This window comes from Pinus tabuliformis, chromosome 4_1 (genome assembly GCF_031772625.1).
Source record: "Pinus tabuliformis cultivar Carrire ecotype Pingquan chromosome 4_1, CPIR1, whole genome shotgun sequence".
Classification (NCBI taxonomy): domain Eukaryota; kingdom Viridiplantae; phylum Streptophyta; class Pinopsida; order Pinales; family Pinaceae; genus Pinus; species Pinus tabuliformis.
The window spans coordinates 627,879,305-628,023,483 of NC_142303.1; the positions used below are offsets into that span (position 1 = coordinate 627,879,305).

At 39.7% G+C, this 144,179-nt stretch overlaps 4 protein-coding genes and 1 pseudogene across 4 annotated transcripts; all 5 read left to right on the top strand.

Moving 5' to 3' along the window:
- Positions 1 to 2,664: 2,664 nt before the first annotated feature.
- Positions 2,665 to 3,363, top strand: LOC149177596 (uncharacterized). The gene has a single exon (XM_089421805.1). It carries the CDS (start codon positions 2,665 to 2,667, stop codon positions 3,361 to 3,363), a length of 699 nt encoding a protein of 232 aa, XP_089277931.1.
- A 1,079-nt stretch (positions 3,364 to 4,442) lies between these two features.
- Positions 4,443 to 5,183, top strand: LOC149177597 (uncharacterized). Its single transcript, XM_089421806.1, has one exon. The coding sequence runs from the start codon at positions 4,443 to 4,445 to the stop codon at positions 5,181 to 5,183; it is 741 nt and encodes a 246-aa protein (XP_089277932.1).
- Positions 5,184 to 22,408: 17,225 nt separating this feature from the next.
- On the top strand, positions 22,409 to 57,105 carry LOC149177598 (uncharacterized; annotated as a pseudogene).
- Positions 57,106 to 76,013: 18,908 nt separating this feature from the next.
- On the top strand, positions 76,014 to 76,406 carry LOC149177599 (uncharacterized). The gene has a single exon (XM_089421807.1). It carries the CDS (start codon positions 76,014 to 76,016, stop codon positions 76,404 to 76,406), a length of 393 nt encoding a protein of 130 aa, XP_089277933.1.
- Positions 76,407 to 126,650: 50,244 nt separating this feature from the next.
- LOC149177600 (uncharacterized) lies at positions 126,651 to 129,447 on the top strand. Its single transcript, XM_089420166.1, has one exon. The coding sequence runs from the start codon at positions 126,893 to 126,895 to the stop codon at positions 129,320 to 129,322; it is 2,430 nt and encodes an 809-aa protein (XP_089276292.1). The 5' UTR covers positions 126,651 to 126,892; the 3' UTR covers positions 129,323 to 129,447.
- The last annotated feature ends 14,732 nt before the right edge of the window (positions 129,448 to 144,179 follow it).

Below are 144,179 nucleotides of genomic sequence, written 5' to 3' on the forward strand. Positions count from 1 at the left end.
ATACAATACTTTCAATAAGGAACATAATACTTTGGTGCTAATTTATTGCCCTTGTTTTGTTTCTTAAGGGATATATGGTTCTAGTCTCAAAAATACCCAATCCCCCACTTCAAATTCTCTTTCAATACAATTTTGATTTGCTTGTTTCATCCTATTTTGTGTTATACCCAAGTTGGCCTTCAATAGTTTGAGAACCTATTTTCAGTGCCTTATGTTCCTTCATTGCTTGATTCTTTGCAATCCATTTCAAGGGTGATGTGATGAATGGAGGACAATATCCATCAAGTGCCATAAATGGGGACATTTTTTATGAAGATGGAAGGCTATGTTGTACCACCATTTTTCCAAGGAAAACAACTTGACTCATCATGTTTGTTTATCATATGCAAAGCAATAAAAAGTATATTTCTATACATCTATTCACAATATTAGTTTTCCCTTTAATTGAAAATCATATATGAGTTATGATTAATTGAGTTTCCAAATAAGAAAACAATTTGGTTCAAAAATTTCTAGTGAAAATTGGATCTTTGTCACCTACAATAATCTTCAAGATTCCATGTAGATTTTAGACTACTTCCATGAATGCTTCTACCATTTTTCTTTCTTTAAAAGGATGAAAAAGAGAGAAAAAATGGGCATACGTTTTCATGCGATTTATAATTACCATAATGACATTCTTTCCTTCAAATTTGGTGAACATGTAATGAAACATATACCCAATGTTGGCTTGTTATGGCTGACTGTTGTAGGAGCCATATCTTCTTGATTGTATCTCTCTTATTTTTTTAGTAGAGCACACATTCAACCACAATCATTTGCACAATTGTTTTAAGGTCTTTAAAAAAATAAATAAATAAATATTTCTTGATACTATAGTATGTTTTCAAGAAACTTATATGTATTCCTATAGGAGAAGTGTGTAATTCTAAATGGACCTTATATTTGAGTTGAGAATTCTTACATAAGTATACATGATATTGATAACACAATAAATCATCCATCCACATAAATTTTTCAACTACATCGGGGTCTTTCTGTAGTTGTGAAATGATCTTGCATACCTTCTCATCTTATTTCCATTATATCCTTTCTTCTTCCACCCAATTAGATTATAGCACATAGTAAACCCTCTATGTCTTGCTCTTTCCTTGAGTGCATATGCAACAACATTTTTTCTCCCTTTTGTATATTATTTTAGATTCATAACCTAGCATCTTTGTAACCTATTTTTATTTCTCTTTTGAAGATAGTCTTTGTTCCAATAAGTACTTCAAACTATCATGATCGGTTTTCATGGCCAACATTTATTTTTCATAGATGGTTTTGAGTAAGTCCTTTCCTTTAAGTTGGATACTTTCAAAGGTAAAGGACTAGCCTTCTTGCATCAAATTCGCACTATTGTCATGGCCTAAGGTATCACACTCCATAATGATTTTTTTTTAAGTTAGGTGTGGGCAAGATGATAGTTGTACACATAGCCTTTTTAAGTTTTTCAAAAGATTTGGTTGCTTCTTAAGTCCAATAAGATGCTTCCCTATTTAATAATTTTTTAAGAGGTGTTGCTATTTGACCATAATTCTTGATATGCATGTAGTAATAGCATTTCAATCCTAAAAACCCTCTGAGTTTCTTAAAGATTTTGGGGATTGGGAATTTCATCATATATTTAGTTTTGTTAGGGTCCACTTTTACACCCTCATGAAATATGGTATGAACCAAATATTCCACTTCTTGAACACCAAAGGCACACTTGGAAGACTTTTCATATAGATATTATTCTTCCAATAGTATTAATACCTTACCAACATGTTCTACATAGCAGTTGGATTTTTTGGGCGCTCTGCAATACTGAATTCGGCATCCATGGTGGCCTCGGGGGTCAAAATCTCAGGGTTTGATGGCCATGGATCTAGCACCTAGTTGGCCTGACCTTACCCCTCACCTCCCTATCTCCCTGCAGCGTTCATTCACTCAGCCCGCGGTTACCTAGCTAACAGAGGCCTCACCAGGCAGTTTACCTGGTTTAACCTCCATCCCATTTTTGTCTCCTCGACAACTGTAGCTCCTCCGACCGTTTACTGTCGGTTTCGATGGAGCTAGACGATGTTGACTACGAGGCAGACCCTCATCCCCAATAGGTTATCTGGTCGCACCATCGAACCATGTCGGGCTCTGGCCCTTTTGCTACCACTCTACGACCGTTGACAGCTGCTCAGTCCGTTCAGGCTCGTCTAGGCCCTTTTGTAAACCACCCTTCGCCCTCAGTCCACATTGATGATGCACCTGTTTTGGACTGCCCCACTCTCTCCAACAACCCTAAACCTACTGGGAACCTATCTTCAACCCTCGCCCACATTCGACACCCCCTTACCACACCTTCCCCATATCTCTACACCCCATTGTGCACCCTCCACCTCCTGTATCCCTCCATCTGAGTCCCCTCCTCTCATCAATCCTGCCCTCTCAAGTGCAACCCTAAACCCTGGAGGTACAAACCCTAATACCCCCATCCGCTCAGGCTGCTTTAGCTCCTCGATCCCTAACCCTAAATCTACCCCGTCCACCCCCCAAACAGTTAACCAGGGTTGTCGGGGTCTTCTCAAGGATTACCTGACTGCTCGCCGCTCAGACAAACCTAAGAAAGGCAGGTGCCTAAAAACTATGGACAGGGACATCAACCTAACCCTTGGCGAGGATATTCCGATGGGCGAAGTCATAGAGATTGCAAAGAAGGTTCTGGTGGGTCAAGTGCGGGGCAAGAACTACTCTGTAGATCATCTTCGACTCTGGACCTCGAAGATTTGGGGTTCCCTGCTCAAAGAATTGCCCATCATCAGGGTTCTAGCTCGTGGGTGGTTTGCCCTACATTTCCATAGGGAAGAATACACCGACTGGATATTATCCCGATTCTGGCACATCGAGCTTGCTCCGGTACTGTTAAAAAGATGGGATCCTTTATTTGACCCAGAGAGGGAACAGTTGGGTGCTGGGCCGATTTGGGTCCGTTTGCTAGGCCTCCCGATGCAGTTTTGGACCCCTGTAGTATTCAAGCGCATTGGAGATGCACTGGGCACCTACTTAGAACATGATCAATTGTTTGAAAAGTCAGGAATCATGACAATGGCGCGTATCCTGGTTCATCTGGATACCAGGGAGGGGCTGGAGGAAAAGATAACCCTCCATTGGAGGCACTTCTCGCGCCGTCAAAATCTGGACTATGAAGGTGTGCCTTTTCGGTGCAGAAGATGCCACAAGGTCGGCCATCTATACAAGGACTGTCCGCTGCTCACTCCTACTTCACAAGCGGTCGCAAGGGGAATGAAGCACCGTCAGCCTGAAGACCCGATTGTGGACGAGTAGCCCTCAGGTCAGGATCACTCAAAGGATGCGGATGGAGTCACTACCCAACAAACCAGTGCTCCACTGATACCACCTATATCCCCTCCACTGACTCGATCCCGGTCTACTGTGGAAGCTGCTCCTACAACGGGTAATGCTCCTCTTTCCTTTTCCTCTGCTCTGCTTTTTAATCAAATAAATGCATCTCTACATCAATCTGCATCCCATTCTGCATCCCTCTCGTGCATAAATTCCACCATTAACTGTGAGCTCGAGCCCGCCTCCCCCATTTTCTCTACTACCCCGTCGACAATACAAGCTCTGAGCCCTCTCCTTAACCCCTCCCTCTCCCCCTCTGCCTCGAGCTCGCACTCTTACAATCTCTGATCTCGACAATTGATCAGCCCCATCCAGCTAGGTCTTGGCATCCCCCCTTCCCTTTGAGATTAAACCCACCAGAGGCAGGCCTTCAAAGATATCCAAAGCCATCAAATCTGCGGGGGTAGATGTGGCGCAGGGTCGACAGAACACCATTGAAAGGGCACTTAGAGCATCTGAAACCCTTGATATTGTTCCCTTATGATTTGGCTCTCTTTCAATTGTAGGGGCTTGGCCAGCCCAAAAAAAAATTGGCCCTCAAGCGCCTCTTGCATTGTACTCCCTGTGACATGATTCTTCTTCAGGAAACCCTTGGGCCTTCTGATCAGATTACTAAGATCCTGCAAGCCATACTACCTGGCTGGCACTTCCAAGGCCTGGACGCAGTGGGCAGATCTGGGGGTTTAGCCATTGGAATCAATCCAAAATCTATTAGGATGATATCTTCTTGGGGAGGCCAGGGATTCCTGGGCATGGACATCTTCTCTACATATTTAGGCAAACAACTTTGCATCATTAATATCTATGCCCCCAACCAAAATAGGCTTGCTTTTTGGCAATCCTTTCTGGAAATTCCCTTGATCAATAGTGCCACTATTCTAGGGGGAGACCTAAATTTTTCCATTGGACATGAGGAATCCTAGGGACATCACACGTAGCTTAACCCACTCTCAGATCAGCTGAGCTTTCTCCTGGATCAATATGGGCTCATAGATGTACCCATGAATAAGAAGATGCCAACATGGCATAATAGACGTACTGGCGAAGCTGCCCTTGGTAGAAGGCTGGACAGATATCTCATTCAAGAAGACCTCCTCCATACCCTCGCCATCTACAGGCAATGGGTTGGCTTGGGGGGGATTTCGGATCACTCTCCCATTTTCTTGGAAGTGGCTGGCCCATCTAGGAAACCAAGGGCACCTTTCAAATTTAACTCTTCTTGGTTAAAGGACCCTGATTATATTAAGATGGTTTCAGATTTCTGGCAAGCCCAACCACCCCTCAGGGATCAGAGGAAGGCTGCAGATTTCTGCAGCAACCTGCATCAGCTCAAGAGATTAACCATTGAATGGACAAAAAGGAAAAGAGCTAGGGATGACCAATCCCTTGCGGACATCGAAGCTCAGCTGGCCTCCTTAACGGATGTTAGTGGGCTTGGCTACTTATCCACAGAAGCAAAGCTACATCTTGTTGACTTGGAAACACAGAGATCCAAGATCCTCCTTGACCGGGAAGAATTGTGGAGACTCAGAAGCAGAGCAATCTGGCTTCAAGCGAGGGATGGCAACACAAAATTCTTCCACAATTTTGCCAATGGAAGAAAAGCCAACAATACTATCTGGCAGATGCCCTCGGATCAGGATCAGTCAGCCACCACTCACTCTCAGCTCGCCCACCTTGGTATCTCCCATTTCAAGCAGCTCTTCAAAGCCCCCCTGCCCCATCTCTTGCCGAAATCATAAACCTTGCAGGCCATTTCCCTGGGTATTTGGAACCGGATGGAATGGAGGATCTCATAAAACCGGTTTCCATGGGGGAATTAGAAAGCACTCTCAAGTGGTTCAAGAAGGACAAAAGTCCGAGGCCAGATGGTTGGCCTGTGGAATTCTATATTGCTTTCTTGGATATCATTGGACCAGACCTGCTAGGAGTGGTAGAAGAGAGTCGGTCTCTAGGACGCATATATGCCCCCTTAAATTCCACATTTATTGCCCTCATACCCAAGACTGACTCCCCCACCTCCTTCCATGACTTTCGCCCCATATCCCTCTGCAATTGTCTCTACAAAATTATTGCCAAGATTATAGCCAATCGCATCAAGCCGATCCTCTCTGAACACATTTCTCAAGAACAATTCGCCTTCCTCCATAATAGACATATTCATGAAGCCATAGGCTCTGCCCAAGAGGCCCTCCACTCCATTAAACTAAGAAAACTAAAAGGGATGGCGCTCAAAATCGACCTCTCAAAATCCTTTGACAAAGTAAGCTGGTTATATCTAAGGATGATACTCACTCATCTAGGTTTCCCTCTGGAGTTCACCAGATGGATTATGGGATGTATAACATCAGTTTCTTTTGCAATCCTTATAAATGGGTCAGCCTCCCATTCCTTTCAAGCGGAAAGGGGAATCAGGCAGGGATGTCCCTTATCCCCCCTACTGTTCCTTCTGGTCATGGAAGGCCTGAGTAGACTAATAGCAACTAAGAAGCGAGCTGGGAGACTCCAGGGCCTCATGATTACTGATCACTACCTTTTAACTCATCTACTTTTTGTTGATGATATACTCATTTTCCTCAATGGGGGTATACAGGATATCATCACTCTCAGGGAGATATTAAAACTCTTCAGTGTTGCTACAGGAATGGAAATCAATAGGGAAAAGTCCACTATATCCTTCTCTGAATGTACTCAACAAGAAACCCATCTAGCCCTTCAAAATTTCCCATACCAAATTTTGGCACTACAGGATGGTCTGAAGTATTTGGGATTCAGGATTAAAGCTGATGGCTACAAGATAGCAGATTGGACCTGGTTGATCTCAAAGGTGGAAAAAAGAATAAATATCTGGTGTCATCACCTTCTATCCAGAGCTGGAAGACTGGTACTCATAAAAGTAGTACTAGAAGCAACCCCAGTCTTTTGGATGTCCTTGGCCTAGATCCCCTTGGGGATTCTGCATAGGATCCAACAAGTCTACAACCATTTCCTGTGGAAGGGACAGAAAGATGGAAAGCCTTTTGCGTGGGTCAAATGGAGCAGAATTATGACCCCCAAAAAATGGGGAGGTTGGGGTTTAAAGCACCTCTCGGCTTTCGCACAAGCACTGGTTGCTAAACAAGGTTGGCTACTCCTGAAGCACAAGAGTCTTTGGTCGGAGGTGGTCACCCACAAATACATTTGGCCTAGCACTATACTAGACTGGTTAAGGCGACCTACATGGAACAGGAAAGGTATTTCAGTCATCTGGAGGGCCATAATCAACACCCTGCCCATCATCAAAAGGGGCCTTATCTGGAGGATTGGGAATGGGGAGTCAGTCCGAATCGGGATTGATCCCTGGATTGGCAGTGGGAATGCCTACCAACTCCCACAGGAATTGATCACACTCCTCAACCACAATGGTGTCCTGTTCATATCACATCTTGGAGACCCTCGTAACTCAACCATTTTGCAGCAAGCATGGCACACAGGAGAGGCATGGAATATCCCGGATCAATGGGAAAGACAGTGGAGAATATTTCTGCAGACTTTATCAGAATCCCATGTGTGCCTAAATGAAGAGGAGGATGAATTGATTTGGGGTTTTACTAAAAATGGGCACTACTCCTCCAAGCAAGGGTATGATATCATACATGCTGAGCACAATCCGGACAGACTGATGAGCTGGTGGAGCCATCTTTGGAAGTTAAAAGCCCCTTCGCGCACAAAATTACTGATGTGGAACATCATAATGGATAAAACTCCTACAGGAGCAAACCTCAGAAAAAGGGCTTTCCCAGGTCCGACTTGGTGCGTTTTATGCCATGAGGAGGAGGAAATAAATCATCATTTATTCCTCACTTGCCCCACCTCCCAACTACTCTGGTCTCAAGTCCTGCACACACTAAATATCAAGCATTCTTGGAGTGGGGTAGATATCCCAAATGCCTGGGATAGATGGTGGGAAGCTACAACTGAACTGAGATCTAAGAATCTTCCACTCTTGGTCACTTGGCACATATGGATGTGTCGCAATAACATCATCTTTAGAGACCGGAATATAATCTGGGCCCTGATACCTCCAAAAATCTGCTCGAGCTATGGGGAACTCTCGGCTGAGGAACAAGTCTTCAGAACTCGGAACATCACACAGGAACAGATTGACAAAGCCCACCCCTGGGCATATTTTGATGGGGCTGCACAAGTACAGGGATGTGGAGGAGGCATAATTCTTCATCTATTGGACACTCATTACTTTCACATATGCATGGGGTTGGGAGAGGGTACAAATAATTATGCAGAGTTGATTACTCTCCGACACCTTTTACATTTTACCATCCTCAAACAGTGCAAACACATACAAATTTTTGGGGATTCCAAAATAGTCATAAACTGGTTTAACAACACAACATTTTTCCATGCATATACTCTCAGAACTATTATGGATGAAATTGTTTTTCTCAAAACACATTTTGATCACATTTCATGCACTCATATTTACAGGGAGCGTAATGAAAGTGCGGACAAGCTATCGAAAGAGGCAACGCATTGTCCTCGAGGAGAATGGTTGATCATAGAGTACACACCGGAGCGGACCTACCAGTACTTCCACAGACCATATATGGATCAGGAACTTCGGAGGGCAGACAGGCCCTAATATCAGCAGTCTATACTTGTCTTTTTTCACAGTTTTTTTCTATCATGTAATTATCATAATTTTGGCAACAGAACAGCGATCACCACTGGTGAATTTTTGAATATGTAATTATTTATATATGTACAGCAACACTAGCACACCCAACAGGGTCTATTTTGTTAGAACTCACAATTTTGTAACTTCAAATAGCTGACTACGGTCACAGTATTTGCATATGCCTATGGCATTTACAGCATGTAATTTTCAACAAATTAATGGAAATTACGATATTTTCTCCCGAGAAGAAACATGTTCTGCATGGTCTTCCCAAGATTTTTTGTAGAATAGTATGTCATCAAAAAATACTAATATTAATTTTCTAAATAAAGACTTGGAAATATTATTCATTGATATTTTAAATGTTAAGGTGCATTAGTAATTTGAAATGGCGTAACCAAAAATTCATTATGAACTTCAAGTGTTCTAAAGAACTTTTTGGAAATGTCTTCTTGCCTCATTCTGATTTTATGATATCTTGAATGGAGAGCCAACTTAGTAAATAAAATTTCTCCATGGAATTCATTTAATAATTCATTAGTGATAGAAATAGGAAACTTATCTTTGATCGTCATTTTGTTTAGTTGTCTATAATATAGACATATGTGCCATGAACCACCCTTTTCTATAACCATCACCATTGGTGGAGACAAAGCACACTAGATAGGTTGAATGACACCATCCTATAACATTTCTTGTATGATACACTTAATCTCACTCTTTTGTGCATATGGATACATGTACGACCTAAAGTTAGGTGGTACACTTCGAGGTTGAAAATGAATAGCATGGCCATGATCTCAAGTAGGTGGAACATTGTTGGGCATCAACATGCAACAACTCTAAAATATAAAATAGATATAAAAATAGACCATGAATGCACTAATCCTTTAGTATATGATCTGAATGGGAAAGTTAGTGTTTGTTGTACTAAATTCTAATTCAGAATAGTAAACAAAGTGCTTGAGGATTATGAGGTAAATTGCAAGTTTTACATGAAATTTTTTTTATGTGTTTTTATGTAAATTTCATGAGTAAATTAACATAAGTAAAACACTGAACAACATAACAGTAATACACTCAGCAATTGATAAGGAGTTCACCCTTCTTGGGCTACGTCTCCTTGGTCGAGCCTCTAATGGCTTGACCCAATTTCATTATGCTCAAAAAATACTTCAGTGATAAAGAGTGCATAAAATGTCCTAACCAAAAGAGTGGCTAGTTTCCCCTTAAAGGAAACATTCTCATACAAAGAACTCTCACTCTAAAGACATGGCAACCTAAATTTAGTCATGAAACAATTAGAAAGAAAAGGGTTCTCAAATCAAGACCCCATACTCCATCTAGAAATGAGCATAACAAGTACAACAATTCACTTGAAGTACTAAAAGAGAACTTTCCTCAAATACATAATGAGAAAAGAGAAATATGAGCTACACCATAGATGTCTCAGCTACTATAGAAAACATATGAAGGTTTGGAAACCCCTACAAGGTTCTCTCCATTCTCAAAAGCCTTCATAAACTTATTCAACCTCCTAGTTGATCCTAGCACCCATAGACTTAAAATTTCAAAACGTCTCTTCAAAAGTGCTCCAATGGCTCTGAAACATGTTCCATTAGCTTCAAAAGACCCAAAAATGCCTAAGCACCCTCCTTCTGCTCCTCAATTGGATCAAAACTGAACAAGTTATGGCTTCCCCAAGTTTTGGCACTAATCGCACCATAAACTCCACCAAACCCAGCACCGAACCTACAAATTTTCCTCCAAATCCACTATCGGAGCGCCAATTTGCCCAATTTCTCAGTAAAATTGGCGGGGTGTTGATCTTCCCACTAAGCTCTTAATTCTAAAATTTTCGAGCATGTGGGGCGCATGGGACTGGGGATCAGGATCTTAACTCCCGCCCCCACCCAATCTGCTATCCACCAACTAACCAAGCAGTGTTGGAGTGGTCACAAGAAAAAATATCGGGCAGTCACGTTAAATGTTAACACTGGCAGTTTTACAAACTCCGCATATCATCTTCCGCGGGTAGCTTAATTCTGGTATGGTCACATGTTCCGGAAACAGTTATCATCATGGTAAAGGTTAGTGGGGGGGGGCGTGGGGCTAGCCTCCAGCCCCTAGCCCCTAAGGTGCGGTGACCAGGGCTAGGGCTAGATCGCAGCCCCCACGCCTAATGTCGAAACCATATTACAACAAAACCATGTGGAAATCATAGTATAATAAGAAACATTGCATAGTCGGTTTGGTGAAGTCTTTTGGTTGTTTGCCATGAGGTTACGGGTTCAACCCCACCCACTGTTGTTCAGACTTTGCCATAAATTTTGGTAGCCCTCGGGCTTCCACGTGGTGGCCCTTTTCTGTGCCATGTGGCAGCCTGTGATTGGCCACCACTAAAAACAAAGAAACCAATAAAATGCTGCCAACTCAAACCAATAGAACTATGCCACTTGGCACCTTGTCATTCACCGGAGGAGCCCAGTGATCGGTATAATCAACTACCACATCATCTACCCATTCATCCTATCATGTTAGTAGTGTAGACTACTGATTGTGCAGTGTTGCACATTTTTGCAAAATTCGCCTCTTTAGGAAAACGAATAGAACTTGTTTATGGGGGCATACGGTGTCTGTTTCGCACGAAACAAGTTGCACTAAATTAGGATGATGAGCGCTACGCGGTCGTTCAGGTTCCACACTGATCCAACAACTTTGAATTTTGAGCAAATTTTGAGCTCCAAATCACTCTTCCCACTGGAAGCTTTTGGACCCCAAAAGCTCACTTTCAATTTTTCAACAGTTGAGGGTATAGTTCCCTCAACTTTCTAATCTCGATCCATTTTACTTTGGAACTTTTCAAGCTGATATTGAACTGTTTGATGTACCAATTGGATTTTCTCAATGAACTTCTTGGCTTTGTCTATGTCGCTATGGCCATCAATAGAAACATCCTTCCCAATAATGAAATCCAATGGCAATCTTCTACAAAATCCTTACCAAGGATAAAATCCAAAAAGACTTTGGAAAATAACCCAAACAAGCTTCACATGGAAATACTTGTATAAATGAGTGCTTGACACATTTGTAACATACTGAATGTGTTGCAACTACTCATCCCAAAGTTTAGGATGCTTACTAAAATATCCATAAATGGAAATGCATCTTACAATATGGAATAAATTTGACTCCCAAATTCCCATACAAATTGACTCATTATGAAGCCAAAATAACATAACAATGCCAAAGAAAACATTGTTGCATATAAGTGTTTTATTCACAAACATCATTTTTACAAAATGCCCAACTGTGGGGACATGAAACAAGTGAAATACAAAATAAATGTAGTCTTTAATTAGACAAATAGTCCAACCATTTCTTGCCCAACCATGCTAGGGAATTTTCTTTCTGTGCTTCACTTCCTTCTGGAATTGCTTCTAGAATGGTTATGACGTGCCTTTCACATTCCTCTACCTTCTCTTTTTCAGATGATTCCATTACTTATTTGTCATTCTTTGGATGAACATGTGGATGCAACTTACTACACTTTTCAATCCAATGCCCACTTATGTTGCAATGAGTGCAAAATTTTTTGTGAGATTTTCTTGGCACAAATGTCTTTAAACTTGGATGAGAATTTCCCTTATTGATCTCAATTCCAATTGACATATTCATCTTCTTGACTATTGCTTTCCTTTTGTGGCACTTAGCTACACAATGGTTAGATGCATGACAAAAAGTGCATGGAAAAGCATTCCACAACATGTTATTCAAATCATCATGTTGTTTGTAATCATCAAAAATTTTTGAATAATCAAGATGCTTATACCTCTTATGGTTTTCCTTTGGCTTATGAGCCTAGCAAGGAGAACTTGAATGGTGAGAAGAACTTGTCTTAGTGTCTTCTTCAACTTGATCATCTCTCTTTGGAGAATTCTTGCATTTCATGTCCTCCTTTTGCTTTAGAAACAAAGCTAGTACAAATTCTGGATGAAAATCCCAACACTTTTCCTCCTCGTGTCCTCTCTTATGACAAAAAGAACAAGATACCCAAGAGCTATAGCTGGAATACCATTCTTCCTTTTCAACATAGCCCAAACCTTCATATCGAGGTCTCTCCTTTGCCTCAATTGGATGGATAATTCCCTGATTGTTCACTCCAAGGCTTCCTCCTTTGTAACCCATCTTGGACAAGAGCGGTGTTCATATGCCTTTGATATGCTTCTCAAAGGCTGAAAAAGAGCTTAAATCAACATTTTAATGTAAAGAAACTGCATGTAATTGTTTACCATTTTCCTCATATTTTGACTGAGGGACAAAGATGCTCTTAAACTCTTTCCTAATTCTTGAGGTGTCTTCTTGGACACTTGGTCTTTCTCTTTTCAGCTCCTAGGAATTTGGCACGGATAGAACCTCAAACTCAACATCATGTCGACAAAAGGTACAGATTTGTCCATCTTCCTTCTCTGAGGGGATTTCTTCACTAGCCTCTTGTGGGTACTCATCCATCAATTCCTCCTTCTTCTCCACCATAGATGAAGCAGTGGAGGATGCTTCATGGAAACCTCCTTGTGTCCCCGGTACATAGGAGGCATCCTCCATTTTACAAGAGCCATAGGTTTCATTCTTGCCATGTCCACAAGCTTGCTTAGTATTGGAGGGACTCTTTGCTACTTTGGTAGAACAACATTCATCATTTTGTTCCTTCACAATATTCTGCAACATGAGGTGCATCTTTTGCTTCTCTTCCTCAACAGCTTCAAGTGGGATTTTGAGCTCCATGTTCTTTTGTTGGATAAATACAATAATGTCCTCTGAATCTTGGAGACTATCATGCTTTGAACTCATGCCCATGCTTACTGTTGAGCCTCAAACCTGCACTTCTTTACACATCCTCTCAGCCTCCTTTTCCTATTCATTTCCTTCTTTTGCCACTCATTCCCTCCATCAAATTGCTCAAATCATTGTATTTTAGGACTTTTACATGGTTTGTTAATTATGCTAATGACTGTGTTGTTGGTTTAGAATTTTGGTCAAGTGCTACACTTTCCGCAGCTCACACAAGGTTTCCGCAGCTGACCCCGGTTTCCGCAGCCAACCCCGGATTCTGCAGCTATTTTATTAAATGGCATGTTCCAGGTGTCCTCCGGGCAAAAGAGCCACATGGGCAAGTTCGTGGAACCAAGGACATGGTGTGTGTCCTTCCAGCTCAGCCAAACCAGTCATGAAAACCCATGGTCAACGAGGGGGCAACTATGGTCAAACGGAGGTCATTGACGGTGGCACGGCTCTGCGTGTTCGGTTTTAAAGCACGTGAAGAACAGCTGGCCTCTTCCTCAGCCACGCAGATGATGGGAAACACGAATCAAACAGAATATTTAATGCCCACCTCGACCGTTGCCTAAATCCGAGGACTGTGCTAGATTACGTGTTTTTACACAGCTGATAGAATAGCGTAGTTTGTGTTAAGTTCGTTTTGTTTTCTCTGCTATAAATAAAGCGTCTCTGAACGCTGATTAGTTAGCTGCTGATATGTAATTTTTGAACCCCACTGTACTCTTTATTTTGCTACATAATATATGAGAAGACCGTTCTGTTTCTAAGCGTGTAACTGATCTGTTGAGTTGGCTGGAGTAGGCAGAGGGCCCCTGTTTACTAAGGCCTGTACAGTGCTTTTCGTTTCCTGCATTTCTTCTTATCAGTTTATGTATAATAGTTGTACAGAATGCTTTTGATTGCTATGTTTTGATCATGTACAATAGCTGTATATAACTTTGAATTCTGCTCATTTATATTTCTGCACTTTTCCATGACTGATCAGTGTGTTTTTGCAGATTTCTTAGGTGCCCGGGACAGTTTTCTTTCTTCTCTTTTTACAGCTAGTGGCATTTGTGATCGTCTTATCTAGACTGTTGATCTTTATTTTTGATTTCCATTAGTATCATTGCTTTAGTTTGCACTTTATTTTCTGCTCATAGCTTATCAAGTTGTTCATCTTTTAATGGCTCTTTTTATCATAATCAACTAACTTTTAGTGGAGCCAGAATATCACTTAAGTGCAGCTTGGTTTATTTTGTTTTAAGACTCACATTGCTAACTTGCTCATAACTCTTTCTTATATGATCAATCCAGCTGAAGGCAGAAAGGTTAAGGGAAAATTAAGTAGTGTGATTTGTCACTTAGATTGTACATTGCTTAAGATTTAATTGAGGAGTTAAAGTAGTTATTCTTGTTCTTAATTGAGTTAATGTAGATGTCATTTTCAATCTCATTTTTATCAGCAGTAGAGGTACTGGGCCAATGCCATTGGTCTTTTATTTGATGCCTTCATTTTTCCTTTAAGAGTTAATTTCATTTCAGTTGTTGCTCGAAGCTTTCTTGTAGATTACTTTTAAGTTTTAAGAAATCATCTAGAACTCATCACAATCACACACACTTCACTCACTTTATTTCATTTCCATCAACCTCACAATAGGCGAAATATATTTGAAAACAAACTTAAAAAGTTAAAAACGACAAAAACTTAAGAAACAGTTGCCTAAGTACATACAGTACACATCACTTCATCAGCTTACGAGCCCCGGGTTGACATTTAAAAGTTGCAATTTAGACATCACTAAATTGACCAAACACTTACTGAAGCTTCAACTGCAATTTGAGGTAGAACTGGTGGTGGAGATTGTAGCAATCTTGCTCTCCTGCCCAAACCTTCTCCTCTCTTGAGCTTCAAACTTGTAAGCTTCACATTCACTTGAAAATAGTTAAATCCTCCTTGCACAAAGAAAACCTACTTCTCTGATACCAACTTGATCTGAATGGGAAATTTGATGTTTGTTGTACTAAATTCCAATTCATAATAGTAAACAAAGTGCTTGAGGATTATGAGATAAATTGCAAGTTTTACATGATTTTTTTTTATGTGTTTTTATGTAAATTTCATGAGAAAAATAACATAAGTAAAACACTGAACATCAACATAACAATTTTACACTTAGAAATTGATAAAGTATTTCACCCCTCCTGCACTATGACTCCTTGGTCTAGCCTCCAATGGCTTGACCCAATCTCATTATGCTCAAAAACCACTTCAGTGATAAAGAGTGCATAAAGTGTGTTGACCAAAAGAGTGGCTAGTTTCCCCTTCAAGGAAACATTCTCCTGCAAAGAACTCTCACTCTAAAGACATGACAACCTACAGTTAGTCATGAAACAATCAGCAAGAAAAGGGTTCTCAAATCAAGACCCCATACTCCATCTAACAATGAGCATAACAAGTACAATAATTCACTTGAAGTACTAAAAGAGAAATTTCCTCAAAGACATAATGAGAAAATAGAAATATGAGCTACACCATAGATGTCTCAGCTGCTGCAGAAAACATATGAAGGTTGGGAAACCCCTACAAGGTTATCTGCATTCTCAAAAGCCTTCAAAAACTTATTCAACCTCCTGGTTGATCATAGCACCCATGGACTAAAACCTGCAAAACGTCTCTTCAGAAGTTCTCCAATGGCTCTGAAACATGTTCCATTAGCTTCAGAAGATCCAAAATGCCTAAGAAGCCTCCTTTTACTCCTCAACTGGATCAAAACTGAAGAAGTTATGGCTTCCCCAAGTTTTGGCACTAATTGCACCACAAATTCCACCAAACTTGGCACCGAACCTACAAATTTCCCTCCAAATCCACTATCGGAGTGCAAATTTTCCCAATTTCCTAGCGAAATTGCTAGGGCTCTTATTTGCCCATTAAGCTCTTAATTCTGGAATTTTCAGGCATGTGGAGTGCATGGGACCGAGGTCGGCTCTTAACTCCCACCCTCACCCAATATTCTAACCACCAACTAATCGGGCAATGTTGGAGTGGTCACATGCGGAAAGATCAGGCGGTCACGTTAAATGTTAACATTGGCGGTTTTACAAACTCCGCATAACATCTTCCACGGGCAGCTTAATTCTGGTGTGGTCACATGTTCCAGAAACGGTTATCATCGCAATTAAGGGTAGTAGGGGGTCACAGGACTAGCCTCTTGCATGTGGTCCCACCCCTAGCCCCTAGGGTGCAGTGACTAGGGCTAGGGCTAGACCCCGGCCCCCATCCCCAATGTCGAAACCACATTACAACAAAACCATGTGGAAACCATAGTATAAGAAGAAACATTGCGTAGTTGGTTTGGTGAAGTCTTTTGCTTGTCTGTCGTGAGGTCACGGGTTTAACCCTAGCTGCTGTTGTTTAGACCTTGCCATAAATTTCGGTGGCCCTCGGGTTACCACGTGGTGGCCCCTAGCTGTGCCACATGGAAACATGTGATTAGCCACCACCAAAAACCAAAAAACCAATAAAACGTTGCCAACTCAGACCAATAGAATCATGCCACTTGGCACCTTGTCATTCGTTGGAGGAGCCCAGTCATCGGTACAGTCAACTTCCACATCAGCTACCCAGTCATCCTTCCATGTCAACAGTAGGGATTGTTGATTGTGCGGTGTTGCACATTTTTGCAAAATTCGCCTATTTAGGAAAACGAATAGAACTCATTTCTGGGAGAATACGGTGTCTGTTATTTAGGATGATGAGCACTACGCTATAGTTTAGGTTCCACACCGATCTGACAACTTTAAATTTTGAGCAAATTTTGAGCTCTGGATCACTCTCCAACAACAATGCCAAAAATGCCAGTTAACTTAATTGCTTAAATACTAGACATTAAATTATCAATGTGGGGAACATAAACTTGCGAGATACTAACACTATGTGTATATAGTTGAGGGCACTAACGGATTTATGACTTATGCTACAAACTAGAGACAATTCTATGAAAACAAATAACTCAAAAACAAGCACCACATAGACTTGTTTCTAAATGATAAATCAAAGAAACAATTTTGTCTGGCACAAGAGACAAACTTTCACTCAACCTTAATTATGAGAGTTCCTACATCGATCGCAAAATTAGCCTTAAGCCGAAATATTCAATAAAACATTAAATCTAAGAAATAACTGCTCATTGCAAACAAGTTATTTTAACTGTAAGAAATAAGGAAATCAATGAGACATATGATCATCGGGGTCTTAGCACAGAACCCCTTCACAACATAGGTTGCAATATTTTACCATGAATAGTAGAGTGTTCATGCAATCAATAGAGAATTTCAATGTGTATCATGTTATCACATTTATTTAAGTTCAAAATTTTTTAATGCTGACAATTACAGTGTTAGTGAAATATTTGTAATAAATAGGAAACAATGTTGATAATGAGACTATTAACGCTTTTGTGACTTTATTAAATTTAAAAATGCACTAACAACAGGAGTGTTAGCGTTATTGTGTGTTTGAAAATAAAAAAAAGGAAAATGCGCTGACGATGGGAGTAGCAGCACATTTTTGTAAAAATGGTTAGTTAAAACTCTGGTTTTTCCTATACATAACAGTAATTTCAAGCATTATTTTCAAATAAATGAGAACTAATTTTTCAAAAATGAGAGAGGTTTTTGTCTGCAATGGAACCATTTAAAAAAACCTCTCTCATTTTTCTAGTAACTATCACGGTTTTGGATTTTCTAAGGGATCATTGGACCCTATTTTTCAGGATTTCGTGAGGAAAAAATTCATGGATAGTTGTTGACTTGGATTCCACCTCATCAAATTTGACTTGTTGATCCTTATCTCTAACCATGACTCCAGCAACAACATGATATTTAGATGTAGATAGGCTTGGAAAGTTTCATATGCAAGTATCTAAGAGAAATGTACTGTTATTTTTTTATTATTGTAATTAATTTTAGAGACAACATGTTTAGTTATTATTGTCTATATAAGCGAAGACTGTAGAATAAGAAATGGTTAGTGTTTATTTAAGATATAGAATCCTTGTGTATTTTGGAGAAAATCATTAATGAAAAGAGTCTTCATGAGAATTTACAAAAATTCTTGTATTGTATTTCCTTGTCTGTCTTTTTCTTTGTTTTATATTTCCTCATATCTGAAATACTGAGTGTGTGAAATTCGGATTCATATTTTATGGTCATGTTTCTTTATTTCTCAGGCATTGATAATTGTTGTTCACTTAACCCTTACACTAATTTCCTTCATATTCCTCTAAATCACTTAAGTGTCAAAGGAATTAATGTTACCTTGCTTTTATGTTTTTCTCATTGAAACTGTGTTTGTATAAAACCTGATTGGGTTAGATTCAATGCCCAATGGTAGTATTTTCACACAGCCCAACCAATTTCAATCATTCTTCAATAAATATGGCCATAGGAATCGATTGCAAACCTTCTACTACAGTGACCTCGAGTATTTGAGTTTAGGGTGAGATCCCTCTCAAGATTGAAGGGCCAGCTTTCAACCTCAAAGAGGTTCGAGGTTACTTTAGAGGTTTTCCTGCAGCCAGGGTTTCCTCTAAGAGATAAAATTTTGGCGCCATTGTCGAGGAGCGAAAGGCATATTTTTCCCCAAACAATTTGATTGTTTAGATCAGATCTCTAAGGGAAAACAGATATTTGGATATCAATTTTGGCCACAAGGTGTTTGCTCCGGCGACTCCGTTTTCAAGAATCTAGAGTTAGAAGCTTCCATGGTGACTCCATTGTCATAAGGGTTGAAAGATCAAATAATTCAATGGTTATTTAACTAGGCCAATGAAGAACTTAGATTATGTTGTTATTGTTTTAAGGTATGCAAGTTTATATTTTACAGTTATTCCTAGTTTTCATAATCATCTACCCAAAGATGAATATTTTTTGAGAAATGGACCAAAATTTAGTGGTGATGATTTGAGCCTGACTTTGAAACATATCGCAAATTTTCGTGACTTTACTGATCTTCTTAAATTCAAGTGTGAAGATGTATACATGAGATTATTTTATGATTCATTCCAAGGGAAGTGAAAAAATTGGATTGAATGTTTGTCTGTGAAGTCCATAACATCCATAACAAGATTTTGGGTTATCTTCTTGGAAACATGGATGGAGAAAAAAGAATATTGTAGTAGATCATGTTTCCATTCAAGGTTTTAGAGAATGGAATGATGGGTATACTGATGGTGAAGTGGATAAAAAATATTTTGCATTTTTGTCCTCTTATTTAAAGTCATGCAAATGTAGCTTAGAAGAAAAGATTCATTTCTTAGAAGAGTATTCCAAGGAAATTTAGATAGAGCTTGTAATCTTAGAGGATCAGCAAATTTTTCCATATCAAGATCATTCTTTTGGAATTTCTTCTCAACAGCAATGAAAATACATATTACTTCCCTCTATTATTGAGAGGGGGGAATTTTCTGTTTTGGATTATGAATTTGAAATAGAAAACATGCATGAAAATTTCAACCATGATAATCAAATTACAGAATACATTGAAGATCAAGCAAGATATGGAATATATGACTTTGATGATCCTGTAGCCATTTATATTGAAGATTTTTTTAGTTCAAATTTTCAACCATGGTTTCACTGTGAAGATCAAGTTTATTCTAAGCTATCATTATATTGTCAAGTTTTTATTTTAATCAACTATAATCAAGGAGCCTGGTTTTCAAATCAAATGTTAAATTTGTTGTATTGGAAGTTTCATATAACTTGAAGAAAGATAAAGTCAGTTGGTTAGAATAGGAACAGTGTACATAAATAAGCTCACAAGATAGAGCATCCTTTCATTTTGGCATTTCAGTTTTTAGTTTTCAGCAATTGGTGTTCAGGTTGAAACCAGAGTTCGAGTGTGGATTCGATTGTAATAAACAATTTTTAGCTTTCACATTGTAGTATAGTTTTTAGTTGGTTTGGTTCAGTTTCAGTTGATGATTGGACTAAGTTAGAGAGAAGTTCACAGAGTAGGATATAGGTTTCAGGTAAGAAGCTGGAAATAGCCCAATGGATCAGGCCTCTGGTCTATGGGGTTCTTGTTGCCATCCATGATCGACAACATCCCTGTGAAGCCATTTGTTATCACATTTATTTAAGTTTGAATTTTTTAATGTTGACAATTATAGTGTCAGCGAAATATTTGTAATAAACAATGTTGATAATGGGACTATCAACGCTTTTGTGAGTTCAGTAAATTTAAAAATGTGCTAACAATGGGAGTGTGATCGTTATCATGTGTTTAAAAATAAAATAAAAAGGTAAAATGCACTCACAACGGGAGTAGCAGCGCATTTCTGTAAAAATGGTCAGTTAAAACTCCGTTTTTTCCTGTACAGTACATTAATTTTGGGCACGCTTCAAAAACAAATTAGAATGGATTTTTCAAAACCAAAATAGGTCTTATTCTATGACGGACCCATTTAAAAAAATCTCTCTCAGTTTTTCAAAAACTATGATGGTTTTGGATTTTCGAATGGATCATTGGACCCTGTTTTTCAGGATTTCATGAGGAAAAAGCTCATGAACAGTTGTTGACTTGGATGCCACCTCATCAAATTCAACGTGTTGATCCTTATCTCCATCCATGAATCCAGCAATAGCATGATCTTTAGATGCAGATAGGCTGGGAAAGTTTCATATGCATGTATCTAAGATATATGTACCGATATTTTTCGATTACTATAATTAATTTTAGAGACAAACATGTTTAGTTATTATTGCCTATATAAGTGAAGACTGTAGAAGAAGAAAGTGTTGGTGTTTATTTGAGATATAGTATCCTTGTGTATTTTGGAGTAGGTCATTAATGAAAACAATGTTCATGAGCATTTACAGAAATTCTTGTGTTGTATTTCCCTGTCTGTCGTTTGTTTTGTTTTATATTTCCTCATGTCTAAAAAATTATTTGTATGAGATTGGGATTCATATTTTATGCTCATGTTTATTTATTTCTCAGGAATTAATAATTTTTATTAACTTAACCCTTACACTAATTTGATTTATCTTCCTCTAAATCACTTAAGTGGTAAAGGAATTACTGCTACCCTGATTTTGTGTTTTTCCCATCGAAATTGTGTTTGTATAAAACCTGATTGGGTTAGACTCCATGCCCAATGGTAATATTTTCACACAACCCAACCAATTTCAATCATTCTTGAATAAATCTAGCCATATGACTCGATTGCAAACCTTCTACTACGGTGACCTTGAGTAGTTAAGTTTAGGGAGAGATCCCTCTCCAAGTTGAAGGACCAGCTTTATACCTCAAAGAGGTTCGAGGTTACCTTAGAGGTTTTCCCACAGCCAAGGTTTCCTCTAAGAGATAACATATCCTATCCCTTAAGTGAGCAATCTCATTCTATGAATAAGCACATTGTACATAAACAATTAAACAAATAGCAAACAAAGCAACAAATAAACCATGTAATTCAAAGAAAATGTGTACTATAATCTTATTGCAAAATTAAAATAGATAACTATTGTTGAATTTCAAAATAAATGGACTATGTTCTAAATTGCGTTGCAATCAATGGAACAAATAAACACGGGCCAAGTTGGTGGGCCCCCCCAACCAGTGTCATGTTGACTATAAGACTATATTATCATGCACAGTCCACACCATAATCGATTCTTAGAAGCACTAGCATATCGTTGTATTAAAAAAAATCTCAACGTCATTTTACTGTAGCACAACCCCATCAATCAGCTTGATCATAATTACACATGCAACAAACTAAAATTTTAATGCTCTATTACCACCAATTGATCAACCTTTCAAATAGTTGTGTGGTAGAATTATATAGAGTTTTGCATTACAAAATACATTGAACAGATGGACTCCATGAATCCCATGTTTCATGCGAAAAAAATAAACATCATGACAAATTGAGAATGGGTAATCTGGTGGATTCCCCAACAAATTTATATTGAAAGTAGATTTTATGGAGACCACAATCCACTGGAGAGGTATGACAATAGTAGAGATTGATGCGGAAACTAATTTTCCCTATTGAATGCACCAAATTTGGAACTTGTTGATCAAAACTTTGACTAATGAATAGTGCATACCTCAATAGACCTTGAACTAGTCTAATGAACATGATAGCATGTCGATGGGTCTAGGAATAAAATCGATGTTGTGGTTTTTCCTCTAGAAGTGTGTAAGCATGTGAACCATGGAAGCAGGTTACCGAATCCCTGTGTGGGGTTACATACCCTGTCTTGGAAAAAATTTCATTGGTGGACAATAGGTTATTAAGTCCTTTAATTCATTAAAAATGACAGGAAAACCAACAATTAACAATAATTTACCTTGTAAACTTGTAAGTGAAATTTTCCATAGAGAATATGAGAATAGGATAGGAGTAGAGTGAAAAGGGGGTGGAGGGGGTTACAAGATCAAAAAGGGATAATGTGGTAGTAAAAATGGCATCAATTTGGAGCTCTGAAAATGGCCATGCTCTCTTTTGAGTTTATTGTGCTCAAAAGGAGAGGATGTTGGTTCTAAAACAAGAAGAGGAAGCTCAACTCCAAGAATATGAACATGTAGATATCTATTTGCAAGAAGATTTTAAAAGCATTTAGAATAAGATTCACCTTGCTATTATTATTTGGATAGTCTTAAAGATCATATTTTTTTAGGCTTTGGTTTATACTAAATTGGCTAAAAGATTAAATAAAGTAAAAGGGTACCTCAATCCACATGAGAAATTGCAGTTAAAGGAAAGACTTAAAATTCTAAGTTTCATAAGGACAATATCATGTGCAATCTAGGCTATGGTGATGATTAATTTATAAACAAGAACTCAGCTCAACATTGTAGGGATACATTTCTCCATCGATCAAGGAGGAGGGTTTGAAATTCTAGAATCATTTGATCAAATCCATTGATGTTTTTCAGTAGAAATTAATTGGTTCTATGGATTTATTTCCTTAGTATGGTGTGACTATTTTGATTGTACAGATGGAAAAAAATAGTTGAAAGAATTATGTAAAGAAAACATAAAATAGAACCTTTAACTATTAGTGAATTATACACTATTTCAGTTGTTACCTCCAACTTTTCTATTTTTCAATTTCTATGTTCAATTCTTAGTCCCTTTGAAAATGAGAAGGTGAAACTAGAGCAAATGGTGGTAGAGACTCATGATGTTTTATTAAGTAATGACTTTGCTCTCATACTAGAAAAATCACTAAATCTATTTTTGTTAGCATAATGGATGAGTTTAATAGAATGTTTAAGGGAAGCATCCCTTTTGCTAAGATTTTTCCTCCAAATCTCCCATGCAAGTACTATACCTCTTGATCATCTTAGCAATAATAAGTTCATCAACATAAGTGAGAAACTTCCACAAGTGGAATCATTTTATGCTCTAGTTTATGCAAAATATGGAGGATATCTCAAGTCCATATTCAAGGAAAGTGTTGATGGTGTTGGACCCGCCAACATTCAGGGGATCACCCTAGTATGAATTCCCAAATAGACCTCACACCGTTTTGTGTGGGAGTCCCATCTAGTATGATGGCTTGGTTGCCATTGTCTTAAGGATTTGCCTCAACTCTTGCTTGTCAGCACATAAGAGTGATTCGCTTTGTCTTCAAGAAGTGAGATTCATGTGCCTGGTGAGTGTAAGTGTACTTGTGTCAATGTTTCTTTCACTGTGAGTGGGGAAGGATGAAGGTGAGTTCCAGGTTGAAAGGGATCAGTCCCAACTCGGCTAGGAACACACAACACAAAGGACATACACAGCTTCCGGCGGAGCAGTCCACTCGGATGCAACAATCACAACATACAAGGTAAGATAACATGTACAACACTCACGGATCAGTTCGAGATGAGTGCAATAGTTGTTACAACAAGGTTCATGTGAAAGGTCTGTCTGATGTCTGGCAAAGCAGTCGACACGGACGGGACAACATTAACAGCATATACAACACATTTCCATTAATAGATTATGCATTACAACAAATGAATCAGTTCAGATGTAGAACACATGGTTAAAGCAACATGCATTACAAGTGTTAAAGATCAGTCTTACAACAAATACAATACATGTGTGAAAATGTGCTGGCCTATTGACATGCTTCTGAATTAAGTGAAAGTTCCAAGACACATCATTACACCATACATCACTAACCTCATTAGCAGGGCATTGGAACCACTACTTACTCCTCAAATAAAAGATTACATACTCTCTTGGCTATGTTGTAGGAGCTGAGGTGAAAAGTCCTTTCATGTACAAATGAGGGGGGTATTTATAGCCAAGGGTGAAACTGACCCTTGTGGCTGTTCGACTACCCTCATGACCGTTTGACTTCCATGACTTTCTGACTTACATGACTCTATGTTCAACAAGTGGGTCTCTTGGACTTCCACGTTACATCACATTGATTGACAACAAACCCATAGTGGAGATGTGGGCAACATGACTCATGACTTGACTCGAAATGACTTCACAAGATAATGCTAGTACATTCATCTTGTCGTTGGAGTGCATGTCAAGCTACAGTGTTGCTAAATGATGGATGTCTTCATGGTGTATCATAGCTTCACCTCCGCATGGCGAAGTGCGCGGAGTCTTCGATAGTCCTTGGTTCGCTTGATGAAGCTCTAGTATGTTGTTCCTTGCTTTCATGCTAGAATTCTTCACAGGCTCACTTGTTCGCGAAGGTGCATGTTCGTTACGTTCATCTGCTTCGCATGCTTCATCCATTCATCCGTTGGTGAACCTGTCCATCTGGATGTGCTCCCTTCATTCATCCCATTCGTCGTCTTGACATGTTTGTGGGTGTACTTGTACCTACAATCACTCATGATGAGACGACATCAAATCCAAAACCTCCTAGTCTACCATGACACATGATCATTCAGATTCGGGTGACTGGGAGAGGCAGCAAGGCTGTGATGCGGGATGATGGCTCTGGGAAACTGTTGATGAAAACTACACAAGAGTCGTTGAGGGATGGAGACAGACGATCTGAGTCGACAGTGACTTTATGCAAGGTCTGGCTCGGCTGGGAGGAAAAATTGCGTAAATTTTAGGAGGGATAGTTCGGGCTGCAGGAGGGCAGGGCAGGCATGCTCTGTGCATTTGCCATAACAAACCGTCAGTAGGGGATGGACAGCCAAATTTGCGCAATTTTCCAGAGGAACGGGCAAGGCTACATGAGGGGTCAGCATGCAAGGATTGTGCAATTTTTCTAGGGAACTGCCTGGGAGATGGGCAGCCAGAACTGCACAATTCCCAGAGGGAACTTCCAGTTGGCTACTGGGGTCACTGGCAGCCAGACTTGCACAATTCCCAAAGGGAACTTCCAGTTGGCTGCTGGGGTCACTGGTAGCCAGATCTGCACAATTCCCATAGGGAACTATCAGTTGGCTATTAGGGTCACTGGTATCCATACTTGCGAAATTCCCAGAGGGAACTACCGGTTGGCTGCTGGGGTCACTGGCAGTAGAAACTATGCAATTCCTGGGGGAATAGGTAGTATTCTGCTGGGAGCTACTAGCTAGGAAAATGGAATTAAGGCCAAGAGGTCGGCCTGCTGATCATCTCTACGCAATTTCTGAGATGAGCTGACTGATGGGCAGTGGGAGGCCTGCTCATGAACACTGCGCAATTTCTGAGATGAACAGTCGGTCAACTGTCCGGGTGGCTAGCATGAGTTCTAATTGAATTTCATGTGGCCAGCACAGCTTGAAAGAACTAGCTTGGTGCTTCTGCGCTGTTCTTGTTGACAGTAGATCAAGTCGAAAGCAAGGTGATGGTCTGGCTTCCAGTCAGGATTCTGGTCATCAAAACTCTAGAAAAAATGACTAAGTGTGTGAATAGTCGAAACATGCATAGGTGATCATACGGACACACACTCACATGACTTGATGACAAAATGACCAAACCATCCAGACACACATGGTCAACATGACTGACCAACGGTGCAAGCAACAAGCGCGACACTCATGATTGATCATTTATGATCGATACGACGCTTACGTGATAGTCAATATGACTCCATGTGTGAGTGCGACAGATGCCTTCATGGCGAACACAACAAACACATATGAAGAAAAGACTTTAAGCATAACCAGAACACGGTCGAAAGCATGACTTAGACATCAACATGCAGAGACTTGAGTGCAATAAAAAAGCAAGGCGAATGTAAATACTCACACAAGCTCATAGAGTGAACCCGAGTGTGTGCAGTCATCAAGTGAAACTCTCCAAGGGAGGCTCTGAAATTGGTGCAGGCCAAAATTTTGGAGGGTGGTTGTAGCTGCTACAACACTTGGTGACACACTAGTAGAACTCCAACTTCTCTATTTTGGTTCATTGCTAGCACATGGCCTTGGTCTTTCAGGAAGTATTGAATCATTGTGTAGGTTACTTCAGTTTCCCCACTTACCCCATGGACATACATGGTTCACCCTTTTCCAACTCAATCAAACACAATCAAAAGTTCAGCTTAGATCTCAGTGTTTCGAATCTGAGAAGGGTAGTTTAGTTCGTGAGTTGAAGATTTTCAGAGTATAAGTTTTCATATCTGGTGTTGCTCCACTGCCAGCAGGCCTGGATAGTACCCCGGTGAAGTCATGCAGGAACACACACATTGCTCCACTGCTAGTGAGCCTGGTCAGTACCCCGGTGGAGTTTCATGCTTCACCTCTCTTTGCAGGAAGCCTTTATCTTCTTTCGCATTTGCATTTTTTTAAGAGAATTGTGCATAGGAACTTATTTATTTTTGGTGCGGAAGAGGGATCTCGACTTATTAAGAGCAGAAGAGGTTGTTCCTTTAGAGAAGCATGTAAGACCTCTAACATAGGTTTTCTCATTTAGATTTTCCCCTTCTCCATTTCTACTAATTGGATTAGCTTCAACACATAGAGCAGAAGGCTTAGTATAGGCATGGGGCTTCCCAGTGTGGACATAAGTGCACAATTGGACCAAAGATTCCCTTATAGACGGTTCGTATTTTCAATCAGGACTTCATCGGTCGAAGGTTGTAACCAAGCACAGAGAAAATGGACACAAGACTAGCCAAGTGCTGCAGTGTCACAAGTCTCTTCAAATTTCAGCCACATACTCTATTCAAAAGCCAAAACGTAGTAGTTGGCAACACTTATTTCTAGAAACAAAAATAGTAATATATCAAACAAACAAAATGCATGTGAACAAAAATAGTAATTAGAATAAAACAAATCAAAAGTAAAGAGAATAAGCAAAACAAACCAAATGACACAACAAGCAACAAGCAAACTATGTATAAGGCACGGGTGCGGCCCGACATACTGAAATAATGTTTGAGGACTTGGCCGTTTGACAGGAAGATTATCAATCCTCCCATCAAGTGATTGCAAATGATAGGTGTGTGAGCCAAGTTTCTCATGGACCAGTGCCGGTCCACCGGGCTCCACTACCGGAACCTGGTGGCATTCCAGAAAACCTTCAAGTGAAGACAACACTACTGTCTTAGGTACTGTGTGCAACATGGGCTCGGATGATGGCACGGGGTAATTATTTTTACTCTGGGAAGGGTTCAAGTTTCTGAAGTCAATGCGTAAGCAGATCTTCCCAGATTTCTTATGTGGAGGATTTAAATAAGAAAACCAAGTGTGATGATGAATTTTGCAAGTAATCCAAACACTTAAAATGTTAATCAATCTATTCGATGAAAGGAGTACAAACAACATGCATGTGTTACCTATTCTTTGTTGTAATGGCTTGTCTTCTCCTTTACTTGGAATCTCATGTTGGATTGTTCGCATGTAGTGGGTACTCAGGTCATCATCTACTCGTGCAGGCCCATCCTGGTATTGTTTGATCAAGCGGTCAACGATTAGTTGCTGCTGCAGTGTGTAACTTGTACCGAGATTAGCCATCTTCGGATCATGGTGGATCCCTAAGTTGCTCTGTTTGTTCATAGTGTTGGTCTTTTGTGTGTTCAGCATGAGTGCTTCAGCATCATTGTTTGTGACTCTGAACTTCAAATAGCTCGAAATCGTGCATAGTTCATTGTTTTGGATGACTGAGATGCACTCGGTCCTTGAGTCATCATGCGTTCTTGATTTATCAAGACTCATGGTCCACAACTTGTCTATACATGGATTATTTGGCATGCTGGTACTGTTGCTACTACCGTTGTTGCTACTACTGCTACTAACAAAAAAAAAATTGTACAAGTTTCATTATCATCAATTAGGCGAGGAAGCAATCCCAACTACTTGTCTGATGAGGTTGGGGTTGGCCATGTAAGATAACACTCCAATGTCTTTTCCAGGAAGCAGTTGCCAAACATGAGTTCTGTGAAGGCCAATGGTTTGTTCTCGCCATCAAGGGGAGTGACATTGTGTTTCATATACCTCTCGGATAACACCTGGATTTGGTTGCATTTTCCCTTGTACGGAAGCCACAGGTGAGACCAGTCTATAGCAAAGTATCCATCTAGCTTGCTAGACCAGTCTCTATTGAGCAACAGACCATATGCTTTCGGTATGTCCACAACAATTATGTTGATGCAATGGACTCGACTGTCATGGGATAGTCGGATGATCACGTCTTGTAGTTCACCAATGGTTGGTACCGATGTTCTATCAAGTTGGATGATTCTCGTGGATGTTTCGCTCCATCATGCATTGATCTTCTTAGCAATGGAGAGCAGCATGACATTGGCTGTCACGCCAGAATCAACCAAACAATTGTGGACATTGTAGTTGAAAACTTCGAATGAAAGCAGGAATGGGGGGTAAACTAATTTTTCTTCTTCCATCCGAAGTGTATTGAGCACAGTGGATAGTGATATGGGAGGTGTGCATGCTCCCTTGCTGGTAGAGATCGCATTGTATGTTTCCATTTATCCCAATGCACGTAGTAGGATATCTCATTGGCTTTGGACTTTGGCTAACTCGAAAAAAACTGATGTTCGCTTGAGTTTTCTTCATGTCATCGACTATATTGTAATCCAGAGGTGGTAGACTCACTGAGGTGTCTGGTGTGGAACGAATGCTCGTGTTGGCTGGTAGATTGTTCTGCAACTTGATACTCACGAATGTGTTCTTATCTGCCATTGTCTTCCTGGACTTGCTTTGTGTTTGTTTCCTTGAGGAACCTGGTGGATCAGCCTTCTTTATTAGCCGTCTCACTTTCTCTTGCATCTCGCCAAGTGTCAGGGGAGCCCCTTTACTCCTAAGATTGTAGCAATCATTTTACTTTTGGGGCTGCTTCTCGGTGTTTGTCTTTGAGACTACTTGCGAGCACTGATATGCATTCACCACATGCCTAGAACTTTTGCTTCATCCGGTGCAACCTCTTCATTATCATCAATGTCTTCTGGTTGCTCATGTATGTATCGATCCGCATCAAGTGTATGGGTACAGACAGATCTAACAACTAGCTTCCAATCTGAAAAAGAGTTCTCGAGATGAAATTCTTCATGGAAGGAACAGTACTTGGGATCAGCACATTGATTGAGTTGGAACATAGGCTTCTGCGCAAATTTGGAACCGAACCGGATGTTTCTTGATGAGTCAGTTGATGAACTGCTTGCCTATCTCTGTTTGGGCAGATTACTATTCGCGAATGTGTTCGTCTTCCATTGCTTGAGTTCGGACATTTCGATGGTCAAGTTCTTGACCAGGCAAGTGAGGGTTTCAATATCAATTTCTTCCTTGTCTTTGCCCTTGCTCGTCATTGCTTGGGGCTTTCTACTCGCATCCTTGGAGTCTTTCGTTGATTCATCATCCTTGATGACTCCAATGGTGCGCAAGTCTTTCTCAACAACAATAGCCTCTTCACAGCTTTCTAACAGTGTTGGCTTCGCAGCTCGCTTGATGAACTGCACAATGGTGGTTGGCAGTGCAGATGTGTAATAGTCGACAGTGATGGAGTCATGAGGTTTGGTGTCTGCTGCAAACTTGTTCAAGATACGCGTAAACCTCTGATTGAAATCTTTCACTTTCTCTTTTCCCTCCATCTTGAGGCTTCCCAATTCTTTGAGTAGCATGGCTGGAGTCTTTTCATCAGCAAAATTTTCAAGGAACATATGTTTGAAAGAACCTGTTAGAGTCGGTCTAGTAGCCCTCCATCAGCGATCAAAGCTCTTTGCATTTGCATAAGTAGGTGTCTCATCAATGTCATCTTATTGCATTCCATTAGGCATGCCATAACCCTGATGGAGGAGCTGGTGTCTTTATTCCCCTCTTGGCACTGCTGGATCAAGTTGTTTTAGTCATTAAACTTTTTCAAGGTTATTTGTCTTGTCTTGAGGTCAAAATTTCTAGGTCTAGGGTTTAGGTCAAATTTATCTTCAAGGTCATGTCTCTGAAGGTCAATAAGTGCCCAGCAAGCTAGAGGGATGATTTTCAAAATGTTCCTTCGAAAAAATTTCATCTTGTACAGTTAATTTTCACCTTGGATTTAAAAACCCTGTTTTTAAAGCCAAGGTCATTTCTCAAAATTTGCCAAGGTCATTTCTCAAAATTTTGTAAAAATTGTATAAATTCAAAGGGCTTCAAAGGACAGCATGTAACCCTAGCTCCCTTGCCAAGATCCCCAGATGCTATCCCTGCAAAAATTATCAAGGAAAAACATCAAATTAATCAATTTCAGGACAAAAGGAAACCAAAAAGACAACAGCATTCAAAGTTTAAAAAGTGTCATGGATAAACATTAGAAAGTGGGTTGTGACATGAAATTTATTCAAAGCCAGGCTATAAAGGCTCTATTTCCCTCCATCAAGCTCCATTGTGCATCCAAGTGATAGAGAAATCAGTTGCAAGAGCGTTTGAGTGAATTCGGTGAGTTTGGGAGGCGCGCGACCTATCGAGACTGGCGCGCGACCCGTTGAAGGCGCGCGACCCGTCAGGGCACCTCCAGCAGTGTAAAAATTACATAGGCGCGACCCGTTGAGGGCGCGCGACTCGTTGGGCAGTGCGCACGACCCATCAGGGTTTCCTCCACAGAAAATTACCAGCAAGCTGCCAAGCGACCACAAATTGTTCAAGCTTGTCCGGTAGGCCTTCAATCATATAAATTATGGTTTGCTAAAGCTTGATAAGATCATGATAATATTTTAAGAGCCTTCATTTGCAAGTAAAGACTCCATGTGCTTTTGCTTGAAAATATCAAAGTTGCTAGGGTTTGTTTTGTTGTTTTAAGGTATTCCTTTTCATTCCTATTGTTCCTACATTTTCCCACCTCCCATTTCTTACTCCCTTATCACTGTTATTTAATTTCCCTACCAAAAATATTAAGAAATCAAAAATCAAATCCTAAACCCTACCTCTCATAACATCCTTGCAAATGAAATTGTATGATGATGTATATGCAATAATTCTTCCCCTAAACTCCCTGTTTTATTATTATTCTCGTTTTCCCTTTAAAGTATCCCTCCCCTAACATTTCCCTCGTGCTCCTTGTCCCCTTGAAACAGCATTTTAATCAGCAGTTTACAAAGCAGAAACAGCAGTACATTTCAGCCACTTTTCTCTTAAAACAATGTCAGAAACCGAAACCAATTATGAGCAAAGTGATGACCATGCATCAGCTTCAGAGTTTGAGATACATAGGAGGCCTCACAAAGGTGGAAGGGGTCTCGCCTTCTTCATCAGCACCACGAGTGTTATCTCCACACCAGGTGGAAGGGGCCTCGTCTCCGACAGCAGCACAGGTATCAGAGAGGGGCAAATAGGCCAGGATCGATGAGGGGCCATCAGGTGTTCCAGATATAGAGCTTGTTGATCTTGATGTCAGTTCTCCTAGCCTAGAGTCAAAGGAGATCATTCAGCACCTTAGAGCTGAAAATGATGCATTGCAGAAGAGATTAGAAGGGGCACAATGGAAAATCACATATCTAGAACAGCGCAACAAGCAGTTGGAGGATGAGCAAACTCTTGATGAGTTGTGGAGGATTCGTAGTGACCGCAACTTGAATCGAAGAAGACCCGGTGATTTAGTGCCAGTTGAGCGAGAGGCTATGCTTATCCGGCTCAATGCTCATTTAGAGAGGCTGTTGACTAAGGCCAACCAAGATAAGAAATAGCTGAGAAACATGAAGAATCATTATTGGGCACAGATGCACGTGTGCAAGGCAAAGATGAAGGTGCTCCAAAGGCGGTTGGTCAAAGCACATAAACGGAGAAAAAGGCCCGATTCCCTCCACATCTTGACCAAGGCTTCCTTGAAGGAGCATGGCACTAAATAGCTCAGCCCCAGCACAAATTCCAAGAAATTTTGAGCATTTTGGGTCATTTTGGTTTTTTCAGGCAAAAAACAGGTTTTGTCCCCTCAACGGGTCTCACCCCCCGCGCGACCCTTTCATTTGGCTACTCCGTTCCGGGAAAACTCAGCATTTCTGGATTTGGCATGAAAATTTACACATGCTCACCCATTTCCAAGAGATTTTATGAAGTTTTGGGCCTCCTGAAAGTCAAAAAACAAGCAAAAAATGACTTTCTGCCACATTTTTGACACACAGAAAGCAGTCTTCGGAGATTGCAATTTTGGAGGGGAAAATGACAACCAAATTCAGAAATTCCAGCTGGGTTGGAAAGTAGACTCACGGACCTTTCCAACAAGCCTACTCTTGCCTCCTTTGGACACCTAAAAGTTCCCCAAAAGTGCTCTCAAAGGTGCACGACCCGTCGGGATTTGGCGCGCGACCCGTCAGGCAAATTGCTCAGGATTTCAGCCTACAGCTCAGCAAAACGCAGTTTTGACTGTGTTTGACTTTTTGGAGTTGATTTTTATCCTTCTTGTTGTAAATGATGTAAATTTATGACACTTTTACACTTATTTATCTCTTCTGGAAGATTCATTCATGAGATAGGTGAAAATTAAATGAATGAATTGGTTTCCTAGTTTATAGAGGCAAGTTGTTTTGACTGCCTAGTTTTCAGTGCTTAGTTTAGAATTGGTTGAAACAGCTCCTAGGATAGTGAGCTCGACCCCTAGAGGTAGGGAAAGATGTTAGATGATCTATATTATGTACTCTCTTGCTCATTTTCATGGTTGGACTCTTGAGGGAGAAGCTCTTATTGTATTACTCACTCTATCTCTGCAATTTTTGGCAAAGGAAGACCAGGGTTTTGCAGTCCTTTTTGGGATTCTTGTGGTCACATGTATTGATGGTTTGTTTCTCTTTGTACTTGTAAGTGTGTTATGTGAATCATTTCCTTACTTTTCCTTCTGCGCATTAGGCAAATGAAGTGTTAAAGTAGAACTCATGACTATCATGCTCTGCTTTTAAGTTTGCTTAATATCAATGTTTTCGACTGTTTAAAGGGAATTCAAGGTTATTGCTTGCTCTCTTTAACTCCTCACCGGTCATTCTCATCCATCCATCTCTATCGAAGGCATAAATATTGTTTCCTACCTCGCCCCAAAGAACCCCCCTGCGAAAACTGTGTCCAATCCCCGCACCTAAAATTGCCATTTCCCCAATTTTCCACCAAAAACCCTAAAAATCCTAAATTTAAACCTCTTGATCAGTTTACTAGCCTAAAATCAGTGTTTTCCTATTGGTCATCTCGCCCATTGAAGATCTTTACTGAGATAGACCGGAGAGAGCCCTCTCCTGCCCCGTAGGGCTAGCTACGAGGCTAAGTGGTTTGATGTTGCCTTGAAGTTTTCCTTTCTCAGCCTGAGGTGAAATTTCAAGCGCTAACATATTGGCGACCATACTGGGGAGAACAAACTTGTTTGTGGATTGATGTGTTTGTTTCATAAGTCTTAGACGGAGCCTGAAGTTATGCTAGGTAGCCTTCGAAACTCTTTTGCTTTGCATAAGCGGAAGTAGATAAACCCTGCTTCAGTCAATCTCCGTGAGCTTGTGAATACAGAACTTCATTTGCATTTCACCCCAGTACATGTATCAAGTTCAGATCTGACTGTTGATAGTGGAGAACGATCAGACACTTGAAAGGCTGAAATCATTCACTTGGCGACTCTAAATCAGTTTCGAGATCAGATCCAAAGACTCCACTGGAGGATGATCCCGACCAGCAAAAACATGAAAGGACAACATGGACAGATCAGGTATTCAAGTTGGAATTTCATCCAAGACATTTTGTTCTTTGTCATAAATTATTTCTTCTCTTTTCCCAAGAATGTTAAGAAGGCTTTGCAAAGTATATTGTATTTGAGAAAAGATCCTCAGCCTGCAGTTGATTCTTTCCCTCTGAAGATTGTGAATACCAAAGATTTGCATACCTTTGAGCTTGACCAAGACCTTTCTTCTAAATTTTGTGACGACTATCTTCAGATTGATGAACCTCAAAAGACCAAGACTGATTCTATACCTGCTGTACATACCCCTATACCTTGTAAAATTCCAGATTGGTATAAACCTCTTGTTTTACCTTCTGTTCTTCATGCTTTCCCCAAAAACTATGATCTATACTTGCCGAGGTTCGATGGTGAAAGTAAGAATGTCAAAGCTGAGCAACATGTGCAGAATTTTGAGAATTTTCTAGATCTTTTTGAAGTTGATGAAGAAGATGTCAGTATAAGGCTTTTTGCTCTTTCTTTGCAAGCCAAAGTGAAGAGTTGGTTCAAAGCCCTGCCTGATGCAAGCATTTCAGATTTCCAGCAGTTCGTCAAAGTTTTTCTCGACAGGTGGATGATCGGGCAGAACCTTTTCTTGATTGTAGAAGAGTATAACCAGCTGAAAAGATTGCCAGGGGAAACAGTACAACAGTTTTCAGCCAGATTTAACCAAGTTTATTATTCAATGCCAGTTGATATAAGGCCTACTACTAGATCTGCTCTCTTGCACTACCCGGGTGCCTTTGATCCGGAGATGGAGTTTCAGCTAAGAGAAAGGGATATTGCAACACTTCACGAGATGCAAAACAGTGCAGTAAACATAGAGGCACATCTGCTGATCCGAAGGGCAAGGTTGAAAGAAGAAGAGATGAAAAACATAGATCCGGAAGAATCAACATCTCTAGAGGTGAAGCTTGACAGTTTGGTAAGTGCAGTGGAAAAAATGATGGACAAGATCAACACAAGGAATGATTATGATGTTCAAGGCTCGCTGATTGAAGAAGAACAAGTTGCTAATCCAAAACATTTTGTTTCTTATCCTAGTCGTCATAGATCTGATAATGATTGTTTTGTAGATCACCTTGGCGAAGAAAGAACTGTAAACATGACCTGCATGCTTGATGATATGTTTTATACCGATGATTTGCCTCAGTATGATCAGTATGATGATGATTATGTTCTCCAAAAAGAAGCTAATCTTACAGACAAATCAGCAGCTAGTTTGTGGGAGGAAGAAGTTCATTTTCAGCAGTTTGAAAACAATGTTCAGCCATCACATATCAGCTATGACAGTGACGAGGAAAGTACAGCAAAGTTTGAAGTAAGTGAAGGATCTTTGCCTTTTTGTTTTGATTCATTTCAGTTCATCAGAGATAACTACCATGCAATCAGAAATCAAATGTCAACAAGTCTTGATTTGAATCATCTTGAGAGCAATGAAAATTTTGTTCAAGACTTCTCATATTCAGATTTGCAACCCCCGAAAGCCATTGATTGTCAAGTTGCAGCTGAAGACTTAGAAGTGGACACACATGATATAATGATTCAAGTTGACTCCGTACCATTCTGTTTTGAATCATTTCAGTTTTTGAAGGGTAGATTACATAGTAAATCTTCAAATGAACAGCCTATAACAAATCAGCAATCTCTCAGTGTTAATGTTGAGGATGAGACAGATAACAAAATTCTTGAGCAGCCTGTAGCATCATATTTACAGCCACCAAATGAAATTGAAGGACAGATTACAGATGAAGTTGTGGAAGACGAAATACATGATTTGATGATGCAGGAAGATTCTATACCCTTTTGTTTTGAAGCATTTCAGTTTATAAGGCAGAATTCTCGTAAAATCTCTCAAGAACAAGATGAACAGCTAGAAGGATGTCATACATTTTCAATGGATACATTACAGCAGTCTTTTCAAGTTTTTCATGATCCAATAGCTGATGTTTTGGATGAGGTTTGCAGTCAAAGTCTTTCTACATTAACATGTGAGCTTGAAACATGTGCTGATATGAATTTGATCCGGCAGCCGGTTTCTTTGTCATTTTCAGCAGAGGTCTCGTCACAAGGCTCAGATCAAAGTTTGCATTCATGGTATGAAGAGAAGAGAAGTAATCCATTGGATGAGCTAAGTTCCAGTGTGCTTGAATTTCAAGATCCTTATGCAGTGTTTTTGGAGGTGGATAGAGAATTCATATCATTCAACGGATCTGTTTCCAAGTTGTCATGGGAGTTGCCTTTCAGTGGTTCTCTCTTGTTGTTCATAAGTGAGCACTTGCAGAGAATTCGACCAACAAACGGGATACTTACTTGGTTGCATTGGTTGTTTCATTTCACTTGATCTGGTGATGAATGAAACTGTTAGGGTAGGTTGTGATGAATAAGCTCCCCTTTGAGCATCATTTTCAGTTTGTCGGTTGTGTTTAAGTATTGAGTCAGTTTTTAGTTGAGTGAGAGTCAATTTGTGTTGTCAAGTCATCAGTTTTCAGTCATGCATTTCAGCTTGAGTTTTTGACTCCATCGCCCAATGGTTGAAAGCACTGGTCTGCTCTCCCAGAGGTCTAAGGTTCTTGGTACCTCCAAGGAGCTACCATCCCCATTGGAGCCAATGTTAGAGTCGGTCTAGTAGCCCTCCATCAGCGATCAAAGCTCTTTGCATTTGCATAAGTAGGTGTCTCATCAGTGTCATCTTATTGCATTCCATTAGGCATGCCATAACCTTGATGGAGGAGCTAGTGTCTTTATTCCCCTCTTGGCACTGCTGGATCAAGTTGTTTTAGTCATTAAACTTTTTCAAGGTTATTTGTCTTGTCTTGAGGTCAAAATTTCTAGGTCTAGGGTTTAGGTCAAATTTATCTTCAAGGTCATGTCTCTGAAGGTCAATAAGTGCCCAGCAAGCCAGAGGGATGATTTTCAAAATGTTTCTTCGAAAAAATTTCATCTTGTACAGTTAATTTTCACCTTGGATTTAAAAACCCTGTTTTTAAAGCCAAGGTCATTTCTCAAAATTTGCCAAGGTCATTTCTCAAACTTTTGTAAAAATTGTAAAAATTCAAAGGGCTTCAAAGGACATCATGTAACCCTGGCTCCCTTGCCAAGATCCCTCAGATGCTATCCCTGCAAAAATTATCAAGGAAAAACATCAAATCAATCAATTTCAGGACAAAAGGAAACCAAAAAGACAACAGCATTCAAAGTTTAAAAAGTGTCATGGAAAAACGTTAGAAAGTGGGTTGTGACATGAAATTTATTCAAAGCCAGGCTATAAAGGCTCTATTTCCCTCCATCAAGCTCCATTGTGCATCCAAGTGATAGACAAATCAGTTGCAAGAGCGTTTGAGTGAATTCGGTGAGTTTGGGAGGCGCGCGACCCGTCGAGACTGGCGTGCGACCCATCAGGGCACCTCCAGCAGTGTAAAAATTACACAGGCGCGACCCGTTGAGGGCGCGCGACTCGTTGGGCAGTGCGCGCGACCCATCAGGGTTTCCTCCACAGAAAATTACCAGCAAGCTGCCAAGCGACCACAAATTGTTCAAGCTTGTCCGGTAGGCCTTCAATCATATAAATTATGGTTTGCTAAAGCTTGAGAAGATCATGATAATATTTTAAGAGCCTTCATTTGCAAGTAAAGACTCCATGTGCTTTTGCTTGAAAATATCAAAGTTGCTAGGGTTTGTTTTGCTGTTTTAAGATATTCCTTTTCATTCCTATTGTTCCTACATTTTCCCACCTCCCATTTCTTACTCCCTTATCACTGTTATTTAATTTCCCTACCAAAAATATTAAGAAATCAAAACTCAAACCCTAAACCCTACCTCTCATAACATCCTTGCAAATGAAATTGTATGATGATGTATATGCAATAATTCTTCCCCTAAACTCCCTGTTTTATTATTATTCTCGTTTTCCCTTTAAAGTATCCCTCCCCTAACATTTCCCTCGTGCTCCTTGTCCCCTTGAAACAACATTTTAATCAGCAGTTTACAAAGCAGAAACAGCAGTACATTTCAGCCACTTTGCTCTTAAAACAATGTCAGAAACCGAAACCAATTATGAGCAAACTGATGACCATGCATCAGCTTCAGAGTTTGAGATACATAGGAGGCCTCACAAAGGTGGAAGGGGTCTCGCCTTCTTCATCAGCACCACGAGTGTTATCTCCACACTAGGTGGAAGGGGCCTCATCTCTGACAGCAGCACAGGTATCAGAGAGGGGAAAACAGCCCAGGATTGATGAGGGGCCATCAGGTGTTCCAGATATAGAGCTTGTTGATCTTGATGTCAGTTCTCCTAGCCTAGAGTCAAAGGAGATCATTCAGCACCTTAGAGCTGAAAATGATGCATTGGAGAAGAGATTAGAAGGGGCACAATGGACAATCACATATCTATAACAGCGCAACAAGCAGTTGGAGGATGAGCAAACTCTTGATGAGTTGTGGAGGATTCGTAGTGACCGCAACTTGAATCGAAGAAGACCCGATGATTTAGTGCCAGTTGAGCGAGAGGCTATGCTTATCCGGCTCAATGCTCATTTAGAGAGGCTGTTGGATAAGGCCAACCAAGATAAGAAATTGCTAAGAAACATGAAGAATCATTATTGGGCACAGATGCACGTGTGCAAGGCAAAGATGAAGGTGCTCCAAAGGCGGTTGGTCAAAGCACAAAAACGGAGAAAAAGGCCCAATCCCCTCCACATCTTGGCCGAGGCTTCCTTGAAGGAGCATGGCACTAAATAGCTCAGCCCTAGCACAAATTCCAAGAAATTTTGAGCATTTTGGGTCATTTTGGTTTTTCAGGCAAAAAACAGGTTTTGTCCCCTCAACGGGTCTCACCCCCCGCGCGACCCTTTCATTTGGCTACTCCGTTCTGGGAAAACTCAGCATTTCTGGATTTGGCATGAAAAGTTACACATGCTCACCCATTGCCAAGAGATTTTATGAAGTTTTGGGCCTCCTGAAAGTCAAAAAACAAGCAAAAAATGACTTTCTGCCACATTTTTGACACACAGAAAGCAGTCTTGGGAGATTGCAATTTTGGAGGGGCAAATGACAACCAAATTCAGAAATTCCAGTTGGGTTGGAAAGTAGACTCACAGAACTTTCCAACAAGCCTACTCTTGCCTCATTTGGACACATGAAAGTGCCCCAAAAGTGCTCTCAAAGGCGTGCGACCCGTCAGGATTTGGCGCGCGACCCATCAGGCAAATTGCTCAGGATTTCAGCCTACAGCTCAGCAAAACGCAGTTTTGACTGTGTTTGACTTTTTGGAGTTGATTTTTATCCTTATTGTTGTAAATGATGTAAATTTATGACACTTTTACACTTATTTATCTCTTCTGGAAGATTCATTCATGAGATAGGTGAAAATTAAATGAATGAATTGGTTTCCTAGTTTATAGAGGCAAGTTGTTTTGACTGCCTAGTTTTCAGTGCTTAGTTTAGAATTGGTTGAAACAGCTCCTAGGATAGTGAGCTCGACCCCTAGAGGCAGGGAAAGATGTTATATGATCTATATTATGTACTCTCTTTCTCATTTTCATGGTTGGACTCTTGAGGGAGAAGCTCTTATTGTATTACTCACTCTATCCCTGCAATTTTTGGCAAAGGAAGATCAGGGTTTTGCAGTCCTTTTTGGGATTCTTGTGGTCACATGTATTGATGGTTTGTTTCTCTTTGTACTTTTAAGTGTGTTATGTGAATCATTTCCTTACTTTTCCTTCTGCACATTAGGCAAATGAAGTGTTAAAGTAGAACTCATGACTGTCATGCTCTGCTTTTAAGTTTGCTTAATATCAATGTTTTCGACTGTTTAAAGGGAATTCAAGGTTATTGCTTGCTCTCTTTAACTCCTCACCGGTCATTCTCATCCATCCATCTCTATCGAAGGCATCAATACTGTTTCCTACCTCGCCCCAAAGAACCCCCTGCGAAAACTGTGTCCAATCCCCGCACCTAAAATTGCCATTTCCCCAATTTTCCACCAAAAACCCTAAAAATCCTAAATTTAAACCTCTTGATCAGTTTACTAGCCTAAAATCAGTGTTTTCCTATTGGTCATCTCGCCCATTGAAGATCTTTACTGAGATAGACCGGAGAGAGCCCTCTCCTGCCCCGTAGGGCTAGCTACGAGGCTAAGTGGTTTGATGTTGCCTTGAAGTTTACCTTTCTCAGCTTGAGGTGAAATTTCAAGCGCTAACAGAACCCAAGTTCTGTATAGAGTTGGGTGGAAGGTTGTGATACCAAGTAGTTGTCCAGCCATCCAAGGTACATGGAAACAATCTACATGCTACATCATCATAATGTACCTCAAGGGTCTGCAGTTATAGGTAGAAGTTGTCTAAGTTGTCTTCTGCCTTCACTGCATTGTCAGGGTTAAACTTGATTTTCATTCTCTCCACTCACTTCGGCATCTTATGGAGAACATCCAGGAGAGCCAATGGTCCCTGATTCATCCATTCAAGATTTGGGTCATCCATCTATTCGTCTTCTTCCTTTCCTTCAGAATCTCATGGTTCTGGATTTGAGTCTGTCGGTTCGTCTCGACCTCCACTCCCTCCATTTCCTTCCCCTCCACCTCCTATACCGGATTTTGATCCCAAGACCACAAGAGTGCCTTGTTCATCTTCAAATAAGATTGGAGGTTCCTCTCTGTCTTCAATAGCTTCTTCTAAACCTTCAAGAGTAGTAAGGACTACTTCTTCCACCAATGATACAACCACTCCTGTGGGAGTGTCCTTTGGCTTCTTAGATGCGTGTGGAAGGTACTGTATGCCTGGGATTAGTCCAACTTCTTTCGCAAACTAGCAAGTGATGGGACAGATGGAGCAAAGGTGTTGATATGAAATTCTGTGTTCAATTCTGGGAGGTGAGGAGTAACCAACTGCATAGTCGTGAGAGAGGGGTTGTGAGTTACTACCTTGACCAGATGGTTGACGAGTGAGTGTGAGGGGAATTTCATCTGTGTACAACTGGTCGCCCTCCTTCTAGCACCAGAAATTTTGATAGTTCTGGACCCACCAACATTTAGGGGATCACCCCGGTATGAAGTCCCAACTAGACCTCACACCATTTGGTGTGGGAGTCCCATCTGGTATGATGGCCCGATTGCCATTGTCTTAAAGATTTGCCTCAACTCTTGCTTGTTAGCACATAAGATTTGTTCACTTTGTCTTCAAGAAGTGAGGTTAGTGTGCCCGATGAGTGTAAGTGTACTTGTGTCAATGTTTCTTTCACTGTGAGGGGGAAAGGGTGAAGGTGAGTTCCAGGTTGAAAAGGATCAGTCCCAACTCGACTAGGAACACACAACATAAAGGACATACACATCTTCCAGTGGAGCAGTCCACTCGTATGCGGCAGTCACAACATACATGGTAAGATAACACGTACAACACTCACAGATTAGTCTGAGACAAGTGCAACAGTTGTTACAGCAAGGTTCATGTGAAAGGTCCGTCTGATGGCTGGAAGAGTAGTTGACATGGAAGGGACATAATTAATAGCATATACAACACATTTCCATTAATAGATTATGCATTACAACAAATGAATCATTTCAGATGTAGAACACATGGTTAAAGAAACATGCATTACAAGTGTTAAATATCAGTCTTACAACAAATACAATACATGTGTGAAAACTTGTTGGCCTGTTGACAAGCTTATGAATTAAGTGAAAGTTCCAAGACACATCGTTACACCATACATCACTAACCACGTCAGCGAGGCGTTGGAGCCACTACTTACTCCTTAAAGAAAAGATTACAGACTCTCTTGGCTATGTTGGACTAGCTGAGGTGAAAAGTCCTTTCATGTACAAATGAGGGGGGTATTTATAGCCAAGGGTGAAACTGACCCTTGTGGTTGTTCGGCTACCCTCATGACCGTTCGACTTCCATGACTTTCTGACTTACATGATTCTATGTTCAACAAGTGGGTCTCTTAGACTTTCACGTTACATCACATTGATTGACAACAAGCCCATAGTGGAGATTTGGGCAACATGACTCATGACTTGACTTGACATGACTTGACAAGACAATGTTGGTACATTTGTGCTGCTGCTGGAGTGCATGTCGAGCTACAGTGTTGCTAAGTGATGGATGTCTTCATGGTGTATCATAGCTTCACCTCTGCATGGCGAAGTGCACAGAGTCTTCGATGGTCCTTAGTTTGCTTGATGAAGCTCTAGTATGTTGTTCCTTGCTTTCATGCTGGAAGGCTTGACAAGCTCACTTGTTCGCGAAGGTGCATGTTCGTCGCATTCATCTGCTTCGCATGCTTCGTTCATTCATCCGTTGGTGAACCTGTCCATCTGCATGTGCTCCCTTCGTTCATCCCGTTTGTCGTCTTGACATGTTTGTGGGTGTACCTATACCTGCAGTCACTCATGACAAGATGACATCAAATCCAAAACCTCCTAGTCTACCATGACACATGATCATTTGGATGCAGGTGACCAAGAGAGGCAGCAAGGCTGTGATGCAGGATGATGGCTCCAGGCAACTGCTGATGAAAACTGTGCAAGAGTCACTGAGGGATGGAGACAGATGATCTGAGTCGACAGTGACTTTCTGTAAGGTCTGGCTTGACTGGGAGGAAAAATTGCACAAATTTTAGGAGGGACAATTTGGGCTGCAGGAGGGCAAGGCAGGCATGCTCTGCACATTTCCATAACGAATAGTTAGCAGGGGCTGGACAGCCAAATTTGCATAATTTTCTAGATGAACAGGTCGGGCTGCATGAGGGATCAACAGACAAGGATTGCGCAATTTTTCTGGGGAACTGCCCAGGAGATGGGTAGCCAGAACTGCGCAATTCCAAAAGGGAACTACCAGTTGGCTGTTGGGGTCACTAGCAGCTAGACTTGCGCAATTCCCAGAGGGAACTGCCAGTTGGCTGCTGGGGTCACTGGAAGCCAGATCTGCGTAATTCCTAGGGGGAACTACTAGTTGGTTGTTGGGGTCACTGGCAGCCAAAATTGCGCAATTCCCAGAGGGAACTGCGAGTTGGCTGCTAGGGTCACTCGCAGTAGAAACTACACAATTCCTTGAGGGAACAGGTAGTCTACTACTGGGAGTTATTAGCTAGGAAAATGGCATTAAGGCTAGGAGGTCGGCCTGCTGATCATCTCTACACAATTTCTGAGCTGAGCTGACTTATGGGCAGTGGGAGGCCTTCTCATGAGCACTGCGAAATTTCTGAGATGAACAGTGAGTCGAGTGTTGATTGAATTTCCTGTGGGTAGCAAAGCTTGAAAGAACTAGCTTGGTGCTTCTGTCCTGTTCTGGTTGACAGTCGATCGAGTCAAAAGCAGGGTGATGGTCTGGCTTCCAGTGAGGAGTCTGGTCGTCAGAACTTCAGAAAAAATGACTAAGTGTGTGAACAGTTGAAAGATGCATAGGTGATCATACGAACACACACTTGCATGACTTGACGACAAAACGACCAAACCATCTGGACACACATGTTCAACATGACTGACCAACGGTGCAAGCGACAACCGCGACACTCATTCATGATCAAGACAACACTTGTGCGACAGTGAATATGACTCTGTGTGTGAGTGCAATAGATGCCTTCATGGCGAACACAACAAACACATATGAAGCAAATACTTTGAGCATAACCAGAACACAGTCGCAAGCATGACTTAGACATCAACATGCAGAGACTTGAGTGCAATAAATAATCAAGGCAAATGTAAATACTCACACAAGCTCACGGAGTGAACCCGAGTGTGTGCAATCATCAAGTGAAACTCACCAAGGGAGGCTCTGAAATTGGTGCAGGCCAAAATTTTGGAGGGTGGTTGTAGTCGCTACAATAGAAAAGCTAAGAAATTTTTTGAAAGGTGTCCCATAAATAGTTTCTTCTACTTGTGAGTAGCATTATAATCCCATCTTAATAACCAAAGTGAATTGGAAAACAACTAGAAGTACAATACATAATTATATTCTATGAATTGGAATGCCTTGAGAAAGAGAGGCAAGCACGTTGAATGTTGTCATTGATGTCAAAGGGATTGATCATTGATATTATATATAAGTATCCAAGTATATTAAAAAGGGGGTTCTTGTGAAAAAAGAGAAGTCAAGAAGTGGAATGGTGGTTTCAAACCCATGGTTTAGGAATCCCATGGTATTTTCCCATGGCATTTGTCCATGGTGTTTGGAAACATGAAATAAAAAGGTGAGTTAATTATTAATTAATGAATTGACATGACATTTTGAATTGACATATATTTTCATGAAGGGTTATGATAATGTATAAAAGGAGAAAGCTTTGGAAGGAAAGTATGTATGAGAAAAATAATTATTTGTGGATTAAACAAGCCATCTTGGCATTTTTGCTATAATTTTTTTTTGGGGGGGTTGCCTCAAATGGTAAAATTTTGAGCATATTTAGGAGAGATCGAGGAGAACATATGTTTAAACTTTCAGATATTGGTTCGCTACACTTTTGAAGATATGCATTATGGAAGTTAGGGTTTGTGATTGTACTTGAAATCTACTTCAAATGAGTCATCTCCAGATTTTTGCTATAACTTATTTTCAAGGACATTTCAGACTACAAGATTTTGAGATAGTGGTGAGACCTCTAGGTACATGTAACCAAAATTTCAAACTTTTTTTCTTTATACTTTCTAATGTATTCCCTATGGAAGTTAGGATTCCTAAATGCTCCTAAAATTAGTTTCAAACGTGTTAGTTTGGCATTTTTGCTATAATATTTTTTTGGTATGTTTAAGGTCATGAAATTTTAAGTAGACAAAGTCAATATCTTTGTGTACATTTCAGATGTTAGGTAGTTATAGTTTATGAGATATGCCTTATGGATGTTAGGGTTCTTAAATGCTCCTGAAATCAGTTTTAAACAAGTCAATTTCACATTTTCACTAGAACTTATTTTTCGATATGTTTCAAACTATAAAAGTTTAAAAGATTTGTGGGGACATGCACAAGTACCTCAAATAAAAATTTCAAACTTTGGTTCACTATAATTTTAGAGATATGCTTTGGGGAATTTAGGTTCTCTAAATGGTCCTAAAATCAATTTCAAATAGGCCAGCATGATATTTTGGCTATAACTTTGTTTCTAGGACTTTTCAAGCTTGATATTTTCACAGCTCTAAGGAAATATATAGAAGAAACTTGGATAAAAATTCCATACATTGGTTCATTATAATTTCAAATGTATTCCCTTTGGAAGTACAAAAGTACCTTAGGTGAAAATTTCAAATTTATATTTGCAAAATGGGGTGCATGACATGTTGTACAAGTTCATTCTTGGGAAGAGACCAAAAACAAAAAGCTTTGGGAGAGTTACTATAAATTTCATTTTGAGAATTAAATTTTGGTTAGACCTAGTGAAGGAAAAAGTAGTGAGTATACCTAGTGAAGGAGGAAGCAACAAGTAGACCTAGAGAAGGAGGAAGCAACACATAGACCTGGTGAAGGAAGAAGTAGGAAGCAGACTCAGAGAAGGTGACGTGAATGTTATCATCTTTTGAAGAAGTTATATGCATTAAATAATATTTGTAATTAAGGGTTTTTAATTAAAGGGATTGATGCCTCTTGCTAAGTTGTGCTTATCGAAGGCGATTGGTGTCTCTAAAAGGTTGGTGCCTACAAATATTTGCAGCATTGGGGATTTGTCTCCAGTAGATTAGTGCCTATGAGTATTTGTGGTGGTGGGGATTGGCGTCTCCAATAGGTCACTGCCTATGAATATTTGCAAATGTGGGGATTAATGTCTACAATGATCTGTAAGAATAGGTTGATGCTTATTATGGATTATACTAGCAAGGATTGGTGTATCTAGTAGGTTGGTGCCTACAAATATTTGTAACAGTAGGTTGGTTCCCACAAAAAATTATAAAAAGAAGTTTGGTTTTCTCCTAAAAGGGTTTCCACATAAATCATGTGTTCTATGTTGTATGATTAATAGGTATCATATGTGATTATGGTTCATGAAGGTTTAAATAAGTAAAAATTGTCTTATACTCACTCACACCCCGCCCACTCCACCCCCCCCCCCCCCCCCCCCCCGCCACCAAGTATAAGTGTGCGCTCAACAAAACATGCATGATTGTGAGCATGGTTATGAAATGGTTGTGGACGAAATAACAAGGAATGACGAGAATTTTTTGTTTGAAAATTTAGACATGGATCTAAAAATACACAACATCGATAAAAATTGGAATTTTTATGTGATCAAACACAAGAAATTGCTTCCAAAGGCACCAGTTCATCTCAAATTCATTTAGTTGTTGTAGTTGTAGTAATGATACTATTCCATAATAAGTCATTGGTGATCATTATCATGATGTAGATAAATAAGTGTGCCTTTGAATATCATTTGACTCGACATGCACAAAATACTGTTTCAAATAAAAATTTAGGCTACTTTGACCAATTCAATGATAATATTTTAGATATATTATTTTATTAATAACCAGCTAATCTTTCAAACACGGGCCTATTTATTCATATGAAAATGATTGTTCTTTTATCACATAAAATGCATTCATAGCAGAGTATGAGTGTAGGTTTATAATAAGTTGATAAAGAGTAAAATTAGTTGAAGTCATGGCCTAGACATTTAGGACTATGTTACCATTCACCAGTTTGATGGAAAATGGATCTTTGATTATCACTCCCACCAACCACAAAAGAGTGGATTATATTCAAACAAACAAAAATAGAATTGACCACTAAATAAAAATGGAGATGATGCAACACAAAATTTTAAAGCAAAAGACTAATGATATGTGAAGGAAAACATAGGGACCTATAATAAAAAAATTGATGCTAGATCCAGCCTAAGAAACCTAAGATACACTTTTGAAATGGAGTTTAACGTTGTTTATTGAGGGGCATGGGTAAGAGGCTTTATGTAGGCATCATTCACCCATCCTTGTTGAAATACACCATCTGATTGAGCTAGTTGAATGCCTCTATAAATTTGATGTTTGTAATAAGAAATGGACCAAGCCAATGCATATGTATATTGCCTAGAATTTAAAGTAATTACTCTCATATAGCAGTATCATTTCTCCTTTCTCAAAGGTCACATTCTTTATATGGTTTTTGTTCCAAGCCTTCCATCTTAAATTATCCATATTTTTATTGAATTCCACCAAGAAGTTGTCTTCCTCTAGTTCTAGTGAGTTTGCTAGATATTATTACAATGGTTATTATTTTGGTGTATGTGTGCCCTTGGAAATGAGCCAAATTAGAACAGAAAATTCAATCAGCACCATCACTTGTCCTTTGTAGTCCAACCTAAAAGGCATGTTTTTGGTCAGTGTCTGGGTGGTGGTCTTATATGCCCAAGGTATTAATGGGATGAACTAATTCCATTTATCTCCACTAATATAGAAAACCATGGTTAGTCCATGTTCTAGTATTTATTCGAAGGCTTCAATTATATTTTTGTTTTATGCTTCAAATGTACCACTCTTGTGATTTTGGATAATAAAATTCCTCATCATAGTTATATTGTCTTATTAATGAAATTTGAACCCAAGTCTCTTGTTAGAATCCACACACAATAGAACCTAGTAATGACATCTTGTTAATCAAGTATTTCAAAATAAAATGATCTATGGAAAAATTAAAGTTTTCTCCAAGAAAGTAGTGTCTAAAGTTTTATAATGCATACACCACCACTAAACATTGTTCAATAGTAGTTTAGTTGTAATCTACCCAAGATATCTTCTTGCTATAAAAATAGATGGAGAGATCTAGATTTGTTTCTTCTAATTAAAAAGAAGTGTCCCTAGTGTAATACCTAAGGGTTGTCATTCACATTGAACTCAATTGTTGAATTACAAAAAACCAAGATTGGTAAACTCATTAGCTTATGCTTTAATATGTTAAATGAAGCTTCACATTTATCGATCCATAGAAAGTTCTATCTCTTATTTAGAAAATGTTCCACGGCTATGTAATAGTAGATGGAATTTTATTGAATAGCCTATACTATTTAGTAGGTCCCAATGTTGATTATCCTTAAGTATTAGCTGAGGTTGTCATGAGCTAGATGCAAGACCTCTTATCTCTCCCCCATAGTTGGGGATGTCATGGGTTTGACTCTCTTGATCCCCTTGGGATTAGGCTCCATAGTCAAACATAATGATTTACCCCATTTACTATCCATGGATCATGGGGAAGTACTCAAATGGTTTTCCATGAGCATTTCTTTGATGGATGTGCATGGGGATGTCCCAATCTCAATCATAAAGTATGAACATTGATAATTGTTGGAAAGTTGACATCCAAAATGATATTTGTTGGATCAACAAAGAATGTATCTTGACAAACCACGTGACCTAGAAACACCTAAAAAGGAGTGGAAAATGTGCACTTATTAAAAATCAAGGAAATATATAGTTGATATCACCTTTCAAAAATTAGGTAAAGAATCATAACATGATCCTTCACAAAATCATACAATGCCCAATCATATAGATATACCTCCAAATGTTGTGGATATAATTCATGAATGATACAATAACTATTCTTGAGAATACAACATGTTCATTTTTCACACCAAAGGGCCTCACATTATAGACATATGATCACAATTATGTTGTGAATGTTGTCTTCATTTTATCTTCCTCTTCAATGCAAACTTTATGGTATCCTAAAATCCCATTAATGAACCAATAGGTTTATTTCCTAATAACATGGTCCAATACTTTATCACCAAAAGATGTCAGGAATGGATCATGGATGCAAGTAGAACTAAGTAGCTGAAAATAAATACACACTAGGATTCCCTCCCCCCTCCCCCCACTTCCCCAACGCCCCCCTTCCTAACCAACCCAATCCACAAAACCCCAACAACTTCTAATCCTAAATCATAATTGGGCTAACACAAACTAATTCTTCCAATGGAAATATTAATCCCATTATCAAAATTTTATTTATTTATTTTTTAATCCTCTACTTTACCCTTGGGCTTATTCAATAATGTCTACTCTTAATTAATGTAGCATCAATCTTCAATCATATCTTCATATCTCATATCTCCCATTTGATCCCCTTCATATATGTAAAGTTTTGAGGAAATAAGGTCAGATAATCCTTGAGTAGTGTCACAATCTCTATCATTGTTGCTTCATTCCAATAGTGAGGTGATCCTTGGTTTCTATTATGTCCCAATATTCATTTTCCTTATTTTGATAAGTTGCCTAAATACTTTCCCCTCCATATCACCCATAGTTTCCTTCACATATTACTCACCCTTAGTGTCCTTAAATTGTGGTTAACACAATTCATTAAGTCATCATCATTATCATTATACTTCTCAATCTTATGGAAATGGTTCAATGATTTTGAATTTTCTTTCCTCTTAGAAATAATCAAATATTGATGCTATATATAAGCATGACAAGGCTATCTACAAGGTCAATTATTACCCTTATCGGAAATAATGATGTTATGATTCTTACCAATATAGGGGAACATAGCATAAAAGTATTAATGCACAACATCCTAATTCTCTATATGTCATCTATTTTCTGCATGCAAGTACTAAGCCCTAGGAATTTGTTCAAGAGTGTATATAAATAGATGAGTCCATAACATATTATACTACCCCTCGCACATCTATATTTTTACTAAATTCTCTTTACGGATGTTGAGTGTGGTATTTCCTTAGTAAATTCTTAAAATATCAATCAAATTCCTTGTCTAATAGGGTATACTTCTTCTCAATTTCATTGATAAAGGAAACCGATACCTCATGGAGGTTCAACCTTCTCCCAACTATACAAGTTTTCATTATGGAAAAGCCACCAATAAGGTAGATTGTCCTTGAGCACAACATCAAAGGTTTGAACTAACTTATCCTCATCATATTCATATTGAATCAAGTCCAAGAGCTCATCTACCTTATATGTACCATCATAAAGAGGTGGGAGCACAATTTCTATCCAATCCATATGACATGTTAGATTGAGGCATAATGTCTAGAGGATATCTCAAGGTTCCACACCTTCCAATCATGTAGGACATTTATTGAGTTAATATCCATCAAGCATATGATATACCAATCAATAGCATCATCTATGGTCAAATTCATGTATTCATTCCTCATTCATATCATCAAATTGTAGATATGGTCGACCATTTATGTATACATAGGCTCAATATACCTAGCTCCTTGGTATTTTCCTTGAGCACAACATCCAAGATTTAAACTATCTTATCCTAATCAATTTCCTATTAAATCAAGTCTAAGAGCTCATCTACCTTATATGTACCACCATAAAGAGGTGGGAGTATAATTTCTCTCCAATCCATCTGGCATGTTAGATCCAGGCGTAATTTCTAGAAGATAGCTCAAGGTTCCACTTCTTCCAACTTTGTAGAACATTTCTTGAGTCAATATCCATCAAGCATATACTACACCAATTAGTAGCGCGATTTGTGGTAAATTTTATGTTGCAATTCCTCATTCCTATAATGAAATTGTAGATATGGTCGACCATTGATCTGTCCATTGATATACCTAGCTCCTTGATATGGATCACTAGGTTTCACCACCCATGTTCCCTCAAATTTAAATGAAAAAATTTCTTTCTTTATGAATTCTATTTGCTACAAAATTTCCAACAATCTTAACCCCTACAAAATCAACTTCAACATTTTCTATCTCCTAATCAAGTTAATATTGTATTGGTTGGTGAGGTCCAACTAGATCTAGGAATAGGACAACTTTAAACTCACCATAATTTCCCAATATTTCTTTGGTATAATGTTCCCATAACATGGCATCCCTCCCCTTGTATCCAACAATGTTAGTATTCAATCAAAATTTGTAGCTAGTCCTCTTCATCTTCTTCCTTTTTACTTTATGATTGTATAGTTATTGATCTATTTCCTATTAGGGACAAGAGTCAACCTCCTAGGGGATATTTAATATTCTCTTTATGTTTTTATAGAGATGGTACTCCTCTTTCTCACCTAGATCTTGGATATACTTTTTCAAATAATATATAACCACCCCTCCCAACATTTACCCGCTTTTACAAGCTCCCAGGGTAAATGTGAGGTTGAGTGCTACTATGACATGATCTGACCTCCAAGTTCTAGTTATGGAAGTGAGGCCTACAATCCAACCACAAAATGACATCCCTCAAAGACCATAGACCACTTAGGAGGCTGCAAACCACCCCAAGTGGTCAATCCCTGAGTTGGAACCCTTTTTCGTTGACCTAACTCCATAACTACCCCCTTGACACACCATGCATGTGTATGAGGATATAAGCACACTCATAAGCCTTATTCCATGCAGTTATGATGTTTCCCCAGTTTTGTGCCAATGGTTTCGATATTTGAGCCACTTTTCGTGGTACTACCTGTAACTTTCCAGAATCATAATTAAGAAGATAACAAATCCAAACATTCAAACTTGAAGCCAAAACTTGACCTAGACTGCCTAATACACATTAGACATTTTGTCAAACATATGGTAAACTTGAAAGATACAGGTCATGAATGCACATCTAATCATAAATTTCTAAACTTCATCTGAGAATCACCGAGAAGGCTCAATGCCCTCTCAAGCTAGTTGCAACAACACTTGTTAGCCCATGCATTCGCCAACCATTCAAATACTTATCAAATCATGAATAAGAGCCATAGCTAGAGCACATCATAGAACCATGCAAATAACTAGCATATAACCATAATAAGAACCATGACAAATATTCCATATAATCAACATAATAACAATTATAGGTGCTCATTAATCACAATAGGAAAATAGCTCTCATTAACTTATGCAAAAGCCAAACAAGTCAAGGACTTCCATGTACCACCCTATCATAGATTGGGCTAAACCAAATATTTCTTTCAGCCAATCACCCTCGTGCCATATTACAGGAATGAATGTGGGATCTCATGGGATAAACCAAGACATAATTGACTAGGGAATCCAGAGGTTAAAACACCTCCACCCTCAAGCTACCGTGATCTTGCCTAAACTAGTCCTAAGATCACAAAACCAAACCGAGCTTGGATGCCTTAGAATTTCTTCACCATACCTTGAGGAGTTTTCACGTCTCCACCCACCTATGGAGGGCTTCTTGTAGAAAACCATCTCCACCCCCAACCCTTGGGAATTTTCCTGAGACCACCTCACCCAATTCCAAAACCTTCGGGCAATCCAAAGCTCAACCAAGGATGAATCCCACCACACTATGTCTATCCAGGAAATGGCAAGGCAAGGTTGAAATCACTATCACTACAGGAAAAAACCATGCCAATGATAGTAAATGAACCAACTAACAAATGCATGTACCATGAATTCACATCCCAGCAAGGAAATCACACATGCAACTTGCTACCTGCAAGATCTTGTTGTTGATGTTGTTGATCCAGCCTTCTCCTTGCACTCCCTTGCTTTCCTTTGATTTTCTTTTCTTTCCTCTGCTTTCCTTTGGCCTTCCTTTGTTTTTTTGTCCAAGTTATTGTTCTCTTTCCTTTGCTAAACTTGCTCCAAAGATGGGAAAACGTTGTGAATTGATTCTTTGACGCATTTTTATTATTGATGTCTCCTTTTTCTTCATTTTCCTTCATTTTTCCTCTGATTTCCCTTGCATGCAAATTTGTGTCTCTTCACCTTCCTCTTCTCCTATTTTATTTATTTCTCATAATTAAATGTTAATTATTACCTCTTTTCCTTTGCCAATGCCTTTGCCAATTTCTATAGCCATAAATAAACCGCAGGTGATCCCCATTATGACGTTCACCCACCATTCAACTTAGAATATATGTCCCATGACCTAGGTCTTATTTTATTTACATGGAAAATCAACCAGGGGTTGTTACAAACCCTTCCCCCTTAGGGGACACTTCCCTCATTGTTCTATGAAACTTATGACTAGCAAAACATATTTCCTATGGTGCTTTATAGCACAACTCATTGCAGTATTTACAATGACAACTGCTGAAACAAAATAACATACCACTTATGGAGCTTTATAAACCCAACTCGATGCATTATTTACAATGATATACACATACATATACTTATACAAATTTGCTTCAACCAGAAAATAAACTTATTTTCCATGGAGCTTTATAAACATAGCTCAACACAATATTTACAATAATATACACATATATACATATGCACATTTTCTTTAACCATCAAATAAAAGGATATGATTCTCGCATTAATTACAAGGGAATCTAGAGGCTCACACCTCCACCCTCAAAGTAGTACCAGGATTCACCTCCTTCCTAAGAAGTCTAGAATCCACTACCAGAAACAAAGTTTGTTTGCAATTTCCAGCACCACAATCCTTGTGCTACTTGTTCTCTCAATGAACAGTTATCGACTCATTGTTCTAGGGCACACTCCTAATATGTTTTCGATTCCATCTAGCAATGCTAATGACCAAAAAAAATTATTCCTCAACCTTCCCTTCTCTGCTTCCCAGTCCCTCAGCCAATCCAGTCAACCCCTTTCGTGCAGTCACTCACATTCCGAGTTCTACAGCATCCCCTTCTCTAATACAACTTCCCTCGAGTGATCCATCCCTTAGCAAGGTTTCCTCGCATCAAAAGGTCTAAAAACCAAGGCATATCCCTACCTCAAAACCCTCATAACAATCATAACATTGCTCATGGCAATCAATAGACATTATTGGGTACCAGTGTCCCATAATGGCCTTGCTCCTAAAAGCTTTACCATAATATTGTTTCATGTTTCAATTCCTTTTATTGTTGTTGTTAACACTCTTGCAGCTAGTTCCAACCACCCAGCTGGGCATTTTCCATGCTTTCCTATACAAAGCACATAAATTCCATTAGACTGAAAAGGAATTGAAATAAATTCAAATCATACCTCATTGATAGCTTGTCAATAAGGTACACTTGTAATCTTGTTTACTTCCTATCACAGTAAATCAAATTAGTCTTTTGATAAAATCAACATTATATATAGAAGTATCACATATGGTTAGCTCAAACTCGACCATCATAAATCAAAATCATAGACGATGTGCATAATTAAAAATTGAAATAAAATATTGATACTTATCTTTCAAATGGTCTTTTTGCTTATGCCTTTGTTCTTTGTCCTTTTCGTAAACACATTGAATCGATTGGAAAACCCGACAAGCACCCAGTTCCTTCTCTTCTGTTCAATGATGTATACACATTGGAATGATTACTAAACTCGTTAAGTGTTCGGTAGGGTCCCCTAGGTCAATTTTTTGTCAAATTTTTGTAAAGAGCCCTCATTTTGAGGAACGGAGCATGCTTCGTGCAATGTTTTAGGAGTCACAAGGGCTTTAGGGCAGGTCAAAGCCCCTTATTTTGTAAAAGGATGGGATCAATTTGTATGTTTTGAGCTCCGCCCATGGTTTGCAGACCATGGTATTGTAAGAGAAAATATATATATAAAGGGTTGTTGTAGTAAGTCAAAGGCATAGATATGTTTTGATTTTTTCAAGTATGTAATTGTCATATCTTTCTTTGTTGGAGTGAAGGGGAAGGCTCCTACAGCTGTGTGCACGGAGATCTTGGTAAGTCTGCAGTTGTGTGCATAGGCCACTATAGTTGTGTGCGTAGGGTAAGAAGGATTGTAATTGTGAAGATCTGAATATAATCAAGAAGATTTTGAAGGAAGACCTGTGTACTTACTGTTGGGACGAGTTCCCCAAGGTCTGATTTTGACTAAGTTTTGTAAAATCCTCCACATTTTAAGGAACAAAGGCGCAGCGCGCAGATCATTAGGAATCAAGGGGTTTAGGAAGGTCAAATCCCTTAGTTTTTTAATTGTTTTGAGCTCTGCCCATAGTTTACGGACCATGGTATTGTAATAGGAAAAAGTATATAAAGGGATGCCTTAGCTTGTCTATGGAAATAGAATATAGTATGTTATGATTGATACTTGTCGTTAGAGTCTATAATCTTCTGTATTCGGGCGAAGGGGAAGGCTCTTGTTGTTGTGTGCGTGAAGACCTTGGTAAGTCTGCAATTGTGTGCACAGGCCCCTGTAGCAAAGTGCGCAGGGTCATGAGACTGTATTATTGAAGAACTAAAGTAATAAAAGAGAAATTTGAATCATATTTGTGTTCTGCTATCTACTTTACAATTTATGCATTTATTTTTTGTTATATCTTATCTTATCTGTAATTGCATTGAAAATATTTGAATGTGGTTGCTTATATTAAATAAGCCACGCTGAAGTAGTGAAGCATAGCTTATAGATTTTTTAAGTAAGGAAACTGTTTATGGCTAATTTTATATAAGTTGTTGGTTCGCGAAGGTCAAATTGAGCCCTAGATTAGGAGAAACCCTACAGCCACACTCATACCCCTCTAGATGCATAAACCTGGTTCTAACATCCCCCCATATTACCTTGGGTGAGACTGTGATCTGCCATGTGCAGGTCATTTCCTTAAGGGCCGGTAATATAGGGTTTTGTTAGTTAATGCAGCATAACTTCGAACCTGGGTCTAAGCCCTCGAAGCCAACACTTACATTTTGTACTTTAGTTTATGCAATTATTGTTTACTTTTGTGTTGTGTAGTAAAAGATAAGATCAGAATTAATATACGAATGTTGTTACAGTTAATTACAGTTAAGGTCCATTGATTTATGCACAGTAGATAGAGTTTTAGATTTGCGAAGTAGTCTTTTTGTATGAATAGATTGGATTCAGTATAATATTAAGTAAGATCATGTAGCGTAGTAATAGATTTGTAGGTGAGTCAGACTAAGTCAAGATCCACACTCCATAATCCTTCTAGATGCGGAAACCTGGTTCCAGCATCCCCCAATATCGCCTCGGGTGAGACTGTAGTTTGCGCACACAGATCATTGCTGAAAGGGTCGGTGATAAAGGGTTTTGCTGGTTAGTGCAACTACCTCTGAACCTGGGTCTAAGCCCCTCAAGCCAACAAATGGTCTCGTTTGGTCATGCAAACACAAGGCTCGCTGAGAAGTATAATGCTAAGGATGATCCTCGAGAACATTTGTCTCGTTGGACTATGGCATGGGGTAAAGAACCTCAACCAGAATGGGTACACATATTTGTCCACACTTTTGATGTGATACCGATGAATTGGTATCTCAAAACAGTGTTATGCCATGGCACCACCGACTGGTATGATCTGAAGGAAATCTTTGTATTGACCTTTAGCTTTGAACATGGTTTTTAGTGTATCGATGATGCCCTTCAAGAAATTAGAGCATGAATTTTTCTGACACCAAATGAACCAACGACTCTGGTACAGCCTGATTGGAACATGCAGTTGCAACACGCAATAGAATGTTATAATATGATCACAAAAGAGGGCAAGGAAGATCTGTGCAACATTAAAATACCTTAATCAGAAGGACAGTGTGAGGTCACAAGACCAAAAGTTGAGATACGTGACATAATACAACCTGTTAAGATGAAGCAAGTCAATATAGGCTCAGAGGTGGAGCCCAAACTTGTGTGCATCGGAGATTACTAGGATGAGGATACAGTAGGTAAGGTTGTCGAATTACTACATGAGTACTGGAGTTGTTTTTGACAAAGTTCACTGAGTTAAAAGGCATTGTAGGCAATCTCAGCGTAATGAGGATCACTTTGAAGCCAGATATGAAACCCGTAAAACAACAACCACATAGGCTAAACCCAAAATACAAAGAAACGGTGAAGGAGGATCTTGAGAAGATGGTTGCAACTAGAATAATTGAACCTGTGGAAGAATCCAAATGGGTGATCCTGATGGTAGTGCAGGAGAAAAATACTAATGGAGACATAAGGATTTGTGTTGATTTAAGAAAGTTGAACAACACATGCGTACATGACCCGTTCCCAACACCGTTCACTAATGAAGTTTTGGATAATGTGGGAGGACAGGAGGCCTACTCCTTTACAGATGGTTTTTCAGGGTACCATCAGATTAAGATCGCACTGGAAGATAGGATTAAGACCACTTTTTTTATTGAATGGGGATCGTTTCAGTATACAGTCATGTCATTTGGGTTGAAGAATACACCTGCGATATTCTCTAGCATTTTCGTTGCAACGTTTAAAGAATACATCCACAACTTTCTGGAGGTTTAATTTGATGACTGGACAGTCTTTGGACTATTAAATAAGCATGTTTCGAGCCTGCGCTTGAAGTTGGATACCTGCAAGAAATATCAAATCTCGTTGAATCTGAAAGTGTATTTTTTATGTACCATATGGAATATTACTTGGACATGTTATTTTCAAGTAGGAGCTAATGGTGGACCCTACAAAAATTGTTGTTATTATCAATCTTGATTTGTCAATGAATGTGAAGTAGCTACGCATGAATCTAGGGCATACTGGTTATTATCGGAAGTTCATAAAAGCCTACGCACAGATTGTTGCACCGATGGAAAAATTACTGAAGAACGATGTCACCTTTTGTTGGAATGATGAATGTCAACAGAGCCTCGACATCTTAAAGGAAAAAATGGTCACTGCGTCGATCCTAGTGTTTCAAGACTGGAAGAAGGAGTTCCACGTTCATGTAGATGCATCGTGCATAGCTTTGGGCGCTGCATTAACGCAGCCAGGAGAAGGGGATCTTGATCACCCCATCAAATTTGCGAGTTGAAAATTATCTAAGGCATAAAGAAATCATTACACAACAGAACAAGAGGGCTTAGCTATGGTGTACGCACTGCAGAAATTCAGGCATTACTTATTAGGTGCACACTTCAAGATGTTTATGGACAATTCTACATTGGAGTACTTGGTGAACAAGCCTGCGTTGGGGGGGGAGATCTACGGGTGTCTATTGTTGTTCCAAGAGTACGATTTTGAAGTAATAGTCAAGCCAGGACGATTGAATGTTGGGTCGAATCATCTGTCCAGAATTGAGACCAGTGAAGAACCAACGAACATTGAAGAAGGACTGCCCAATGCACAACTCTTTGCAGTAAGGGTTGTTGATGATAATTTCTTCGATATCATTTACTTTTTGTCTACCAAAGTATCCCCTGCAGAGTATATGACTTTACAGAAGAAAGAACATGTAGTTAGAGCTGCGCATTTTTCTCTGATTTCCAGACATTTGTATAAAATGGGCCCCAATGAGATATTGTGCAGATATGTCCCTAAGCACGAAAGACACAGTATTTTGGCAGAAGCACATGGTGGTGTCGCGGGAGGACACTATGCAGGAAAAGCCACCATGCAGAAGATTTTAAGAGTGGGACTATGGTGGCCCACAGTGCACAAGGATTCCAAAGAATATTGTAGTGCTTGCGATGTCTGCTAGAGGACCGAAAGACCGTCGAGAAGGGATGAATTGTCACTGAATCCACAAGTCACCTTGCAAGATTTTGATAAGTGGGCGATTGACTTTGTTGGGCCGATCAATTCGTCGGGAAAGAAGACTAGTGCGCGATCCAATATTACTGTGATGGGTTATCTGAACAAGTGGGCTGAAGCACAACCAGTAAAGGATTGCAACATAGACACTGCTACGCATTTCACCTTTGAATATATCTTGTCGAGATTTGGGTGTCCAAAGATCCTGATGAGAAACCAAGGATCGCACTTCCTACACAACACTATGTTGATGCCTCGAAATTCGTTGCAACAACATCGGGGAAACCACCCGGTCCGGAACTTAGTGCAGCTCCTTTTCCGTTTGGAATAGTGGCTCCGACTGGGGATAACGGGACCAGTTTCCCAAATATTATAAGTGAACGGGATGGATGGATGATTTAAGGTATGAAATGATAATAAACAAAATAACTAAACTATAAAAGAAATACAAAAACTATAAGCTAATCCCGGGACTTATCAATTCAGACAGTACAGCGTTTAATAAACTATGCTTAATGACAGGCATATAGATGACACTAACAACAAGCATAGATGTTTAATCATTTGAGATTGCTCTGCATAAGTAGTTACGCAGAGCTATAATAGCGAATTACTGTACTCAGTCATTTATATCATTGATACATACATGGGTGAAAGATAACAAATCTCAAAACATTCAATAGTGATATGAAATGAAGACCTGTTGTTGTACTACATACATGTATTCAATAATAGCAAAGTAATAACACAGCAATTCATATAACTGAAAAGAGAACAGATACAGATAATAGTACCATGCAAGCTGTTTGATCGATCTAATGTATTAATCGCTATGTAGCAGTCCTTCCTTCCAACCAGAAAGCATTCCAAGCAAACGACAATAGTGCACAATTTACTTAAACAGCATTCCAAGTAAAATTAAGGACCAGTGGTCGAGTTTCAAAAAGAATATAGACTGAAGCACAATAGTGCAAACTTCAGCCTTTTAGTCTTTTACAAAATTTTACGACCCCTTCCAAAACAATGAAAGGGTCTATAAATACTATTCTAATCTAACTACTAAATATTTAAAAACTGAAAACTAAGAAATCGGCATCAACAAATATCATCTTGCAATTTGGGTGAATCGGCAGTCGGCGGCGATGCTTCAGTCAGCTGTCTCTTTGCCTTTACTCTTTCGCTGACATATCGCCAGCATTGGCTCTACTTCAGGTGGAGTATTGAGGCGAGAAGTCAGCTGTGCATCATATGTGGCATCTTGGAAATCGGCAATCAGGTATTGGAGAGCGTCGGTTAGACAGTTGAGAGCCGACCTTTGAGAATGCGGTTTAATCAAGAAAAGCCAGTATGCATCGGAGGTCAAGGTATTCACTCCAGCAATTAACCGCCCTTGTTCTTCCAGCTTAAGATAATTCTTATCCTCCAGCATATTTGCGGTTGTTATGTTTCCAGGTGTGCATTGTGAAATCATGTTAGCCAGATACAATGTATCATTGACTATATTGATCATGTTCATGGAAATTGTTTTGCATCTGGATGCTGCCCTCTCTGCCTTCATTACCTGTGTTTCCCATTCCATGAAAAGTATGTTCTTGTATGTTTCACTGATTCGGGCTAAATTAGTAGCTTGCCCTTCTGGAGTATCTTGCCATTCAATATATTCTATTATTTCATCTTCGGCCTGATCCAAGTTAGTCCTGGCTTTCTCGATTTGCTTACATACTGCTGTAGATATATCACAAAGTGACTCAGCCTCAACTAGCTGTTGGCACAAAAGTCTAATCTGAGATATTAAAGCGCCGTTTATCAGAGTTGCCTCTGTTCTGAAATCTTCAATACTCTTGGCGCCTTTAATACCTTCAAGCTGTGCTGAGAGCTGAACTATTTGATCTTCTTTAGATTTCATTAACAGCTCATTTGATGCTTCCAACTGTGATAATGCCTCTGCTAATTCACGTGCTTTAATGTCACTTTGGTCTATCCTTAGTTTTTCAATTTGCTGGATTAACAAATGATTCTCTTGTTGTTGAGCCAGCAATTGTTCTTCCGCCTGTGTCGTTTTATTCTTTGCCTCTATCACTTCTGCTTGCAATGCATATACTTCATGCTCTTTAGTCTTCAAAAGAAGACTCACTTCGGATGCTTTGTCAATGGTTGCTGCTGAATAAGCTCCCGCAAATTGCGACAGCTTTGTCAAATCTTCAGAGGGACTTAATTCTCCCTTCCAGACGACATTGCCCGTGACTGTTTGCTCATTTGAGATAGAAAGTTGATCAAGCCTTCGCCTCTTCCTTGAGCGTCTTACAACGGCTTTATGCTTAGGGCTGTAGAAAATGTCTAGAGGAGGAATTTCCTCTACCTGAAGATCAACTTGATCAGATGGATTCTGAGTAACTTCTTCAACATTCTGTACTGTGGGTGGGCCGCTGGTTCCTTCAAGAACCGGAGAAACAGTAATATCGGGAGTCTTTAAGGCATCTGAGTCTTTGGAGGCTTCTTTACCACTTATAATGGAATCAAATTGGTTCCATTCCTCAATCAATTCAGTATCGACAGAGATTTGCTTACTCTGTTCTTTTTCTTTTTCAATTCTCTGCTGTTCTTCGAATGCCTTCCGCTGTTGCTCCTCTTGTATTCTCCGTTGCTGTTCCTCCAATTCCTTTTTCTGCCTATCTTCCAGTTCTTTCCTTATTTTTTCTTCTTCCTCTCGTTTCCTCTGTTCTTCTATCTCCCTTTGCCTTCTCTGTTCTTCTATCTCCCTTTGCCTTCTCTGCTCTTGTTCAATTTGTGCTTTTTGCTGCCTTTCTGCCTGTAGTTTTCTCTGACTTTCCTCCTGTTCTCTAATTGTAACGGGAGGTAAATTTATTTCTGGCTGATCAGGCTCGCTTGAGGATGAAGTTGGGGTTGTAGATAATAACTTTAGAGGCAAAGTTTGCAACCTTTGCTTTCTAAGTTTATTAAATTCAGTTAATTCCATATCTTCATATCTCATTGCAGCAAGTTGTTTGACTTGGCTTATTGAATCAGCACCCATGAACAGGTCGTCAAACTGGTCTTCTTGGTGAACCACCTTTGTCAGCTTAGCCTGTTCCAAGGCAATGAAAGCAGCCTTGTTCGGGTCATAGAGTCTGTTGGGAATAGAAACTAGAGATAGCATTTGGAGTTTTGCTGCTTCCTTTTCTGCATGTTTATAATTTAGCAGCGTATAAACTCCAATTCTTAAAGGAAACGATGGCCATCCTCTCTTCTTCTCCTCTTTGAGAGTTTGGGTAACACCTTCAGACATTATCTGATAAGAGATTTCTCGGGCCAACAGTTTGTCTGGGATGTATACGGGAAGAACATGTGGCCTGGCCTTGCTTCCAAAAACTCTGATATAAGAAAAACATTCTTCGCCGAACCAATGGGCTACGGCTGGCAGGTCAAAAGAGGCTTCATAGGAAATCCTAGGGATAGGTCTGTCAAAAATAGAATAGTGAACGGGAACCATAAAACCATTGCAAATTTGGTACAAATGATCTTTGTGAGAAGGTTTCCACAATTTACGATGATACAAATGAATAGGTGTTGGGTCATGGGTTGTCCATCTCCAACCAAGGACAGGAAACTCAGAATTAAAACAAAGGGCATCCATAATGTATGCAGAGTAATAAAAAGGTGGGATTTTTCTCTCAGAGACTCTGGTTTTGGCCCTAAACTCACGAATAGCTAGGACCAACTTATCAGACAGGATAGTGGCCCAATCCATAATTATACTATTAACGGCCGCTTCCATTAAGGGAACCATATCAACATGGATATTTGCAGAATCATGAAATCCCCACAATCTACACATCATAATTCCAGCATAGCAGTAAGGTGAAGCCAGAGAGGCATTGGAGTACTTACCCGACATATCCTGTTTGTGTTTTGCTGGATTTTGCCTCCACTCTCGTAGAGGTTCGGCTGGTGATTCATTCTCTCTGGCAAATTTTTCCACAAATGCTCTGTTATAGACTTGCTCGGGATTGGGCAAATGATACATTTGTCTTAAGTCTTCAGGCTTGAAGGAGCCGAAAATCCTTCTATCCTTAGAAACGAAGGTTCTATTAGTGAGAGGAACTTCTTCAATTGCCCAACGTACCACGTCAGTATAAGGCAGGACTTGTTCCCTGGCTGCTATTCTGTGCAGAAAAGAGTCAGCCAAATCTTTAAGAGTTGCCTCAGACTTTCTTAATTCATCCACACTTGCCTCCGTTACTGTCACTTCTGGTTGTTCTGCTTCTAGCAAATTGTATGTCCCTTGCCATGTAGTACCAGTAAGACCAGTGCATGTAGTATCTGAGATTAAGCCCTTCCTTGAAGGTGTAGCAGCTTGGCCTGAGGCGGGTGTCGCAGTAGAACCTGCCATCTTCTTGGACTTTTTTCCCATCATATTCAGACTTCTCTCGTTAGTCGAATTCTACACAAGTGCAAGAGAAATCGTAACAAAGAAATAACAATGACAATCCATAACGGGATAAATATATGATTTGAAGCGTGGCGAGATTATTCCTAAAAGAGGCTGCGGATTTAATGATTTGAGCAGGCACCGTAGATGTAATAATGGTGATTTTACGGCCTACAGCTTCATAAATGACCATTACTTAAGTTATTAAACCGAATGACTCCTTAAAGCGTGTAATAGATCTTTCAAAGGTCTAATCGTAATTGCTCGTTAATTCGAAGGGGCAAAGCTTTTAAATACGCATGCATTACCTTATCCCTTTACTTAACGGCTTTTTGAAATCTGTGATTTTGTCAAATCGATTTTAAATATAACTTTAATGCTTTGAAATAATCACCTTTTGGAACTGAGGTCATCATTAAGCGTCATCATATCGCATCGGAAGTGTGTGTGTGGCGTTATCACTTGGGAAAGTTTTTAGCGAACGCCGATTGCGATATCGCATTCGGCGCGCGAACATAACCCCCAGATGTGTATCAATTGCTTTTAGCGAATGCCGATAGCGATATCGCATCGGGCCGGAGTGTTAAAACATTTTCCACACGACATAGTGCCATGCCGATAGCCGATCGCCGATATCGCGTCGCATCGGGGAAAAGGTATGTGCCCTTTTGTGTGTGCATTTGCTATTGCCGATGACCGATAGCGATATCGCATCGGGAAAAACCAAGATGGCAACCGAACTTGCGATTACTTCTTTGGACTTAACCAAAAATTGCTTATCACTTGCTCAATAAGGGTTTTTTGCATAAATTCATTTGATTATCATACCTTATTTGAACAAGTTTATTAATGCCGATTAAAAATTTTAAAAGGGACCCATTTCATATGTAAATTGTTTGTGATAAAATTGTTATGAAATGGGGGGTTGTTGTAGGGCACAACAATTGGCGATTCGCTGGCAGAACCAGTTATCTCTGAACTAACAATTATATTTACATTTTCTCAAATAGAATCTTTATAAAAGAAAGGAAATTTCTAATATAACGAGATATCTATTGATTCTAAATAAAACAGGTTTCTTCATTAAACTTCCTCTTTTTATAAATGCACTTCGAGTATTAAAATAAGTCCTTATTGGTTTGTAAAAGTAAAAATAGAAAACTTTTTCATATCAGCTTTTAAAATAAACTCCTCTGTCACAGGTAGAGCCTCTGCTGCCAGCAAACGTTTATAGTCTCGGCAGGGTTACCTTTTAACCATGTTCTCGTCCATTGTTCCATTCACCTTAGAGTGTGACTAAACAGAATGAATTCAAAAGATATTCTCGTATTTTTTTGAATTTCAATTTCTTTTTTCGTTTAAGATAAAAGCCATTGTCCTGGTTTGGTGGCCAGATAGGTGACAATGCCATTCACGGGTAGTAATTAAACTGAACAAGCTAGCTCGTGATGAGACCCCTTGTCTTGAGATTTCAAGCCATTACCCTGTTTGGTATGCAGTTTTGGTAATGTCAGTTAAATTATTTTCCTATGAACATGGTAAGCAGGCTTGTGATAAGACCTCTTATCTTTAATCTTTTATATTTTAGAATTACACTCTGAGTAATCAAAAACTGTTGGTGAATGGGATGAACAATTATCTTGTTAAGAATAAATGGATGACAGGTTTAAGAGTTGAAGATGCTGAAGATGAATTAGCTCCTATTTTCGTATAGATAACCTTTGGGGACTAATTTCAACCACTCAAGATGATTCATAGATCTTTGTTCAGAGTGAAATTTACAAAGGTAAGTCTGTAATGCTTAGAATAAAAAGACATCTAATTTCCTAGAAATGATCTCTCTTGTTTCAGGATGCTATTTTTAAAAAGTAAATATTAATATTACTATGGCGAGACAGCTTTTATTTACAGCGAAAGGTCAATGGGAATGTCCCACATTCTTATTCCTACAAATCCTACAAACTATGAAAAACTAATAAGCTAGAAAGAGAAGGGGTTACCTCCTCAGTTAAAGAATTTCTTCAGAATTAGACCATTGACAGGGAGAGAATCTCTCACCCCTGATAGATTTTGAAGTATGAATGTAGAATGGCCTACTTTTTCACAGATTTGAAATGGTCCTAGCCACAGTTTTTGGAATTTGGAATGTTTACCTTTGTCTTCGTGGGCTTTGTCCCATTTCAGGACTAGATCTCCGACTTCAAATTGTCTAGGGCTGGATGAGGCTAGATCGAAAGCTGCTTTAATGACTTGCTGATGTCTTGCATGTGTAACCTTGGCTTTATCCCTTTCTTCTTCAAGTTTGAGTATTTGATCATGTCTAAACTGTATAGAAGAAGAAAGAGTTTCGTCTATAAATTGCACTAGGGCTAAAGATGGGAGAAGAAGATTGGTTGGTACAACTGCTTCTTTTCCATAAACAAGATTAAAAGGAGAGGTCCCTATGGAAGCTTTCTGTGTAATTCTATCGGCCCATAATGCAAATACCAAGGATTTATGCCAGTTCTTATGATTTTCTTCAACTGTTCGCTTAATGATTTTGATTAGATTTTTATTAGTTGATTCTGCTAGACCGTTGCCCTGGGGGTAATAGTTGGCAGAATATTTTAATTTAAATCCTCTTTTGATAGCGAAATCAATCATTGCATTGCCTGAGAAGTAAGAAGCATTATCAAAGACAAGAGCGTTTGGAACACCAAACCTGGTTACGATGAACTGATCTATAAATTCGATGATTGCTTCCGAGTTTGTTGTCTTTAATGGAACTGCTTCTACCCACTTTGTAAAGTAATCAGTTGCTGTAAGGATATACTTGTGTTGCTTGGAAGATGAAGGATTTATTTCTCCAATGATGTCCAATCCCCATTGTTCAAAAGGTTGTTCAATGTTGATTGGTTGTAAAGGGAAAGCTGGCTTTCGTTGTCTTCCACTGGCAGTTTGGCACTTAATGCATTTCCTTACATATTCATGAGCATCCTTAAACAAAGTAGGCCAGTAATATCCGGCATGAATTACTTTATGAGCTGTTGTATCAGCTCCAAAATGTCCTCCTGCCGGTCCATCGTGTAGCTCCTGCAAAACCTTTTGAGCTTCAGGTTTCTCAAGGCATCTTAGTAATACAGAATCATAGTTTTTCCTGAAGAGCACATCGTTAATAAGAGAAAAACTCTTAGCTTTCAACCTAATGGCTCTCTTATTCTTGTAGGACAAATTGGTAGGTGCATAACCATTCTTTAAATAAAAGATTAGATCTGAATATTGAGATTCGGAATCCGGTATACTTAGCTGATTGACTTCTTGGTTTTGCTCTGTATCACCTGATTCAGGAATGTTTGATGCTCCTGCTAAGATCCTGCAAAAACCTTGACCTTTAACAAATTTTGCTGGCTTTATTTCTAGATCATATTCTTGGAGAGCTGCGACCCAGTTTGCCCTCTTTTCTCCCAATTCCTTTTGAATTAATAGTTGCCTAACTGCGGAGAAAGGAACTATTACTTTAGTATGGGTTTTAAGAAGAAAGGGTCGATAATGTTTGACTGCTTTAAAGACAGCAAAAGCTTGTTTCTCAATTTCTGAATAATTCAATTCGGCGCCTTGGAAGTTAGAACTGAAGAACGAAATGGGCGCTTCCAAATTGTCATCATTCAACTGAGTTAGTACTGCTGCGTAAGATAAGTCGGATGCAATAGTATATAATGTAAAATGATTAGAAAGATTTGGAGTATTCAGGGCTGGGACATTGATTATGGATTGTTTAATATCATGAAAAGCTTGCTTTTCTTCTAGTCCCCATCTGAAGGTTGAATTCTTTTTAATCATCTTTTGCAGTGGTAGTACAATCTGTGAAAAATCTGGAACAAATCTCTTAACGAAATTAATTTGTCCTAAAAACGACTGCATCGATTTTTTATTGTGTGGAAAAGGAATTTCAGAAATTTCCGTAATTCGCTCAGGATCTACATAAATGCCATCCTTAGATACAATAAACCCTAAGAGCTTGCCTTGGTTGAGAGCGAAAAAAGACTTTTTCGGGTTAAGAGAGATACCATATGTTTTGCATCGTTGAAAAATCTGATTCAAATCATGCAAGTGATTATATCTCTTTTTAGAATATACAGTAATGTCATCGAGGTAGACAACTACTGTTCGGTTAATTAACCCTCTAAAGGCTGTATCCATAGCTCTTTGAAATGTCGCTCCTGCATTTATGAGTCCGAAAGGCATCTTTTGGTATGCGTAAGTTCCCCATTTTGTTCTGAATGTAGTTTTTAATTGGTCATCAGGGTGGACCAGTACTTGATTGTATCCTGAGAAACCATCCAGAAAAGACATCAATTCAGATCCTGCTACCGATTGAAGGATTTGCTCCATGGTAGGCAGAGGGAAGTTATCTTTTAAGCTTGCTTTATTTAAATTTCTGAAATCAATACAGATTCTGATGTCGCCGTTTTTCTTCCTGACGGGTACCATATTGGAGACCCAGTTTGAGTGTCGGACAGGAAAGATAATCTTAGCTTTTAAAAGCTTATTAAGTTCCGACTTTATCTGGCTCTCCAAATTTGGATGGATTTTTCTTAACTTCTGCTGGACTGGTTTTTGATCGGGAAGCATAGGAATAGTGTGTTGTATGATAGATGTATCATATGTTTTAAGGTCATCATACTTCCAAGCAAAAACTTGTTTGTTTTTTCTTAAAAGTTTGATAAATGCTTCCTTTTCTATTGTAGAAAGTCCTAATCCTAAATTTACATTCTGAGGAGTTTGAGCTGTTCCTAAATTAATCAATTCAAACCTAAGAGTAGAGCTTTGGAGTTTAGCATTAATTACAGGTTTAAACCTATCTTTAATGTCATAAAGGTCTTCAAGCTTTACCACAGGTTTAGGAATAACGTTATCTTGAGATGTTTGCTTCATTTGAGAATCATGCTCATCCTCTTCAATGACTTGATTGTCATAGGACTTTTCAGAGGTCAAAAATTGCAGAATATCCTCGTCATGGTTGAAAACCCTCCAGCTAGTGATGTTATCAGGAACTGAAGGTCTAAAAATTAACTCTACAGAAAATCTATCAAGACTATAGTCTTCGGAAGGGAGAAGCTTGGAAGCTACGTTGGCTAGTAAATCAGCTGCTGAATTTTGCGATCTTGGGATTGATAAAATATTGAATGCTGAGAAATGCGAAGTGAGATCTTGCACTAGCGTTTGATAATGCTTAAGGTGGCTTGAGAGGCAATGGATTGTATTCCTTACCTGTTTAACAATGATCTCACTATCGCCGAATACTTTTAAATATTGGACTTTAAGGTCAATTGCCTTATATAATCCCTGAAGTAATGCTTCGTATTCGGCTGTATTGTTGGTGCATTCAAATTCTAATCTACAAGAAAGCATTGTCTTTTCGCCTTTTGGACTAACCAAGATGCAACCTGCTCCTGAGCCCTCGCTGGACTTAGAGCCATCAAAATACAAAGACCAAAATAAAGGAGAATCAGAAATATTTACATCCTTTTGATCTACATTAAAGCATTTGGATAAATTTGATTGTGAAAAATTTTCTACTTGAGATGTACAATGATTAACTTGAAAAGGGGAAGATTGGGCAATAAAATTGCCAAAGAATGATTGTGAAGAATAATTTCCCAAAATGTTATTGTTGAAAGCCACCGGCTGATTTTCTTGTTCGAAATCGGTTACTGTATGAGTCATATGCTTCTCACGGTCGATCCTTATTTGATTTGGCTTACCCTTGTAGGGGAGCCACATATGTGACCAATCGGTGGAAATGTATCCATGTAGTTTCTCAGACCAGTCTCTGCTCAAAATTAAACCGTAAAATTCAGGTATGTCGGCTATCAAAATGTCTATTCTCTGTACTATTCTGGGATCAGCAGACAACCTGATAGTCACGGAATTAATTTCTCCTATGACCTGAACTTTGGTTCTGTCTAACTGTACAATGTGGATGGCTGACTTCTGGGGTTCTATGTTCAGCTTAGAACAAACTGAAGCTGGCATAATATTGGATGAAGCCCCTGAATCAATTAAACAGTTATGCAGATTTCGATTATAGATTTCATAGGTGAGCAAAAAAGGTGGGGTATGAGAATTGGATCTATCTCCAATCAGAACCGAATCGGTAGCCTCGACCATATCTGGAGGGGGTTGTCCTGAATCATTAGCAGCTTTTGAACTGGGAAGAGGGGAAGAGGGAATAGCGTTAAATTCCCTTAGGAGCAGTTTTTGCTGATGTTTTAATTTACCTAGTTCAAACATAGTTATGTTTGCCTTGGTCTTTTTCATGTCATCGACAATATTATACTCCATATGGTCAGATACCACTAGTGTTTTGGATGTTGAAGGAGAATTAGAAATTGGAGGTTGGTTATGAGGGGCTGCTACCGGAGATTTCTTTGGAAGAACTTTTTCTTTTGGTGTGGCAGCACCTGCACTCCTCTTTTTCGTTTGAGTAGGTTCAGAAGCGCTTCTACTTCTTGTAGTAACCGGAAAGGCTTCTTCTTCATTCTCAGTATCAGAGTTTGGGAGTATAAAATCCCACATTCCATGGCACTCAACTACTTCTTCTTCATCATCGGTCTGTTCAGTTGTTTCACCTTCCTCTTCTTCTTGGTCTGAGTCTGCATTGGATATAACATTGGGTGGCTTTGACTCTGTTTTCTTGAAAGTTCTAAATGGTCTTTTATTTGAGGTTTTGTCCACCTGTTTCTTGATATCAACCATTTCATTAGACAATGTTTTAAGGACCTTTTGTAAACCCTCCATATCATAGGGGTCCTTTGGGGTTTTCTTCTTGGAATCTTCTTTAAATGAGACTTTTTTAGCTTTTCGGTCTTCAAGAGCAGCTTTCTTCTCAAGAGCATTAATGCGCTTTTCAACAGCAAGTGCTTCTTTCATGTTTTCAGCTAAGGTAGGTTTGCCAGCCCTGTCTACAAAAATAGCTATGTTGGCAGGTAAGGCAGTAATATACCATTCGCTTCTGATTTGTTCACTTGGTTTAGAGTCGGTAGGGATTTTATTCAGGAGTTTATTAAATCTAGCATTAAACTCTTTTATTAGTTCCCTATGCTCTATTCTTAAGTTGGAGAGATCATTTATTAAGTAGCTAAGGACCTATCATCTCCATACTTGGTAAGAAACTCCTCTTGGCATGTGTTCCAACTGGTAATTAAACCAGAAGGTAAGGAAAAATACCAGGATCCTGCCGATCCTTGTAAAGTGTAGGGAAAAAGTCTGACAACAACATCTTGCTCTGTCACTCCTTTCAAGTTGACTGCTAACATAAAATTGTTAATATGTTCTTCAGCTTGGGTTCCGTTATCTGGATTAAATTTAGGCAACCATTTTTCGGGAGCGTCTGGTAGATCATGTAATGGTCCAGCCATGTTGACTGCACCTGGCCTAGTCCATGGATCTGCCATTGTGCTAGCAACAGTGGTTGGCACTACTTTCGGGGTTCCAGATATTTGAGGAAGTATCAAAAATGAAGAGTGAACAGGTTGGGATATTGAGGCTCCTATTCCCTGATGAACAACAATATGTAATGGAGGAGTGGATGGTCGACTTTGCAGATGAGGAGATGAAATGGAGGATGTGGAAGAAAAATCTCCACTATCAGATCCTTCAGTGTTTTTCTTTGGCCTTTTCCTTTTGGGTAAAGGAAACTCAGTGGGTTCAATACCAAGTTTTTCGCTCTGAAGTCTGGTGAGAGGATGAGTGAGGTTGAACTGCGAAGTCGCACTGCTTTCTGATATCTCAGATTTCTGTGGTGAGATGGAGAAGCTCTGAAGTTTCTGGATTAGAGACTGGACTTCAGGAGATTCAAGACTTAGTTGTTCTGAAATATTATGGGTGTGAGCAGTGGTGGTTGATTCTTCTTTTCTTTGATCATGTGCTGGTAAACCAGCATGTGATTGAGAAGGAGAAGATGAGTTGGAGGGGGAATTACTCTTAGAATGGTTTGTGGGGTTGGACCTACTTGCCATTCACAGTTGATGGCCCTCCTTCTAGCGCCAAAAATGTTGATGCCTCGAAATTCGTTGCAACAACATCGGGGAAACCACCCGGTCCGGAACTTAGTGCAGCTCCTTTTCCGTTTGGAATAGTGGCTCCGACTGGGGATAACGGGACCAGTTTCCCAAATATTATAAGTGAACGGGATGGATGGATGATTTAAGATATGAAATGATAATAAACAAAATAACTAAACTATAAAAGAAATACAAAAACTATAAGCTAATCCCGGGACTTATCAATTCAGACAGTACAGCGTTTAATAAACTATGCTTAATGACAGGCATATAGATGACACTAACAACAAGCATAGATGTTTAATCATTTGAGATTGCTCTGCGTAAGTAGTTACGCAGAGCTATAATAGCGAATTACTGTACTCAGTCATTTATATCATTGATACATACATGGGTGAAAGATAACAAATCTCAAAACATTCAATAGTGATATGAAATGAAGACCTGTTGTTGTATTACATACATGTATTCAATAATAGCAAAGTAATAACACAGCAATTCATATAACTGAAAAGAGAACAGATACAGATAATAGTACCATGCAAGCTGTTTGATCAATCCAATGTATTAATCGCTATGTAGCAGTCCTTCCTTCCAACCAGAAAGCATTCCAAGCAAACGACAATAGTGCACAATTTACTTAAACAGCATTCCAAGTAAAATTAAGGACCAGTGGTCGAGTTTCAAAAAGAATATAGACTGAAGCACAATAGTGCAAACTTCAGCCTTTTAGTCTTTTACAAAATTTTACGACCCCTTCCAAAACAATGAAAGGGTCTATAAATACTATTCTAATCTAACTACTAAATATTTAAAAACTGAAAACTAAGAAATCGGCATCAACAAATATCATCTTGCAATTTGGGTGAATCGGCAGTCGGCGGCGATGCTTCAGTCAGCTGTCTCTTTGCCTTTACTCTTTCGCTGACATATCGCCAGCATTGGCTCTACTTCAGGTGGAGTATTGAGGCGAGAAGTCAGCTGTGCATCATATGTGGCATCTTGGAAATCGGCAATCAGGTATTGGAGAGCGTCGGTTAGACAGTTGAGAGCCGACCTTTGAGAATGCGGTTTAATCAAGAAAAGCCAGTATGCATCGGAGGTCAAGGTATTCACTCCAGCAATTAACCGCCCTTGTTCTTCCAGCTTAAGATAATTCTTATGCTCCAGCATATTTGCGGTTGTTATGTTTCCAGGTGTGCATTGTGAAATCATGTTAGCCAGATACAATGTATCATTGACTATATTGATCATGTTCGTGGAAATTGTTTTGCATCTGGATGCTACCCTCTCTGCCTTCATTACCTGTGTTTCCCATTCCATGAAAAGTATGTTCTTGTATGTTTCACTGATTCGGGCTAAATTAGCAGCTTGCCCTTCTGGAGTATCTTGCCATTCAATATATTCTATTATTTCATCTTCGGCCTGATCCAAGTTAGTCCTGGCTTTCTCGATTTGCTTACATACTGCTGTAGATATATCACAAAGTGACTCAGCCTCAACTAGCTGTTGGCACAAAAGTCTAATCTGAGATATTAAAGCGCCGTTTATCAGAGTTGCCTCTGTTCTGAAATCTTCAATACTCTTGGCGCCTTTAATACCTTCAAGCTGTGCTGAGAGCTGAACTATTTGATCTTCTTTAGATTTCATTAACAGCTCATTTGATGCTTCCAACTGTGATAATGCCTCTGCTAATTCACGTGCTTTAATGTCACTTTGGTCTATCCTTAGTTTTTCAATTTGCTGGATTAACAAATGATTCTCTTGTTGTTGAGCCAGCAATTGTTCTTCCGCCTGTGTCGTTTTATTCTTTGCCTCTATCACTTCTGCTTGCAATGCATATACTTCATGCTCTTTAGTCTTCAAAAGAAGACTCACTTCGGATGCTTTGTCAATGGTTGCTGCTGAATAAGCTCCCGCAAATTGCGACAGCTTTGTCAAATCTTCAGAGGGACTTAATTCTCCCTTCCAGACGACATTGCCCGTGACTGTTTGCTCATTTGAGACAGAAAGTTGATCAAGCCTTCGCCTCTTCCTTGAGCGTCTTACAACGGCTTTATGCTTAGGGCTGTAGAAAATGTCTAGAGGAGGAATTTCCTCTACCTGAAGATCAACTTGATCAGATGGATTCTGAGTAACTTCTTCAACATTCTGTACTGTGGGTGGGCCGCTGGTTCCTTCAAGAACCGGAGAAACAGTAATATCGGGAGTCTTTAAGGCATCTGAGTCTTTGGAGGCTTCTTTACCACTTATAATGGAATCAAATTGGTTCCATTCCTCAATCAATTCAGTATCGACAGAGATTTGCTTACTCTGTTCTTTTTCTTTTTCAATTCTCTGTTGTTCTTCGAATGCCTTCCGCTGTTGCTCCTCTTGTATTCTCCGTTGCTGTTCCTCCAATTCCTTTTTCTGCCTATCTTCCAGTTCTTTCCTTATTTTTTCTTCTTCCTCTCGTTTCCTCTGTTCTTCTATCTCCCTTTGCCTTCTCTGTTCTTCTATCTCCCTTTGCCTTCTCTGCTCTTGTTCAATTTGTGCTTTTTGCTGCCTTTCTGCCTGTAGTTTTCTCTGACTTTCCTCCTGTTCTCTAATTGTAACGGGAGGTAAATTTATTTCTGGCTGATCAGGCTCGCTTGAGGATGAAGTTGGGGTTGTAGATAATAACTTTAGAGGCAAAGTTTGCAACCTTTGCTTTCTAAGTTTATTAAATTCAGTTAATTCCATATCTTCATATCTCATTGCAGCAAGTTGTTTGACTTGGCTTATTGAATCAACACCCATGAACAGGTCGTCAAACTGGTCTTCTTGGTGAACCACCTTTGTCAGCTTAGCCTGTTCCAAGGCAATGAAAGCAGCCTTGTTCGGGTCATAGAGTCTGTTGGGAATAGAAACTAGAGATAGCATTTGGAGTTTTGCTGCTTCCTTTTCTGCATGTTTATAATTTAGCAGCGTATAAACTCCAATTCTTAAAGGAAACGATGGCCATCCTCTCTTCTTCTCCTCTTTGAGAGTTTGGGTAACACCTTCAGACATTATCTGATAAGAGATTTCTCGGGCCAACAGTTTGTCTGGGATGTATACGGGAAGAACATGTGGCCTGGCCTTGCTTCCAAAAACTCTGATATAAGAAAAACATTCTTCGCCGAACCAATGGGCTACGGCTGGCAGGTCAAAAGAGGCTTCATAGGAAATCCTAGGGATAGGTCTGTCAAAAATAGAATAGTGAACGGGAACCATAAAACCATTGCAAATTTGGTACAAATGATCTTTGTGAGAAGGTTTCCACAATTTACGATGATACAAATGAATAGGTGTTGGGTCATGGGTTGTCCATCTCCAACCAAGGACAGGAAACTCAGAATTAAAACAAAGGGCATCCATAATGTATGCAGAGTAATAAAAAGGTGGGATTTTTCTCTCAGAGACTCTGGTTTTGGCCCTAAACTCACGAATAGCTAGGACCAACTTATCAGACAGGATAGTGGCCCAATCCATAATTATACTATTAACGGCCGCTTCCATTAAGGGAACCATATCAACATGGATATTTGCAGAATCATGAAATCCCCACAATCTACACATCATAATTCCAGCATAGCAGTAAGGTGAAGCCAGAGAGGCATTGGAGTACTTACCCGACATATCCTGTTTGTGTTTTGCTGGATTTTGCCTCCACTCTCGTAGAGGTTCGACTGGTGATTCATTCTCTCTGGAAAATTTTTCCACAAATGCTCTGTTATAGACTTGCTCGGGATTGGGCAAATGATACATTTGTCTTAAGTCTTCAGGCTTGAAGGAGCCGAAAATCCTTCTATCCTTAGAAACGAAGGTTCTATTAGTGAGAGGAACTTCTTCAATTGCCCAACGTACCACGTCAGTATAAGGCAGGACTTGTTCCCTGGCTGCTATTCTGTGCAGAAAAGAGTCAGCCAAATCTTTAAGAGTTGCCTCAGACTTTCTTAATTCATCCACACTTGCCTCCGTTACTGTCACTTCTGGTTGTTCTGCTTCTAGCAAATTGTATGTCCCTTGCCATGTAGTACCAGTAAGACCAGTGCATGTAGTATCTGAGATTAAGCCCTTCCTTGAAGGTGTAGCAGCTTGGCCTGAGGCGGGTGTCGCAGTAGAACCTGCCATCTTCTTGGACTTTTTTCCCATCATATTCAGACTTCTCTCGTTAGTCGAATTCTACACAAGTGCAAGAGAAATCGTAACAAAGAAATAACAATGACAATCCATAACGGGATAAATATATGATTTGAAGCGTGGCGAGATTATTCCTAAAAGAGGCTGCGGATTTAATGATTTGAGCAGGCACCGTAGATGTAATAATGGTGATTTTACGGCCTACAGCTTCATAAATGACCATTACTTAAGTTATTAAACCGAATGACTCCTTAAAGCGTGTAATAGATCTTTCAAAGGTCTAATCGTAATTGCTCGTTAATTCGAAGGGGCAAAGCTTTTAAATACGCATGCATTACCTTATCCCTTTACTTAACGGCTTTTTGAAATCTGTGATTTTGTCAAATCGATTTTAAATATAACTTTAATGCTTTGAAATAATCACCTTTTGGAACTGAGGTCATCATTAAGCGTCATCATATCGCATCGGAAGTGTGTGTGTGGCGTTATCACTTGGGAAAGTTTTTAGCGAACGCCGATTGCGATATCGCATTCGGCGCGCGAACATAACCCCCAGATGTGTATCAATTGCTTTTAGCGAATGCCGATAGCGATATCGCATCGGGCCGGAGTGTTAAAACATTTTCCACATGACATAGTGCCATGCCGATAGCCGATCGCCGATATCGCGTCGCATCGGGGAAAAGGTATGTGCCCTTTTGTGTGTGCATTTGCTATTGCCGATGACCGATAGCGATATCGCATCGGGAAAAACCAAGATGGCAACCGAACTTGCGATTACTTCTTTGGACTTAACCAAAAATTGCTTATCACTTGCTCAATAAGGGTTTTTTGCATAAATTCATTTGATTATCATACCTTATTTGAACAAGTTTATTAATGCCGATTAAAAATTTTAAAAGGGACCCATTTCATATGTAAATTGTTTGTGATAAAATTGTTATGAAATGGGGGGTTGTTGTAGGGCACAACACACTATTGAAGCATTGACGGAGGAATTCCAGGTACATCATCAGAAGAGCACGCCTTATCATCCTCAGGCGAACGACATGGTTGAGGCTTTCAACAAAATTTTGGAGAACGCTCTGACTAAAGTATGCAACATCAACAAAAACGATTGGGATGTGCACATACTAGCAGTTTTATGGGCATACAGGACTACCTACAAGAAGTTGACGGGACAAACTCTGTTTAGATTGGTTTATGGACAGGAAGTCATAATGCCTATGGAATACATAGTATCGAGTTTTAGAATTTCCACAGTCACAGACATGGCAGACAACGACATTATGGAGGAGAGATTGGAACAATTGCTCGCACTCGAGGAAGATCGCTTTATTATAGGATTTCACCAACAAGTACAGAAAGCCAGGGAAAAGGCGTGGCATGACCAGCATATTAAGCAAAAAAATTTCAAGAATAGAGACTTAGTTCTATTATAAGATAGTAAATTTGCAAGATTCTTGAGAAAATTAAAAATGCATTAGTTAAGACCATACATTGTCAAGGATATCTCAGATGGTGGTGCAATTCATCTCGTGAAGCTAAATGGAGAATTCTTTCCTAGGCGAGTAAATGGTAGTAGGTTGAAAATATATAGGGACGATTCTGTCCCTGGGACTATGCAATGATTATATGAATGGAGAAAAGTATTAGTGCTACAGGCAATTGGAAGGAAGCATGAGACTTTAAACTACTTTGCCAAAGAAGGACTTCATCGAGGAGGAAGTGATGCGTGGTATTCAGGAGGATGGCGCAGATGGAGGAAGTTGCGACGAAGAAGGAGTAACCGCACTGCAGGGAAGGGTCTAATGTAGTTCATCTAGAATATGACCATTGGGGTTGCTACAGTTGATTTGACAGGGAAATTGCCATTAAAAGGAGTGGGGGGAATGCATTTAATGGGCATATATGGGAAAATATTCCGCCAAATTCGCATTTATGAGGTGGATCTGAAGGAGATCATGGAGTTTGAAATTAAAAAAGGTTATAAATATGGCAACCCGCTCCACATTCAAACACTTTGCTCACTAATATTTCGATTGGTGATTTTTCGCTTAAGTGTGAGTCGAGCGTTCTGTTGCATGTCTGGTAAGAATTGGGAGGAGATTGAACAAGAATTTCTTAGACAAGGGCTAGGATTCATCATGACTACTACACTGCCAGCGCATGTCACTAGGTCAAGGTCCCCAAGGAAGAAAACTATTGGTGCAAGCACGCAGAAGAAGAAGAGGCCACAGGAGCCTCCAGTTAGGAAATTGCCAAGAAAAATCACTAAGGAGCAGAGAACTAAGGAGAGGCTGGACAAGCAGAAGCAATCGATGGATCCCCAATATTCAAATGAGGAAGAAGTGGTTAGCAGAGTAGAAGATATCGATACAGAAGATGTGGAATCGATCTCCAGGTTGCCACCCTATATGCCGCCACGAAAGCTGACCTCAAAGGTTACCAAGGACCCAAATGATATCAAATTCAAATTCTTTACACCACTGTTACTGGATGAGGTGTCGATTGAGGGAGAGTTGTTGGCAAAGGTTCCACAACTACACATGGAGGAATGGGATCTTAATGATCGGAGCAAGTATCCCCAGTTCGAGCCCAGAAAGTACCTGAAATCAGTTTACTATGAAGAAGCTGGAGTAACAAGGGTTGAACTAATGCAATGGGTAGCAAGAATTCAGTGAGCTAGGATGTTGAATATGCTATATATTCCGCACTTCGGGTGCAGCAATATCAACACAATCTATGTGCACCAGCTGTTGGCGTTGGTGCATGATGGATGTCTGTGGATGGGGATGAAAATCCCCATTGATGATATGTTGATTAGAAGAATAATTGCGCTTCCCTACCAAGGAGAAAACCCCGTCGATGCATTTGTCAGAAAATATCAGGAGAAAAAGCTAGCCGAGAATATGAAGAAGGATTATGATTTGATCAAGAAGTCTCGGGGATTTCTCATCAGCTCCATTAATGATCAGACTGTGTACTTTGTCATGCACATTTTGGTCAGGAAAATAATGAGGAAGTGTCGGGTAGACAAGGTACCCACACTGGTCGTATCATTGGTTGCGTAGTGCAACAAGGGCATCTAGTTTAACTAGGCAAGATATTTGTGCCAAGAATTTTTGGATGACTGTCAGGAGGCACAAGAAGAGGGAAATCAATTCCACTATGCGTGGTTATTGCTCTTGATAGTGTTGACAACATGGAGAACGCCAAAGGAGTCACAGTTCCCCAATGTGGACCCTGACATCTACGAGGCTACGAGGTATGCCTCGCTGTGGGCTTCCAAGGAGTCGACCCGTGTTATAGAGAACAAATTGTTATGGGTCTTGTTTGAAATGGATTTGTGCACCATGATCAGCCAGAGGTCGAGGTTGTCACCAGTTTTATTTGAACAATATAGAGAGATTGCAAACTTCAAGGCAGACTTTCACCATGTACACATCCGCGCCAAGAAGGACCTAGAGGAGGTATGGTATGAGCTTCCATACTTGGTCACTGATGATGACATCGCGCAAGTGGTGAGAAACTGGACAACTAATTGGATAGCTCCACCGACGGAAGGAGCAGAGATAGAATAAGCAGGCACCAGTCGAATGATGAAAGATATTTGAGGTGCGTGGACCGAGAAGCAGCCAACCAAGAAGGGAAAAATGAAGGTGACTAAGAAAGTCACAAGAGATCTAGAGAAGGACACTACACCAGAGACAGAGTGTGAAGCCGAGCAGGAGGAACAGGCCGCCGAAGGTGGAAATCAAGGGGTGAAGACCCTTTTTTTTACTCTGAGGAGCTATATTCCCCATTCATAGTTAAAAGGCGAAAACCAAGTGCTAGAGGCACACGGAAGAAGCACAAGTCGGAAAAATCCGCTGGCACATAATCGATGGTCCTCACTAAGGGGGACATTGACAAGATTGGAGACACAGTCTAAGATGTGACAGATGACATATGGGGGAACATTGAAGACCAATATAAAGTAGTTTTTAAAAAGGTCCAACAGGGCCTCAAGGAGTTGTAGTTTCAGGCGATCACGGTTCAAGCGAGTGTGGCTCAAGCGAGTGCGGCACCATCAAGCACAACTGCAGGCAGCACACAGATAGTAATCACATCCAAGCTCCGAGTTGTGCAACTACCAGTTGGCGCTCTACATTTTGATATTGTCGAAGATCAGGAGTGCGCATAGCGCTAGAAAATCTGAGAATCAATCTTGCAACGCTCCCTATTCATACCTTACATGAGTTACATCAAGGAGTCACTGATGAACTAAAGGTGTGGGAGCAGTGCGCTCTGTTGGTAATTAAAGAAGTTAAAAATGAAAATCGACAGATGTTCGAGGACAAGAATCAGGCCATCAAGGATCGTGATGAGGCAGTTGCACACAGGCAGCAGCTAGAAGAGGCCATCACCAAAGCTTGCAACAAGCTATCGAAGCTCTAGATCTAGACAGAGGTAGCACCCAAAGAGAAGATTTAGAAGCTTGCAGCAGTAGTAAAAGAATCAAAGGTGGAAGTCAACAAAGTAAAATTTGTGCTGGAAATGCAGATTGTGGAGTTGTAGATGAAGCTGCAGCTAGCAACTCCACTAGAGGTTCATGAGCAGAATGAAGCGGATATCAAGGTTGTTATGGGAAATATAGCTACTATAGTCAAGGATTATAGCCAGATCTTCGAAGACACTATGGAGATATGGGCCTCGCTACAAGAGGACCCACATGTACAAAATATAGATGCAAAGATCTGTGACAAGCAACAATAGTTTGATGAAATCAAAGTGATGATGCGAACCTTAGCACCTGCGTAACGATTTGCCCATCTCTAGGAGGGAAAGTTTTTGCAGGGACAGATCGATGAGTTGCGGAAAAAGGAGAAGATAATTTCAGCATGGATGCAGCCATGGGCCGATGAAGCCATTCATCTATCATATAAAATGGAGAGAAAGCTGAAGATCATAAGGCAGACACAAAGAACCATCGATCTAGCGATAACAAGGCCAACGACAAAGAAGTTGGTAGAGGAAGTATGACAGGCCACCATGCAGTGTGCAGAGACACTTCAAACTTTGAAGGATGCATACAATAGTCTCAAAGAGAAGATTTAGGACATACCATCTGAGTGACTCAGGACGAGTGACATCTTTGTGTTGGGGGCCTGTTGGGTAGGGTTCCCCTAGGTCAAATTTTTGTCAAAGTTTTGTAAAGATCCCACATTTTGAGGAGTGGATCACGCTTCACACAATGTTTTAGGAGTCATAGGGGCTTTAGGGTGGGTTAAAGCCCCTTATTTTGTAAAATGATGGGATCAATTTGTATGTTTTGAGCTCCGCCCATGGTTTGCGAACCATGGTATTGTAAGAGAAAAAGATATATAAAGGTTGTCTTAGTAATTCAAAGGCATGGATATGTTTTGATGTTTTTGAGTCTATAATTATCGTATCTTTATGTGTTAGAGTGAAGGGGAACGCTCCTGTAGCTATGTGCACAGAGACCTTGGTAAGTCTGCAGTTGTGTGCGTAGGCCCCTGCAGCTGTGTGCGTAGGGTAAGAAGGATTGTAATTGTGAAGATCTGAAGATAATAAAGAATATTTTGAAGGCATACATATGTACTTACATTGTGTACTTTACTTCATGCAATTACTATTTATTTTGTGTTGCACAATAAAAGATAAGATCAGAATTAATATATGAATGTTGTTACAGTTAATTACAGTTAAGGTCCATTGATTTATGCACAGTAGATAGAGTTTTAGATCTTTGAAGTAGTCTTTTTGTATGAATAGATCGGATTTAGTATAATATTAAGTAATATCGCATAGCGTAGTAATAGATCTATAGGTGAGTCAGACTAAGTCAAGATCCACACTCCATAATCCTTCTGGATGTGGAAACCTGGTTCCAGCATCCCCCAATATCGCCTCGAGTGAGACTGCGATCTACGTGAGCAAATAGTTGCCAAAAGGGTCAGTGATAAAGCATTTTGTTGGTTACCGTAGCTAACTCTAAACCTGGGTATAAGCCCCTCAAGCCAACATTAAGCACCCAGTGCCTTCTCTTCTCTTCAATATCAACAATAAGGGAATCCAAAGACTATACCACCTTCTCCCTCAATATCAACAACAACAACATCCAAAGACCAAACCGCCTCTACCATCAATATCAGCAACAATGGCATCCAAAGACTAAACTCCCGCTACCCTCAATATCAGCAACAAGGGCATCCAGAGACTAAACCACCTCTACCCTCAATATCAGCAATAAGGGTATCCAAAGACTAAACTACCTCTACCCTCAATATCAACAACTCAAGATTGGCCTCATCCCAAGTTGTCTAGGGCTCTAGAGAACTACCATCTCAACCCACAGCCTCTAGGGATCTAGAGAACCAATCGCTTCACAACACTTACACATACACAATGTACAACACAACACATACACCTACACTTTATGTATAACACAACATATACACCTACACACAGTGTACAAAACCACACATACACCTATACCCGCTGTACAACATAACACATAGACCTACACCTAGTGTACAACACCACACATACACCTATACTCAGTTCACAACACAACATATACATATTACACAATACAACAACTACACGTTACACATGACATAGTACAACATGTACACCAAAACATGTACACAACTTAACATGTACACAATAGTAGTATTGTACATCCACAGACTACACCATCTCTACCATGAAACCTTACCTCTAGTGTCCTTCCCACGCCTTAATGCGTGCATCCACAACCCAAGTCCCAGGTCTGTGGCTCTTTCCATTATCCACGCTTGTCCTATCATGCCGCATATCACACTACTTTCATTATGTTGATGTATCCTTCAACATTTCCTACCATAACATAAACATAGGCATAGTTATAAGCATATAATATCAAAATCATATTCACATTATACTAACCTCATAGATCTGTCACAGCTACGCTTCCCACTTGATTCCTCATAAAACCAGGATCCTTTCCATGTCATTCTCATGCATAAAGAAATCATTATTCCATAAGAATTATCCCTGAAGACCCTGTCAGACACACACACACACATATATATAAACATTAACATAATTATGATCTCAACACAATTACCCGTGTTCATAACGTCAAGGTTAAGAGAAGTTCCTTTATTCGTGAAACGCATGCACAACATTGAGAACAACAGTTCCCAACTTAACCAAGGCATCTGATGCCTCAAATCCATTCACTTCACCTTTCTTGTTACATTTATCATGAATGTCCTACCACTGTCGGTTTACCCCAATGGACCCAACCAGCTCAGCTGGCTATCATATTCTTGCCTTCGAATTCGCTTTGTTCATGCATTAGGCTTCATCCAGGTATTACATTACCTATTGGGTTTCACTCATCTCTCCCTGAGCTCCATTAAATTTCCTCTTTTCCCAACCAATTCCCAAGACCATCAAGACATAAAAGGAAATAACAAGAAAAAAACCATGGAAAACCAATAACAATACAACACCACAAAGAAAGTGGCATGGTCATGCACCAAACACAATCAAAATTGCAAATCAACCGCAAATAAATCAAAAAAATACCAAAAGCATAAGACTTTCAACAGACACCATGGCTCAACACCCATGGTTCCAAGTGCTTCCAAGGGAAAGCTCAATCTGATCCTTCTTCAAGATTTCATGGCAGTCTCTTTTTCATGCGATTCCCTACATCATAAACACACAACTGTCAGTGCATAAGTAAATATAAAAATATACAGGTTACCTTACCCTATTTTACCCAGCATGTTTCCCTACAACTGAACACCTACACATATCATCTCTCAAGGGATTCCAATTCCCTTGACGAATTTAGCTATAACAAGAAACCAGCTACTATGCCTGCATCTAATCAACCATCTTGCAAGTAGCTTCCTCAACCCCAAAGTGCTTCCAAGCACTTTAACTTTCTCTATTTCTTAATCCCAGAGCATTAACTCCTTCCACTGCAAAATGCATTCAGGCTCTGCCTAAAACTTTCCCCTAGTTCCACTTCCACCTCAATGATGGATACTTTGTGACTTGACTGCTTGTTATCAATTGCTGCATATATATAAGGAATTCCCTAACCAACACCCCTATTGTTTGCACCTCCTGCACACTATAGATCTGAGGCCTGCTATGCTTCCACTACACCAATCTGATACAAAGGACAATTCATCTATTGAAAGTGTTGGACCTGCCAACATTCAAGGGGTGTCCCTGATATGCAGTCCCAACTAGACCTCACATCGTTTGGGATAGGAGCCCCATCCGGACTATTGCTTGACTGTCATTTACTTAAAGATATGCCTTGGCTTTAGCTACCAACGAAATAGATAATCACACATGTGCCTTTGAAAAGCAAGTAAGTATGCCTGGTGAATGTTCAGTTGCAAGTGCATCAAGGCTCTTCTACTACAAGGGGGAAAGAAAGTGAGACTCTATGACAGAGGTAATAATACCACCCTAATAAAGACACACACACAGGAATGTTTAGTCTAACACCCAAAAAAATAGTCCACACGAATGCGACAAACGTTATAACCATTATAACACATTCTCAATAGAATAAGCACTAAAATAACCAAAATAATTCAACTACCTTAGTACTGGTGAAAACAAACATGAACCATGAACATTCACAGAATAGTCTTACAAACATCCATAATCCATGTATGAAAACGTGTTGGCCATCAAGGCTTCAAATATTAAGTAAAATTCCCAAGGTGCATGAATACAATGAACATCACTTACTCTAATAACGAAGCGTTGGAACCACTACTTGCTCCCAAAAAGTACTAACTTATCTCTCTTATGCCTTATGGGAGAAGCCATGGTTAAAAGTATTTTACATGAGAAATGAGGATCTATTTATAACTTGAGTAGTGACCTTTCATGTCCTCATGACTCTTGAATTTCTAAATTCTAATGACCTTTGGACTTCTGCAACCTTCGAAGTTCCAAATAAGTTTTGGTATTACATGTCCTTTGGACTTCCATGACTCTTGAGTTCATACATAACTCTTGGACTTCTACTTGTTTTTATTTTACAATGATTACAATAATACATATTTGTCTTCTATATCATCATATGATGAAATTAGACACGTCACTATATTGGATAACTGGGACATGGTAGTGACTGATGACGTGGATCTGCTTCAGTGGTGACATGGCTACTACTGTGTCTATTTTTTATCATCATCTTCTCATGGTGCTTCCACCCTTCAAATGGTCTTCAAACTTTATAGTCTTCATGGTGCTTTGATCATCAAGTTTTAGGTGTGTTCTTGGTTCTTCTTGTCCTTCCTTCATTTATCATGTTTGCCCGATCTTCCTTTTGTGTGCTTGCCATGAGGTTCCTAGAGTACCTGTTTCTGCAATCACTCATGACGAGTGACTATCAGTCTGAAAATCTCCTACTTTACCATGTTTCATGCATATTTTCTTGTCCATTCCCTTTCGGCGCACTTAAAATGGTGAATGGAGCTTCAGGGCGCAAGGGCACACCCTAAAAGGCTAGAGGATGGAGGAGGAGGAGCTTCGAGGCTTCGGAATGTGCTCATGCACCCTAAAGAAGAAGGCGATCGAGGCAGGGTGCATGTCACAAGTCCCAAGGGAGAGAGGGAGGTCACAGGGCGCAACCCTAAAGGTTGAAGGTTGAGGCTTTCTACCTTTAGGGTGCACTTATGTGCCTAGGAGGCATCAAGAAGGGCACATGGAACACTCTTGAAGGTTGAAGACTAAGGCTTCATGCCATTAGGGTGCAACAGTGTGCTCAAGTCAGGTCAGGAGGAAGCAGGAAACATAAGGGAAGGTTGAAGGGCTAAGCTTTGGGTCTTTAGGATGCACCTGTATGCTCAAGGAGGGCACACTTCTTCGAGCTAAAAGAGTGCATTCAAGGAATACTTGCTAATTTGAGGGCACAATTCGTGACAGGGAAGGGGCTTCATGCTTTTGGAGTGTGCCCAACTCTCAAGGAGGGAACAAGGCCCACTTCTGAACAACGAAGGATCACCATCAAGGCTTCAGAGTGTGCACATGTGATCTTGGCCTCAATGAGCTCATTTTGAACCAAAATTTGTATAAGTCTGGATGAATGATCAATGGGTGGCCAAGATGAGTTCTGGACACAAAACCACATGCGACACATACTAACTCATCAAGAAAACTTAGATAGACTTAACCAACAATGAACATACATGAAAATGCCACTTTATGCATGTTCCCCAACTATAAATAGTGAAGTGTGTGTGACTGCAACCCAAAAGTGTCATTTTACAACAAGAAAGGTGTTGTGACCATGAAATGCATATAAGGATATTCAAATCAATGCGAAGGTACTTAAGAAAACTCAAGAACACTGAAAACACATGAATCAACATAAAACGACACTTGAAGACCAAGGCAACACTTGATACGATAGTGAGGTAGACTCCAAAATTCAAATGTAACAAAATTTTGGATGGTTTTGTAGTAGCGACAACACCTTCCTGTGATGATCTCCATCACAAGTTCAACACTACAATGGTTCCCTACCATTACCTTTACTCTATTGCTCCACATGTTGAAACCCATGTCCTCTCTCAATTGCATTGAATTTCTTATATGGAGCCACATTTTCCTTGTCACTTGCAACCTGAGATCATAGAACTCCTCTTCTCTAATGTATCTGACATGCCTAACACCTTCCCACCATATGTTTGCTTTTCCTTTGAGATTGAAGGTTTCTACCTTGGTTTTCATGTACTCTGCTGGAAAATATCCCTTGTCTCTCCTTGTTTCTCAACTGACCTTTCCCATTCCACTAAATTCACATCAAGCCTGTAAGGGGAGTCATGTGAACCATAGTCCACTACTCTACTCTTTATCTCTGATCTTCTATTGTCCTAAAACATACCATGTTAGATAAACCAAATAGAAGACATAATCAAAATCATACCTCAGTGTATCTCAAGGGTTATAACATTTGCACAAGTCAGTCCAGATTAGCACGATACATAACAACATCAAGAACTTAACTTCCATATAATAAAATACCATAGTAATAATCTTCATGCATATGACCACAATGTATGTAACAACAAGTTACTATCATGCATGACTAACCGATGCATGTGCATATGACTGCACTAATCAACTAGCATCTACCATGCATGTAACCACAACATCAATATAATGATAGGTATGCATATAATTGCAATGCATATAACAACCATTAACCATCATACCTGCATGCCAAACATACAAACATGTATGATGATCTGCTTTTACCCTGAGGTATAGTGCTGCAACCTTGCTCTGATACCAATCTGTAACCACCCCTCCCAACATTTACCCGCTTTTACAATCTCCTAGGGTAAATGTGAAGCTGAGTGCTACTATGACCTGACCCGACCTCAAAGTTCCAGTTATGGAAGTGGGGCCTATAATCTAACCACAAACTGACATCCCTGAGAGACCATGAACCACTCAAGAGGCTACAAACCACCCTAGGTGGTCAATACCTGAGTTGGAACCCTTTTTCACTAACCTAACTCCATAACCACACCCTTAACACACCCTGCATGCGATTATGAGGTTATAATTGCACTCATAAGCCTTCTTGCATGTTGTTATGACCTAAATTCCCCAATTTTGTGCCAACAGTTCCGAGATCTGAGCCACTTTTCTAGGCTAGCCTCTATACCACTACCCAAGACTACTTGTAACTTTCTAGAATCAAAATTAAGATGATAACAATGCCAAACATTCAAACTTGAAGCCAGGACTTTAGCTAGACTACCTAGTACACATTAGACATTTTTTCAAACATATGGTAAACTTGAAAGCTAAAAGTCATGAATGCATATCTAATCATAAACTTTTGAACTTCATCTGAGAATCTTCAAGAAGGCTCAATTCCATCTCAAGCTAGTTTCAACAACACTTGTTAGCCCATGCATTCATCAAACATTCAAATACTTATCAAATCATGAATAAGATCCATAGCTAGAGCACATCATAGAACCATGCAAATAACCAACATATAACCATATTAGGATCCATGACAAATATGCCATATAATCAACATAATAACAAGTATAGGTGCTCATTAATCACAATAGGAAAATAAGTCTTATAAACTTATGCAAAATCCAAGCAAGTCAGGGACTTCCACATACCACCCGACCATAAATTAGGTTGAACCAAATATTTCTTTCATCCAATCACCCACATTCCATATTCCAAGAATGAATGTGGGATCTCATGGGATAAACCAAGACATAATCAACCAGGGACTCTAGAGGTTAAACTAACTCCACCCTCAAGATACCATGATCTCACCTAAACTAGTCCCAAGATCACAAACAAAACCGAGCTTGGATGCCTCATAATTTATTCACCATACCTTGAGGAATTTTCTTGTCTTCACCTGCTTGTCAAGGGAATCCCAGAGAAAACCATCTCCACCCCGAACCCTAGGGAATTTTCTTGAGACTACCTCACCTGGTTCCAAAACCTTCCGGAAATCCAAATCTCAACCAAGAATGAATCCCATCACACCATGACTATCCAGGAAATGGCAAGGCAAGGCTAAAACCACTTCCACTCTAGGAAAAACCCATGCTACTGACAACAAATGAACCAAGTAAAAAAATGCATGTACCATGCATTCACATCCCAACAAGGAAATCAGACATCAACCTGTTAGCTGCAAGATATTCCTGTTGAAGTTGTTAATCCAACCTTCTCCTTTCACTCCCTTGCTTTCCTTTGCTTTCCTTTTGCCTTCCTTTGCTTTCTTTCCAATAGCTTGTTCTCTTTCCTTTGCTACACTTGCTCCAAAGATGGGCAAAAGCTGTGAATTGATTCTCTAATGCATTTTTATTATTGATATCTCCTTTTTCTTCATTTTCATTCATTTTTCCTCTAATTTCTCTTGCATGCAAATTTGTGTTTCTTCACCTTCCTTTTCTCCTATTTTCCTTTTTTCTCCTAATTAGATGCCAATTATTGTCTCTTTTCCTTTTCCAATGCCTTTGCCAATTTCCATAGCCAAAAATAAACCGCAAGTGATCCCCACTATGGTGTTCACCCACCATTCAACTTGGAATATGTGTCCCATGACCTTGGTCTTATTTTATTTACATGTAAAATCAAGTAGAGTTTGTTACATAATAAGGTCATGCTACTATTATATATACACCTATGAATGGACAAGGTGGTGGAAAACAATAACAAATAAATTATAGTTGACCTCACAAATAGAAATAACTAAATTCAATCCATCACATCCATCCATTGACACAATGAAGGAAGCATATTTGAAGCAATATTCATAGACAAAAAATAATATTTATGGCCTATAATTCCAGACATAATTCAATGATTTCATTTATTCATAATCACAAGATACATAGTAGAAACATACACAAGATATTATGCTTACAGAAAGTCTTGAAACGATAAACGTTATGAACTCCTGGAATAACTCTCTATGGGAGTTGAAGTTCAAGTTCAAATAGAATGCATTCCTAGCACATAACACAATGTTCCTAATAATGAAATGATTAAAATAAATGCATTCATCCAAATAGAATGGGATAGGACTCCCATGGACCAAATAAAATAATAGCGGTAACTCAAAAGAAAAGGATAATTGCAATAAGGACCAACTTTATAAATGAATAATACACTTAATAAATTTGGATGATCAAAGACTACGATGAAAGTGGGGAAATTACGTCAAAATTAAAAATATACTCACAGAACTAGAAGACAAATTGTGGATGGAATTATCTCTCTCCTTTGTACATCCAAGTCCTCAAGTATACATGTTGGCTTTGAATTTTCTTGATGTAACCACCTTTGGTGGTTATTTTGGGTTAATAGGTTCTATTAAATATATTTTAAGCCAATCTTGAATATACTCTTTCATAGGTGGAACCATAATAATTTTTTTTACCCTGAGTAAAAGTATTTCTTCCTCTATTTCTTTAAATTCTGAGCACTATTGTTCAATTGTTTCGAGGCGGTCTTCATTATCATTTACAAATGTAACCAAACACCATTTAATCTATTTCACAATAAAATCAGTAAGATTATGAGACTCATTGACCCATCAAGCTTTAATTATGCTTAAATCCAACTCTAACTAATCCTTGGTATTAGCATAAAGTCTATTATTAATTGGGGTTCCTCAAGATAAGTTCAATAACTTTGATTTCCTTAAAGAATTTTTTTTTCCTTTATCATTATTTTTTGTATATCTGGTAATGGGGTCTTGAAATACTTGTATTCTAGTGAACCATCCTATGTTAACCTATATTATTCTTTAGTTGGAAGGCGACCCTTGTTAATTCCTTCGAAAATCACTCAAATTTGAGACGTTTGCAATGAAAATGTTTAATTCATTTTCACAAAAATGTTGATCATGCTCTGAATCCTTTTGTAAATACTTTCTAAAGGAGTAAATCCAAACTAACATCCCAAACTTCTAAAATAATATTCATTCACTTATTAATGTTCTTTGTGACACATAATCTTATTGCACTAAGTAATTTAACAACTTTATTTATTATTGAATTTAGGCTTCTATGATCCATATCAAGTTTGAGAAGATTCTTCAGCGAAAATCACATTGGGATGCTTTCCCGGTCAAATCTATCTGTTGTCAATATAGTCGTTACCTAGTCTGGAAATATAGCCATTGGATGTTCTACCCTATCTATTTAATATGCAAAACGAGATCTGTTCATTCAACTTGTCCTGACGATGAACCACACTGGTTGGTTTGAAACGCGTCGACAAAAGAATCCCAATGTGATTTTCGCCGAAGAATATTCTCAAACTTTATTTATCTTACCTGATGTTTTAGGTGTACTTTGTGGTGTTTGGTCTTGTGAAACTCTGCCTAATGGTGGTGTAAATAGAGGTCTAGGACTTAAATCATCCTCTAAATCACTTATTTTTTGTTTCAACCTCATGTTTTCCAATTCTTTCTTTGAAACAGAGTGAACAAGAGCATCCTTGTTAGTAATACATAGTTTAATGAGCCATGTAGGTCGAACTCCATTAACTTCAACCTTTGAGCTCCATTTTCAAGTTAGTTTTCTATTTTTGACACGTACCTTTTTCAATTTGTAGCTTTCTTTCTACTTTTTTGTATTGAGAATTGAGCATTTTCAAATATTGTTCTTCAAGAATATTTGGATCCTCATAAGCCAACTCCTCTGCTATTTTTTGGCTTTCAACAATATTAATGTTACCCAATCAGACACAACAACGTTATCAACTTCCATATCATAATGTCTCTTGGACCCTCTAAAGGATGTGAGCCCTTTTTACTTAAGCTTTCATTACCTTTATATTGTAAGACTACATGGCCCTTTTCCTTCTCTTCTTTATTCTAGTTTGTCATTGTTGAGTATTTGTACTGATTTTAGTGTGAACGTCATCATTGTAGATCATTTTTTCCTTTTCTTTTTATGAGTATCCAGGTTGTTTTCTCCAATTATTTTTGCATTTCTTATGAACAAGTTGTCATATCTCATAGATACTAAGTGTTTAGAAAGTATCAATTTAGGCTTAAAACCTCTGATGGGTTCAGTCTCCATTAAATTAAAAACATTAAGTTTTTTTAACACTTTTATTAGATGAGAATAATTTCTTATGGTCATATCAGATATACTAAAAGATAAGGAAATAAACCACTTCTTTTTATTTCTGTAAAGTAGAATGGGCCATGACCTGTATTTTCTATAAGCTTTAATAATGAAATATCTATCACAATCACGTATGGGAAGAAGTAAATGACTCCCTTCACACCCATATAACCTTATGTAAGTATGATTTTCCTCACATATACAAACTCCTTTTCCATTAAAAAAGCATCTTGCTTCCTAATTTAATTTTGTTGGTTCTACTCTAACTAGTATATATCTAAACTCTTTAAGTAAATTATCCTAGATAAGGCAAAATTGCAAGGGGGCCTTATGCCTCAACGTAATAGGACACTAGAACTGAATTGATTGATTTTCAACATTTAAATTACTTTTTAAAGGAAACTCTTCAAACACATTGTAAAACGCCACCAAGAAAAAGTACGCAGTCATAAAAAAATATTTGAGTCTTAAGATGGTTGGCCAATTGAAAGGAAATCTCATTTGAGATTACCTCGGCCTAGTCAAACATGGCTTCTTTCCTAAAAGAAAAATATAGAACATACAAAATCGACCTAGGAATATGAGATATTGAATTCTATCCCATTAATCATGCAATTAACCAAGAAATGTCTAGATACATCTTTGCTAACAAGAATATCTAAGAATTTAGCACGCATTTTAGTCATTGGAGACATAAAATCCCTTAATAAATTTAACCCACCACCCTCAGAGTCCAAAAAAGAGTTAGTCTTAAGAATATTCAAACTATTATTAGGATCTGGTATTTGCAACATATTTTTGAAAACTTTAGGTGTTAAAAAACTTGGGTTCTTCCCTTCAACTGCCACTCGAATTGCAAATCCATCATTCACTAAACCAATAGTACAATTCTTGTTCTTGAGATTTTGTTATGTAGTTAATCTTAAAAACCTTAAACAAGAACCAACCATGACTATTTCAGGCCTTAAGTCATTACATCTATGCATGTCACCCTTAGATAAGAAGATTGATTCAAAGCACTAATTGTTTATGGTACAAGTAATGGTGTTAAAATTCACTACTTATCCCTTTCATTATTCATTATATTTGTTGATTGCATACAATCTATCACCACTTTTTCTCCTCAAAATTATGGATTACATCTCTAAAGTCTCAATGCCTACTTCTTTAATCATCTTTTTATTTAACTTCATCTCTAACCAACTTTAGAAGCTCCAAAATAGGGGGAACAACCTCTAGTTTTGTGCTCACTAACCTTAGACCACTATGTCTTCAATCAAAACAAAGAGATGAACAAAATTTAAGTAGACTTTGTTTAACCTAATCTTTTTTTTTTCAAAGGAGAACCTTGTATGATCCCTTCTCTTAAGATATTTTGATGGAGGATAACTCAACCATAAATCAGAATAACAATTGGTAACTAAATTCATGACATTTAAACAAAACTCAACCCTTAGTGAGACTAAACCTAAAGTCCTCATAACAAATTCCATCTTCAAATAGTGTATTAAAACCAATTAAACGAATCCACTAACCTATCTCTATTGTCCCTCAAAATTAAAACACTCTAGAATTCGACTAAGCTAATTGATTAGATGATGAGCAAAGTCCAAGTGATTTTGGCCTATATAAAGTTAACGATGAATAGTAATTGGTATTTCTCTCTTTTTTCTTTTTCTTTCAATAATAGGTTGAGTATAGTTGGGCTAGCCCCAATGTTGGAACAAGGCTAGCCCTAATGCTTGATGGATAAATGATTTGCCTAAATAGGTGATACTAACCCATGAATGTGTGAGACTAATTCAAGCTTAAATTCCTCTTGAGATAGTGATGCAGGGGCATCTGCGAAAACTCAATTGGCTGAGGTCAAAACCTTTTAATAAAGGAGTTGGTTCCTTAATATGTGGGATTGTTAGGATAGGGTTTGTTTTATTGCATGTAATTTGATTAATATAGAAATTTGTTGTAATTTGTTAATTATATGCCAAGTTTGGCCATTCGATCATAATCTCATGGATCTAGAGTGACTCTATGATGTATTTTATTGAAACTTTGAATTAATAGAGAGTGTGGTGAGAGGATTTAAGTGTGAATAAAATGTTGCAGAGTGGTTACATTATGCCTATGTGGTTCCTGTGCAGCCTTATTTTTAAATTGTTGTTAAATGTGTGGTTTCTTCATTATTGAATGTGATATGAGTCGTGTCATAGGGGGATTTGTATATGTATGTTAGCACCCTGTTGAAATCCCTATAATAAACCTGTGTGGAGACAAGACTTAGTTTTTTTTAAAGGAGTTTTTCAATTAACGAGGTTTGGAAGACAAAACCAATTCCCATCAGAGACAATTTTTCCCCCAAAGAAATCATCTCAAAAGTTCTGATGAGTGATTGGGTTTCAAATCTTCGAGGTAACTTGGTTTGAAATCATCAAGACAGACTCTTTGGTGGCAAGTGATGGAGAGGAAAACTGCAATTGTTGTTAAATTTGTCACCCTAGAGTTCATCACAAGTGAGGCCAGTCAAATGCTAGGATAGACTTTTATCACCGGAGTCAACACTTGACAAAAATTTGGGAACTAGCACTAGGCAAGAATTATTCCCATCCCAGAGATTTATTTCCAAAAAATACAAGCAAGGGACTCAGTACATTCTCGTTGGGGTTACTCGGTACAAATTCATCGGGATATGAGTTTACAGTCACTGGGTGTGGTCGCATAAGAACTTCATTGTAGGTGTTGGTGCCAAGGACTAGGCATTAAACAAAAACATCAGGGGATAAAGTTTTGGTCGCTGATGTGACTTTTGATGTAAGTGTTGGGATAAGGTTTGATTGACCACGTACATATATTGTATTGGTCTTGGATATGGTGGCTATTGTTGTTTGAATCTATGTGATGTATATCAAAGTTTTGAATTCGGCAGTTTTATAACGCTTTATGGTGGCTATTGTTGTTTGAATCTATGTGATGTATATCAAAGTTTTGAATTCGGCGGTTTTATAACGCTTTGCCCCTGCCTATATATATATACAGAGAGAGAGAGAGAGAGAGAGAGAGAGAGAGAGAGAGAGAGAGAGAGAGAGAGAGGATTTTGCATCTGCTCCAAGTACAAATAGTAATATGGTTCCCAAAGTTGACAGATTTGAAAGAGAAGGCTGGAGAGGTCAAAGGCTTGTAGAAAATTCCAAGGTGATGTGAGTTATGTAGTGATTGGAAGAAAGAATGGAGGCCATGGAAATAGGTAGACAAAGAGAACTTGAAGCTAGAGATGTAAGTGAGGAAGAAGAAGAACCCCAAGAAGAAGAATAAGTAGTTGAAGAACCAACAAAAGTTAAGGTATTAAAGGAATTTTTTGGATCTGTTTCAAAACCAAGCTTGAAATATTACCTATACTGGCAGTATGAATCCAGAGGAGATTGTGTATAAGATCACCAAGACAGACAAATTATTTGAATACGAGGAGACAGATGAGGAGAAGAAAGTCAATTTTGTTGTCACCAAATTGAAGGGACACACAGATCTATGGTGGGACGGTGTGTAGGTTGAGAGGAAAAGGAAGAATAAGCAAAAGATCAAGAGTTGAGACAAGATGATTGTAAAGCTCAGAAGTAAGTTCTTGCTAAAGATTATCAACTCACCTTATTTATATATATGTATAATCTTAGACAAAGGCTAATGTTTGTAAGGGAGTATATAGAGGAGTTTTATAAAGTAAATATTAGGGGTGGATATGTATAAGATTTTATAGAGAATATAGCTAGATATATATAAATGGCCTCATATTGGATATATAAGATGAGATTAGTTTGTTATCTCCCAAAACTGTAGAAGAAGCATAACAACTAGCTTTGAAGGATGAGGAGAAGCTTTCAAGAAAACAATATGGTAGAGGGAAAATTTCTACCAAAGGAAGAGTTACAAGACAAAAGGAATAAGCTAGTATCTCAAGCCCACAATGACATCCAGAAAGAGACTCCAGAGGCTACAAATCCTTTTCTAGAGGACAAGGAAGAGGCATAGGAAGAGAGATTTGGTGCTACAGGTGTGGAAAAATTGGACATATTGTATATGAATGTCCAAAAAGTAAAGACACCGGCTAGAGGAGTGTTTTTGTTGCCCCAACAGAAGAAGGGGAACCAAAAGTAAAAGAGGCTGAAAATGTACCAAAGACAGGAGAGCGTCTATTTCTTAATAAGGTGTTGGAAAAAGAAGTTATTGAACCAGCTCAAATGAAAGCTTTATTCAGGACTATTTGTAAGGTCCAGGGGAAATGCTGCAAAGTGGTGATTGATAGTGGCAGTACATACAACTTGGTGTCTACAAAAGTGGTGGAGAAGCTTAGTTTGAAGAAGATGAATCATCCAACACCCTATAAGGTGTATTAGATTAAAAAAGGTCATCAATTGTTGGTGAATGAACAGTGTGAAGTGGAGTTGCAGATAGGAAGCTACAAGGATAAAATACTTTGTGATTGCATGCCCATGGATGTGTGCCACATTATAATAGGTATGCCTTGGAAGTTTGACAAGAGTGTTACACATGATGTGAGAAAGAACACTTACAAGTTCCAGAAGGATGGCATAAACCATACCTTGTTGGCATTGCAGGATAACAAAAAATAATGACCCAAAGGCATTATTGTTGAGTGGGAAAGAATTTTTGCAATAGATGGAGGAGAATGAGGTAAACTTTGCTTTAGTTTAAAAACCTAGAGTAATTCTTACTTCAGCAACTATTACAGACTTTCCTTTTTGAAATTCAAGACATGTTGAATGAATATAGTGACATTGTAGTAGATGACTTGCCTAATGAGTTGCCACCTATGAGAAGTATAAGTCATCATATTGACTTGATACCAGGAGCAAGTCTACCAAACAAGGATGCATACAAAATGACCCCTCAGGAGAATGAATAAATTAGAAACCAAGTACAAGAGTTGCTAGATAAGGTATTGATTAAAGAGAGCCTTAGTCCATGTGCAATGTTGATAGTGCTAATCCCTAAGAAAGATGGTGGTTGGAAAATGTGCATAAACTCCAAGGCATTTAATAAGAATACAATTAGGTACATATTTCCTTTACCTCACATAGATGATTTGTTGGACTATTTAAGTGGTGCTAGTTGTTTCTCTAAGATTAATTTGAAGAGTGGGTACCATCAGATTAGGATTAGAGAAGGAGATGAGTGGAAAACTACATTTAAAACTAATGATGGCTTGTATGAGTGGTTTTTCATGCCATTTGGATTGTCTAATGCACCCAATACCTTATGAGATTGATGAATGAAGTGTTAAAGGAATTCATAGGGAAATTTGTGATTATATACTTAGATGACATCCTAGTGTATAGTCAGTCTAAAGAAGAACACTTAAGGCATTTGAGTTATGGTTTAGAAAAATTCCAGTAAGAGAAATTGTTAATCAATTGGAAGAAATCTTATTCTTAAGACAAAGCTTGTTTATTTGGGATTTTTCATATCTAAATATGGATTGAAGATGGACCCTGAGAAGGTAAGAGCTATTGTTGATTGGCCCTCTCTTAAAAATATATTTGAAGTTATATGTTTTTATGGTTTAGCTAGCTTTTACAGGAAGTTTATCAGGAATTTCAACAGGATTAGTGCTCCAATTGTGGAGACTATAAAGAAGGAAAAACAACCATTCCAGTGGACTATTGAAGCTAAGAAGGGTTTCCAATTGTTGAAGAAGAAGATCACAGAACATCAAGTTTTGATGTTTCCAGATTTCAACAAACCTTTCCAAGTGAAGTGTGATGCAAGTGGAGAAGAAATTGGTGTTGTACTAAGCCAAGAGGATAAGCCCATAACATATTTCAATGAGAAGTTGAATGAATCAATGAAGAAGTACTCTTCCTATGATAAGGAGTTTTATGTTGTAGTCCAAGCCTTGAAAAAGTGGAGGCATTACTTGATGTCCAAGGAGTTTTTTTTGTACACAAACAATCACACTTTGTAATACATTATGCAACAACCAAAATTAAGCCAAAATCATGTTAAGTGGATAAAGTATTTGCAAAGTTTCACTTTTGTTTTAAATCATATTAGTGGCCAAGCTAACAGAGTTGCAAATTCTTTGAGCATAAGAAATTTAATAATGAACGAAAGTTAAGTCTAGGTTATGGAGTTTTACTTCATGAAGGAGTTGTACAAGGTTGATGAAGACTTCAAAGAAGCCTACAAAGCCTGTAAAAATCCAGCAACTCGAGACAGAAGTCGATGGCTTGATTATATTGGATAAGAGGGACTATTATTCAAGAATAATCAACTCTACATTCCAAAGTGCTCAATGAGAGAGAACTTTATTAAAGAAAAGCACAATGGAGGTCTTGGTGGACACTTTGGACATGAAAAAACATATGAGCAGTTGAAGCATTTCTATTTTTGGCCAAAAATGAGGACTGATGTGTAGAAGTTTGTGTACAATTGTCTAATTTGTTAGCATGCAAAAGCGAATAGTCAAAACACAGGGTTTTATACACCATTACCAATTCGAGGTAAACCTTGGGATTCAGTGAGTATGGACATTTTATTGAGGTTTCCAAAAGCACAAAAAGGTAATGGTTCAATCTTTGTGGTAGTGGATAGATTTTCAAAGATGGCTCATTTCGTTCCTTGTTTTAAAACTAGTGATGCCACCCATATTGCTAATCCGTTCTTCAAAGAAGAGGTAATACTACATGGAAAACCCAAGAGTATTGTCTTGTAAATAGACACTCGATTCTTAAGGCATTTTTGGAGGAATTTGTGGAAAAATATTGGAATTGAGTTGAGTTTTAGTTCAGCCTATCATCCTTAGATGGATGGGCAGACTGAAGTAGTTAACAGGAATTTGGGAAATGTCCCAAGAATCTTGGTTGGAGACCATCCCAAAAATGGGATCAAGTGATTTCTAGGCTGAATTTGTCTACAATGATTCTCTAAACATATGTATTGTCCAGAGTCCATTCCAAATCATGTATGGAATGTACCTGAGAGGAGTTCATGACCTTAGAAATTTAGGAAGATTTGAACAAAGGAGTGCAAGAGGTGAAGATTTTGCTACAACTATGCAAGAGATCCATGAACGAGTGAAACAACAACTATAAAACAAAAATGTCAAATAAAAAACGAGAGCAAACCTAAAGAGGAGAGAATAGAGTTTTGAAGTGGGATATTTAGTTTTAGCACATCAGAGGAAAAAAATATTTGCTAGAGGAGAATATAATGAATTAAAATTAAAAACAATTGGCCCTTGTAAGATCCTTAATAAATTCTCAGCAAATGCATACAGAATTGTGTTGCCACTAGGGATTGGCATCTCTCTCATTTTAATTGTTACAGACCTGTACAAATATTAGCCAAGTGAACTAGCATAGACATTAGATAGCAGTGGAGAACAACAAATTCAATGGCAAAGAAAAATTCCAACAATAGAACCTTTGTAGCCATAGAAGATTTTAGGTAGAAGATTGATCAAGAAAATAAGGGGAAAGCAGTATTATGAGTGCTTGGTCAAGTGGAAAGACCATCCAGTAGTTGATGCTACTTGGATGATTGTTAGATTGATACAAAAAAGTGGCAAATCTATTGAAGACCTCATGGGTATGAGCCCATGAATTATTTATTCCTATTAGCAAAAAATGGTGATCAGGTTGAGACCCCGGGTTCAGGCATAGGGGCCAACAAAGGGTTTGTTGTAGTCTAGTGTAGCGCCAAAATTTTCACCTTACTCAGGAAGAATAAGGTTGTCTCAGATGAGGCACGCCACGACTGTAAATGGTAAAGTGTATGGAACCAAGCATCAGTGAAATCACACGAAGGCTACCAATACTCATTAAATTTAGAACCAAGGCATCGAACATGCAACCATGTTAGAAGACAACAACTAAAGTATTCAAAAGAAGGGGACACATAAACCTGACACAAGAAGACTATCAAACATCCCTACAACTTCCACTTTGACTAGTTTAGGCCAGCATTACATCAGTACATCCTGCTCAAAAGCCTCCTCGATAGAACAAAGACTAGGAACATAAGCTAATATATGACCAAGTAAATACAGAATCTTATGCGCTCAATAGGCTCCACAACAGCATTTCAGTACACTTCTCTCTTCCCCTGGATATTCCTTTGGCCTTTTTAAGCACTCTGCTCACTTGGATTGTTTCTTTCTTCCTCGGATGATCCGACCTTTCCTTTTTGAATACCTCTGTTTCTCGGTTGCGACTACTTCCTCGACTATCTATCAACATTCCAGCTTGGATGTGACTGCATGTGCCCTGATTTCCCTGGCCGATCTTCCACAATTGCCAAACTTCCACTGATTCCTTCTCCTTCCTCGGCTACCTTCTCTGCGACATCCCATTGGTCACCTTTGGTCAAAATATGGTCAACCATCAAAACATGACAAAAATTTATCTCCAAAATGAAGGACCTAATAGGCCCCGACCACAATCCATTGACTCGTCCCTGAGTTAATCATTTGTTGGTGATATTGGTGCTGTTGGTGCTTCTTGCTTTTGTAGTGCTACTACAAGTGCTGCTCCTTCTTGGTTTATTCCTTCAAACGAAGGACCCAACTCAGGGACGGACTAGATGGTTGCGGTTTTGAACTATGTGTACTTAGCAAGTGTCGCCTACCATGAACCTGTGATAGTGTTTTATTGATCGATGAACTTTGTTGAAAATTCTACTGTTGGTTGAGCAGGGCATGTCATCAACAAGGCATTCCATTGAGTTTCTGCCTCCCCACCGATCTGCTACAACTTCTGGAAATGGCCATGTGCTAGTGGCTTAAGGTCATGGAGTAGAGTCTTTGTCTCACATCATTCATCCTCAATTTGTTGGATCTGGTTTTTGAGGACATCCACTTGTGCTAGGAGCTCCTATTGTTGGTTGAGGTCTTGAGTTTCCATGGCTTGGTTGAAGAGTTGATTAGCCTGTTGGTGCAAGGGGTAAACCGGTTGATTTTTATTTGCAAGGTAGCATAACTAGTCTTGAACTTGTGCCAAGAGTCCTTTAGCTTCCCCCATAGCCTAGATGATAGAGGATTTCAGACAAGTCGCTTCAATGGTTTTCTGCTCGATCTCGGTGGCATGTTGGGATGTTGGATCTGGTAGCACCCTTTAAGTGGTGGCAATAGTTCTTTTGAACTCTTTGTTTGTTGAGATGAGGTTGGTGCAAGAAGTTTTGATATGATCGCAACATTCTGAAAGAGTGCAGGTCGAAAAGTCATCTAATGCATTTGTGACTATTTCGGTAATTGAGGGCTAGAGCTCCTGGAACTTTGCACATATTTTTCAACCTGGTTTTGTAGCATCTACTTCTCCTAAATAATTTGAGCTCTTTTTGCTGCAATGGAAAGAAGTTGTTGTTGTTGTTCATGTTTAGCTGCCAGATTGTTGTGCAATGCCTCTGCTTATCGTGTAGCTAGTTGAATGAAAGTAAATAATTGAGACAACGACCAACTCTGGAGATCGTCAGGGGTCATAATAGTGGGTGTAGGGTACCGAATTTGTAATGGTTGGTTGCTAACAACTAATTTCTCAGACTTCCCTTGGGGTGAGGTCTCTTGCGGCAAGGGCTCGACAGTGTGAGGACATGTATGGTTTGGGCTGGATTGTGGTGGTGGCAGGGAGGCGAGGTTAGAAGTTAGGGGCAAGGTGTGTATGGATTTTGTTCCGAGGTTCTTAGAGCTAATAGGTTGATTGGTTTTTGTTAATGTGCCTAGTACTAGTAGTAAATATAATAGAGACATAGTAATGAACTCAGTGCTTGTAGGGGGAACTATGAGTGCCTCATTAGTAGTGTCAGTAATGGACTAGATTACAGAGTCTACCTCCATTTTTTTTTCGGAATGGAAATATTTCTGGATGAAGGAATGTTCAAGATGGTGGTTGAGGTGGAGGTTATTCAGGGTGATGGATTGCACGACATTGGGGATACAATGGATGTGGACGATGGGTTTTCTTCAATGATGGGTGTGTTAGTGTGAGATTAGGGTTCCTCGTCAGTAAGATCAATGACTTGAGTAGAGGTAGCTTTAATATGTTTCTTGAGAATTGATGGTGACCTAGTGGTAAGTGGACGAGTGTTCTGGATGGTGGGTTCAATATGAGAATGAGGTACCAATGAGGGAATTAAACCAATGGCTGGGCTACAGGTCAAAGAAACAATTTAACTAACACTGATAAATTCAAAAAAGGTAGGGAAGGGACTTAATGATGCCCCAATATCCTCCAGAGTATTGCAGAAGGACAACATCTTCGTCTCAAGCTTCTTCAAGACTGGATTGAGTGTTTCATCGGCCATTTCCTTGAGGGAGGCAAAAGGGGTTTTTCCAAGAAGTGACTTAGACAACATCCCTTCAAATGAATATGTCATCTTTCCCAAATTTCTCCAGTAACTCTAGGCCAGGATGTGATTTCAGTGTGGAAAGCTTCCCCTAAGAGAACAAAGGGCTGAGTGCGCATCTGGAATGTGTATGGGTTGGTGCACTTCAACTGAATCTAGGTGTTTCCATGGCCTACACCAAACCATATTTCATGTGAATATTCATCTAGGAGAAACAATGGGATCTTGGGCCTGGATTTGGTGATGGCCAACATATTTTGATACCATCCTACAAAAGAATCCTCATTGATCTCCTTACTGCTAGGGTCCCCGGAAGTCCACCATGGAAAATATCTGAATGCAAGGGGTTGATCCTTGACAATTGGTGTTATTTCTCTACCTTCTCGTGGGAATTAATTCATCATAACTAAGGAAACAACAAGATATCCATATATAAAATAAGTTTCCCTCTTGTAGACATATTCACAGGCTTCAAAGAGCTCATTTAACAGAAAATTGCACCAATTTAATTATGTGCCTTGCACACAAGATTCTGCTACTAAGATGGTGTCCAAGGTGCATTCACCCCTTGAGAAATGGTGCATGAGCTTTCTAGAAATTGTATAGCATGAGAATTTGATGGTAGGCTTGTTAATTGGCTCAATCAGGGCTCCCTTACCACCACGCTGAGTATCATACTTGTTGTAGTAGTTGTCATCACTCGTCTTCTTTCCCCACTTGGAAGTATTCTAGAACATAGATGATATTGTGGCTCCCATAGCATATAATCATGCGAGTCTTTGAATGTCAATGGCATGTATGGGGTATTCCTTGTCAAGCCAAAGAGAACCCCCATGCATTCGGTTGATGATGAATTTGGTACATTTCATTGTTGCTCCTGTAGGGCCGAACACTGGTAAACTTCACAAACTTATAAGCGTCGACCTCTGAAATCCTCTTTAATTCTGGAAAACTGACTTCCATCAGATTTTGAAACAAGTTCTGTAAAAAATTTACGCTTGAGCGCTGGGAAATGGAAGGAGTTTGAGAGATCATTATCCACAAGTGCAACCTTGTCATATTTGCCATAGAGAGGCTCAATTTCAGTGACTCTAGAGTTTGTTTCAGGTGTTGGAACAGAGACTATGGTCTTAGTCATGGTTGTAGTTCAACGATGATACACAATACACATAGGGGGTTTGAATTTGGGTCGAGGACTGGGGGAATTCGACACAGAATCCAGACTAGGAAATTTGACCACCTCGGCTTTGCTACTAAAGAACTTATTGTTTCCATGCAAACTAAATAGAAAGACCCGACACGACATCTTTTGTTAGACCACTTAACTAATTAATACGAAAACTTTCTATACTCAATTCAAATTGTGGCAATAATAGTGATCGTGACCTAGACCTGACTTGGATGATGCAAAAACTGAAAAGGAGGGTGGGAATGATGGTTAATTATGATGATATGATGGCAAGTTCCTAGAAATTGATGACCATATCGTGTCAGGGATATTATGGGAGATATTTAGCCCAAATTCAAAATGACACAGGGAATTATTACTAATTATTACAAATAAGACGATTTCCACGTGTGACTCCCCAACCACAAAGAGTTGTGGAGGGAGGCACTTGACTAACGCTACTAAATAATTGACAGAAATTTATTCATAACTGAATTGACTGAAATAACTTATGTAACCAAAATAACTAACGCAACTGAAGAGAGTGACACACTAAGATAATTGATTGACTCTACCTAGAGCTGACTATGATCCCCTTTCAGAGATCAAATCATTTTGATGTAGAATAAGTTGTGTCGCGGAAGGGCTTCAAGCGTGCACCATTCACCCAGCCAAGCAAGAGGACTCCATCCAGTTGCACGAGTTTGACAACTCCCGATTCCCTCACTTATGCAACAATGAATGGTCCTAACCAATGCATTCTCAACTTTTCAGGATGTTTTAAGAAATTACTGTCATATAAGAGAACCCGATCCCTAACTGCAAAGGATTTCCACTATATACATCGATCATGCCATGCTTTTTTCCTTTCCTTCTCAACAACTTGGCAGAAATCCTCCAGGAATATGGCTTTGTCCAACTCCCAGACCTCGTCCTAGTGCTTCGTAATTGATTCATCTTTTGTCATGTGAGTAGCCCGTGCAATGAAAATGTTGGGGATGATGAACTCGGCGGGTACTATGGATTCTCGTCCATAAACAAGCTGGAATGGCGTATACTTGTGCAGGAACTTGAAGGTTGGAAGATAAGCCCATAATGTGGTTGACACCCATTCATCCCAATCATCTTGATTAGCGGAGAATACCTTGGTGAGGCCCATCTCTAATAATTTGTTAAAAGATTCCACAACTCCATTTGCTTGAGGGTGGTATGGGTTGCTCTTATGGTGTTGAATCATAAATTTTTGTAGAAATGAATGACTATCTCATTATTGAAGTGGGTCCCCTAGTCACTTGTGAGGCTTTTGGGGCACCTAAACTATGTGATAATATTTTTGAAGATGAATTTGGTGGCAGTGTTTGCAGTGAAATATTTAACTAGTGCAGCTTCAACCCATCTAGTAAAATAAATCGTGGCAGTGATAATGTACTTGGCATGGGAGTGACAAGTTGGAGGATTAACCAGTCCCACAAAGTTGATCGCCCACTTCTTAAATGCCTGAAGTGCCCATATTGGTTGTAAGGGAAATTCATGCCAGTGCAATGAATTTCCCACACGTTGGAAAACATCATATTTCTAAGTGTATTCCTTTGTGTCTTGGAAAAGTGTGGACCACCAAAGTCCTGCCTACAACACTTTCCTTGTGGTGGCCTTCTCGCCCATATGTCCACCCGCAACTCCCGAATGGAATTCCCATAATACATCTTGTTTCTCATGATCAAGAACACACCTTCGCAATATCTGATCAAGGCCCATCTTATATAACTAATCTGCAATCAACTAGTAATATGCAACTCAAACCACAATGTGCCTCCTCTGTGTCATCGTGTACTTCTCTGTAAATTTTCCTATGGTTAAGAATAATGCAATGTCCTCCAAGTAGTCTGGTATGGCCTCAACTCGGAACAGGTCAACATCTGGCAATTGATCATTAACTAACCCCGCGGCTTCACCCGACTCTAGCCGGGAAAGGTGATCAAGACCTACATTTAACCTCGCTAGCTTGACAATCACCTCGAATGTGAACTACTAGAACAACAAAATCCATCTACAAATCCTTCCTTCGAGTACAAGCTTGTTCAATAGGTACTTTAGGGCAAAGTGATTAGTAAAGAACTTGAATGGTCCCCCAGGAGATAGTGTCAGAACTTTTGTAGCAAGTACACCATCGGAACTTGAAAAAATGCACTTTTTCCAGTTTAAGGAGATATGTAGCTGCCTACAACGGTCAAACATCACTCAGAGCAAACAAGAGTGTCTTTTTAGTAAATTGTAGATGGTCCAATCATCCATGTAAACCTCCAAAAACCTGTGAATATAGTCCCAAAAGGTAGCTATTACAATCCTCAAGAACATTGTTGGTGCATTTTTGAGTCCAAAAGGCATGACATGGTAGGCATAGGATTCCCATTCAACTGTGAACGTGGTTTTATTCTTATCCTCCTCTACAATACAGACTTGGTGGTAACCCAAGAATGTGTCTGTGAAATAGTAAGCTTCATTTCCTGCCACATTGTCTAGGACCTCATCGCTGAAAGGGGTGGGGAAAGGGTCATGAACACAGGAATTGTTCAGACTCCTGTAATCCACACAAACCCATATTTCTTCTGAGTATTTTTTGTTTTGTATGACAATTGGGCTGACCCACTCGGCCTCATCAACTGGGAAGATAAGTCTTGTTGCCAAAATTTTGTCTATCTCCCTCTTCACCTTCTCTTTGACCCTTGGGTTCAATCTATATGGTCAGTGTTTCATTGGCTTCGCATTTGGTTTAAGCACAATCTTCATTTCACCTAGCTCCCCCTTAATCCCCTTAAGCTCTACAACTGATGAAGGGAACAAGTCTTCGTATTCTCTTAGGAGATCAAATATTTCTTTGGTACTATGCTCATCCCAATAATCCCCAATTGAAGCTAATTTTAGTTTCTCGTCAGTGCCGATATTATGCTTTTGCAACTTCAAAGGTAGTAGTTTCAGACTAGCAGTTACATGCCCATCTTCGACGCTCCTCTCCCCTTCAGATTCCTTAAATTTCAAATTCCTTAGTTCCTTTAAATCATCCCCATCATGTTCCATGTTTATCTTTCCGCAAGCCACAACTTCATGGAATCTGGATTCATATATGTGGTTGAAGGTATTCTGGTCTAGGTAGCCATCAATTAGTTGTCCTATCGAGAGCAAGACCCATTCGAAAGCCTACAAAGCAGTTGATATCCTCTCGTCATTATCGGTGAAGGAAAAATCACTGATAAACTGAGCTACCATACGGTCCCATTCACTAGTATGTCTTCTTATCTCTTCCTTCACGTACCACGCTTGCAAAAATGTCCCTAGAGTATGGAAAAAGCTATGCACCCACAAGTTTTCTGGAATTCCTTCTCTGATCCATTTGGCCTTACAATCTTGTAGGTGTTGTTGAGGGTTAGTGTTCCCTTGATACTTGGTGACATTGGGCGGGCAGTCCTCTGAATACCCAAATCTAGCCACCAATGTTGTCTTAACCTCCCGCCACTCTTTGAGATGGTTGCGGTGAGAGCCCCACCACCTTGTCGGTGTCGCTTGGAGGGCGACATCTAGTAAGGGTACTTTGTGTATTTCCGAGATGGTTGAATCAACTTCATTAATAAAATTAGTAAAAAAACCCATGCCATTAAAAATAGGAAATTCTCATACCTCGATACCAACCCAGTGGATATGGTGGATCGTGGCGTAGCGCCTGGTGTTGATATCATGTCTGCTCTGCTACCAGTCATCCCATGCAGCCTCAGATCCAACTTTAGAGCTTTGAATACTTCTCTAGCTAATCGATCCTCCTATTGTAGGATTAATGTAGTCTTTCATTTTTCCCGCTGTCAGCCAGTATAACTGGTCCAACAACCCTGGTTCTTCTCTGTCATCCGCTGGCTTGATGAACCTCAACCCTTGGTAGGGGTCTAGGGGCTAGATCACCCTAAATCTCTCCACTTAAAAGGTCATCATCTCTTTCTTCAGATCAATTATTGCATAATTTTCAAAGGTCATCTATTCCTAGCAATGCCGGATAGGGGTCTTCGTCATAATATATATTACCTCGAAGTCATCATAAGTCTTTATCCATGCTATGTTGACCTTTATATACTCCAGACATCCAACGGGGAGGACACAATATTGGTTCGACATGCGTAACTGAATCAGAGATTACGATAGCTTAGGCCTTCCCAAGGCTTCTTAGGTTTTCCTCGGTGGGATATTCACATCTGAACCCAAGTCTAGCATTGCATCCTTGATTTGAAAGCTTGCAATATAGGCATCAATCCAAAACTCCATCCATGTTCTTTTCTTGTTCCTACACACTTGTCTAGAGTGTCTTTCAAGTAAATTAGTGGAAATGAGTCCTTCCCCAGGCGCCCCATCCTTGTCAACAACTTTAAGACTTTCCTGCAACTGTCCAAGCATTTGCTCGTCATTCACAATCTGTAGAAACAACCTAAACCATTCTGCTATAGGTTGGGAATTATGTTGCAAAAGGTTCGGGCTTTTGGATTTTGAAGGTTCTAGTTTTTCTCCTTGGAGATCAACAATTGGAGTCAATTTGTTAAAAATATCTACGACCTCTTTTTAGTACTTTTTCTGCTAGCTGGAATCATATGAGAGCTTTGATGAGGTCAACTTTATAATTCTTGGTTATTTAGTGGCTCCCAAATCAGCTTTGGTATTCTTCCCTCCCTAGGTGACTATATTAATGTTTGAAAGGAGAGTTGTCTCGAGTTCCCTTGGTTCAACATTAATTAGATTTTCTCCCCTTTGTTGGTTGCACTCTTCCCATATAGCAATTAGCTCTAGGCAATCTTCAATTGCATGCGTATTGACCCTGCACTGAGAGCACCAGGGTCTTCTAGGAAGTGGACAATCTCTTACAACATGCCCCTCTTGATCACAATTGTAACAATGGATCGAACCTCTGCCTCTTGTTCTTCCCCCCTTGTTCCTCCACCTCCTCGTCCTCGAGGAGCTTCATTGATCCTGTAAGCAGGACGGTCCAAATGGTCATCTAGGGCATCTAATGCCCTGATCAGTGTGGTGGGTAGTTGAACCACATAACTCACATAAAACATTTTTTGGGACATTCGAATACTTCCGTAAAATTAGACATAAGTGAGGGAGATTCCCATAAGTCTTGTAGATTTCACAATATTCAGTTGGAGCTTCACCTTGCTGGTTAGGAAAAGTGTGGAACTATGTGCTCCCTGCATATAACCCTTGCGTACCAACCTACACAACTCCGGCGGTGAGTAAATATGTGGAGGGCCCCGCCAATACAAAGGGAGTGCTCATGCCTCTCATTCTTGGGCATTCTGTGGTGTGATGCCCCTTGACATGCCAGTTGGTACACCATATGTATGGTTGCAATGGTCGCACTGGCTGCATGTCCCTTAACTTCTCTGTCAGATCAATGATTTGATGTTGTAGTCCTATGAGAGTGGGGTCATGGGAGACCATTCCTCCTCAATGTTGATGTGGGTATCCTACCATGGCCTTGATTTTTGTTACATGTTCTAGGGCGTCCTGCAGAGTATCAATATTTTGTTGATTCAGTGGTGTGCGGGTGAGTGGTAGTAGCGCCTTGATAAACCAATCTCGCTGATGGTTGGGGTCAATAGGGTAACTTAGCTTGTCAATGGCATCCTTAAATATTTGCATCATCTCCCAGACGGTTTCACCCTCCCTCTACTTAATTTCCCATAGTTTTGATAGCCCTTACTGGTTAGTCTAAGGGAGTTTAAACTCTTGGACAAACTCCTACCGAACCTCATCTATCGTTGCATTCTGTTATATTGCAGACCACTTGATGAACCATCTCAGTGCTCTGTCTCGAAGAGTGGTCTGGAATTCAATAAGCTTCATGGCATATGGAGTTTGGCGAGCTCTCCAGATGGCCTCGCACAAGTACCAATGTTGTTCGACATCTTCATTCCCTTTCCTAGAGAATTTAGGATATCTAGTAAAGGATCCCACCATGTTACCATCCATACATGGTTGAACTGATGGAACGAGTATGAATCCTTGGGAACCTGGTTGTGATGATCCTTGGGGACCCAAACTGCAATTACTATTTCTACCACTAGAGGGACCAACCTTGTAGGCAATGTGTACATTGTGGACCTTTATAACTTTAACTAGCTTAGACAAAAATTGACCAGGGTTGTTATAAAGTACCAGGGGAAGGTTGGGGGAGGTAATACCAGAGCTACTGGGCAACGAATGGTTTCTAGCGGGAGATACATCATTCTCAAAAAATAATCTTCTCATAGTGAAGTGCATGTCATCATCTGGGCTTTCCTCAGAACCTATAGGGCCTGATCCATCTAGCATTCTCATCTCTACTGGCGGGGTGGAATCTCTACTGCTTCTCCAAACCTCTGTCACTATGGCGATCTCGGTCTCTCCTATTGGACCAAGATTCACTCTAGCATCATCCCCATCACTTTGCAACTTCAACCAACTTTTTCTCCTTCTCGTACCTTTGGTCTGTTTAACACCACTTCTACTTGGTGTATCTCCTTGATCCAAGTGGATGTTGGTGGCCATCCACCTATTCCACTTGGACCCCTACCATTGTTTCTTTCAATTCTTCAGTTTTTTATAATGTAGCACAATTTACTATTTTTGGCAGTTTTTTGGGTCCTGAACTTCCGGAGCCGTTTTGAGGCCCTAAACGACATTTTTTGCAAAAACTAGGAACAACATGGGTCATAGACCATGTTGGTTATTCAAAAGTTGTAGTCCTCAGATAGATTTTTCTAACGAGGTATTGTGCACGTCAAACGAAGATCGTATGCCAAAGTTATGACCCCGGAAAGTTGATGTACCAATTTACCCAAACGAGGCCCATAGTTTGGCGCTTCATCTCCTAGGGTTAGGGTTTTGGATGTTTAGGGTTTTCCATTATTTCTCAATAATAAATAGGCCTTTGAGCCTCATTGTAACACAGTTTAGAGGCATGTAGCACCACATCTCTTCTCAGAGATAAGCTACCATCACCTAAGCTAGTCTTATTTCCATTATGTTTGTAAGCATATTTCAGTATTTGATATTGATGAAATGAACTGTTATTTCTACTGCATATTTGTATTTATTATTATATATTTAATTTGTCATTCCTGTTTAAATCTGGATTAGTGGTATCACAATGGTCTGCTCTTTCTCTATTTTTCTTTGCATGTCCCCAACGAGGTCAGGATATAAGGAGTTAGGGCTCGATCTGGTTGAAACTTTGCAAGATCAACCTCGCAAACCCCAATGGTTGCCCATGGTGGAAGAAAAGAAAGATGAGGGGGTAGGAGATCCTATCAAAATATTGCTTGAGGAGGCCCTCTAGAAATAAAGGAACGCGATGATGGATAACTTTGCCCAGATCCTTCAATGGTTGCCCACTGGCGGCGCATCCACATCCAGCAGCCACTCTGGAGGCTCCACTCCTTTTAAAGTACAAGTAAACTTTGACATTCCCATATTTGAGGGCCAAATAGATGCAAATGCCACAGATAAATGGTTAAATATGCTATAAGGATATTTTCCTGTTCATGATTTTTCCAGCCGAGGAAAGATTAATTTTTCTCTTCTCAAAGTCGTGCCCCACATCAAGGATTGGTGGGAAACCTACTATGAGCAGAAGGATGAAAGTACGACCTCACTTTTTTCAGCCGCACCCACTTGGAATTTGTTCCAGGATGCCATCAAGGAGCAGTACTACCCTGTCGGGAGCTATGAGGATAAATACATAAAGTGGACAACGCTACGGCGGAGAAGGGACCAAGATGTGCTGGAGTTTACCAATGTTTTTCATACCCTTCGCACGAAGTTGGGTATCAATGATTCTAAGAAACATTTAGTACTCAAGTACAGAGGCTGCCTACACAGGTACATCCAAGACTAGATTGAGTTCCTGGACATCTCCTCGCTCGACACGACATAGCGATACGCAGTCAAGATCGACCATAAGTTTAAACAGAAGAAGCAAGACTTTGGATCTACGAATCTGAAGCAAAGAAAAGGTGCCCCCAAACTGCAGAACAAAGGAAAAAGCCAAGGCGGGGCGGCCCAGGACAACCCGCTAAATTCGAAAACAAAGAACAACACCGCGAAGCCGAAGAAGGACACGGGAAAGTGGTGTGAGTTCGATAAGAGCTCCACCCACAACACAAGTGAGTGTCGAGCCAAGTAGTCACTAGTGGCCACATTGAAGGCATCAGAATCAGATGCATGCTCCGACTCTGAGTCAGAATCCGACAAGGGGAATGACAAAGGGAAGCAGATTATTGATGCAGAGCACAACGCCACCGTTGCCAGCACAAAGATCAAGAAGGAGGAACCCGAAGATCTAGAGGAGGAGGAGCGCCTCTTCCACTCCCAGATGTGGGTAAAGGGTTCCCCACTACAGTTTATTGTCGATAGCGGGAGCCACAAGAACCTCATTTCGGCAGAGGTCGTGAAGCGGTTGGGCTTACCAAACACAACACACCCACAACCATATACCACCGGTGGCTTCTCCAAGGACGAGATCTTCACGTGAGCCAGCAATGTCGCCTTCCATACAACATCAAGCCCTTCACGGATGAGGTATTATGTAACGTTGCTCTCCTTGATGTTTGTGATGTATTATTAGGCCAACCATACTTGTGGAAGCAGCATGTTATGTATGATTCAAGGCCTCGCACTGTTATTGTTACTTTGGGGAATAAGTTGTACAGGATACCGGAGGTAGCACCACCTACCACCATATCTTTGGTTACTACAAAACAATGCAGTAAGCTCATTTCCAAAACCGAGATTTTTTTTCTTGATGATACGCCCTCGGGGAAAGAAGAAGATGGTGGCCACGACCTGCAGAAAGGACCCCTCCGCACAACAACAACAGATGGACAAGGTCGTGGAGGAGTACGAGGACATCTTCACCTCCCCACAAGGGTGCCTCTACACTGTCAGGTCAAGCACTCCATTGATTTGACCCCAGGTGTGTTGTTGCCCAATGGACCAATCTATCGACGATCTGTTCTGGAGAACAACGATATCAAGAGCCAGATTCAGGAGTTGCTATAGAAAGGTCACATCCGGAAGAGTCCATCGCCCTGTGGGAGCCCGATTGTGTTGGTACAAAAGAAGGATGGGACTTGGAGACTGTGTATTGACTATCGGGCACTAAACAAGATCACTGTTTGGAATAGATACCCGATTCCACGGATTGATGACCTTCTGGACCAACTGAAGGGGGCAAAATATTTCAGCAAGATCGACTTGAATTCCGGATATCACTAGGTACCAATCGAACCCTCCGATGTATGGAAGACTGCCTTCAAAGGCAAGGAGGGCCTTTTCGAATGGTTGGTTATACCTTTTGGGTTGATGAATGCTCCTGCAACCTTAATGAGGCTGATGGATGACATCTTGCCACCATTCACCAACTCATTTGTAGTGGTATACTTGGATGACATCATGATCTTCAACCAGAGTTGGGAAGAGCACCTCCACCACATCTGACAAGTTCTCCAAACACTGTGCAACACAAGTTGTGTGCCAATTTGGAGAAATGCATTTTTGGCATGACCCAGGTTCAATATCTTTGATACATTATTGATGAACGGTGGGTGCATGTGGATCCAGCCAAGATCCAAGTCATTCAGGATTGGCCATCCCCAACCATTCCGATAGAGCTTCGCAGCTTTCTGGGTCTTGCTAATTTCTACCGCAGGTTCGTGTTGGGATTCTCTCATATCACTTGGCCCTTGAGTCAAGTCACCAAGGGAGGAGCGAAAGAAAAATTATTTTGGTCTGAATCTCAACAGAAGGCATTCGTAGAGTTGAAGCATCGCCTTTGCTCTGCACCAGTGCTCACTTTACCAGACTTGCAATAGCCATTTGAGATCGAGACAGATGCGTCTGACTATGCTATTGGGGCAGTCCTTACTCAACAAGGGCATCCGGTGGCATATCACAGTGAGACCTTTTCAGACACAGTCCAAAAGTATCCCACTTATGACAAAGAGATGTATTCCATTGTGCAAGCCTATTGACAATGGAAGCATTACATTTTTGGGAAGGAAACGGTCATCCACATAGACCACCGACCCTTGCAGTTAATACAGATGCAAGAGAAGTTATAGAATGATCACCATCAGAAGTGGTCCACATACCTGAACCAGTTCCATTTGAATATCAAGTATAAGAAGGGCAGTACTAATAATGTTGTACATTGCCTCAACCAACCACCAATCATGGCATTAACCACCATGATCAACTCTTGTGGACACGAGACTTCTGATTGGCCACTTCTCTACAAAAGCGACCCAGAATTCGGCCAGACATACCAGATGCTCTTGGAGGGTCAGCAAGTTCCATATTTTCACCTCCAGGATGCCCTACTATTCCACCTGTTAGTGTCAGTCTTTCCAGCCTTCCTACAGTGATCAAATATGCTCTTACAAAGTGGTCTCAGATTGTCAAGGTCAAATTTTGTCATTTCAGTGAGTCTTCAAGCAAAATTTGGTCACTAGGCATTAGGTCTAGGGTTTGCCCAAATGTCAGTCCATGTCACCATTCAGCTGAGTTTATCATCATTCGTAGGGTTTTCATTATCATGTCAGTGTCTAATGAGTCATTTTACACCTTGTTCATGCTTCATGTTGCGCCCAGGCAAGGTCATTTCCCTCTCCTAGGGTTTTGAAGGCAATTTCTCTTGGATGGTCAAATCACCGGCAAAACTTGTTTCCTGATGTTCATACACCTTCCCCTATCCTTAAAGTACCTTATCAAACACTTCCCATCCCTTAGATCCGCCAAATTCCTCATTTTTGCACAAACCCTAGTTTCTAGCTACAATCTGGCAATTTTCTAGGTTTGGCCTGTGTTTTGTCCTTTTCGACCCCTTCCCCTCACTCAATCTCTGAGATTCCACTTTCCCCTGCTTCCTAACATACCTCCCCACTCCCAAAAATTTCCCCAAGAATTTAGAAGCCCTCTATCCCCTTCATTTCGCTCCATTTCGACAAAATCCCTTGTTTCACACATCGGGACAAGTTTCACTCAAAAGCTGTTTCTGAGCAATCAAAGATGAATTTTGCAAAACTGAGAGAGGTTTTTGTCCACAACATGCCAAGGAAGAAAAACCTCTTTCACTTTTTACACAGGTGTCATGGTTTGAGAGAAATGTCAAAAATACCGGCGAGAACGAAGGTGCTCCAAGGACGGTTGGCCAAAGCACAAAAACGAAGGAAAACGCCCGATCCACTCCAAATTTTGGCCAAAGCCTCTTTGACTAAGCATGGTACTTGATTGGGGACTCCCAGCCCAAATTTCAAGAAATTTGGAGAAAATTTTGTCATTTGTGAATTTTTTGTGCAATTTACAGGTTTTGGCCGTTGGAGTGGTCTCACCCCGCGCGCGACCACTCGTGGGGACAGCTCAGAACGGGGAAAACTCTACATTTTTGGAATTTTCATGCAAAAATACACTTGCCTATGGATGGACTTCAAATTTTATGGAGATTTGGGCTTCCAAAAGCTCAAAATACATGCAATTTTTTACTTTCTGCCCCTATTTAGAGTTGCAGAAAGCTGCCTTGGGAGAAATGACTTTTGAGGGGTCAAATCAACTCCAAATTCAGAAATTCCAGTGGGGTTGGAAAGTAGACTCATAGACCTTTCCAACAAGCTATCTTGCACTTGATTTGGACACCAGGAAGGCCCTCAAACACAGCTGCCAATGTGCGCGACCACTCCAAGGGAGGGGCGCGACCACTCGGGGAAATTTCACTGTTTTGACTAGTTCGGCCAGCAAAACACTGTTTTTACTTTGGTTGACTTTTGAGGCATGTAAATGATGGATTTTTGTGTAATTTTCATAGCACTTGGACACATTTACTCTCCTTTAACACTTCTAGAAGTTTCCTTGATGTAAATAGTGAATATTAAATGCATGGATGGGTTACCTAAGTTTTAGAGGCAAGTTGTTTTGACTGTCTATTATCTAGTGCTCAGTTTAGAATTAGTTGAAACAGCTCCTAGGTAGCTGAGCTCGACCCCTAGAGGTGGGGAAAGAGGTTGGCTTGCCTATATTATGTATTTTCTCAATCATTTTCATGGTTGGAGAGGTTGGACTCTTGAGGGAGAAGCTCTATTGTATATTTTACTTGTATCTCTGCAATTTGAGGAAAAGGAAGGCCAGGGTTTTGCAGACATCATTGTGGATTATTATGTTGATGGTGTGTTTCCTACTTGTCATTGTAAGTGTGTTTATGTGTTCCATCTCTTATTCTATTGCTGCTAATTAAACAAAAGAAGTGATAAAGTTTGAATTCATGCATGCCATGCTCAGCTTTCAATTTTGTTTAATATTTATGTTTTCCACTGTCTAAAGAGGATTCAAAGTCATTGTTTGCCCTCTTTAGCTCCCTCTCTTTCTTCCTTGATCATCCATCTCAGCTTAAGGCATCAGCACAAACTCCTTCCTTGCCCCAAAGACCCACCTGCAAAAACTGAGCCCAATCCCCGCACCCTGAATTGCACTCCCTCCAATTGCCACCAAAAACCCCAAAAATCTTTAAATAAACCCCCCTTATCAATTTACTAGCCTAAAATCTTTATTCCTAATTGGTCAGCTTATCATATTGAAAGATCTACCGAATCTGACCCGAGAGAGCCTTCTCATACCTCGTAGGGCTAGCTACGAGGTGAAATGGTTTGATGTAGCCTTGAGAGTTTGTCTATCTCAGCCTAGGTGAAATCTCAAGCGCTAACACCACCTGGGACACCTTTGTGTTCCTTCAAGTGAGTGAGCCAAGATGATTTGGGAAGCACATTACAGTCAGGCTGCTGGGAATTTCGGGGTTGAGAAAATTGTGGCAATACTACAAAAGTATTTCTATTTGCCGAATCTTCGACATGATGTCGAGAAGTACATCAGATCCTGCACTGCCTGTGCCATTACCAAACTGACCATTAAGAAGCAAGGCATCTATACTCTGCTGCCTACCCCTAGTCGACCTTGGGAATCCATCTCCATGGATTACATGTCAGGCCTTCCTTCTACTAAGCATGGAAATGACTGTGTTTTTGTGGTCGTCGACAGATTCTCGAGATGGCCATTATGGCGGCCTGCAAGAAGAATATCATAGTAGAAGCCACTGTTAAACTCTTCTCTGAACGAGTGTGGGTACACTTTGGGATCCCACAGTCTATCATCTCAGATCAGGATAGTAGGTTCCTCAATACATTTTGGTCCAGTCTCTGGTCGATGCTGGACACCAAGCTCACTAAGTCCACAATTTTCCATCCCCAAACTGATGGCCAGGCAAAGGTCGTCAACATGATGATCATACACATTCTACGGATGTACAACTCAAATCATCCATGCACATCGGATGAGAGCCTCCCCTATGTCCAACACAGCTATAATCAGGTTCTCCACAGCTCAACTGGACACAACCCTTTTCAGGTGGGCTTGGGATTCTAGCCACTATGTCCCATTGATGTGGTCATACCATTTGTAGCTACTCAGGTAGATTCGGCTCATGTCCAATAGGAAGTCGATAAGGAAAACAATTTCATCGAGCACATCCAACATATCCGCCAACAAGTCCATGACATTCTGGAGAAATAAAATTCCAAGTACAAGCAGCGACATGATCAACATCGGGTGCCACACAAGTTTAAGGTGGGCATCAAAGTGCCTTAGCGGAGCCTATTGGAAACTCAGACCACTCTGATATGGTCCTTACACCATTACCAAGGCTGTGGGAGACAATGCATTTGAGCTCAACATTCCCCCATTCCTTGGCCTGCACCCAGTGTTCAATGTGGACCGCCTTCGACCATACTTCCCACCATTGTTGGACACATCAAACATTGCAGAACAACTCACACCTACAGAGTTAAATCTAGATTGCATGGAACAAGCCACAACTGATTGGATCATGGACACGTAGATCAAGAACACCCGATAACAAAGGATCCAACTATATCGAGTTGTCAAAGCAAACCAACTCCTTCACCAGGGCAAGTGGCTCACTAGGGACCAAGTTCAACAGAAGTTTCCTCATCTCATGGAGGAACTCAACGCAATGGGGATCATTAATTCCTAAGGGGGGAGGAATTATCTAGGTGGATATTGGTGGCCACCCACCTATTCCACTTGGACCCCCACCATTGTTTCTTTCAATTTTTCAGTTTCCTTATTTGTAGCACAATTTACTATTTTTGGCAGTTTTTCGGGTCTTGAACTTTCAGAGCTGTTTGAGGCCCTAAAAAACGTTTTTTGGGAAAACTAGGACCAACATGGGTCATATGTAGGTTTTAAACCCGTATGGAAATTACCTGCATACAAATTCTAAAACACAGAAAATAAACAATGCGAAAGCATAACACATAAAACACATATACGTAGATATTTTCCCCTAGATCCCAAAACCAGGACTACCAGATTGCTTTTTCACTATGTTCCTTTCAATGCTACAATACATATTTATACATGCTGAAGCATCCAATACCATGGACCAAAAACCATTGTGTCCAAAACCATATGCGAAAACCATGCACAAAACCATAGGTAGGTCCGCCCAACCTAATATGGGCTCCAAAAAATTTTTGCCTGGGGCGTTGCCCTGGACCCCGTAGAGGGGGGCTACCCACCCCCCTCAAACCCCCCGGACAAGGGGGGCTACCACCCCCCCGCGACCCCCCCCACTGCGCAATCGATGCAATGAAGGGGGGGTTCCGCCCCCCCTCTAACCCCCCAGTTAACTACGTGGGCTAGTCATGGAAAGAATATAACACAACCCAACATTCTCCCACTTGTTGTTTTCTTTCCATAGGAGGCCACAGGAGAGCTTAGTCATTTATCCAGCCCTGCAATGCCCATTGTTTTTCTACACCAAGAGAACTTCTCAGAGCTCACAGATTTTGTCAATGCATCTGCAGTATTCTTCAAAGTGTCCACCTTTACCAGCAACACCCTTTTGTCTTCTATCATATCCCTCACAAAGTGATACTGAACATCAATGTGATTTGTCTTTGAATGGTAAGTAGGGTTCTTTGCCAAGAAAATTGCACTTTGGCTATCACAGTCTATCCTTATAGCTCCCTATACTAACCCCATACTTGAACACAATCTCTGCAACCAAACTACTTCCTTGCTTGCATGAGTGGCTGCCATGCATTCTACCTTTGTAGTTGATAGTGCCACTACAAATTGTTTCTTACTCATCCAACTAACTGCACCTCCAAATAAGTTAAACACATACCCACTTGTAGATCTTCTCTGATCCAGATCTCCATTTTTGTCCGCATCAACAAAGCCACAGATATCCAAAACTCTGTCCAATCCTCGTCTTCCTTGGTAACACAAACCATAATCACTAGTGCCATGCAAATACCTGAAAACCTGTTTCACTATTGTCCAGTGCTCCTTCCCTGGTTTTGACATAAACCTGCTCAATACTCCCACTGCATGTGCAATGCTGGTCTAGTACAGACCATCGCATACATCAAGGTACCGACTGTACTGGCATATGGAACATGGGACATGTCCTCTTCCTCTTCTTTTGTCTTGGGACACTGTTCATCAGATAACTTCACACCTATAGGAATAGGAACCTTCACCGGTTTACTATCCTGCATATTAAACCTCTGCAGTATTGTCTCGACATACTTCCTCTGGTTTAACCAGAGCTTCCTCTTTGCCTGATCTCTTTTAATTTCCATGCCCAAAATATAGTTTGCAGCACCAAGATCTTTCATGTCAAATTTGGAGGACAATTGGGTCTTCAAATCCTAGATAATTTCTTTGTCATTTCCAACCAACAACATATCATCCACATACAAGACAAAATAAATAACACGGTCACCAATTAATTTAAAATACACACAGTGATCTGCTTTGCTTCTGGTGAAGTCAAGTCCTCGTATAAATGTATCAAATTTCTGATACCACATCCTTGGTGACTGTTTTAACCCATACAAAGACTTCTTTAACTTGCATACCAGTTCTTTCTTACCCTTCACCACAAATCCTTCAGGTTGCTTCATGTAGATCTCCTCTTCCAGATCCCTGTGAAGAAATGTTGTCCTCACATCCATCTGTTCTACCTCAAAATCAAAAGCAGCAGCAACAGATAAAAGTAACCTAATAGAAGCTACCTTGGCAACAACAGAAAAAATATCACCAAAATCAATTCCCGACACCTAGGAATAACCTTTTGTTACCAACCGAGCTTTGTATTTCTCCACATTTCCTTTTGCATTTGTCTTCTTCTTGAACACCCATTTGTTGCCAATGGGTTTCCTTCCAGCCGACAACTCCACCAGATCCCATGCCTCATTTTTGTGCGAAGATGCCATTTCATCAACCATGGCCTCTTTCCAGAGTTTGCCATCCTCTGAATCTACTACTTCCTTCACAGTTCTGGGATCATCATCAGTAATAGACAAAGAAAAATTTGAACAGAAAGCAGATGGATTGTACCTTTCTGGCTGCCTTCTTTCTCGAACTGATCTTCTCACAACAGGAGTTTGTGGCTCTTCATCTTCTGATTCCTCTTCTGCTGTAGAGTCTAATTCTTCCTCCTTAAGCTCAAACTCTATATTCTCAGGTTCCTTTGATGGGACTTCATGTTAAATAACATCTTTCACCTCTCTGAATACCACATCTCGGTTGTACACAACCTTCCTTGTTACTGGGTTCCAAAGCTTATAACCCTTTAAACCATCCTTATACCCAATAAAGATGCACTTTTCAGATTTACTATCCAACTTGGTTCTTTTCTCCTTTGGAACATTATATATGCATCACATCCAAATACCCTCAGATGTGAAAGAGAGGGGTTCTTACCAGTCCATACCTCTTGTGAAGTCTTATCCTCCAATGCTGATGAAGGTGATCTGTTGACCAGGTAACATGTTGTCTCCACCACCTCTGCCCATAATTCCAGTCCTAACCCGACACCACTGAGCATGCTTCTTGCCCTTTCCATCAACGTCTTGTTCATTCTTTCTGCAACTCCATTTTTCTCAGGTGTGTATGGAGTAGTCTTTTACCGTGCTATACCACATTTCTTGCAGAATTCTTGAAATTCCTTGCTGCAAAACTCTCCACCGTTATCTGACCTCAACACCTTTATCTTCTTCTCTGTCTGGTTTTCCACCAGAGCCTTAAATTCTTTAAACCTGTCAAAGAATTCTGATTTCTTCTTAAGGAAATATATCCATGTATTCCTTGAGAAGTCATCTATAAATGATACATAGTACACAGACTTACCCAGTGATGGAACCTTCACAGGTCCAAACACATCACTGTGCACAAGCTCTAATATTTGTTTCGCCCTCTTACCACCAGAGGGAAAACTCACCCGATTCTACTTCCCGTATACACAATTTTCACAAAAATCAAAATCCAGAGAGCTATTACTCATACCTTCTACCATACCTTTACCATGAAGTATTCGAAGGCCCTTCTCTCCAATATGTCCAAGATGCCACAACATGGTCTTCTCTCAAGAGACCACTAGATTTTCTACTCCATTTTCAGGAACCACAGAATTGTTGCACCCATCAACAACAGTGCTACCTTGCAACTTGTACAGAGTTCCAATCTGAACTCCCCACATCAATACCAGTGCTCCCCGAACCATCTTGCAGGTATCCTTCTCGAACACTATTTTTACACCTACATCATCCAGGTTGCTTACAGAAATCAGATTTCTGGCCAATGCGGGAATATGCAGAACACCCAGAAGTGTTCTAACCCTTCCACCTTGCAACTTCAACTTTACTTTTCCACGACCAATGATTCTAGCCTTCCTATCATCCCATAAGAAGACATCACCACCATTGTATTTCTCATACTCACAGAACCACTCTCTATGGGGAGTGAAGTGAAAGGATACACCTGAGTCAATCAACCATGCCTCATGATCTACATGTGTATTTGAAAAGTACACATCCCCACCTTCATCTGAGGTGATTTTCGCCTCTGTAGAAGGAGCATCATCAGATCCCTTTCCTTTGTCAGGAGCTTTAGATTTACAGTCCCTTTTGTACTGCCCTTCCTTTCTGCATTTCCAACACACCACCTTTACAGGTTTTCCTGGAGATTTAGATATCCGACTCGATGACTTATTTTTATTTCTATTCTGGGACCATCCTCATACAAACAAGGCATCACCATTCTGGCTCTCCATATTTTTCCATCTCATCTCCTCTGTGAGTAAGGATGAGACTATTTCATCAAACTGTAAGGCAATTGTATTGCTACCTATTGCAATAACCAGACTATCCCACAAAGCCTTAGCCGTAGCTTCCCCTGATACATTCAACAATACTAAATCTGAGACACACAATCATATTGTGCTCTTTGACTTTTGATCCGACTTCTTCCATTCTTCATCGGACACTTCTGTTGGTTTAGTACCCGGATCTACTACGATCCACTGATCTTTGTCCACCAAGAGATCCTCCATCTTGAGTTTCCACAACTCAAAACTTTGACTATTAAATTTCTTGATCTCTATCTTTCCACTACTCGCCATCTTCTTTCACCACCAGAATCGATCTCGCAGATCTCCCACTGAACAGGGTCTACCACAGGCCCGAGAGAAACCCTTCAGCAACAAAGGCATCCCCTTGAAGCCAAAACAACTCTGATACCAAATGTAGTTTTTAACCCCGTACAGAAATTACCTGCATACGAATTCTAAAACACAGAAAATAAAAAATGCGAGAGCATAACACATAAAACACATATACACAGAGATTTTCCTTTGGATCCCAAAACCGGGACTACCAGATTGATTTTTCATTATGTTCCTTTCAATGTTACAATACATATTTATACATGCTGAAGCATCCAATACCATGGACCGAAAACCATCGCGCCCAAAACCATGTGCGAAAACCATGCACAAAACCATAGGTAGGTTCGCCCAACCTAATATAGGGTCCAAAAAATTTTTGCCGTAGAGGGGGGCTACCCGCCCCCCTTAAACCCCTCAGACAGGGGGGGCGTCTACCCCCCCTCTAACCCCCTGGTTAACTACGTGGGCTAGTCGTGGAAAGAATATAACACAACCCAACATTATAGGCCATGTTGGTCATTCAAAAGTTGTAGTCCTCGGATAGATCTTTCTAACGAGGTATGGTGCGTGTCAAATGAAGATCGCATGCCAAAGTTACGACCCCGGGAAATTGATGTACCAATTTACCCAAACGGGGCCCATAGTTTGGCACTTCATCTCCCAGGGTTAGGTTTTTGGATGTTTAGAGTTTTCCATTGTTTCTCAATAATAAATAGGCCTTTGAGCCTCATTGTAACATAGTTCAGAGGCATGTAGCCACCACATCTCTTCTCAGAGATAAGCTACCATTGCCTGAGCTAGTCTTATTTCCATTATGTTTGTAAGCATATTTCAGTTTTTGCTATTAATGAAATGAACTATTATTTCTACTACATCTTTGTATTTATGGTTATATTTGTAATTTGTTGCATTCCTGTTTAAATCGAATCACTCCTTTTGCTGTTTATAGATCTCCTACAAAGATTTCTCCCACCATTCTCCAACTATCTGTGCTCTCCTTTTCGCTCTCAGATCTCTAGCCTTCTGGAAGTCATCCACATCCATTTCTCCACTATTTTCATAGCTCCCATCCAGGTAGCATACCCCCCCCCTTAGGCCCTTCCCCTAGTACCGGACCTTTAAGCTACCATGGGTGGGCTCTGGGATACCAACAAGTTCTCTTCTACCATTAGAACTTCAATCCACAACGAGATCCCCTTCAACGCTTTCCCTCACAACTCTGATTTGAATACAACCTCAGCCTTAGAGAAGGACGGATGGCCCTCCGCAGCAAAATCGATGATGTACCCACGAATCGGGTAGAGAACACAACAAACTAATGCACTTATCTTCATCTGAAATTTTAATATCAACAGATAATAACTGACTTACCACAATATTAAATGCGTTAAGATGCTTTGTCCCCGAGTCTCCATCTTTCATCCTCAGGTTATACAGATTTTTCCGTAGGAACAGTTTATTCACCAGAGACTTAGATTGGTACAAAGTCCCTAACTTGTCCCACAAAGCCTTAGCCGTAGCTTCCCCTGATACATTCAACAATACTGAATCTGAGACACACAATCGTATTGTGCTCTTTCACTTCCGATCCAACTTCTTCCATTCTTCATTGGACACTCCTGTTGGTTTAGTACCCAGATCTACTGCGATCCACTGATCTTTGTCCACCAAGAGATCCTCCATCTTGAGTTTCCACAACTCAAAGCTCTAACCATTAAATTTCTCGATCTCTATCTTTCCACTACTCGCCATCTTCTTTCACCACCAGAATCAATCTCGCAGATCTCCCACTGAACAGGGTCTACCACAGGCCCGAGCGAAACCCTTCAACAACAAAGGCATCCCCTTGAAGCCAAAAAAACTCTGATACCAAATGTAGTTTTTAACCCCATACAGAAATTACCTGCATACGAATTCTAAAACACAGAAAATAAACAATACGAGAGCATAACACATAAAACACATATACACAGAGATTTTCCCTTGGATCCCAAAATCGGGACTACCAGATTGATTTTTCATTATGTTCCTTTCAATGTTACAATACATATTTATACATGCTAAAGCATCCAATACCATGAACTGAAAACCATCGCGTCCAAAACCCAAAAACCATCGCGTCCAAAACCATGGACCGAAAACCATCGCGTCCAAAACCATGTGTGAAAACCATGCACAAAACCATAGGTAGGTTTGCCCAACCTAATATAGGGTCCAAAAAAATTTTGCCCGAGGTGCTGCCCCAGACCCCATAGAGGGGGGCTACCCACCCCCCTTAAACCCCTCGGACAGGGGGGGCGGCTAACCCCCCAGTTAACTACGTGGGCTAGTTGTGGAAAGAATATAACACAACCCAACATCATAGGCCATGTTGGTCATTCAAAAGTTGTAGTCCTCGGATAGATCTTTCTAATGAAGTATTGTGCGCGTCAAACGAAGATCACATGCCAAAGTTACGACCCCGGGAAGTTGATGTACCAATTTACCCAAACGGGGCCCATAGTTTGGCGCTTCATCTCCCAGGGTTAGGTTTTTAGATGTTTAGGGTTTTCCATTGTTTCTCAATAATAAATAGGCCTTTGAGCCTCATTGTAACACAGTTCAGAGGCATGTAGCCACCACATCTCTTCTCAGAGATAAGCTACCATCGCCTGAGCTAGTCTTATTTCCATTCTATTTGTAAGCATATTTCAGTGTTTTCTATTAATGAAATGAACTATTATTTCTACTACATCTTTGTATTTATGGTTATATCTGTAATTTGTTGCATTCCTGTTTAAATCTGAATCACTCCTTTTGCTGTTTATAGATTTCCTACAAAGATTTCTCCCACCATTCTCCAACTATCTGTGCTCTCCTTTGCGCTCTCAGATCTCTAGCCTTCTGGAAGTCATCCACATCCATTTCTCCACTATTTTCATAGCTCCCAGCTAGGTAGCATACCCCCCCCCCCCCCTTAGGCCCTTCCCCTAGTACCGGGCCTTTAAGCTGCCATGGGTGGGCTCTGGGATACCAACAAGTTCTCTTCTACCATTAGAACTTCAATCCACAACGAGATCCCCTTCAACGCTTTCCCTCACAACTCTGATTTGAATACAGGCTCAGCCTTAGAGAAGGACGGATGGCCCTCCGCATCAAAATCGATGATGTACCCGTCTAGAGTGGTATACACCTAGAAGTTAACAGTTTGAGTCAGGTTTGTGTGGAGCCGATGTAATTCAATAAGATCAACTTGGGTTCAGGTACAAGGAGATCAACTTTGGCTGGTGGTCTTTTCTTTTATCTACAGTCTTCACAACCAATTGCAGAGCTCCTCTGGGAACTTGCACCAGAAGATCTCGTACTGATTTCTTGTAGGTTCCGCGTACATGATTTCTTCCTTTAGGTGCTTCGCACTTCGATGATGAAGTTATGCTTGTTGAGAGGTAAACCACTTCACTTGTTCATGACACCAATCTTGCATATCCTTCTTAAAGATCTTCGACACCATGTTCCAGACCCTTTTGGAAGTTTTCAGGTCCCGACAACGGAACCATTTGTTGGTGAAAAATGGTGATCAGGTTGAGACGGTTCAGGCACAGGGGCCAACAAAGGGTCCGTTGTAGTCTAGTGTAGCGCCGACATTTTCACCTTACTCAAGAAGAATAAGGCGTCTCACTCAAGGCGCACCGCAACCATACTTGGTTAAGGCATTGGAACCAAGCATCAGGGAAATCACACGAAGGCTATCAATACTTGTTAAACTCAGAACCAAGGCATCAAACATGCAACCATTGCAGAAGACAACAACTAAAGTATTCAAAAGGACATAGAATACACACATGCATTCATAATAAAATTTTAAAAGGGGACACATAAACCCGACACAAGAAGACTATCAAACATCCCTGCAACTTCCTCTTTCATTAGTTTAGGCTAGCATTACATCAATACATTCAGCTCAGAAGCCTCCTCGATAGAACAAAGACTAGGAACATAACTTATTATATGACTAAGTAAATACAGAATCTTGCGGGCTCAATAAGCTCTGCGACAACATTTCAGTACACTTCTCTCTTCCCCTAGCTTTTCCTTCGGCCTTTTTATGCACTCTGCTCGCTTGGAATACTTCTTTCTTCCTCAGATGCTCCACCCTTTCCTTTTCTGCTGCCCCTATTGCTCGGTTGCAACTACTTCCTCAGCTGTCAACGAAATTTCCATCTCGGTTGTGACTACATGTGCCCTGATTTCCCTAGTAAATCTTCCATAATTGCCAAACTTCCGCAAATTCCTTCCTCGACTGCCTTCTCTGCAACTTCCCATTGGTCACCTTTAGTCAAAATATGGTCAATCGTCAAAACATGACAAAACTTTGTCTCCAAAACAAAGGACCCAACAATTCCTTGGGAGTATGATGCAAGGGCATTCGTAAAAACTCAATTAACCGAGAAGGTCAAAACCTTTTACGGTAGGATTTGGTTCCTCAATGTGTGGGATTGTTAGGATCGAGTTTGTTTTATTTCCATGTAGCTTGATTAATATAACAATTTGTTGTAATTTGTTAATTATATACCAAGTTGGCCATCTGATCCTAATCTTGTGTATCTAGAGCGACTCTATGATGTATTTTATTAAAAGTTAAATTAATAAAAGACAGAGAGAATGTGGCGAGAGGATTTAAGTTTGAATAAAATGTTGTAGAGTGGTTACATTGTGCCTCTGTGATTCCTATGCACTCTTATTTTTGAATGGTTGTTAAATGTGTGGTTTCTTTATTATCGAATGCGATTTGAGTGGTGTCATAGGGGGACTTTGTATATATATGTTAACACCCTGTTAAAATCCCTACAATAAACCTTCGTGGAGCCGAGACTTAGTTTTGCTTGAGAGGAGTTTGTCAATTAATGGGCTCTAGAAGGCAAAACCAATTCCCGTCACAAGACAATCTTTCCTCTGAAGAAATCACCCTAGAAGTTCTTGTAAGTGACCGGGTTTCAAATCACTGGGCTAACTCGGTTTGAAATCGTCGGGACAAACTCTTTGGTGACAAGTGACAGAGAGGCAAACTACAATTGTTGTTAAATTTCCCACCCCAGAGGTTATCACAAGCGGGGTCGGTCAAACATCGGGACACACTTTTATCGTTGGGGTCAACACTTGACGGGAAATCCAGAACCGACACTAGACGAGAATTATTCCCATCCCAAAGATTTATTTCCCTGGGAATACAATTGGGGGACTCAGTACACTCTCGTCGGGGTTACTCAATACAAACTCACTGGGGGCTGAGTTTATAGTTACAGGGTGTGGTCACATAAGCATTCCGTTGTAAGCACTGGTGCCAAGGACTATGCATTAAACGAAAATGTCGAAGGCTATGTTTTGGTCACGTACATGGTTGTGTGAATTTTGGTGTAAGCATTAGACTAAGATTTAATTGACCGTATCCGTTTATTGTATTAGTCTTAACTATAGTAGCTATTATTGTTTGAATCTACGTGATGGCATATATATCAAAATTTTGAATCCAATAGTTTTATAAGGCTTTGACCTTTTCCATATAGGATAACCCCCCATTGATTATCACCATCAATCCCTTATGTGAAATTTAAACATAAAACGTGATAAAACTAAACTCCACATAAAACACTTAGATATAAACATCATGGATTATACTTTTAATATATCTCCAATTAAATTTTCCAATAATATCATGATGAAATAAATGGTTTAAAAGTTATTCTCACTCCCATAATCAATTTATAGGATTTAAAGTTCAAACAAATTCCGCATAAACATATTCATTCATGACATTTAAACAAACTCCACATAAACGAATTTGTATACAAATCATCAATAATAATGGATTATAATCTTAAATTATAATAATTAGCATTGTCTGACTCTAAAGTTTTAGTGTTTGGTTCAGTGTTTGGAATATATTTGCGAGTAGTCCCAGATTTGCGAGTAGTGTACCTCATTATATTTTTGCGCTATCCCCGTATCTTAGCGGGATGATATGAATGTTTTGAGAGTTATTTATCTTCAAATTAGATTTGCATACTTGATGCCGAGAGGGAATCGTATCAGCTCAAATTATATGCACTGATGCATTGCCATACCTGATCAACAGAAGGCTAACTGGGTTGTTTCGGGTACGGGTTGCATATGCCGAAGTGTTGCATCCATGCCCTTTTGCAGAAGCACGTGACAATACACTTGGGAGGTGGCCTTTGCTGGTTAAGCCTGAACACCTTTGTAACGGTCAGCAATGCTGCGGATGCTCAGTCTCGACAGAGCTTTAATGGGGTTCATGGCGCAGAGTCTACTTCAGCTCAGACATCTAGAGGTAAGTCATCTGGGTCATTACATGGTAACGAAAATAACGCCTGTAGGATTGATCCACTGGAGCAAAGCAGGAATTTGAGTAGTATTGGAGATAAGGATCAGGAATTGGGGGTTTATGCAGGCGGGCTTTTGAAATCCGGGATTTCTGCAAATGGGTTTAGGAAATCTGCTATTTTTCGAGACGGGGTTCAGAAATCAGAGTCTAAGTCTAAAGTTTCCCAACATTTTGATTCAGATACTTTCTTGTCTAGATATTATTCGAGACAAGAGAAATCTGTAACTGCTAGGTTTAGCAAAGGAAATTTAGTCAGACAAACCCCCCCACCAGTCGTGGTAGATGTACAATGTGAACATTTGCAGGACCTCCTTAAACAGCAGGACTGGTTCCCAAAGTTAAATGAGACATTCAGGGATCGTATGCATATTGTGACACGTCAATATATAGCTAGAGTATTGCAGTCTCTAGAGGATCCTGTGATAGCCTTGAAATTCTACATTTGGCTTGAGCAGCAAAAGGGGCACCAACATCACAGTTTGTCTGCCCAGAAGCTGTTAACCAGCATTCTTGTCCGAAAAGGACCCTGTATTTTGTCGACTGAATTATTGGGAGAAATTAGGAATGCAGGTTGTAAACTTACGGAGGATGTGTTCTGTACCTTGATTGCTAGTTGGGGCAGATTAGGTCTTGCAAAATATGCTACTGAAGTATTTGGTCAGATGGGCTATTTGGGTTTCAGTCCTACTACACGTATATATAATTTTGTCATTGATGCTCTAGTGAAATCCGACTGTCTTGATCTGGCCTACTTGAAGTTCCAGGAAATGTCAGCCGCAAAGTGCACCCCAGACACACTCACATATAATCTTCTCATTAATGGAGCGTGCAAGAATGGTATAATAGACGAGGCTCTGAGGCTGTTGAAACAAATGGAAAGTGTTGGCCGAATTCCTAATGTTTTCACATACACAATATTGATTAATGGGCTGTGCAAGAACAAAAAGCCAGAAGGAGCCTTCCAAGTTTTGGAGAAGATGAGGAAGAAGAGTCGTTTGCCAACTGAAGCAACGTTCAGATCATTAATTCACGGTGTTTTTAAGTGGACCGAGGGGTCAGTGGCATATGAATTGATAGAGATGTGGTTGGAAAGGGAATCTGTTTTACATGAATATGTTTGCAGTACAATCTTGTATTGCCTCTCCAAATTGGACATGGCAGAAGAGACTTGCAAGATTCTAAAAAAGATGATTGAAAGGGGCTATTTTCCTGATATTGCAACTTTCAATATTGTCATGCCTTGCCTGTGTAAAGGATCGAAACTTAAACATGCTTGCCAACTTCTTGATGAAATGCAGAAGAGGGGTGGAGTAATAGGAGTTACAACTTATACTACTCTCGTAAGTGGATTATTTAGAGAAGGCAGACAAGAAAAGGCTGAAATATATGTAAGTGAGATGTTTGCTCGTGGTGTTGTTTCTGATGTATTTACCTATAATATGTTGATTGATTGTTTTTCCAAGTCGGCAATGATGAACAGAACATCGGATCTTTTTAAAGATATGTTAGAGAAGGGTTACACCCCTAATCTTGTAACATTTAATACTTTAATCAGTGGCTATAGCAAATTAGGTAAGGTTGAAAAGGCCCGTGAGTTCATGAAAGATCTCTTACAATATGGATTTAAGCCTGACGTTTTCACATTTAGTTCCATAATTGATGGTCTATGTAGAAAGCATCAGGTACACGACGCACTTAAGTGCTTAAATGAGATTGTTCAGTGGGGTATAACCCCCAATGCAGTCACCTATAATACTCTGATTCATGGCCTATGCAAAGCTGGAGAAGTCAGCAGGGCTTCTGTGCTTTTCAGTAGGATGCAAAAGAACGGAATCACTCCAGATGTGTATGCTTTTAATGCCCTTATTTTGGGTCTCGTTAAAATGGGGAAACTAGTGAATGCACAAAATCTATGCCACTATATGTTGAAATGTGGCGAAAAGCCAGATCATTACACATATAACACTTTTATTAAATTGCTCTGCGATGTAGGAAAAGTGGATGAGGCTAGACAGTTAATGCTTGTAATGGAAGAGAATGGTTGTGTTCCTAATGCAGTGACTTACCAATTACTCATAAATTGTCTTTCCTCTAATGGCCGCATGGAAGAGGCGTGCCAATCAGTAAATTGGGGTCTCAGCAAAGGGATTTCTCAAATCGACATTGCAGCCAAGATTAAGGGCTTTAATGCTTGATATGTTTGGTGATTTTGTCATTGGAAAAAGGCTTTCGATCGTAGTTGTGCTTCGGGGGACTACTTGTGCTGTTCAAGGAAATCAAGGCGGATGAAAGCAAGCATTGTCTCACAAGCTGCAAAGCATTTGTGGAAACACCATTGCTGGAAAATCTTCGTGAGTGATGGTCTGTCAAACTCTCTATTTTCCATGTCAAAACTAATGTAAATTCTTTTACAAAGGAGGAAAGGAAATTATATGTCACCTAACAGCTTCCCATCATGGGGAAGCCTTTGAGGTTCCTTGCATTGAAAGAAGGAAAATAAAATGCTATTCCCTATGGACAACGTTTGTAAAGAGTGCCTATTCTGATAATCCCAAATGGGATTTTTGAGGAGCTTGATTTGCTCAAGATTACATTTGTGTTTCCTTTGGTGACCCTTATTGAACTAAAGCCAACTTCCTAATTTCAATTGTTTTCTCCAGGGTGGGTGGGGGGATTGACTGTTTTGCTGTTATTTGTACATGACAAGCCATGGAAAGTTCACCTGTCCACTGCAAATGAACAAATGCAATACAAAGAATACACTTAATCTACCCTCCATTTTTTATAATGCAGAGCTTGTCGATACTACAACCATGTTTTCTTTTGTTCCCAATTGTGGCTAATGGTAAAGGCAGATATATTTGCATTGCTACTATTTACTGTTGAACATGGTCTAAAATTGATAGTAGGTAAAGGCAAATGTCTTGAGCCGAAAATGTGGACATGAAGGGAACCTTTTATCATCACCTGCTTAATTTATCTTACTAGACCTGGTAATTTAACTAGCCGCACTGTGTATTTCTGGCCTCAACTAGTTCTTTGTCCTTTGTCGATCTATGTTGCACAAGTAGCAATGACAAGTTTTAGTTTCAAGTGTCTCAAAACAGTTGGATGGGTGCTTGTGTCCTCTGTCATTTTTACATGTGCTTGATGTAATAGTGTCTTGATGACCTCCTTTTGTTGAAGGAAAAATTCTGCCCCCCACACCCCATTCCCATAGTTCAAAAGTCTTCACCCTTGTCATACCTATACTTGCATGCAGGCCTACCCACACAACATAGGGTCATGATGCTTATCATTGAAGCCCTTTTATTTTGATTTATGAGGAAGCCTTTTCAAAATCTTCTGTCCTTTATTTTTCTAGTTTATTGTGTATTGTGGAGGATAGATTTGGGTCAGCCAGCTTGTCCGGTCAAGTCTTGACTCTTAAGTGCACTAGACCTTGGATCTTTCTCAAACGAAAGGAATGGATAGGCATTCAATTTCAAGCATATAACTGAACCATCAGTGGATGCATAACGTGATCAATACAAGTGATGATATGAACACAATGTAATTAATCCATGCCTAGTTACGAAGCAATTATGATTAGAGCGTTGAAGTTTTGCCAGTAGACACCTTTGTAAATGGGGACACCCAAAATGAAGTCCCACTATAGTTTTCATAAATAGTTAACCTATGAAACATAACTAGTTCCCATTTGAGAAGATGGGAGAGCTTCAACCATTATTGTACACCACCTAATGCCTTTCTTGCTTTCATATAGGTTATATGGTTCTTTGTCATCCTCTTATCCAAGAACGTAGCCAACTTGTGTACCAAGACTGTGGCCGTTATGTTGTAACTAACATCATATTGTAAAATGACAGTCTTCAGTTGTTATTCCTATCAAAAGCACTTCATTTTGGGACCAATGCTACAATGTTAGCTGTGGTTTAGGATTAATTCCTCCAATCAGCTGGACCTCCTAGAGCGTATCCTATAGAAATCCACTAGGAATAAATAAGTTTCCAAGTTATTTCAGCTGCCGTTACCTTAATTGCCTTTTCTACTTTTATCCTAGTGGATCCACTTAAGATTCAGTTTAAATCCTATTTTTCCAACAGCCGAGATTTAATCTGTGGAAAAGGAAATTTGAAGCCTATCTGCTTTATGCCTTTACGTGGTTTGAAATCTTTATAGCATGTAGTGATGTCTTCCCTAATAACCACTGGATTTCCACCAACCTCATTATTCTCATTTCTCAGACAAGGAATAAATGAGTATGCCCTCTTGCCTCTGTTATTTTCTTCTTCAAGGTCTATTGCGTACATTTCCTTGCTGATCTATCTCCCTTCATTGTCTGAATCCTAAATCCAATTAGTGATTTTGTCCATTTACTGCAGCCTTTCCAACTCTTCCAACAGTTATTCATAATTCTTTATGGGCCTAGTTTAACGTACTAAGCTAGCTAAAATTTATTATTTCTATTTTTAGTTCGGTTGATTGTTCTCCTCTATTTCACGTTGGGGAAGATGTCTAACCTGTAGCTTTCCTCATCACATTGTCCATTTAACTTTAGTTTATTTTCATAGGGTTTGGTGTGTAATCTAAACAAGACGTTTGCACTCAGGGTGTCCACTGCTTGGATCCTCCTAAGAGAACATGGTAGATTTGAAATGGAACCTGCTGGGATTACTTCAAAGACGACTCTCTGGAATTGCTCAATAGAACTTCACGAACAAATAATACTTACCAAACCAAGCCACTGCATGATCTTTCCCTCGTCAGTGATAACTCATGTATAAGCATGGTCTAATTGCCACCTTCGCTCCATTAAGTTTGGAATATTTTTGAAAACTTATCAAGATCCACAACATCTGTTTTTTTCCTATAAGTTCTTGTTATTTTTCTTTTGGAATACATGCATTTGTATACAAAACAAATGGCCCATTCAAACTACTGCCACGATGCTGAAACCAAGATCAAAAGTTGTTCTATCAGACCAAAATTAAAACCACGCAGGGCCAAAATAAAGGCACCATTAAGGCCGCAGAGCCCATTGCATGAAAATAACATAATTTTGACAGCAAGCCAACCCAATAAGTCACAACACACAGCTGTTGGAATAGTGACAGCATTAGGAGGGTCGAGGAGGGTCTTTGTCTTCAAGACTGTCACCCATCCATCTGCTTGGGGCTCAACATCCACCGTTATGAGATCCATCCATCACTGCCCTTATGAGTTGATTTGCCCCTTTGCATCTTTGCCTGGTTAAAAGCTAACCAAGCCTCTACACTTATAAAATTGTTGGAAGATAACTCCTCATCCAAGATTTCAAGTATGCGAGCTCATAACCGTGATTTATCTAATTGATCACGAGGGCATAAATAGCCATGCACATGTAGTTATTCCCTTTCACCCCAGACTGCTTGGGGGAAGTTATCTCTTCACTTTCTTGCCAAGGGATCATTATGCCCTTTGCAATTGCACTACAAGAAGGAATATAAATTTGTACAGCAAGCTAGATTTTATTAACCAAATTGTTGTAATCTGTATCTATGAAGATGATATTCAGTTGAAACAATTACCATCTATTTCCACAATTGAATTACATTTCTGGTTTTTGTTGGTTAACCTAGGGCTTCTTGTTATGGGGGTCCCTTAATATCAGTACATTATTTGTAACAACTATTAAATAATAAATTCCAATGCATGAAAGAACGATTAGCCTAGAGGGGGCGCCTTCTTTGTTTCTTACTTCAATTCGTATATGTCAAAGTTTGTTGCTACCACCAGTACTCTGTGTACTTGGAATCAACTATACGCAGTCATATATTTCCATTGTTTCTCTTGTGGTCTAGGATTACCTTTGCATCAGTCCTATATTAACATTCATTTTCCTCATAGCTGATGCACCGGTGGAGGTATATCTCCCCAGATTTCACCAGGATCTGACCTGTTGACCTGGCTGTGAATTTCCTAGTAGCCCCATCAATGAATCCTTGTAAGCAACAAGCACAATCTACAACACAGATCAACTCAAGTTTTGCTTCAAAATTCGAGTTTATGCCATAGCTTCAATACTGTCACAGACTTCAAACTTTATCCAAGATTATTCTTCAGGTCTTCTAGAGTTCACACCCCGTAATCCCAACAACTTACGTGCAAATTTATCCTGTTGTAGTCAATATAGGTGGGACAATTCTTCCACTCCATAGACTCAGCTGCAAGCCAATGAGTTCCTTCTGGTAATTGGCATCCAGGAACCAGCAATATATTTCACGCGGTATAACCATAATCACATTAGTTCAATGCAAGGCATCTTTTGCATACTTGACAAGAGCCCTTACACAGTCATGGCATTAGCAACTTCAAAGTAACACTTATATATCTTGATGCAATCAAAGGAAATATCCAAAACTTCAATCAACCGGTCTCAGCGTAAGTGTATAGAACTCATTTGGTCCATCCCTTTTAGCAGGCCTTATCTTGCCTGAAATCCAAACTCAAGACTGTGATGATGTCATTACTTCTTGAAACTACAGAACAGCAGGTGTAGGACCTTATAATATCTTCCAACAGAACACGGACTCTGCATATGAGATGAGGCTGTCAACAGAATCAATCAAGGAATCTTCCATCTAGTCCAAGCAAATGTAAAGTGATTCAATATAGCCTTTGCAAGGCTTGTAATCTGCCTTTGTTTTTTACTAGTATCATGTCAACAAAAAATATTGCTTAATAAGATGTTTCAATATCTTCCATAGAATTCTTCCAAAAAGAACTCGCTCCATTAGACAATATTCAATTTGCATGCCTATGTGATATAAAATGCCATTGCTAAAAAAATTGATCCCAAACGATACGACTGCAAAGTCAAGCTCAATGGAACTTGTGAAGGACCCTAAATCAAGGTTTCGGTTTCTGTAAGACAACATATTTGATAGCAAGCCCCACACAGTCCTTTGGTCCAGCAACTCAGGCTTTAGACTTCTCTCAAATCATTTTGAAAGGACTATAACTTAGCAATGAACAACAGCTTCCCAATGAGAGATGGATGGAGCTTTCATAACATCAAAAACATTCACTAGAAGTATCCCAAACTAACTCAGCACTTTCTAGACTAACCTGGGTTTGAAAAACCTCCATATATGATCATTGTAATAGACTATGCGAATATTTAGACCAAGATACAAATCTCTGAAGAGGGAATGGTAACATGAGCAAGGACCAGGCTTCCTTCAGTGTCAATAACAAATTCTGTCTACAATTTTTGTTTATAAAGATGATTTCTTTTGGCCCTTTCAAACTAAGTGGCCTGGCCTCTTCAAACAATTGTATCTATAGCAACAATTTGTCCTTTACAAGGACAATCTTCAATTCTGAAAATGACTCAATCTTTACAAGAGAATTTTTTATCACCAAAAATGATGAGGAACTCTGCCTCTTCTTCACTGTAGACTTACATACAGCTCTCCAATGTTCGCACGAAGACTTCTTTTATACAAGATTGAACCATCTTTAATTATGACCTCGCTAGTTGCTTGTAATCTTTAGCTCCCAACTTTGTCTTCAGTCTTCATGGAGAAGAACCCTATAGATAGCACAAACAAACAAGAGATCAAAGCACCAATATACAAATATTATTTGAAAAAGACCTATACATATGATCAAGGAGATATGTAATAAAAACCATCAAATATAGACAATGTTTATGGGAAAGAAATGTATTATTGTATTAATTATAAAAGAAGCGGTTACAACTTGAGTCTTGATGTTGTAGGTCCCCTTCTAGTTTGTTTTTTCAATCCAATGCCTTACCTTCAAAAGCCTTATAGTCAAAAGATTGGTATTTGAGCATGTTTTCACCAAACTTTCATCATATTTCCTAACCAGCCATCCCAATGGAAGGCGGTTCTATTTGTAGGCTTGGGAAGGGATAGGAGAAGGGTAAGGGATGGAGGTTGAGATCCAATAAGTTGAGGAGGTGAGTCAAATCCAAACCATTTGGAGGATATGCCATCCACGAGGCTCCTAGAATAGAAGCTTCTCATATTCTTTTTATTTTTACCTCTGTTAAAACAATGTCACCATATGAACTGGGAAAGTGCCACAATCTCTCAAGTAAGCAGGTATACACAGTGTGACAACCTAGCAGTGTCACAAGCAATTACGGTCACACCTGTGACGCCCTTTAAAATTAGGGGTTTTTAAAGGTATTTTTACAAGATTCTTATTTCCCTGAGTAAGGCTTTTCTTCCATCTTCTTAAGGGATTGATGGCAATTATGCGTCGAATGACGAAGGATAGGAGTATAACATCAATTGCCATGAATCCAACAAAATAATATGTAACAAATACTTAGGTAGATTTTCCCTTCAACAAGTGTCTTGGCTTTTAATGCATGCTCTATAACCCAAGCTCTGATAACATGTTGATTTTTCACGATTTCCTAGACTGATAATTATTTTCAATGATTTTTTATTAGTTTATCTTAGGTCAAATTCATCATTAAGCAATTATACATAGAAAATCTTCAACAATCAAACAACAACAATAGTAGAATCATGAAGAGACAACCAAACAAAAGAGACACAAAAATTTATCCTGGGAAAACCCAAACCAAGGAAAAACCGAACAACCTTTTCTTAGAGAATTTGTCCATTTCAACAAGAGATACAATCTAAACTTCCTAATCAAATAAAAGTCAAACTTGGTTAAATTGTCCACAAATAACTTCAGAAATTTGGTCAGTTGTACCTTAGAAATTTAGGTTTGCCTCAGAGAATTCGGTCTTCCTCAGAGTTTAATCTGCCTCAGAAAAACTTCAATCTATTACCTTAAGGAAGCTCCCACATTATGCCTCAGATTCGTCATGTTCATGCCTTAGGTAATTTCCACGGGTGAACATAAGTGATTTGAATTGATACCCAAAGGAGGAGTTCAAATGGCCTTTATATAGTGATCAAAAGAGTTTGAATTGGTGTGAGTATTGGGTTGAGCCGACTTGAACTTGTGGAGGAGTCGACCTTACATTCTGGAGGCAAAATTCACAATTTAAAAAATCAAAATTTTCTTCTTTTGGAGTTGACATGAAATACAATTCATATTTGTCATTTCTTTTTACTTTTGGAGGGTTGAGACGATTTACGAAGACCGGCCATGAGCTATAAAAATTCAACAGTAGGGATACTTAAGTCTACCAAGGTGGTTGCTGTCTCCTTTTCTTTCTCCTCCAAGGTGTCTTTCTTATTTTTGAGGGGTTGGCTACTTCCTTCCCCTTCCTCTTTTTAGTTGCAATCTTTTTAGGCTTGTTGATTTCTTCTTGTACTTAAAGGCATGCCAATCTATCCATATCCACAAAGTTGGCCCAAGAAATAGGATGTTGTAAGCTTTCTAGTGCATCAATGACACTTAGTTTAATCAAGCCATGATGGGACAAGAACTTGTGCTTTCCCCCTTCACTTTAGTTCTCATCTCCTTCAGAGATGGAATACTCAACAAATTAGAGTTGGGAGGTGGGCTTGGAATCTCAATTGATAGAGCAGCCTGAATTAACAAGCATAGAATATGTTCAACCTGCCCTCACAAGAGATGTACTTGAGGATATGGTGGGCTACCTCACCCCAAGGATTAGGCAAGATTTCCTTCCTCACTCCATTTTTGTTCTCATCAGGGTTTTCATCTTGCAAGAAAAATTCATTCTTGCTAGTAATGGCCTCTTCCCTCTCTTCCTTGTTCCATTGAAGTCCCTTAGGAAGAGTTGTAATTTTTCTCAGAGTCCTCATTGAAGTAAATTACTAGTCATGTGACTATAGTGAAAAATCCATGCCCCTCATGGTTTTGCAAGTTCATGGAAAATTCTATTGCCACTTCATCGTCAAAGCCCCTGAGTTTTTCAAAGAACCCTAACCATTGGCAATTTTCAAAGATAGTAACAACTCCAGGGTGTTGGTAAATTATGTTGATCTCAATGGGTTCCCTTATGTTAAAACTACCCCTAATTTTATAGGAAGAGAAGGAATATAATAATTTCTTAAAATTTACCACTATCAGATTTTGGAAGCCAATTTCAAGCCACACTCATAAATTTTTCTTCTTACAAGCTCATTCGAACGGAATGGTTTATTGCTCTATGGTTATAACAATTCTGAGAGGAGATGGTGTAATTATGTTGCTACTTTCTTGTTGCAGCACCTTTGTTTTGTTTTCTTAATAGACAAAGTTCGAAATATCATCATAGTTTTGACCCTATACTTTCAACAAAATTAGGCATATATATATATATATGGAAAATGATGAATCTCCTCTTCTCCTACTCACAAGTTGACCCAAAACATAAATTTTTATCCAAACCGCCTGCCCAATTTGACATAGAACATACTATGCAAACTGAATAACTTTTGGGAAGAGGACTTGGTTAAAAATTTAGAAGTTGCTTTTAAGCACCAACCTTTCTAACACACACAAAGAGTTTTGATGCTTTGCGAGGGAAATTTGGCAATGTTTATTTGATCCAGTAGTAAACCCCTTGTAGACCTATAACCATATGTAATAGTTCCTGTAGCAGCATACGATAATTTATGTAGCAACTTGTGACAACTTTTGTAGCAATTTGTTGGTTCTCACAGTTGCATGCACTTTGTTGACAGGGGAGATCACTACTATTTCATTTTCAAAATGGCAGTGATTACAAAGTATAACGTAGTCAAGGGGTGGTAGGGATGGGACTCAATGTGTAACACTTAGCTATCCCATCTACCAGTCCACTCTCCAACGTAATCCTTAGTCGTACTCTCTGTTTCAATCGTTACATCATAAAAATACAATGACCGCCTTTTTAAATTAGTCAAGGAGATAAGCTTGTTTGTCTTACTTGTCTCTTACACGTGGAAAAAGAACCTTAGAAAAATTGGGCGCTGAGCTATTGTTTATATTTCAGAGCATAGTTACCGATCAAACGAGAACTATTACCTCAAAACAAGGACTCTAGCGCAAAACCCAAAAAAAACATGAAAAACAACCAAAAAACAAAAATTGTATATGCCGGAACGATGTTTTTTTTAGGGTAAATTTTCAACATTTTTTAAATGGAAGTAAAAACCAATTTTTTTTGCAAAATGAATGAAAAACAACTTCAAAATAAGTGTTGATGTTGAAAAAAAAAAAAAAAAAAAAACCAGGTTATAAATTTGACATCTTTTAGCAATGGAATTATCTAACCAGGTTATAAATTTGCCATCTTTTAGCAATGGAATTAAAGATAAAATATCAGGGCTTTGAAACACTGTAAAATTCCAACAATTCTCGAACATGATGTTAAAGATAAAATATCATGTCTCAAATCTTGATAATTTCAACAATTTCCATCTATGTTGTTAAAGATAAAATTTCATGACTCTAAAAAACCCTGAAATTGTAATTGTTTTCAACCATAGCATTAAAGATAAAATATCATGACTTAGAAAAGCATTTAAATCTTGACAATTTTTCAACCATGCAATTAAAACCAAAGATTATGACTACAAAAAAATCTTAAAATTTAAAAATATTTCAAGCATGTCACTATGGAAAAATTTTATGACTAAAAGAACTTAAAAAATGAATACTTGAATGAAAGAGTTATTATACCAAAAGTAATTTATTTTTTAAACACTAAATACATAGCGATTTTAAATCTTAGCCTAAAAAAACTTAATACATTGCAACAAAAATTTAAAATTCAACCATCAAATTGACACACAGTGTAGGTGGAGTCGACCCATTACCCATTGTAATGAAAATTTAAAAACCAACCATGAAATTGACACATTGTGGGGGCAGACTCGATTCGTTATAACGAAAATTTTAAAATCAACTATCAAATTGCACATAAGGGATTGAGTTGCTAGACGAACATCGACACAGACCGCACAATCATAATAATAATAATAATAAATATATAAAAAAATAAATATGAAAAATACAAAAGAAAACAAAAATTCAAATATTGAAAAAAATAAAATCAATAAAAAAAACACAAAAATAATAAAAAATAAAAAAAATAAAATTAAATGTTAATAAAAACACAAAAGTTAATACAAAAGAAAACAAAAATTCAAATATTGAAAAAAATAATAAAAAAAACACAAAAGAAAACAAAAATTGAAATATTGAAAAAAAATAAAAACAAATGAAAAAAAATACAAAAGAAAACAAAAATTCAAATATTAAAAAAAGATAATAAAAAAAACACAAAAAATAGTACAAAAGAAAACGGAAATTCAAATATTAAAATAAAACAATAAAAAAACACAATTTAAAAAAATAATAACCAGTAATAAAACACAATAAAAATTAAAAACATGACCAAAAAAATCTATAAAAATATAAAAAAATAAAAGGTTATCTCTTAAATATTAAAAATTTAAACAAAAACTAAAAAGGTGAAATTTTTTCAAGAATAGACCTAATCTGAGAAAAATAAATTAAAATTAAATAAAACAAAAAAACAATTTTTATTTAATTAAAAATTAGATTAAATAAAAACTATATAATTAAAAAAAATTAAATTAAAAAAATAATTATAAATTAAAATTAAAACAAAAAAATTAAAAAAAAAAATCTGTCTCCTCAGCCACCCCCGCAACCCACCCCACCTAGGGGTGGCAGGGCGATCCCTGGAATCGGCGCTGCCACTCCTAAGCGAGTTGGGCCACTAAGTGGGTGGTGTCAGGTCTCCGACTCACCATCGCACTTGAGCGAGTCGGGTGCCCACACTGGGGGTGTTTAACCGACAAGTTGGCGACCGAGTCACCAGGGCGCGTTTAACCGATGAGTTGAGTGGGCGCACACATAACCGATGAGTTGGGCGGGCGCACTTAGCCGATGAGCCGCGGAGATGTGTTTAATCGACGAGCTGTGGCGAACGCACTTAACCGACGAGTTGAGTGGCGCCAACACCAAAAACGACTAAGTGTTGGGCACACGAGACATCTCGGTTTATAGGCGGATGAGTGGAGGGCGACGAGCTGGGCACACCACCAAGACCGACGAGCTGACCGATGTGTTGGATTGTTGGGTTGGAGTGAGGATGGGTCGGTTGGACTAAGCCAAGCCCCCTCCCCACGTCCGAACAAGCATATATATACACGAGAGGCATGAACCAAAAGGACCATCAGAGAACCGAACTCACAAAGGAAACACAAAAGTGTTTGGGTATAGTGATGAAGGGCAAGCCAAGTCGAATGGGTATGAGTCCGCGGGTCGGGTGGAGATAACACAACAGCAGCGTGGACAAGGGCGAGGGTGACCACAGGTTGGGTGGGTCTGACCGTCGCCAAGTTCGGGTGACACGGTGCATTGCGATTGCAGTAGGGTGAGTAGTTTGCCACAACGCGAAACAGAGCAGGGGTGCTGAGAGGGGAGTCTGCGGGTAGGCCGCGGTAGTGCTGGAAGTTCAGACCTGCGGTATATGTGACGAGAGCGCCGGGTGGAAACGGGTATAGCGACAAGCTACGGTCGGGTCATGTAGCAGGCCAACCGACCAGGCAGCTCGCCCATTTTGTATTGTAGCTTATAAAACCGGTCGAGTTTAATCTCCCTGGAAATTGTAAAATCTGCAGAAATATTACATACTTGATATTTACATGTTTATGTGTCTTGTGCATTTGTGAATGTTGTTTAAGTTATTCCGCACTTAAACTGAATAAAAAAATGAAAGATGAATATAATAGGCGTAGTACGGAAAATGGTAACGAAACTAATGTGTTGAAGAATTTAGCCAGCGTCGCACGTAACTCAATTCGGGAGAAAGGAATTGGGGCCGTGGCAGATGGTATCAGAGGTTTTTCGACAACAAGATGCAAAGACCAGGTATGTATGTAGTTTGGAATTTTGGAAAAGAAATCTTGGATACATAGTTTGGGGTTTCTTGACTTGGAAGTTCATGGAAAAACTATCCAAGTGTTGGTGGACACAGGTGCCACACACAACTTCATGACGACAAGATTGGCAAAAGAAGTTGGGTTGTAGATTGTTCCATCTAATGTGGAAGTCAAGGCAGTGAACTCGAAGGCTAGAGTGTCAGGATTGGAAGATGAAGTGCCAATTCGAATTGGAGACTGGCAGGGTCGATTGGACTTCACGGTGATGGAGATGAATGAATTTGACATGATATTGGGGCAGGATTTTCTGAAGGGCAATAAGGTGATTATTGTCCCGTTTTGCGATGAGGTTATGTTGATTGGAGGCTCATGAACTTGGACTTTGCCTACTCATAAGAAAAGGAAGGAAGTTAAGGTGCAACATGTTTCTGCACTAAGCTTGAAGAAAACAATGCAAGAGTCAGATGTGGAGACATATGCGACAGTCATCAAGGGAGTTGATAACGATGATGGAGTGGGGACGCCTGTTCCAGCTGAGATTTTTGATGTATTGGAAAAATATGCAGATTTGATGCCCGATGAGCTACCGAAATCACTTCCACCGAGGCGTGCAGTGGACCATAGCATTGAGCTAGAGCCAGGGAAGCAACCTCGACGAAAGCTCCTTATCGATTATCAGGGCCGGAATTGGAGGAATTGAAACGACAGTTGAAGGATTTGGCTGATGCAGGTTTCATAAGACCTTCAAGGTCCCCATATGGAGCTCCAGTATTGTTCCAACGGAAGAAAGATACGAATGAGCTACGAATGTGCTGTGATTATCGTGCTCTTAACAAGCAAATGATAAAGAACATGTATCCTTTGCCATTAGCTATGGATTGCTTCGACAAGCTTGCGAAGGCTCAAGTGTTTTCCAAGCTAGACTTGAGGCATGGGTACTTTCGGGTTGTGTAACGCTCCTGCTACGTTTTGCACTTTGATGAACGATGTACTACGTCCATATTTGGATTTGTTCGTAGTAGTATACTTGGACGATATCGTGATATACAGTGATAACATGGAGGATCATAAGAAACACTTGGATTTGGTGTTTGAGGCACTGAAGAAGAGTCAATTTTACTTGAAGAAGTCGAAGTGTATGTTTGCCCAGACCAAGATTCTGTTCCTTGGACACATTGTGGGCCAAGGGCACATACGGATGGAGCCGAGCAGAGTGAAGGTGATAGAGGATTGGGCCGAACCGAAGAATGTCCATGATATGAGGGTGTTTTTGGGGATGACCAACTACCAGCGGAAGTTTGTAGAGGGGTAATCTGAAGTGACATCGCCACTGACAAACCTTTTGAAGAAGGACAAGTGATGGAATTGAACGGAGAAGTGTCTTACAACATTTCAAGAGTTGAAGAAGAAGATGGTTACAACACCAATACTGAAGTTACCTGATTTCGAGAGACCGTTTGAGGTACACATAGATGCTTCAGGGTTTACAATAGGAGGAGTTCTTATGCAGGATGGACATCCGGTGGTGTATGAGAGCCAGAAGTTGCAGGTTAGGGAACAACGATATCCGATTCATGAGAAGGAGATGACTATGATCATCCACTATTTACAGGTATGGAGGTATTACTTGATTGGGAAGCCTTTTATTGTCAAGATTGACAATGTTGCAGCAAGTTATTTTGCATCACAACCGAAGCTGTCAGCGAAGCAAGCTCGTTGGCAAGACTTCTTGGTAGAGTTCGACATGACTATTGAGTATAGACCGGGTAGACTCAATGCAATTGTAGATGCCCTTAGCAGGAAGGGACAGTTACCCGCACTTGAGGAGGAAGAAGACCGGGCAAAATGAAGTAAGAGTTGGGTACAGATGAATGATGAGATGCAAAATAGACTTCGAGCGAGCATTGAGACAGATACTCAAGCACAAAGCATTGTGAAGCAGGTGAAGGAAGGAAAGACACGAAGGTTTTTTCTACAAGATGGACTCTTGTTCTTTGGGAACCGAATTTACATTCCAAATTCATCGGGACTTAGGAGGCACCTCTTGAAGGAGTGCCACGATTCTCCATGGGATGGCTACCTAGGGCATCATCGTTCTTTGGAATTTTTGGAGAGAGGGTTCTTTTGGGAGAAGATGCGGGAGGATGTAGAGGAGTATGTGCATACGTGCATTATTTGTTAGTAGGACAAATCGGATAACCAGAGGCAGGGAGGATTGTTGCAGCCTTTACCGATTCCAGAGAGACCATGGATGAGTGTTTCAATGGACTTCATTACTCAGTTACCGCAGGTACATGGGTATAACGAGATTATGGTCATGGTTACTTAGTTTCCAAGTATGTCGTCTTCATTCTGATGAAGATACCATGTGGAGCCGAGAAGACTGCTGCGTTGTTCTTCAAACATGTTGTGAAGTATTGGGGAATGCCATTGAGTATCGTATCGGACCGAGATCCACGTTTTATAGGCAGATTTTGGACCACTTTGTTCAAGTTGGTTGGGATAGAGTTGCTGCAGAGTTTGAGTTACCATCCGCAGACAGATGGGCAGACTAAACGGATTAATGCATTGCTGGAGGACTACTTGAGACATTATGTGACGACTGATCAGAATAATTGGCCTGAACTCTTGGATGTGGCTTAGTTTAGCTACAATATGCATAAGAGTTCCACAACCAGGTATAGTCCATTTGAGTTGGTAAATGGACAGGTGCCAGTTGCTCCACACACCATGTTATCAAGAGGTTTTATGAGGAGTCCACATGCGAAGAGATTCATGACAACATGGGAGGAGACCTTGGAGTTAGCACGGGTGCACTTGCACGAAGCTGCAAGGAGGATGAAGAAATGGGCAGATAAGGATAGACGGGATGCACACTTCAGTGTTGGGGATATGGTTTTTCTCAGGATCATCGAAGATCAATTTCAGCCACTGAAAGGGACTACGAGATCTTTGACGAGGAAGTATGAAGGGCCATTCTGGGTAAAGAAGCAGGTTGGAGAAGTTGCATATGAGTTGGAGCTTCCAAACCACATGCGTTTGAAACATCCTGTGTTCCATATGAGTCAGCTTAAGAGATGTCGACTTGATGCACATCATCCAGACAGGTAGAACCACTGAGGGGACCAGCCATGATTGTGGATAGGCCACACCTTGTTCTAGAGAAGATTTTGGATCTTCGGACTATGGGTGTTGGGAGTACTAC

Coding starts and splice junctions, on each gene's coding strand:
- LOC149177596 (XM_089421805.1), top strand. CDS start 2,665: ATGGACAGGGACATCAACCTAACCCTTGGCGAGGATATTCCGATGGGC.
- LOC149177597 (XM_089421806.1), top strand. CDS start 4,443: ATGAATAAGAAGATGCCAACATGGCATAATAGACGTACTGGCGAAGCT.
- LOC149177599 (XM_089421807.1), top strand. CDS start 76,014: ATGGTTGAGGCTTTCAACAAAATTTTGGAGAACGCTCTGACTAAAGTA.
- LOC149177600 (XM_089420166.1), top strand. CDS start 126,893: ATGCCGAAGTGTTGCATCCATGCCCTTTTGCAGAAGCACGTGACAATA.